General features: G+C 42.5%; 3 protein-coding genes across 7 annotated transcripts; 1 reads left to right on the top strand and 2 right to left on the bottom strand.

The window, feature by feature from the left end:
- Positions 1-2,111: 2,111 nt before the first annotated feature.
- Positions 2,112-19,095, bottom strand: HUS1 (HUS1 checkpoint clamp component). Its single transcript, XM_004450213.4, has 8 exons — positions 18,975-19,095; positions 18,394-18,521; positions 18,124-18,300; positions 16,494-16,601; positions 15,336-15,410; positions 9,602-9,701; positions 8,179-8,298; positions 2,112-5,316 (listed from the first exon to the last, which is right to left on the bottom strand). Exons 1-8 carry the CDS (start codon positions 19,024-19,026, stop codon positions 5,234-5,236), a joined length of 843 nt encoding a protein of 280 aa, XP_004450270.3. The 5' UTR covers positions 19,027-19,095; the 3' UTR covers positions 2,112-5,233.
- Positions 19,096-34,552: 15,457 nt separating this feature from the next.
- SUN3 (Sad1 and UNC84 domain containing 3) lies at positions 34,553-80,106 on the bottom strand. Its single transcript, XM_004450212.3, has 10 exons — positions 79,896-80,106; positions 76,044-76,105; positions 74,696-74,799; positions 73,367-73,407; positions 48,645-48,816; positions 48,047-48,131; positions 41,475-41,590; positions 39,878-40,045; positions 36,312-36,404; positions 34,553-35,303 (listed from the first exon to the last, which is right to left on the bottom strand). Exons 1-10 carry the CDS (start codon positions 80,015-80,017, stop codon positions 35,184-35,186), a joined length of 1,083 nt encoding a protein of 360 aa, XP_004450269.2. The 5' UTR covers positions 80,018-80,106; the 3' UTR covers positions 34,553-35,183.
- A 4,244-nt stretch (positions 80,107-84,350) lies between these two features.
- C5H7orf57 (chromosome 5 C7orf57 homolog) lies at positions 84,351-120,753 on the top strand. Of its 5 annotated transcripts, none has more exons than XM_012521872.4 (9): positions 84,351-84,501; positions 84,645-84,722; positions 87,610-87,795; positions 106,216-106,324; positions 107,698-107,851; positions 115,205-115,302; positions 117,305-117,474; positions 118,147-118,161; positions 119,678-119,847. In XM_012521872.4, exons 2-9 carry the CDS (start codon positions 84,668-84,670, stop codon positions 119,722-119,724), a joined length of 834 nt encoding a protein of 277 aa, XP_012377326.2. In that variant the 5' UTR covers positions 84,351-84,501; positions 84,645-84,667; the 3' UTR covers positions 119,725-119,847. The 5 variants fall into 5 exon arrangements, with proteins under 5 accessions (XP_012377326.2, XP_012377322.2, XP_071071151.1 ...); XM_012521868.4 differs by having other exon boundaries at positions 117,257-117,474; XM_004450210.4 differs by having other exon boundaries at positions 84,391-84,501; positions 84,650-84,722; positions 117,257-117,474.
- Positions 120,754-123,327: the final 2,574 nt, after the last annotated feature.

The following is a 123,327-nucleotide window of genomic DNA, read 5'->3' as shown; positions in this document are numbered from 1 at the left end:
AATTAAGTATTTTGCCTCTACAGCTCTTAAACAATTGTGGGATAAAGGGCAGTCTCTTCTAAAATTTTTCTTTCTTCCATTGGCTTCAAAATAAAACTTAAAATAGCCACAGGTCAAATATTCAGAAAAACATGGTGGGCTGACCTGACCCCAAATCCCTTTGGCCACGTGGCCGGTTGGCCTTCTGATTGGTGGTAGATACACATGCCCTCATTGTTCTCTCCCACTCTCTCTGCAAAGTCACATGCAACAATGCCAAGAGAATACAATTCTCAAAGTAGAAATCATTTCTTAGCATTAGAGGATTTGAGGCTCACTTTGCTTTTTCCCCCTTAAAACTACTTTACGAGCAGCAAATTAACATAAGCACTTTTGCGTTTATCTGATTCCAATGCAGTTATTAAGAAAAGCACGACACACATTTAGGGGAATTTACTGGATTAAAAAATACATCTTTTTTTTTTTAAAGATGAGTAGGCTACAATCATTTGCACAATCCCTGCTCCCCATCCTGCCAGTCTTGAGTTCATCCGTTTGTCCTTATTATCTGGAATGGTTTCTTCCCTAAAGCCACACCAAATAAAAATATTTTCTATCAGTAACCGATATATTTTAAAGTGTGAATAAATCGTCTTTTGAAGCCTTGCTATCCATCTTGAGGTAGGTTACGTCATGTAAATGAAACACCGAGCTCGCCATGCAGAGCTGTTATCCAAGACAAGTGTGGTGGCCCCGCAGCAGGCGGGCCTGGCTGAGCCCCCACGGCTTCCCTGGTTATTGCAGACCTGACCGTGGAGGGAGGCCCCACCTGTCACTTGGGAACAGCTAAGCCACCGAACATAGCACCAGCACGCTGAGCACCACCTGTTGATTTAGCAAGGCCCTTTCCAGAAGCTGGTGAGCTGTGATTAAGGGCGACTTTGGGAAACCTGTCTGTGAACTAGGTAAACAAAACCAGGGAGAGGGCTCCCTAATTCAGGTGAGGTGCCGGCAGACAGGTACTGCATCCCTGCACTTGTCTCTGCCCTCTGCCTCCTCAGCAGGGTTTATGGTGAGAGGACAGAGAAGCACAACACAGCAAGACAGGTCCAGAGCACTCACTCCTGTCTGACCAGCAGCTTCTGAGGGGAGGCAGCTCACCCAGGAAGCCCGATTTTTCTCTCCATGAGGAAGACCACCACATAGATGCGTTGTCTAAACCAGGGCTCGTAAGCTAACAATTACAGTGTGTTATGACGTTTGTTGTTTTTTTAAGAGCCTAAACTTTTAAGTAGTTCTGGGCTGGGAACGCAGGGCAATCTGTCTGGTCAGTGCTTTGGTCCTAGGTCATTTGGACAATGTCCTCTTGGACTGCAAACATTTGCCAAAGCATCTGCTAGAGCCCAGAGGAGCAGCGTCATCAACTGACCTGCTGCTGTGAACCTCACCGAGAGCCCCTTGTCCCCTGCCAACAGCGTGGGCTCAGTGAGGACAAGTTTGATTCCTTTCATCATAGCTTCTAGCAAGGCTTACACCTGCTGACGTTTTCTATTCTACTTCACAATGCAGAACAGCTCCTGCCAATTCTGTACTTTACTGTGTTCACCACCACAGGCATTGGCCTTTACAGAGGCTAACTGAGGAGGGAAGGACTTGCCCAAGATTCAGCAGCTAGAGGGAGCCGGGCCTTATCCCCAGGGCCTGGGGCCTGGAGTCCCCTGCCCACTCAAGGATGCAGATGGTTTCCAGATAGTTCCGAAGGGAGCGCCTGCTTCCTGAGGACATCCAAGTGGACTGTGAAGCCTTCTCGTTGAACTTGCCTCACCCTGGCTCCCCTGGCCTAGGGCCTCACAACCAGCCAGCACGCTGTGCCCTATAAAGACGTTCACTGATTTATCCTCAGTTGCATGAAGCCCTGAGAAGGAATTATTCTGCAGCATTGATCCAGGCTCCATTATTTTGAACCAGCTATAATTTCAACAAGTAAGTTTAACTTTCTACTTGTGAAAATAAGGACACACTGTGAAAATTAAGAGACTACGGCAGGGAGGGGTGTGCTTTTACTCCAATATTCAGGAAATTGTAATTGCCGGTTAACACGTACTCAATTCATCCAAACAATTTTCGCTCAGTCCTTTAAAAAATAATTTATTTTTTTAAAAACAAAACTTTATAAACATTTTAGAAAATACATAAATGTACAAAAGTTGAAATAAAAACCACCCAGAAATAATCAGGCTTAAGTGTCTATCCTCCCAAGCCTTTTCTATCAGACACATACATATACATTATTCCCCAAAATCAGATTGTGCTATACATACCACTGTCTAACTTTCTTTTCACATTTAACTATAAATTACAAACATTTTAGCATACCAGTACATTTTTTGTGTATAACATTAATTTTAGAGTAGGAAATGTCAAATCATAAATTACCTAACCAATCCCCTATGAATTTAGTTAGGGTATTTTTAGGTTTTCAGTATGGACAGTGCTAGAATATCTTTATGACCTTAGTGAAACTTCCAGTAGTAGGAGTACTAGATCAAAAGGTACACACATTTTTAAGGTATATATACTAATCAAACTGGATTCCAGAAAAGTTACCTCAATTTTCACTGTCATCAGCAATGTCTAAGTGGGTTAATTTATTTCTCTAATAATCTCAAGGTAATACCAGTTATAACAAATGATTCATATTTATTAGTTCACCACACATTTCTTCAAAAATACCACCCTACCAATTTGGTAATTTCTATCAAGAACAAGGATGTCATCACATTACTCAGTGCCGGCAGCAGGTACCAAAATCCCAGCCCCAAACTCCAGGCCCCCACGCGTACGAGTGTGAGCTCGGCCCTCATGCAGTTGTGGCAAACGGCAGGTCCTCAGGCCTCGCCAGACCAGGGAAGGCTGCGGGAGGGGGACCAGGCCACTGGCTGCCGCATTAGGACTTCTTAATCCTCCGAGACTCAACCCAGGACTGCTTCCAAAGCTTGGCCGGAGATGTGATTAACAAAGAAACAGAGGGCACCGGGCATGCACCAGGCTGGCTACTGTGTTCCTCTACCTGCCCCGGCATGGAGGAGGGCACTCTGCACACCAGAGCCGCACAGAGCCTCACGTGAGCACAGCCGGCAGGAGTGTCCTCTAGAATCCAAAAAGCTATTTGAAAGAGATCTAAACATTCTGAGAATATTAGTCCTGAAATAAGTTAATTTTTCAGATTATATCTGTTCCTCTAAAAGAAATAGATTGCTACTCTTTGACCTAATACAACTTTACTTTGGTATATTGTTCAGTAAAATGGCACCGTGCATTTCTGTAGCCTGCAGTTTCCTACCTCTCCTTCCATGGCAGGAGGTGAGGATCGCCCTCACCCTACAGACGGCTGAGCTGCAGAGGGAGAGGACCTGCCAACACTCCACGGCAAGCTGACCCCGCTCCTTGACTCCCAGGTAAGGCTCTTCTAACTAGCCACACTCCACTCAGTGAGAAGATCTTGAGAGATAAAATCATCAAAGTCAGGTCTGGACTGATGACAAATTCTATAAAGAGCTGGGGGAAATTACATCTGGTTTCATGACATTTAAAGAATTGCTTTTAAACCTTTTTCACCATAGCATATTTAAAAACTAAGATACTCTTTCCCAACTCATAAAATGACTGGTGAATTTCAACTTTGAAATCTATCATTCATTCCTCATTCAAAAGATTAATTACGGTCACTTAGCATGCAGAAGTGTAGGGAAAGGGCTATCTGTCAGAGTCAGCAGTCCTGGGTTCTAAGCCCATCCCTACCACTGTGTGATCTGGGCAAGCTACTGAATCTAAGCTGTAAAACCAAGCAGCAGCGCTGCATACCTTGGCATGAACCCTGGGACATTCTGGCCCAGTCAGACCTGACCAAGCGTATCCTCCCGTGAGCACCCAGGACATCTGATGTCCTGACAGCAGAGGCAGAAGTGTGCTCGCTGAATTCCTGAGGAACGCAAACTCAAGGGCACTTGCTGGAATGCAGAGGAGGAAACATGCTACTTCACTATTACCTTACAGGAAAACCAATATATTATCTTCATTTTACATCCAAAGTCATCATTTCAATCACAAAAACAATGAATTTTCTGGATTGGTAAATTTTTAAAGGTTTTTAACAGGAAATAATAATTTTATAAAACCATTTTCAGATGCTGTTTCATTTTGCATCATGATTTTTAAGTTTTAGATCTGCAGCTGGAATAAATTTTGTTACAATTCAAAGAGGGGAAAGGGACTTCAAATAAATTAAAATGATATTCTCTCATTTTAAAATGTTAAATTTAACAACATCCTACACCCCATTTAAGCTAACACTATTAAACATAGGGAGAATCATTAGTTTTGCCAAATAAGATGAAAACAAGCCATAAAAGAATTTTTAATTTTCTGCCAATTCCAGTTCTGCCCATTATCTTAAGCAGCTGCTTTCTTTTAAAGTCTCAACTTTGCAAAATGAAGCCAAAATAATATTAATGAGGCCTACCTCTATAGCACACATAAGATGTAACTGTAACAGGAAACATGGTAGAACGTGCTTGAGGGAGAATGAGAAAGCATATTTATCAGTACCGGAACCAGTTGATAAAATACACAGGAATATGGTTTCATCATCAATGCAGACATTAGCTTAGGAGTTGTTCCCTTTCCTGTGCTCATGGTGTCTCTCAAGAAAATCCCAGTGCTCTTATCTCCAGAATGACAGAACCAGTACACAGGAAATAGGCATCACGAGGAATCAAAGCCTCGGACAAGCTGGCCCCGGGGAAGTAGGGGCAGCAGGATGGAGCCCCCAGGCAGGGCCGTCCTTGTGACGGGGTCAGGGCAAGCGGGGGGTACACTGCCAGAAAGAAACCACCTGCTAGTGCAGCGCGCTGAGTGGAACAGACTCTTCCCAAGTCTCTAAGTTGCAAACACCTCACCGGTTCTCAAGGCATGAGATCTGCACAACTTCAACAATGAGACACTGAAATGTAAGGTCTGCATAAAGAAGACCTAGCTTAGGTCAGTGTCTTAACAGCAAAACACAGCAAGTGTGAGAAAAGGAAGTAATATTGTTTATACAGCTTTGTAATTCTAGTTAAAACATTATAAAGGAAGAAATGAGCGTGTGATTCGTGCTACTCAGAGGACACAGACATGTAACTTAGACACATGAAGCTACTGTCTCTTCCCCCACAGCCAACCTCGCTGAGCTCCCAAATCTGGTGAGGCGGTGCTATGACCAGGCCGGAATGAAATACTGGAGGGAAACGCCTTCATGAAGCAAGTCAAAGTGGACAATTCTGTTACTCACAATATCTGGGGAGATAAAAAACAACATTATTTTAAAGACCCATTCCAGTCCACACATTTCTCCTCCCTACATGTTAAGATGGCCTTTTCACTGTGGGATCCTCTGCTGAGGCGTTACCGTCTCCTGGAGCACGGGCCTCCGAAGGAGAATGGAGCTGTGGAGTTTGCAGTGTCCCTGCCCTCAGGTGCCCTCTCCTGGTGACGTCTCTTAGTATTAGGAGGTTTACTTTGAGCTGGTTCATCCACAGCAGATGAGAGAGGAAAGCGAGGGAGGCTGCTGGCACCTCTGGGTGAACACTCTGATGTCTCATTTCCTGCAGCCACATTTATTTGCATCAGTGAAGTTCTGTGAAAAAGCAGCTCTCCGCCAGTGAGAAGAGCCAGAACGGCTGGGCCGGGCTGCGGCACTGGTTAGCTCATGAGCTTCAGCACTGCTGGGAGACCCTGGAAAGGCCTGTGGGGCAGCACGGCACCCGGTGCAGGATGATGCCCAGGTCAGCAGGTGAAAGGGAAACTATGCTCCGCACTGACATGCGCACAGTGGGGTGAAGGGAGAGAACTGCACACAGTAGGGAGGAGGAAGACTCCAGAAGAGATGGTGAACGATGCGGCCCACGTGGCCCTCCACCATGCTGAGTGGAGAGCACTGTGAGCTTCCAGGCAGCTCTGCAGCCACAGGGCCACCTGCCACACGGGATGCCAAGGGAAGAAGTGGGTGTACCCACCGCAACAAAGCTGGAGACAGACACGGACAGGCACCAAAGAGAAATGGATGGAGAGATCTGGGAGCTCCCTGCTGCACAGGGACCCATCCCAGCAGACGCCAAGGCTGGTGTGGGGAAGTCTGGCAGGAAGAGCAGCGTTCCTTAGGAGGGGGTCCAGGTGCTGGATGGCAGAGGAGGGCCCCTGAACCTAGGTGGGGGACTGAAGGTGCCAGAGGAAGTGCCCCACAGCAGGTGGCAGAGGGCGGCTGAAGGGACAGCAGTAGGGCTGTGGGGATGCTATTCACCAGGACGGAAAATACAGGCAGAAAAGGCGCGGGGGGAGATCCAGGAACTCGGCAGCTGCCTCCGGATGGCTGGCTTCCTCGTCAGCCTTGGACTACGATTCAGAAGGCATCCATCCCTCAAGGCATCTCAAGGCCTGGTGAGCCTGGTGAGCTCAGGGCTTGCCAGGCCCCTACCTCTATCCTGACCCCCTGCCACGGGCAGAACTGTGTCCCAGAAAAGACACGATCATGTCATTACCCCCAGTCTTGAGATGGGACCTTATTTGGAATAGGATCCTTGAAGATGTTGTTAGTTAAGACAAAGGCAACCTGGAGTAAGGTGCAGTAGGGTGGGCCCTCATCCAATCTGACTGGTGTCCTTGGACAAAAAGACAGACCAAGAGAGTAAGGCCATGGGACGGAGACAGAGGCCCAGCTACACCACCAGCTAACGCAGCACCATGCCTGCAGCAGAAGCCACAGAAGCCAGCACCTCCACTTTAGACTTTCAGCCTCCACTACTGTGGCGGTCTCAGTTGTCCTCAGCCCCGCAGTGTGTGGTACTGTGTTACAGCAACCCAGGAAGCTAAGACAGCCCGCTCCTTGCACGCCCCTTGCCTCCACGTCATGCAGAGGAGGGTTAGGTTACACTCTCACAACCCAAACGGTAGTCAGACCCTCGGTGTGGGGATCATCTAGGAGCTTGTTGGAAATTCCAGACCTGGGAATAAGAACCTGCATTTCACAAGATTCCAGACGACTTCCAAAGCTCCGTCTATAGCCCTGAAGGCCCCTGCACTGATGCGGAGCTCCCACCACTCTCAGCCCTACAGACGTGAGCCAGCCTACGCCAGTCTCTCAAGGTGCAGCGCAGCTGGACGCGTGAACCTCTCCCCCAAGACTCCAGGACATCCCAGCTTTTCTTCTCTACCAGTGGTCCTCTGCTACCCCTACAAAATCCCCTCCCAGGTACCATCAGTCTAGCCAAGCCTCCCAAATGGAACAAACACCTATTGCCCCCTCTGTGTTCTCTCCTCTCTGGTCTCTTCTGTTCCTCTTCATGCCTTTCATTTGAAACTGCTGTTCCTGACAGGGCCATCTAGAATGTTCCTTCCTTCCCCATGGTGTCCTGAAGACTGAAGACTATTAGCTACACTCCCAGGCTGCCATTCTTCTCAGTTCTGTACCAGCGAAGTCAGGACACCAAAGGTTTAACGTCTAATGAAGGCCACGGTTTCTTCAAGTTGCTATGATTTTAGTAGCAAGGAGACAGAAAGAGCAAGTAACCCCTCTCACTGCGGTAAATGAATGCAGAGTCTAGAGCAAGTTTGTCACCCAAGGAAACGGCACCAAACCAGAACCAAGAGATACATACAAAAATCAGCATTTCAGAAGAAGAGCAGACTCAGAAACACAGGACAGTGAACACAGGTCAGGCTTGAAACAGAAAGAAAACAACTGTCCTACCTGGAAACTAAACCCAAGAAAAATCTTATTAAGCACTGAGTAAGGAAAACTAGATTAACATTTTAGAATGGATTATCACTGCACGCTCCCTGACAGCTCCTCTCCAGCCACAGACCCAGTTCACGTCAGCCCAGGCAAGGTGGAGACTCAGCCCAGCTCCCGCTCAGAGGAGGCTGCCACCCATGTGGCCCCAAGTTTTCAGGAGCTGAAGCTGTCTCTCGACGGCCAGGTGTTTTCACCCTCTAGTTTCTTCTGAATCTGAGACAACCCAAAACGCTTGTCTTAGAAAGCTGGAGTGCATGCAACTGAGCTTTTCTTTTTCTTTCCACTCACAAGACTGCATACAATCTGTCAGATGACAGATGATTAAACTATTTGACATAACGAAAAACAAAACACATAAGCACACTCACTGCACAGGGCCTTTGTAGGATTTACTTGTTGTCCAGCAAGAAACTGCAGGAGCTTCCTAATATCAATGTGCACCTCAGCCATCTGTTCTGGGTTTCTATCTTGCGAGGCACTTTCAGAGGCTAAAACGACATGAACATTTTAAAACACATCATCAGCTGCAACAGGGAATCAGAGATAACGTGTGACTGTATACCTAAATGAATGACTTACATTCCATCTGGTTTTAACGTTCTGGAGAAATACTGCAACTTACACATGCAGTCATTCACTAAGCAAGCACTTATTAAGACCCAGCTATTTAAAATGCCATGCTAATTTCAAGGAAATCTTTACTTACAGTAACTTGAAATATTACCCAATCTCCCCCTTCAGGTAAAAAATAACGGTCTTTAGCAGTATTCACTATATATTTAAGAACTGAAATGTGCAAAGCTAATGCAAGGCCTCTCATTCTAATGTGGAATAAAAAGAAAGCAAGCAACCTTTCAACTTTTAGAAAAGTATCATAGGTAAAGAGACCTTCTTTGCACTGATTAAAATAAACAAAATGAGTAATACCAAAGTAAGTCATTTCAAGAAAATATTACGAAAAGCCTTAATCACGTGGATTTCATTGGGCTGGAACAATATGCCCTTTCGCTATAAAGTAAAAATTACTTGCAATGGTACATTAAAATTTGTGTTTATTTTCAAGCAAATCTGTAACAATAAATTTTAATTCCAAAATTGACTGGGGTTAGTGGATCTGATTCAGAACAAAGGTGCATCATAAAATGCTCTTCCCATCATTTGCTAAAGCTTTCTCCCATGGTCCTTTTACCCTTGCTTTCCTGCTGGAGCATCCTCCATAAAATACCTGCTGTGGACTCTCTCTCAGTGTGAATCCCCTCCTCCTACAGCTTACCAAACAGTTCCAGCACTATCTTTCTCTTTCACCACTTACTGAACCGATTCCACAGCCCTTAACATCTATGAGAAAAAAATTTATTTATGATCAATGAGAAAAATTTTGCATCTGCTGACCCAATTTTATAAGAAAAAAGACAAAAATAAGAAGAAATGCTACTCTATTTTTTGAATCCACTCCAGGTGAGAAATCAAAATCATTAGAAGCAGAAATTGGAATGTAAACTCTGGAAGGGATCTTGGAAATTATTTAGCTTGACCCCTACTTGTGTGGCTGAGAAAAGAGATGCTGTGGCCATGTCCCTCAGCTGCTTAGGGCACGGCTTCTCAATCCAGGGCAGGTTAACTTTTCCCTGCACCACAGCAACAGGTACTTTACTCCAAATGTTTTTGTTCTCTTCGCAAGCAAAAAACACAGTCAACCACATTTCAGTGTTTTACAACATTTAGAGGTCTCAATGGTCTGTTATCTGAAACATTAATCAAAAGCAAAATATAACCCTTTAGGAAACTTACCTAATGGAGGATTTCCAAGGTCTTTAAAATGAGTTGTTACATACACCAATTCAGTTTCTACTTTCAAGTTCAGTTCTCCATTTAGGTTTGCTTCAATAATCTGCAAATTGAGTATTTTACAGTCTTAGAAAGGAAAACAGAGAGAAAAACAAGAACTCATGGATATCGGTCTGCACTGAACTAGACGACAGGGTACCCCGCAAGCCAAGGATACAAGGAGCTGAGGCTCACCTCTGACGGCATCGAGACCCAGAGAGAGGGCCAGTCAGGCCACAGATGGGTGGAGGTGGTGGTGGTGGTGGTGGTGGAGGGACTGCGCAGGCCCCAACCTGCAGGTGCTTGCACGGAGCCTGCGGGGAGGCAGCAGGGCCCCCTTACAGAAGGACTGAGTCCGTCGCTGAGGACGAACAGTGAGAATTAGATGCCCAAGTTGAACAGGATGGAGAACTTGTGCAAAAAAAGAGAATGAGGGTTCAAAGATTAGTAGGGGAGGAGAAAGCAGAGACAGGTCTCAGAAAGCACTGGCTCTATTATTTTTTTTTACCATTTTGTGCTTATACCATAATAGAGAACCCTTGAGGTAGGAAGCTGGAAAACTCTCCTAGACCACTCCTACAAGTACAACAAAACCCCCTCCAAAGAACAGGAAAAGCCATTTGTAACAACAAGAACAAAAGGATTGTGGACCAACTCCACACAAAGATATTCTATAAAAAGAGAGAGATAATAATGACTTAGATAGCACACTTACAGACAGAGAAGGCATGCCAGAAAAATCTAAGGGAAAATACATCCAAATGGCATCGGTCTTTCTGACATTGCTTACCAGAAGACAACAGAGTAGAAGGGAAGAAAACGTAAGCCAAAGATTTCACATCTTGTTGAACTGACATTATGAACATGTGAAAACTAATCAACTATTATGCCCATGAATTCTTCCTGAGTGCTCTATCTTCAGATAACAAAAACAATTATTGGAAGAGTTACGGCATAAAGACAGGTATAAGCATTAGTTATACCTGGAGACCCAAAACTAAATGGTGAGAAATAAGGGTACAAATAATGTATGATTTTATGGTCTGACAAGGCAGACATAATACAACTGCTGTAAAGGAAGGGGGGAGAACAGGAAGAGATTACAGAAAGAATAAGCTTGCTGATTGCCTTATTTATATAATTGGGTGTAATAGGACACTATTTTAAATCAGACGGTTGGAAAGAGGAAAGGTGTGGCAGTTTGAGATTATTTATGAACCCTAAAAAAGATTAAGACTATGTTTATAAACTGGTCTGTTCTCCTAGGCATGAAACCCTTTATTTGTATTAGATTCAACAGAAATGTGTTTGATTAAATTATGTTAAGATTAGTGCTTTTATTTGACCACATCAGTATGGTGTAACTCAGGTTAAGACCTCACCCCCTTGGTGAAATGGGCACTCACTCAAGAAGACATAGAAGAAGATACACAGGAAGAGAAGCAGAGTCCCATAGATATCACAGATATGGCAGAGGAAAGAACCATGATCCTGTGACCCCGGAAAGAGAGATGAGCCATTCATCTGATAGTTTGCAGTGTGGAGAAAGCCCAGGAGGAAACAAGCCCATGCCAGCCTGGAGCTGAGAAAGAGGAAGCTGAACCCTCACAGAGATCAGTAACCATCTCATCGACTGACTTTGGTGAGAAATCAACCTTGAGTTGGGACTCTTAGGGCCTTGTAACTGTAAGCTTTTACCCAAATAAATACCCTTTATAAAAGTCAACAGATATCTGGTACTTTGCATCAGCACCCCTTTTGAAAGACTAATACAGAAGATTAGCTTTCAGCTTATCTGATATTGTTCACAGGGAGCCAACAGCAGTATCTAAGAGTTAAATCATATTTTAAAAGTTTAATTCATATCAACAAACGAAGATTTAACTTAGCATGTCCTAGGAATAGTTATAGCCAATACAGAAAAAGTAATCAAAGTTCCTTCTTTTCTTCCCCACCAAGTAATGTTAGAACTACGAATTCCATATGATCATAAAGCCTTTACCATCCATGAGAACATAACCTGTTATTTAAGATCTCAGCTTCCTGAGTCACAAAGCCTGAGGCTGCGGGCGAGTTATCAGAACTTCAGCAGCTGCCACATCCCTGGTACAAGGTCTCTGCTCTCCCAGTACGACAGCAGGAAGCAGCAGAAGCTGCACCACCTCCTCCCAGGGGCCTGTCTCCTCCTCTTCCCTGTGCTCCATGTATCCTTTCCAAGCTCCTCTCCCCCCGCCCATGTCCCCACTAATGATCAGCTCTTTCACCACATCAAAACCACAAGTGGATTACATAGAAGGACACGCAGACCACAGGCTACCATGTGGCCTAGGATTTTGCTAATCTTAATCTGCTCACAGGACACCGTGTGTTTCTCTGTTCCATTTAGGTACCCGCCCACTTAAAAAGCGTGGCTGGTCACTGAGGAGGCCACAGGGCATTCTGCCCAAGCAGTAATGCAAGAGTGCCACCTAGTGGCCAGAGAGACACAAGCCACTTTCCTGCTCTGCAGCGGTCATTCTAAAAGTCCAGCAGTAGAGCCCCGCGGGACGCTGGAGATGGCTGTGGCACCACCCTGCTTCAGCTAAGTCTGTCTGTATCTGATGAATAGAGTTTAGTATTCCTCATTCTTGGTCCTCAAAATTGGTGAACTCTAAATATTTCTCATTCTGGAAACAACTCATAAGGTTCTTTTTGACTTGTGTTCAGCTCTTACAGCTTTTGACATGGTAACTCGCCCGCAGCCTCAGGCTTTGTGAACCAGGAAGCTGAGATCTTAAATAATGGGTTACGTTCTCATGGATGGTAAAGGCTTTATGGTCATATGGAAATCGTAGTTCTAACATTACTTGGTGGGTAAGAAAAGAAGGAACTTTGATTATTTTTTCTGTATCGGCTATAACTATTCCCAGGACATACTCACTAAGGACTTGTTCCATAATCGAATAAACTTATCTTTGTATGAGGAATACTCATTTTCAACCTATTCTTTCACTAAACCAAAAATAAAATTGTTCTATTTCTTCAACCACTCTCCTACAAATTGGAAACAATACTTGGCTGAAATAAATCATATAAAACAATATTTGTGACTATGCTGAACTGCTTTAACAGGTGCTCTGTAAAACCAACATGTAATATATCCCTATTTGTTTCAAACAACAAGTGGCACAAAATTTTTAAATTCCCTGTGTTACTGAGAAACAATGGCACATACTTATCTATGTATATGGGTATACACACACGAATATCTCCTCAAGAAAGCACGCTGCACTGTTCTAGATGCACCCCAGGCTGCACTGCTCCCTAAGGTCTGAGTGCTCTCACACTAAATTCCCTCACTCTGACCACACCCACAGCAGCGCTCAGTCAACACGGACGGACGAAGGAGTTAACGCTGTCCTTGTGTCTGTTCCAATTCAGTTACCCAGCACCCGCTTGACTTCTTAAGTTTCTGGATGAGACCTTACTGTCTTCAGTGATGTTAGCGCCAGTTACCTACCACTTAATGAACACCTGCTATTCATCCTGGGCACCTTATACCACTTATCTCTGAGCTTACACAGAGAAGCAACAAGCCCTTGGGACAGCTGTACTGTCATCCCTTCCTGGGTGGCAGAGGCCAGGCATCCAGCCTCGGTGCACAATCGAGCAGGGCAGCCAGGAGCCGAGCCCAGACGCCGTGGCAACCATGACTCACCACCACCTAATGATGCTTCTCGCCCACAAATCCAGAACCTCGTTCCATCATCAAGCTGGTCCATTGTCTCTGAGGGAACATTTCAAGTACACGGCAGTACAGCGTGCATATCTCAAAGCATCACTACTTAACGTGGTCTCAAGAAACGTAACATCCAATTTCCTGGGAGGTTGTCAGAAACAGAATCTCAAGACCAAGTCCATACATACTGAACTGGAATCCACATTTTAACAAAATCCCCAGTGGATTCAAGCACGTTAGAGTTAAAGATGCAACGTCTTCAAACATTAGGTAAAATCATAGTAGTTCTTGGTCTTTTCTGTTTAAGCTAGTATATTCTGCCCACTCCCATCAGTGACACCGCTCAGATGTAAGGAAAGGACTGCGGATCTCAACGAGGAAGGGCTTGAGGATAAGCAACGGGGAGGGTGGACATTTTCAGTGAGTGGAGGCCTACTTGTTTTCCTTAACTCTACCTCCCACAGTCTCCAGACACAGAATTCTGGTCAGCCAGTAGACCGCATTATGCAGCTGACCACTCCTATTTAACCTACACGTAGATAACTTTCCATTTAGTAATTCCAGATTGCAGCAGCTACTCCATGAAGTTTTTCTTCATTTTGAATACTCCACCTCCTTTCTGCCTCTCAATTTGCTGACTCATTTACACTGAACAGAAAGAACAAACACATGGCTCCTTCAATTAACTGCCTACCTCTTCCCTCCTGGGCCTCCCTGAACTCTCTGGAAGCCTCCAGAGCATCCCAAGGGGGAGCCAGCCCGAGGACTGGATCAACATCAAGTCAGCTCACAGGCAGCTACCACTGTTCACACAGTGCAAGGTTTTAAATTAAAACAAAATCTGTAAAGGCTAAGTCATGAAGGAAATGTTTTCAAGCACGCACATTCAGTGACAACATGCCCTTAGGTAGCAGAACTCCAGAGAAAAAATGGCCGGTACACATTTTCTAGGCTTCAGAAAACATCTGCAATTCCAAGATTCCTTGAACCTAAATTTTATTCCAGATTCATTCTGGAATAGATAGTGGTAATCCTGTACCAAAGAAATGGGATGTAGAGATGACAAAGAGCTTCTCTTTTCAGGTCTAGTGTGGTAGTGGAGGGAGGTCGCACAGTGTGACAGCTGGGGAGGGAAGTGGGCAGATCGTGAGCACCAAAAGTTTCCACATCCTCATGTGGACAATGGTTTTTCAGAGACCCAGGAACATGATCAAATGATAATTCCAGTGGATAAAACTGCAACAGGAAGAGGCTGGAGACTATTAAGTGTGTGGAGAGGTTAAGACTGAAAGAATTAAAAAAATAAAACTAAAACAAAAAAATTGGGGAGGGGAAGGGAGGGGAGTGAAAGGAGCCCAGAAGATATGGGGGCTTCCTGGAGGGTACTGGGTGAGAAAGGGAGAACCCTGTCTCATACTGTAGGCACTGCAGGATGGTGGCAGGAAACCGTCATAAACACACACAGAAACAGAAGTGCCCCTCCACTGGTGTGAGAACAGCTTAGAACACAGACGGGTGTGGTTTAGGGCATCTCTCTCCTTGGCTCACTGAAAGACAGCTGGCAAGCAGACAGGCCACTCAAACCCAGTGTCAGCAATATCAATTAATTAATAAAAACAAATACCCATTAGCAGATAAATTATGTGATGTGTTTTCCAAAAGATAAGGAAAACAGCCAGGACTGCTGAACATATTCTTACACACTACAGATACAAATACAAGGGATCAAGGGCAATGGAAAATCTTCCCCTACTGAATGAGAGATGAAAAAGACCCAAAAATAGGTTTTTAAGAGCAGCTGCACACTCGGAAACCCTGAACCCCAGGCCAGGCTCTCAGTGGTCTGAACCCGGTGGAAGGCCGCCCCGTGAGATGCCCCGTGCTGAGCACAGCCCACCCAGTGTACGTCCAGAATGGGGACACGCAGACGGAAGCAAAGAGAACACTTAAGAGCGCTCTTCTACAGATGCTGTAACTTACAAGGTCGTTGCTGATGTTTTTCATCTTCTCCACAACACTCTTCATAGTCTTCAACACTGGTAAGTAAATACTAACCTATAAAATCAATGAATCAAAAACATTTAAAAAAATTGATATCTAGAGGTAGGGACATTATGTACTCAATAACCATTTTTGGAATACATGTATGCTTAAAAACTCTAGACTCTTGTGTTTCTAAATTGTATAAAATACTTTTCTAAAAATATGAAAAGAAAAATAATTTTACAATTTCACTAACTCATGGCTGTGGCAAGCAAAATTAAAGGACCACATGCCTGCCTCTGGTAACCTCAGCAATCATGTCCCTGGAGGCGTTCCTCTGGTTGGAGAAAGGGCAGAGCCCTTCTGCTGAGAACTCCCTTGGATAAGTCCAAGGAGAATAAAACCAGCACTAGGCAGGAGGCCTTCCTCCAAGGGACGTTTACAGTCAGGCTCAGGGGGCTTGAAGTACTCTGTACGTTTTTGTAGAAGCAAAGGAATACAGCATGGGTCCCTGCCTCAGAGCTAATGTTACTGATTGTGCTTTGGAAAACACTGGCTTTTTCCAAATCAATGTGGACACCTTCTATTAAACTTCAAATAAATATTTCATTCAGAATATTTTTGGAGTTTCTTCTTCAATGAATTGTGAACAAAAGGCAACGAACCCTTTGGTATCATATTTATTTCCAGTGGCACTGGGATTAATACCCATAGGATAGTTAAATCAAGTTCTAAATCATGAAATCTTCTTGCCTCTTGGCTCTCTTACACACATTGCGGACACTGCTCCTAGAGGGACTGAGGAAAAGGTAGTTTTATGAACCCCAAATTGGTGCCTGACAGACACTGCCTTCCCTCCGAAAGATTATTTTTAAGTGCTAATAAACAATAGCATGACACTATCCCTCCTGTTTGTGAAGAGTGTGACATTTCTACTATGGGCAACACTGTCTGAAGATGTTCTCTGTAAATAACAAAAAACACACATTCCATTTTTTCCCCTGAGTATACTTCAAAAATGAACCAATTGCACTTTCATTCCAGGCTATACAATGCTCAACCAAAAGATCCTTTCGGGACTGTGACTAAAATCGGAGAATTCAAATTCTGACATTTAATATGTGAAAAACAACGAGATTCCATGCAGCAACTTACATCTGAGTCTGGGACTATAGGTTCTTGTAACTCCTTCCACAGTTTCCTCGGAATAACCTTTATGGGGATGTCATGTGTCACAATGCGATTAGTGCTTGATATGGATAACTGACGAGAGAAAAGTTAATTAAACTTTTTATAACATCAATATTAAAAAAGTTGAAATACCAATTCTAAACAAAATGTTCTCACTCTGTTAACTCAACCGCATTGAACAAGCATCTGCAGGCATTCTGTTGAGGGTCCTGTAAGGACCTGGGAAATGAGTGAGAAAGACAAAGTCCCCTATGTTCCAGTGGGGCAGATGATCAATGTGCGAGAACAAAACTGAGATATTCATTAGCGTCCTGAAGAAACCAGAAGCGTGACGAGCGTGGAAGTAGGTTCCTTAGGCAGGATGGTTGGGGAAGGCTTCTCTAGAAAGTGACATTTCAGCTCACTAAACCAAAGAGAAGGTGACAGCAGCCAGGAGATGGGGAACACTTCCAGGCAGAGGAAAGAGCATGTTTAAAAAGCCCTGCGACCAAAGCAAAGGCTTCAGTTCAAGGAAGAGAGGAGACCATTCTTTGCTCATGGGACACTCAGGATGTTTCAGTTTCAACACTACTGAATATCTTACAGAACACCTATTTCCAAGATGTTCTATAAGACACAGAACAAGCCAAAGTGTCTTATACTCTTAGGCAGAAAAATATTATATGATACTCTCTTGCTTTTCAATGAAGAAACTTATCAAATTGTGACATGGAATACTCTGATTAGCTCTAAGAACTTCTTGATTGCAACGTCGGTTAGAGTTGAGAAAAAGTTATGAGGAATCATCTTGCACAGAGAGCTTTAAGCTCTCACACATAATTTATCTAAAATTCACCCAACATATAAAATAAAGAAGGAGCACTCCTAGGATAAGGGAGACTGGGGAGGAGGCAGCGCTGGTCTAAGCAATGGAGGAGGAAAAGGTTTCAAAGAGTGAGGAGAAGAGAGACTCCCCGTGGAAGTCCCAATGTCACCAAAGACTGGGTGCTGGGAAAGAAAGGGACACACACAGACACCATTCAGAGGGTAGACGTTTGCGAGTTGTCTCCAAGATAGGTTGGGCCATGCACAAAGGAAGGGTTTCGAACATCATGGTGAGAAACCCAAACTTCACTCAGTGAGCAGGGAGAGCCATGGCGGGGCGTGAGGAGAGCCATGAACTAAATTCATCTGGCAATAGCACAGAAGACACGTATTTTTACTTGAGAATGAGACATCACTTTAAAGGATCACAGAAGACTGAGGCAAGGGGAAAATGCTTCAAAGGTGAAAGTCCGAGAACCATGATTTCTAGACTAGGTGACAAAAGCTCTAAAAGAAATAGAAAAGCTAGGATATACAACCTGAGAAGATGCAGCTTTACTGCATAGGAAAAGGGAGCATCCCAGCTGAGTATTATGTGATCACGACACTATATTAAAATGAGGCAAAGACGAACTTCGATGGAAAACAAAATATTATGTACCAGATTTTATTTCCAAAGAAAGCCAATTATCTTACAAAGTATTAAAAAGCCTGGACTCATACCTATTTCTATTCCTTCCAGACCAAAACCCTTCTAGGAAGTTTCAGAAGGGCTCCTCCTTGTACTCACCAGTTCTACAGCGACTGTGAGGCAGGGAAAGTGCTTGTTAGTCAGCTTGATTTTCAAAGTTTTGGCATTCTGGGCAGTTTTCAAGGCTCGAGATAAGTTTTCCGAGGTCAGCTCTAAGTAAATCTCATTGTTTTCTGCTGAGACGCCTTCCATTTGGAATTCAGTGAAGAAGTTCTCCTAGGGAGAGGGAAGAGGAGGCGGGCGGCCAGGGGCACTCGCGGCCTCCCGGCCGTCCAGGCTGCATTCCCAGGCTCCCGAGGGGCGGCTCACCTGCTCCAGCTCACACCACATGCTCACCCCTCCATTGGCCACCTTGTCTGAAAGGATGAAGTTGAGCTTGTCGGGGCTGATGCGGAGGGTGCAGGTCTTGGCAAGCTTGGATATCATGTTGCTGACTCCTGTGGCAGGGGGCCCGAGGAAGGCATTGCTAACGCGTCCCCTATCCTGGGGGACAATTCATCTACAGGAACGCACGGCGCCGCGTTGCAAGGTCCCGGTGGGAAAAAATAACGGCTTATATCTGCATCACGCGGGAAGGCACTGAGGAGCTGTCCTCCCACGCCCTGCGAGGCCCGCCGCGCAACCCTGGGTGCCGGGGCGACGCCGTGGGGCTCCTGCAGCCCCCGGAGAAAACTGGCAGAACTAGGGCGAAGGGCGCACGGCCAAACGGGCCGCATTTCTGGGCCAAATAAGGTCACTCGAGCCAGCTACGGGCTTGAAAACAAGAGCGACGTGACGGGAGGGAGTTACAGAAACCTCCTTTGACACGCGCCCGGCGCGCGAGCATTCGCGCCTCCGCCCTCCCGGTCCGCCTCGGGTTCCCCGCCACCCCCTGGCACGCCCGCGCTCACGCGTGAAGTGGTTCAGGCAGGCCGCGTCCACGATCTTGGCGCGAAACTTCATGGCCGCGCTGGCGGCGCACGCCGCGCCGGCTTCCGGTGGGCAGCGGACCCGCGGCCCCCTGCGCGGTCCCGGGCGGCAACCGCGGCCGCGCATCTGGGTTCCGCCGCCGGGGCTCGCAGTCGTCCGGCCGCCGCCGCTAGGTCCTGGGACCGGTCAAGGTGTGACACCGGCCCGGCCCTTCCTCCCTGTGCGCCGCGGGAGCGGCGTGCCCGCGCCCTGGAGTTCGGGCGGCCCGCGGAGGGGCCTCTGGCCTGGGGGACGCACGCTGGTCGGCCCCGCCATGGCGGGACGCCGGGACGCGGTCAACAGCAGGGAGCCCCGGCTCTAGGAAGTCCGGCCCTGCGAGGTCACGCCCCGGGGTGAGGAAGCGAGGGGGCGGGGCCGGCCGGGGTACGACCTGGAGTGAGGGGGCGTCCCCCGCGGTTGTGGGGTGGGTTCTGCTTTTAGTGGCCCGGGAGTCCTGATAGTGTTGAAGTGGTTCTGAGAAAGCAGTTTTTCAGATGTGTGACCCTTTTCAATTTCTGTTTTAAAACATTCAGCATATACTAAATCGTTTATAAACGTTTAAGTTAAACGATCGTTTTATGCATCTCTATGAGGCACTTTAGGACCACCTCTAGGCTCAAATGAGAGTGTTGGTGCCACGGTGTTAGAATACGGCTCTTGAAGGGCACGGGTTGCTGAGGCCACAAAACCAAAGGACACACCTGGCATTAGGCATAAGCTTTCTTGGGCTTTAAGGACAGGAGAGGATCTCTGAAGGCGGAGGTTCAGAGAATGAAGACAGCACTCTAAAAAGATGAGAAAATGAGGGATGATGTAGTAGGGGTTTCAACAAGGACATTACGTAGGGTATGACGTCAGTTTCTGCTACAGTCTGGTGAAGCGTACACGTGGGAGCTGGTGATATTTTCACTAGGCTTCTAGGAAGGACATTTATCAAGGATGTTTACTGCTTGGGAAGGTTATAGTTTATGATACCATGTATGCATTCTCTCCCTTCTGGGGAAGGTTGTGAACCTTTATGTCTGGGTCACACAGGCGACCAAGTGCTGAGGACCTGGGAAGGGGGCCTGGACTCCCACAATCCACCCTCCGTTGACCATAGGATAAAATTACATCCACGTTCCACAACAACAATATAAAAGGCAACAGCTAAAGCCATTACATCTTTTTCAATAACAATTGCAGTTCCACCTGGCATAAAATTGGCAAATGGGTAGACCACCAGGGGGTGTGTTTTACTCTATATCTCTCCTTGACAGTAAAATTACACAACCCGGGGTAACCACCAAACATCATGGATTCCCGCTTTGTCCACGCAGACAGGAGCAATGCAATCTAGGATGACAGACCAGTCGTTAACCATCCTAAACCATTATATACAGCATATCCTAATAAGGTCTGAGATTACTCACCTGTTCCTTTACAAGGGAAAAATATAATTACAAGACTCATTGAAAGACAGCAGCTGAATCTCAGTGTTAAATGAAAAGGTCTTGCTTCAAACTTGTTGATGAGTAACAAAAGAATCCAGGACTTTCCAACTGGACCTTGTGCCCAGGGTCTTTGGCAGGCCTTATTCTGACCAGCTGCCTTCCCTGTTTCCTATATTAACTAGTCTCAACAACCCCATCAGAGAGTTCACACCCTTATTCTTAGGGGGGAGCTGGAGGGTGATGGTCATTCTTCTGTATCTGCTTCCTACTGGTTAGAGGCAGAATAACCTACCTGACCAGATATGAAACTCTCTGGTTGTTGTATTCAGGTTGAGGGACAGTAGAACCGGCACCTTGATTGGAACTGGATGAAATCTGTACGAGACTAATACCTTGTTCTGGAAGGCATTGATTCTGGAAGAAATAAACTAAAGTTAGAGTTTTGAAGATAGTTAACTCTGGGGAGAGATTGTGGTAGACCTGCTGGGTTTGGTATAAACTGCCACCCTCAGCTTCCACAGGGGTGGCTTTGCCTAGGAGAGCTAGGAAAAGCAGGAGGGACACTGCCCTATATATAAACTCACAAAGACAACATAGGCAACAACAAGATAAGCATACAGCAAGCAAAAAGAGCCATTCCTTTATCTTATAGGCATGTTCATTAATTACTTAGAAAATGAATTAAGTTTACAAAGACTTTTAACATGTTCAATATCCTGCCTATGATCTGGAATAGAAGAGATATTAGTATATTTATCAGGTATATAGGTACAACACTTAATACTAATCAATGCAGTAAGTGATACGCAAGTTCCTCCTTGAGCTATAGTTAATCGATCTAAGCTCCAGGTTTGCAATACCATGTATGTTATCTCTCCATGGGAGCAGGCCATAATGCCAATTGTGTTTGTCTAAGTTCTACTCACATCACTCTGGTAATTGCTCCACTTAGTATGTCCTTCACACAACCAGCATGATGCAGCACTACTGGTCCTAGAGAGAGGCTCCAGTGTTTCACCAGCCTCACGCGTAGTGCTCTTCAGCACTGTGGAACAGAGCCAGTCTGGAGGCAATGTCCATTGTAAATCTGGCCTTATTGTGCCATCATCAGCTGCCTCAGGAATGCAAAACTGCAACATACTTTACAGCCACTTCAGGAGGATGTCCAAATATGTGGTAGGTACTCTTTTTATTTAAGGTGTCATAGCAACCAGCCTAGCCAATAACTCAAATGGAGAGGCACTATGCAGAGTACTAGAGGCCTGGTTTGAATTTATAAGAGAGTTTGACACTACTGAAGTCTAAGTCTTTATTTGTATACACTTTCTAAATGCTTCCAATGCAGTTTACAACATATTAAGTGAATTTAACTATTTTTAGTACTTTACTTTTTCCTTCTACACCTTTACCATGACTACATTAATTACAGGTATTTTACTTTAGTAGTATAGGAAAAACTACTTTCTCCATTATTTTATGAAAACCTAAGATCTCTAATGGAATCAAGATTATCTTTCCCCTACTACCACTTTAATATGCAGATTGAGGTGGCCTCTGACGTGTTTATCTGTTTTGAAGTTACTTTCTGTTATCAATATCAGTTTAGGTTCCTACTTAATAATGGCTTCCTGGAATTAGCCATTTAAGTACTTCAGTTTAGAAGATGCTTTTGCAAACTTTCTGTAACCAACCATAACCACATAAACTATTTACTTCATCTCAAGACAAATTTCACCTTTACAAAACACATTCCCTTACTTAATGCTACTTTCTACAATACTTTCTACAACTTTCTATATTCATTCAAGCCTTGTCTTACATATTTCCACCCTGATTTTAAGAAAACTAGACATCTTACCTTAGGACAAAACACATTCCCTTAAACAAACTCATCAAACCTTAGTCAGCATTGACTATGAATTCAATTCCACAAGGCTTTTACTTCTTTCTATATCCATTTAAGTCTTATAACCCTCATTCTGTTCTGTGAAGGTAAAAAAACAGTTATTCATTTCAATTTAGGCAAAAACAATTTTTAAAAAGAGGTTCATCATTATTTCATTAACCAAAAACTTAACAATTTTCATCATCTTAAAGATTTACTACATATAATGCTAATTTATTTTATTAGTATCCTATAAACCTAGGGAGTTTACACCCCAAGCTAAATAAAATTGAAACCATTATAGTTTATGCAAGAAATGTACTTTTTTCTTCCTTCCTCCACAGGAGGCTACACCGTCTTCTCTTTAAAAAATTCTAAAATTGTGAATAACCTTAAAAGCATACTGCCTGCCAGGTTCTGGAGAATAGATTATAATTGTTTAATTTGTTTTAACTATAATTTAGAAAAATCTTTCCATAGCTTTTCTTTACATTTTCTTTACTTACTGAAGTTTGGCCATTGGGTTATTGCTGTCATCTCAAAAGCTGTTAAAAATCTAACTGGGGGATTACAGGACAGACTAAAAACAAACAAGGTTTATTCTGTAATATCCCTTCTGTCCCTATCATTTTTATTTCCAGGCCTGGGCTAAACTCACATCGCCCCTATGTTTCCATGCTCAGTGCCTCCCCTTAGTTTCCTAAACCAAATTTAATGAGTAACTGTCAAGGTTAGGAGACCTGGGGGCATGATAGGCTATAGAAAGATTATGGGAGAATTCAGGATAAACTTTATAGTTTCTTTCCTTAATAGTTTCTTTGTTCAGAATTTATGTGACTTTTTATCCTGTTTGGCTTTCTCCAATTTGAGCTTTACCAATATAAATGCTTATTTAATTTTTGGCTGTTTGAATCGAACTCTTAAGAATTTCATTTGTTAATTTTATATTACCATCAGAGGTATGAAAAACAGATAAACACAAAAAGAAGATACAATCAACAGAAACATAAAGCTCACTAATTTGACTCATAATTCTTGCTCCTTTGCTCTGGTTATCTCCAAGCTCTCCATCATTTCACATCTCTGATTTTTATTGCTTTTAAGATCTCTGGAATCAGTGTTGCCTGTAAAATGCAAGCTTATTCTTGGAAACGCTTTTATTAGTAACCAGCAACCAATTAGGAATACTTGAGCAGTATGAATGCAGTTGAGCACTAATTTAACAGTTTAGACAGACATTTAACACATGTACTCTGGATTACTCTTCAGGAATTGACTTAGAGTCAAAGTACAGGAGTAAGCTATTGATTTAAAACTGAAAGTTTTTTTAAACACCTTGATAAAAATTCTGATCAAAATAAAATGTGACTAAAACTTAAAACACTGTCAAAATAACATCCCATTAAACTCTTCCAGTTTACACAGTTTTGCAATATAACTGATCATCAACTCAGAGGCAATTGGTTAAGGACTTTTTCATCTCCGCCTGTGCTAGGACTTATCCCTTTCTAACTTTAACTTTCCTTCTAAGTGGTGCATGGAGGCCTTCGCAGCCTCTTCTGCCTCCCTCGGTAGCCACCTGCAAGACTCTTAATGGGCCATGCTATAGCTGCCTCTATCTGGCCATCACCCCTTTCCTTATTTAAGTGCGGCTGCTCTGCTATCTGCTGTAGCACAGCCAGCAAATGTGCCTGAGTTTTTTGGGTGGCCCTGTATTCTCTTGGTGGTCCCCAATGATCCTGGAGGCCAACCTCCCTCTTCACATGGATGTTATAGGCCAGTCCAGAATTTCTCCCATGGAGTCTCCTTTCCCTGAGCTCATGTCTGCTACTGCTGGTGGTCCTTTGGTCCCCTGCCTGGCTCACCAATTTTTATAGCCTAGCTCCTGAAGGGCATGACTTGGTGCAGTCATGAGACCAAAGAACACACCTGGCATTTAACTAGGCATAAGCTTTATTGGGACTTACAGACAGGAGAAAATCTCTGATGACTGTGGTTCAGAGAATGAAGATAGTGCTCGGCAAAGAGATGAGAAAATGAGGGGTGGTAAAAAAGGGATTGTAGAACAAGGACATTCCATAGGGCATGAGAACAGAGTTTCTGTAGGGTCACATGAAGTGTACACATGGGGTAAGGCGGTGTTTTCACTATGCTCCTAGGAAGGACAATTACCAAGGACATTTACTGATTTGGACAGATTATAATTTATGATACCATGTATTCTCTCCCCGCTGGGGGAGGGTTATTAACCTTTAACTTATGCTTAGGGCACACAGGTGGCTTTGTGCTGAGGACTTGAGGAGGGGACCTGGGTTCCTACACCTGGTAATGTAAAATCCTTGTTTGGTTACGGTTCTGAATAGTTTTCAATGAATTTTCAATTTTGATCAAATTACTACTTGGTAAAGGGAGGGTTTTTAAAGAACACTGGCATTAAGTGATAATTCTGCAACTTTGTTTCAAGATGAAGTTCACCAGATCCAATTAAAATTCCTCTAGCTATAATGATGTCTTAGAGCCATCCCCCAAGAAAAACATTTTAAAGCAGGAGACAATACTGTAATTGTTTCCAATTTTGTTTTTAAAAGCCTAAAGATTATCCATGTTAAGAAACTTTTAATTATAAAGTGCTTTGCAAATAGAAGCCTAGAACTTTGTTTCAACTTGGTATAAAGAATCAGAATAGGAAGCAGATTTGGCTCAACTGATAGGGTGTCTGCCTACCACATAGGAGGTCCAGGGTTCAAACTCAGGGCCTCCTGACCCATGTGGTGAGCTGGCCCACATGCAGTGCTGATGTGTGCAAGGAGTGCCATGCCACATGGGTTTCCCCTGTGTAGAGGAGCCCTATGCACAAGGAGTGCACCCTGTAAGGAGAGCCGCCCTGTGCAAAAAAAACGCAGCCTGCCCACAAGTAGTGCTGCACACACAGAGAGCTGATACAGCAAGATGACACAATAAAAAGAACACACTGCGAATGGACACAAAGAGCAATGGGTGGGGGGGGGGGAGGGGGAGAAATAAATAAAATAAATAAATCTTATAAAAAAGAGAGACACAGGTTCCTGGTGCTACTGACAAGAATGCAAGTGAACACAGAACACACAGCTAATGGACACAGAGAGCAGAGAACGTGGGGGGGTAGGGTCGGGGCGGGAATAAAAAATCTTCATAAAAAAAAGAGAATCTGAATATTTACAATATAAAATATGGAACTTGCATACATCAGGTTTAGCCTTTTTTAAGACTACATTGTAAAGCTAAATTCCAGTCTATGTGGTTACATGCAAGCATTTGCCAAACCAAATGTGATAAAATGTTGCTTTTAAAGTTATTTGTTAATAAAGTATGTTTTTATAACTTTATAAATTAATTTTAAAATAGGAGCATCACTTATTAAAGTGCGAAAGTGGATAAAAAGTAGATAATGTGACTGAAAAATGCATTTAAATGAATTTTGTAAACTTTCATAATATATAATACTGTTAAATTACTTGATTTTATGCTATGAAAAAAACACATTTTTTGAACACCTTTGAAGACTTGTATGCTTATATATCATATTCTCATAGACAGAGGTTCAAGGAAAATTTGACCCGACAAATATAAATTAAGCTATAATTATCTTTTCTTAGGAGAACAGGGAATCTTTTATGTACTCCTGCAATTTTCTTAAACTAAACAGACTTAACAAATTAGTAATTCAATAATATCAACACTTCTAGCTATATGATTTTTAGGCAAGGTACAATGAAATCACTAGAAAGCTCTGGAGGCTTTCTATCACAATCTGTGGTACATTCACGTTGTTTTTGGTCAAACTAGTAAATAGCTTTCTACTTTAAAAAATGGCCAACCCACAGGAGCTAGTAACATGGTCACAGAATCATCTGGGAGACAGTGCTGATGTTGTCCCGTGTGTTTGTTTATTGTGGAAGGAAATGCCCTAATCTGGTCTTAAAACTGAAATACAATTATAGTGAAGTATATAAAACTTACATCCAAATGTGTAGTTGGAAGTAAGGGAACTCACGTTCTTATAGATGCTTAATAAAGACAGTAAACTCTACCTAAATAAGAATTATGCATCTATTAGCTATTACCCAGAGCTGCATTTGGCCACTGTCTTTCAAGTGCTTGTTCATCTTCTCTAGTCCCTGGAGGGATGAATGACTATTTGTAGTCCTGTTGTTAGCTGTTAATGCTGGAAAAATTACCCAAGGGGAAAGAGAGTGACATAGCTCAGAGATTCTGCATTAGGTTGGACAGTATTTGTCTTTTTTTTTTTTTAACATGAAAAACTGAAAAATAAGAGAAAGCATGTAGGTAGAAATGGCATGTGTGGATGCCATTTGAGAGCTATACTAGTTGGAGGGGTGGGTTTAGAGTTTAAACAGCTGTTCCAAGATCCTTTTCACATTTTAGATGTTTACAGAAGAGTACTTGGATACATTTCATCAATATTTTTTGGCTTAACATTTGGTTAGCACCCTGGAACAGGGATCTGAGAGAGGAGACTGCCCACCCCCACAAGGAGCAAGTCCAAGGTTGCTGGCCACCTACTGTGTTCCCTGGATAGCTTTACAATTATGGAGTTCTATTTAAACAGTCCTGATCAGCAGGGCAAGTGTTTTAGTTTCCTTGACCCCTCAAGCAAAACCATGCAATGGGTTGATTTAAACAATGGGAATTTATAGTTCACAGTTTTGAGGCTAGGAGAAAATCCCAATCAAGGCTTCATCAAGGGATGCTTTCTTCCAGAAGACTGGCCTTCTGGGCCTAGCAGGTGGTGATCCTTGACCTGGCTCCTCTGTCACATGGCAGTGCACATGGCAGCCTCTCCTGGCCTCTCCCTTCTAGGTTGCATTAGCCTTCAGCTTCTTGCTTCCAGTGTTTTCCTCTCTCTGTCTGCATTTCCTTCTGCTTATAAAGGACTCCTGTAATAGGATTAAGGCCCATCCCGATTGAGGTGAACCACACCTTAACTGAAATACAACCTCATCAGGGAGTACTACTTACAATGGGTCCACACCCACAGAAACGGATTAACTTTAAGAACATGTTTTTCTGGGGTACATACAGCTCCAAATCACTCCAGTGAGGATAACTTTAATTTGTATAGCACTTTAACTGATATTATCACTTTGATGACACAAACACCCTATAAGGTAAGTGCTCCTATTTCCATTTTAAAGATGGGGAAATGGAAAGAATAAAAAATGTCAGTCGTTGCAGGAATGTGCATTGGTAAGTGCCCCATATGCTTCCACCACTAACAGGACCAGCTTTATGCTTGTTCTACAGGAAAATAATTGATAGGCTGCTGGCAGCTTACTGCCAGCATGAAAAATAGGGAGGGAGCTGAGCCAATTCAGAATCCTCTTTCAGGAACTGGGAATAGGAACCCGAGAAACCATAACAATTGGGAAGTAGGGAGCATATCAGTTATCTACTCCCAAAACTTACTGGCCTCGACAATAGTGTTTTATGGTGTCTCAAGATCCTGTGGGTTGACTGTGTAAAGTTCCTCTGCTGGTTTTGCCTGGACTTTCTCATGAGGCTGAATTTAACTTGAGAGACTGAATATACAAAGGGACAATGACCAGGAAACTCTGGCCCACCATCAGCAGGTACCAGATCAGGAAACCCTGACCCCGCTTCTCAGCAGTAACCAGAGCAGGAAACTGGTGCACCACTTATAGCAATCAGTCCAGGAAGCTAAATGACCATTTCTGTAATAACCCCAAATAGCCAGGACTTGATCAATAACTGATAGCTTCCATAAGTTTCCCTCCACTCCCAATTAGGTCCAACCGGAAAAAAATATGTGGTCCCTTAACCGATCACATAGCTGCCCCACCTCTAGTTAGACCACCTCCAGCCTCCCCACACCAGCAGCCCAACCAGGCATACCTGAAGTCTTCCCTTTTTTCCCACTTAAAGCCTTTCCATTCCTCTGCCTGCCTTGGAGTCTCTGCCAAACCCAAGTGATGGTGGTGGACCCCCTTGCTAAACAAGCTCAGAATAGCCTTTGTTCTTTGGGTGTTCTTCATGTACTTCTACCAGCTGGAGGGGCAGCGGGCTGGAAGGTCCCAGAAGACCTCACCCACGTGGCTGACAGTTGGGATAGATATTACCTGGGGCATCTCTGTCCTCCTCCATGTGACTTCTCATCCTCCGGTCAACTAGTCCTGCTACTTTCTGCAGTGATTCTAGGACATTGGTCCAAGTCAATGATGAAAGCTGCAAGGCCTTTCAAGGCTCAGTGTCCAGAGCTCTTAAACATCACTTCTGTCCCATTCTGGTGGTTGAAGCAAGTCCCAAGCCTGCTCAGACAGAAGGGGAGAGAAATGGCCTCCACCTCTAGAGAGGAGGAGAAGGCAAGCCACATGGCCATATTCTGCTGGGAAGAGCAGGACATGTGCCCTTTAAGCCACCTACCCCAGAGAGCCTTCCTGGCATCAGAGCAGTTACACACATCTTCGAATCAGAAGAGCTAGAACAGCTGTAGCTCCTGTCCTGTTCCTATTCTCATGCGTTCTGGCCATTTTCCATTTCCTGTCCTTGCATTTCATGAGCTTCTGGTACCTTCATAATAACCCTTTCCCATTTACTGCACTTGCTATAGGGCATTTCTCTTTCTCATAACCAAAAAACAGGGTGGACATTACTAAAACACTGCCCAGGGTCACAGAGCTTGTTCACTTTGAAGCTGATAAGTCTACATCTCCTGATTTTGAGCCAGTGCTCTAAATATGTCATCCCACTGAAATTAGTGTTCACCAGTTGAAAGGGAATTCTGTACTCTATTCCCCATCCCGGGGAGGGCTAGGGAGCACAAGGGGATGTCAGTGATGTCACTGTCATTACTGCCCGTGAGAAAGGAGATTGTGCCAGGTTTTGGTGCAGGCCACGATTAATTTTAGCTAGAAGGAGCCTAGCTCAACTGCCTTCAGGTAAATGCCCAAGCCTCTTACAAATGGCCTTCCCCCTTGATAACCTGGAAATAATGGCATTATTTGTTTCATGAGAGCAGCAAGAATTTGTGTCGTAGGACAGAGCCCATCCTCTCCAACCCATCTGCCTCTTCCATTGATTCTATTTCCTTGTCTCCCACTCTCAGTTCCATTCACATCTCCATCCTGCTAGCTCCATGCACAATCTACCCCCCACCTGGGCTATTGTGGCAACACCCCAACTGGCCTCCCTGTCCACTCATGTGGCAGCCAGTGATGTGTCTAAACTCAAATTTGATCATACCAGGGCCCTCTCCAAGATCCTCAATGAATACAAAAATGTCACTCTTTGATGAAGTCTAAAAGTTTTAATCTGCTTTCACAAGTAGCTCCAGCTCCATTTTCCAGACCCATCTCAAGCCATTTTGCACAGCTCTTGAACTTTTTAGTTCACATGCCCTACACACGGGTGCCTGGTTTTAATCACAGACTCTCCCTCACGCTGCCCCCACCGAGTAGTCATGCTCTACCCTACAGGGACCACTCCCACGTGGCTTTCCTGTTTTGACCAGAGAGCCACCTTCTCCGTGAGGGTGCCGTGTTTCAGAAGGGTTCTCTATTGGCAGGTGGGAGACACACACACCAGAAGATGATGTGTTCCAGCGTCTGACTCATTTAGCAGCGGATTCAAAAAGTCAGCTGAGGCTGGGTGGCAGCACAAACGGGAGCAGATGGCAGCTTCCCTTGGCTCAGGACACCATGCTCGAGGGAGGGTTTTGATAGAACTGATGACCATAGTTTTGTGCTGCAGCGTAGCTTTTGTATGATTAAGGCTGACATTACTATGCCTGAATAAAAGTCATCCAGGCTCTTTGCTTTCAAGCCACACCCATCGAATCCACACCATCAGACTGGGAACCGGCAGAGAAAGTGCGCTGGTTTCGGTTTTCTCCATCTCCATCCCTCTCCTTGTGTTTCAGGAAGCCCTTGGCTGGGACTTAACCCCGTTTAGGACTCAGTGATTACGGTTCAGAGTTTAGCTTTTCCTTTCCTTGCAGGGAATTCTATACTCCCCTGGTTAAGTCCCTGATATGTGTCCATTTCATGTTTTTCCTTCTTTTCATAACATGCATCATTCTTATGTAAGATCTGTCTTTTCCCCTTGACAATTATGAAAGAAAACCCTGGGACCATGTCTTTTTTGTTTGTTTTTCAATTTCAAGGTCGAAATGGGTAATACCTTCCTGGGTTCAAAAATAAAATGTTATACATGTGCAGTGAAATGTTTTCTTGTTTTCCTCACATTGTTGCCCCCTGCCAGTTTCCACTTCTCTCAATCCTTTCTCACCTGGGAAACAATGCTTTTTTGTGTGTTGTCATATATATATATATATATATATATATATATATATATATATATATATATATATATATATATATATATATATAAAATTTGCTGTTTTAACCATTTATAAGTGTGCTGCCCAGGGGCATTAATTAGGTACAACATTGTGATATCATCAACAGCATCTGCATGGTGACTTAGGGTTACGTGCTCCAGAAAAACCAGTTCTTAACCTTAGTCCTATGACAGAAGGCCTTATAGAGAAGACCACAGAGAACCGACGGGCCAGAGCCAGAAGCCAGAAACCGGAGGTCAGGGGAGCCCAGAGGAGAAAGGAGAAGACTCTGCCATGTGCTTTGTCATGTGGCGGAAAAGCCAAGGACCCCCAAGACTGCTGGCCAGCCAGAAGATACTGACCCTGGAGGAACCCTTCTAGCTTCTGAACCTGTAAGCGGGTAATTCCTATTGGTAAGCCAACCCATTATATGGCCTTTGTTTTAGGGGCAGAAACAAACAATCATCACCAAAACAGAAATTTCTGCTAAATGAAACTCCCTAGCCCCCTCTGTTCAGCCCTTGGATCCTCTAATCTACTTGCTATCTCTTTAAATTTGCTTATTCTAGCTATTTCGTATCAGTGGAATCATACCATACTTATCCTTTTGTAGTTAGTTGCTTTCACTTAACATAATGTTTTCAAAATTAATCCATGTTGCAGTATGCTTCAGAACTTCATTCCTTTTTTATGACAGAATATTTCATTATATGAATATACCACAGTTGGTTCATCCACTCATCTGTCAGTGGATATACCTTGTTTCTGTCTTTTGGCTGTTGTGAACAATGTCACTATGACTATCCATATACATGTATCTATTTGCATCTGTTTTCAGTTCTTTTGGGGTATGTAACTAGGAATAGTCTTCTGTAATTCTTCAACTTTTTGAGGGACAATTAAACTGTTTTCCACAGTGGTTGCATAATTTCACATTCTTATCAGCAAGGGTTCCAATTTTTTCTACATCCTTACCAACATGTCCTTTTCCATTTTTAAAAAATAATAGCCATCCCAGTGGGTGTAATGTGGTATTTCATTAGGGTTTTGATTTGCATTTCCCTAATGGCTAATGATGTTATCTTAGTTTGCCAAAGGGCTGCTGATGCAAAGTACCAGAAATGGATTGGCTTTTATAATAGGGAAGTATTTAGTGTAAAAGCTTACAGTTCCAAGGCTATGAAAAGTCCAAACCAAGGCACCATCAGAGATGCTTTCTCACCAGAGTCAGCTGCCACATGTTGAAACAAGATGGCAGGTGATCTCTGCTGCGGTTTGAATCAGCGGAGGGCAACCAGGCCTAGGGCTTGTCTCTTTCTAGACCCCCTATATCAGTCTTGGCTGCTCTGCTTTCTTCCTGAGTTCAGCTGTGAGCCATCAGGCATATAGCAGATCTCATCTCCTCTTGGGCTGTACCATGGGCCCAGCCTCTTGGGGCTTCATGCTTAAGCCATCCTCTAGGTTTCTTTCTTATATGGCAGGATCAAATATGGTGGCTGTCTGTGTGTCTCTGGGTTTCCAGACCCAGCAAGAGGCCAGAGACTCAATCTGAGTCAATCCTCACTGAAGTAGTCCAATCAAAAGCCCTAAAGCAATCTTACCACGTAGTCTAATCAAAGGGTCCTCAACTGAATTTAGTGCAATCAAATGGTATCACATCCACAGGAATAGATTAGTTTAAAAACAAATCTTTCTCTTCTTAGGATTCATAAAATAATCTTGAACTGCCAAAGATAATGAACCTTTCTTCATATGTTTATTGCACATTTGTATATCTTCTTTAGAGAAATGTCAATCCAAGTCCTTTGTCCATTTTTAATTGGGTTGCCTTTTTCCTTTTCAATATTAGAAATTCTTTATGTATTCTGGATATTAAACTCCTATCAGATATGATTTCCAAATATTTTCTCCCATTCTATAGATTGAGATATTTTCTTGATAATGTCCTCTGTTGCACATAACTTTTTAAATTTAATTTTAATGAAGTCCAACTTAACTATTTTTCTTTTGTTGCTCATGCTTTTGGTGTCATATCTAAGAATCCATTGCCAGTACATTGTCCTAAAGATTTCCCCGTTTTCTTTTAATATTCTATGGTTTTAGTTCTTAAATGTAAAACCATATAGGTTGTTGAAACATTTTGAGTTAATTTTTGTATATGGGTATGAGGTAGGGGTCTAATTTCGTTCTTTTGCATTTGAATATCCACTTTCCCTAGCGCCACTTGTTGAAGAGACTATTCTTGCCCCATGAGTGGATGTGGAACTCTTGTTGATATGAGGCTAAATTTATTCCTAGATGTTTATTCTTTTGGGGGCTATTGTAAATGGAATTGTTTTCTCAATTTCTCCTTCAGGTTGTTCATGGCTGGTATATAGAAGCATGACTGATTTTTGTGTGTTGTTCTTGTACCCTACAACTTTGTTGAATTTGTTTTGAAAAACTTTTCATATATATTATTTTGCACAAGGTAAATCGTTGAGTCAAAGAATATATGCATTTTTAATTTTGACAGATGTTGCCAAGTTCCCACAGTAAATGTTGTACCTATTTGCATTTTTGCCAGAAGTGTGTGAGAGAACCTGTTTCCCCAAAGCCTTGCAAAAAAAAAAAACTTTACTATTTTTCTAATTTCATTGGAAAAAATGATAGCATAATGTAACTTTGGCCATTTTTCTTAAAACAAATAAGCTTAAATACCTTTTAATGTGTTTCTGTGAACAATCTGTTCATAGTCTTCGGCCATTTTTCTATATGGTTATTGACACTGATTTCTTGAAACTATAAATTAAAAAGATTACTTCCTTAGTATACCAGTTGCAGATTTTTTTTTTCTATTTTGATTATGATATTGTTGGCCTTGCAGAGGTTCTTTATTTTTTTTTGCAGTAGAATTTATATATTTTTTCTTTTGTGGCTTCTAAATTTTGAGTCTTATTTTAGTTAGTCTTCCCTCTCCAATATTGTAAAGAAATTATCCCATGTTGCCTTTTTAACATTTGTGGTTTCATTATCTACCTGAAAATCTTTACCTGTTTGAAATTTATATTATACACAGTGTGAAATGTGGATACAATTTTATTTTCTTAATGGCTTCATAATATCCCAAGCCATTTATTAAAAAATCAATTTTTCCTGTCCTTTTTGAGATGTAACCTTTATCATAGACTACATTTCCACGTAGATTAAGTGTATTTCTGGACTTGTGAGTCTGTTCTATTTTCTGTGAGTGTACCAGTACCAAAATAATTAATTATTGTTTTTCTAGCCATGTCATGGGACTATATCCCTTTGTTTCTTATCTTTTTTTAATCAGAAGTTCCTTGTCTTCTTGCTAAGTTTATATTTCCATTTGAACTTTAAAATCAATTTGATTTAAAACACAACTCTGTTGTTTTTAAAATGTCTTTTAATCACTTTTAAAAATGGAAAATATCAATCATATATCAATAAAGTCTGGAGAACTACCATGGGCCAGGATCCAACAGCAATAATCAATTCATGGACAATCTTTTTCATTGATAACCTCACTCATTTCTTCCTTGTATTATTCTGATATATACACAAGATATGTCATTTCATCAGTAAATATTTAAATATATAAATCTAAAAAATAAGAACTCTGTCATCACACATAACTAAAACTCGTTTTTAACAATAATTTCTTAATATCTCATAATTGTCTTATAAGTACCATACTTTTTTTCTGGTTTTTAATTGGGATCCAGTTAAATATATAAATTAACTTGGGGAGATTCTCATCTTTACAGCTGAGACATTGCATTCATTGAAGTCTTCTTTTAATCATTGACTGCTTTTGTACTTTTCTTCTTGTAAGTATTTTAATTTCTTGTTTTATCTTCTTTATCTTTATTGTGGCCTTTGTAAATTATACTCTAACTAGTTTGTATTTATGGACAATATTGACTTATATGTGATAATTTTGTATCTCTAACGTACCAAAATTTCTCTTTGTTCGAAGTGTTTTTTTTTTAATTGGCTTTGTTGCATTTCAAGGATTTCATCAAATCATCTGCAAACAGTCATGATCAGACTTTCTCCTCAGTAACTTTTACCTCTAGTTTCTTTTTCTTATCTAATTGCATTCACCAGTATCTTCAGATGAGTGGTAAACAGTAGTGATAATAGTGGACATCCATGCCTTGTATGGATGAATTAATAAATGAATGCAAAGATATTATGAAAAATACTGTTGAATATATACCATTATCTTCTACAGATTCACTTTTCAGCACTCTAACATGATTCATCCTCTAAAGCTAAATTACCACAAAAAAAGATTTAATTTACTTCCATTATTTTTTAATAGTAAAATCCATTTTTTTGTGGCAAGTATTAAGGACTTTGAGGTTTCCCTCCCACCCCAATTTTTTACATCTCAGTGTGCTGTATAATGCAGGAGAGTGAAAAGATGAACATTCTTGACCTACAGTCATGACCTTCTGCACCAACTGTTCTAGGTGTGATTTCCTGGATTGCCATGGACCCTGAATCGATATAAACAGGTATAGGTTGGGTGCCCCCAATTGCTGAGGATTTTCAGTTTCACACATAATAAATATTCAGACACTTCATGCTGAAAATAAAGGAAAGATAAAAATTAATGCCTTATAAAGAAATCCACTTCAAAGAATCCCAATGAATGCTGAAATACAAGTATTTTCTTATTCTCATTTAACAGATGAGAAAATGAGCTACTGGAAGTAGAATTTATAAAAGCCCAACGCAGGGGGAGGAAGACAATCTGGTGGTCTGGATACACAATTCCCCTCCTGCAGCCACTGTGATCGCTATCCCATAGTTCTCCTTCGTTGTTGACTGTGTCAAGAAGGGAAGGCATGTACAGGGAGTGTGTGTGGAAAAAAAATCTATGAAGCCCACTATTATAAAAACAAATATATAAACCCAAATGCATACAAACAGATGATCAAATATGAAACTCTATAAGCATATTCTTTTCTAACACAAATACTATTTTGGGCTTAGATTTTCTGATCATTGGTTAAGAAATGGCATAATACCCTTATTTTTACATGGTATAAGATGCCTTCTACAACTATTCAGTCACTTCTATGGCAATTAAGAAACAATGAAAACATATTTTATACAACTTAGAGAATTTAAGGGAGTTTATAAGTTAACAGTTTGTATTTTTTCAATTGGATTAGTAAAAGTTTGGCTTCTATTATTTGGTATTAAATATTTTGTCTTACCCTGAGTTTCTTTCTGCTTCCATTGCTTCAATTTTCCCATTTCCTTTATTCAAGGAAGATGAGATAGTAACTCAAATTTAATAGTATGAAAGGAAGAGGATAGTTAACAGAATGTCAAGACACAGAATATAAAAAACAAAGTGATAGCAGATGAGTAAGAATTTGACTTAGAAACTGCTTTCATACTTGTCTGTCTTTTGCATTAAAACACACTTCAGATATTGGAGCTAAGAACTGAAGTTTAGACAAGTGTTGCTTAACTCATGCATTGGTCATAATTATTTCCACATGCAAATTTTCATCAAACAACCCCATCAAATCCCTTCTACTGAGGGAGCCCAGGCAGATCTTTCCACCAAAACTTTTATTACCTGGAGCTTAAATGTTTGAATGGTAGTTCCTCTTTTGTTATACATAAATTGACCCAGGAAAACTTCTTCTCCTTCACATTCTTTCAAGATGCCCTATAAAGAAAGTGAAAGACATGGAGGTTTTTAGTGGATGCTTGATTAAAATACACTGAGACATGCTGTCTGCCCAAGTAGCCACAATTCACCAGGCATCTGTGGGAATGCACCAGGGGCAATGAGATGTGCTGGATGTTAATACAGCCCTATATACCCCAAAGACTTCTAAATTTGGAGTTTTTGAGGCAGGAGGCAGGCTTAACACAGGTTGACGTGATAGATAGATAGATAGATAGATAGATAGATAGATAGATAGATAGATGATAGATCTAGATAAATAGATGACCAATAAATAGATTAGGTAGATAGGAGAAGGAAGGTTAGACAAATATATGATAGATGATAGATAGATTAGACAGACAGATAGATAGATAAAGCAAATCCCACCATAAACTCTGGCCTAAACTATATTTGCAATCAAACATGCTTTCAACAGAATAAAATAGAAAACAAGAAATTAGTTCCCGTATTGACCTGATGCTTTCCAAAATGAGATAAACTTAATCCAATCGCTAGACTTTTGTTGCACAAATAACTCTATATGAAAATTAAGCTCTTGTTGACTGAATGAAAACATTGATATCTGTGTGCAATATCCCTTGTGCTTTTTACCCTCCTCCTTTACCTTTCAAAGCTGAAGATTTTCAAGAGGAGAATACATGGTGGAAATTAATTTATTTTGTGAATCTAACATTTATTGTTAGATCCCTAAACTGTGCTAACACAAAAAATGTTCATTACTTAAACCATTTTATAATGAAATTTTTACTCTTCAAACTATTTAATACATTTTCTATTAAAGGAATTGGGTGCTTCATGATAAATAGTGCACCCACAATTACAAAGATAACTCAAGGCTTGTTCTAATTCTTTTAACCTGTTAACAAGAGCTAATTTTATTTCCTCCTACTTTATCACTGTTTTCATTTCACTTGGTTTATAAATTCTCTAATATTTAAAAGATAAATGAGGAAATATAGATTTTACTATGAAAGGATTCTTGACCAAAGGATTTACCTATGATTTCCCTAGATAATGAGTAACTGTGTGTGCCTGTCTGATAAGGGGTTCGGGGTACCAAATTCAACCAAATTCAGCTTTTTCAGAAACCCCTGCAGAGATGGTGGCGGGCTTACATGAGAAGAGAGAAATCCTCTTTGTCTTCTGCAGCCCCCAAATCACGGGATTTGGAGGCATTCCGATAATATACAAGGGAGACTACATCCATGTTTAATACTCTCAGAGCCTTCCTCTGGATAGTATCGCCAAGGGGTTAAATAAGTTATAGACCCAAAGGGCGGAAATGCAAGTAGACACTAAAACAAAACATTTTACAGATGGCCAAGCGGCAACGCATCCAGCAGAGCAGAGAAAACAGAAATTTCCCTAGCTGTGGGGAGAACGGTGGCCGGCTGACTTACACAGCAGGGCCCCAGAAAGGCCCAGGCAGGGAGCCACCAGGGCTGGGGGCATCAGGAGACCCCAGATCAGAGGGTTGGCTGACAAGTCATTTTAAGGGTGATGACCCCCCACCCAGCACAGCAGAGGGCTATCTTCTCCCTCACAGCTCTTACGTAGCTGGCAACGGGAACACCACAGAAAAATAAGGTGTGAAGTAGAGCTACCCACTGAATGGTGGAGTTCTCCCAAGCTGATGCCTCCTAGGTAAAGGCTGCAGGGCCAGTGTCAGAGTAAACTCACCTGACACCATACTCTGGGGCCTCCAGCTAACATGGCCCAACCAGCCCATCCTACCTGTCAAGAAGCCCCACCCAGGCACACAAGGCTCTCTGTCTGCTTTTTCTTGCTTCATTCTTAAATACGGACAGACAAGCATCGCTAGATAGTTGGGAAAGTATTTAGTAAGAAAGAAAATATATGTGGGAAACGGACTTTGGCCCAGTGGTTAGGGCGTCCGTCTACCATATGGGAGGTCCGCGGTTCAAGCCCCGGGCCTCCTTGACCCGTGTGCAGCTGGCCCATGCGCAGTGCTGATGCGCGCAAGGAGTGCCGTGCCACGCAAGGGTGTCCCCCGCGTGGGGGAGCCCCACGCGCAAGGAGTGCGCCCGTGAGGAAAGCCGCCCAGCGTGAAAAGAAAGTGCAGCCTGCCCAGGAATGGCGCCGCCCACACTTCCCGTGCCGCTGACGACAACAGAAGCGGACAAAGAAACAAGACGCAGCAAATAGACACCAAGAACAGACAACCAGGGGAGGGGGGGAAATTAAATAAATAAATAAATCTTTAAAAAAAAAAAAAAGAAAATATATGAACAGCTAGGAAAAATGGTTCAAAATGGTTCTATGGAAATAGAGAGGAGGGAGCAGAAGAAAATAAAGCTATAATTATGATCTTCAGATGCTTAAGAGAAGCTATTATATCCATGAAAGAAAAAAATAGACCCTAGCTTGGGGAATGTTTATAGAAATAAGAAGAGCTCTTGGAAATTATTAACATGTTAACAAAAATGAAAAATTCAGCATAGGGGTTAAAATATAAAAAGCAGAGAGAAAACATAAGACAGGAATTTTTTTTTTTCAAATAGTAAACTAGCTTATAAGTCGAATCTTCTGGATATAATGAAATTCCAGGATAACAGTAACGAATTAGGCCTACTGTGCAATGAGCCAGTTTGGAGCAGAAGCAGAGAGAGAGAAAGAGGGAGATATCAATTTGTAAACTATCTGAGGTGAGGATACTTATACTTCTGCAGAAGAGTTTGGGATTGGTTTAGTGATGGAAATATAGAAAGCCTTGCAAATTAAATAAAAATGAGGTGATTATTAACCTAAGGAATACCAAAGCAATTATTTGAAATAAGGAAATAGCATTCTAGTATACTCTCTGTCTCAACAGAGAACAATATTGTTCACATAGTCACAATGGAAACACTGAATGCAAATTGAAATATAAGATAAAATATATGGCTTGGTAGTTCTTCAGTTGGCTACAGCATTGCCATTTGATCCAACAATTACATTTTTAGGTATATACCCAAGATAAATGAAAACACATGGCCACACAAAAACGTACACGCAGCAGCATTATTCATAATAGCCCCCAAAGTGGAAATAACCCAAATGTCCATAAACCAATGAATGTGTAAATAAAATGTGGTGTATCCATACAATAGAATGTTATTTGGTAATAAAAAGAAATAAGAATTAAGGGTTGGGAGTAATGGGACACTGTACCTCAGTTTCTCATTATAAGCTTTACAGAAATATTTGATCTCTTTAATCATACATGTATAATTTTGATAAAAGTAAATATACAATAAAATATTATCTAATAAATAATCTGGTCTAACCCACTTACTTTGCAGATGAGAAAACACAGATTGGGAAATTCAGTGGGTTTTCCACAGTGATACCATTAGTTAGCTGTACAGTTAAGATGGAGCCCAGCCCAGCTCCTAATGTCTAGCCAATCCCCTTCTATCATAACCCACTCTAAATGATAGACTTCTCACATAGACGGAAAACTCCTTGGGGGCACTGGAGGTGTTTCCCGAGGGAGAGATCTTCTCTGAAATGTGCTCCATGGTAACAGCAGTTGGGATGATCTTCCTGGCTAGCTTGATTAGGGTGTGACCCTGGGGACCTGGGAAAGCCCAGCACTTCCCAGGATGGACATCTGGCTGGAAAGAAAGCACCAAGTTCATCTCTTTGCTGGCACCATAAATCCACCCCCAAAATCTTGGTTACTGTTTACTGCAGGTCTATCTTGTGTCTGGTAATACAAATGTGTTGTGTGGTATAAATATCAACTAAAACTTCCATGACAACCTTAGGCTTCCACATACTCTAGCAATCAGAGCCCTGTGTGACATGGGTATACTTTCTTTCCTTGCTCTCACTAGACTGTGAGCTACTGGGCAGCTAGAGGGAATGAGTGGTGATGGAGTGGTGGTAGTGATGACGTTGGCATGGCTGGTGCTGCTGGTAAAGAAGAAGAAACCACTGTCTACTATTTTCCACAGCTAGGCTATGGCCTGGAACGAATTCCTGGGTTTATCCCTGAAGGTACTTACAACTTTGAAACCACGGTCAGATTTGGGGGTCACAGTTAAGAAGTGCACTACAATCTACTGGTGATCCTGAGAGGTTAGGTGGCAATCTCATTTGGAAATTTTCCCTGTTATAATTGGATCAAATAAACACTTTGTTGACCTCAATGGTAGTTGGCACAAAACTGGCCCTTAGGAGGCATGAACGCTCCATAAATGTTTGTTGAATGACTGAAGATTTCAGTGGAAAAGGGAGCCATAGAATAAGCTATTCTATTTGAAAAGTCAAATGCATCTGTTCTATTTGAGAAATAAAGAATCTAGTTTACTGACCATAAAATAATAGATAAGTAAGTAAAAGAAAAATTAATCGTAGTTTAATGACTATAATGTAAGAAATAATCCATGCTGTTTAGTGACAATAAAAATTAAACAGCTTCTACTTTGGATGCCAGAAATGTTTTGGTGATGGATGATGGTGATGGTAGCACAATATTGTGAACATAGTTAACAATACTGTGTTATGTATTAGAATGTGGCTAGAATGTGGGTAATATATAACAGTACTGTGTTATATATTAGAATATGGCTAGGTTATATATATGTTACTAGAATAAATTTTTTTAAAAATCCATAGAACTGCACGACACATGCAGTGAACCCTAAGTTGAAACACAGACTATGGTTAATAGAACAATTATAAAAATGTGCTTTCATCAATTGTAACAAATGTATCACACAGATGCAAAGTGTTAAGAATGAGGCATTGTATGGGAGTCCTGAATTGTGTGCATGATTTTTCTGTAACCCCACAACTTTTCCTATAATAAATCATTTTAGTAGTATACTGTGTTTTAAAAGGGAATTCAACTCAATTAATATTTTCCATTAATATTTTCTAACCAGTCTTTTGTAGTAAACTTGCCAATTTAAAACTTAAAAAAAAAAGTGAGAAGATTTAGGTCCTGAAACATGTTCAGAAAATCTTATATTGCCTCCGTTTTAGACATTGATATTTTCATGATAAATAGTAAGAATAGAATAAGAACTTAACTTTTACCTGAAGAATAATATCTGGAGGCATTTCATAATTTAAGAACCCTATCCCATGCCAGTACAGTTTTGCCTTAACATTTTTGTAACTTTCTGAAGTCCCAGCTTCAATGATGGAGGCTCCTAAGATTAAAACATAATTTTAAAAAAATTTACACATGCAATTCAAAGCACATTATTTGAATTTTAATAATGTTCTTGGAAAACTATTAGTGGGCAAATTATAAAAGAAATAAAATTCATACTCGAATAAAGAAGTCAGGTTTTCTCTGTCTAGTTTTACAATATTTCTGAAACTGATATTATGATGAAAAATAGAATTCTGAGGAATTGATTTATAGAAGGAACTATTATAATAATGATATTTAATGTATTTTCATGAGCTTAATTGATAATCATATATCTGCTTTGATAACCGTTTGTTCAAAGTTCAAATCTTTTGTTCATTTTTTTTTGTTGGGCTATCTTTTCTGTTATTGAAGTTGAAGAAGTTATATAAATTCTAGATACAAGTCCATTGTTGAATAGGTTTTGCAAATATTCCCTCTTAATCTTTGGCTTTTCACATTCTCTTAACAGTCTTTTGCAGAACAGAAGTTTTTAATTTTGATGAAGTACAATTATCTCATAATTTTCCCTTCTTGTGGATCATGTTTTGGTGTTATAGCTAAGAAATATTTTCCCAACCACAAGTCGCAAAGATTTTCTCCTGTGTTTTCATTTAGAAGTTTTTTAGCTTTAAGCTTGACACTTATAGTTTTTGTAAAGGTGTGAATTATGGGTTAAGGTTTATATTTTGCATATGCATTTTCCAGCTGTTCCTGCACCATTGACTTACTTTTCTTCCTTTGCCAAAATCAATTGGCTATATAAGTGTGGGTCTTTTTCTGGAATCCCCGTTCTATTTCATTAATCTTACTAATACCACACTCTCCTGATTACAGCAGCTTTATGGTAAGTCTTTTAACAAGTAGTGTGAGTTCTACCACTTTGTTCTTCTCTTTCAAAACTGTTTTGAACTATTCTAGTTCCTTTGCCATTCCATATAAATTTTAGAACCAGTTTCTTGACTCCTACAGACATCCTGCTGGGACTTTGATTTTGATTATATTGGCTCTATAGACTAGCTGGGAGAGCTTACATCTTCACAATAATTTTTTAGAAGGCTTTTAACTACTGGTTCAATTTCTGTAATAGATACAAGACTGTTCATATTATCTATTTATTGAGCAAGATTTGGTAGTTTGGGTCTTTAAAGAAATTGACCCATTTCATCTAAATGGTCCAAATTTGGGGCATGAAGCTATTTGTAATATTCCTTTATTGTCTTTTTTCATTCTGTAAAGTTTATAGTGAGTGTCCCTCTTTCCTCCTTGATATCAATAATTAGTGTGTTCTCTCTCTTTTTTTTCTTAATTGGTCTTGTTGGGCATATCAACTTTTTTTCCCCAAAAAACTGGATTTTGTTTTCATTGCTTACATTTTATTGCTCTGCACTATATATTATTTATTTCCTTTTTTTGACTTCAGAGCCTACTGTCTTTAGGTGGAAATTTTAGAACTTCTTCTATTTTCTTTTTAATAAAAGCATCTAGGGCTACATATTTCCCTGCAAGTACTGCCTTAGATGCGTCCCACAGATTTTAATATTTAAAATTTTATTTTTCACTTAGTTAAAACTATTTTCTAATTTCTCTTGTAACATCCTCTTTTACTCAGGGGTAATTAAAAATGTACTGTTTATATTTATGAATATTTGGAGGAGGTTTTCTTGATAGCCTTCTCTTTTTTAATTCTAGCTTATTTCCACTATGGTCAGAGAATATACTCTGTATCATTTCAATTATTTTAAATTTATTGAGGTTTGTTTTACAGCCCAGAATATGACTTTCTGCATATAAGTCCCATGTGCACTTGCAGAAACCTTTTACACTGATGTTGTTGGGTGGAATGTTCTATGTCAATTAGGTTGAGTTGTTAGATAGTGTTGTTTAGATCTTCTCTTTTGTGCCTGATTTTCTGTCTTCTTTTTCTATGACTAACAGAGAAATGTTGAAGTCTCTAACTAAAACTGTGTATTTGTGTTTTTCATTTTAATTCCATCAGGTTTTGCTTTACCTATTTTGAAGCTCTTGTTAGTGCAATTGCGGTCACCCCTCGGGCTGAAGTGTGGTTTGCTGGCCTGGCGGGGGAGCGGCCGCGGCAGGCCAAGCCGCTGCCCCCATAATAGGGTGCTGGTCGGACTCACCGCCACCCCTGAAGGAAGCTCGGCATGGGCGCAGAGTGCCCTTGGGTCTCCCCTTCTCGGCAGCCATGCTTCCGCGGCCGCCCCTCCTCCCGGATGGCGCCACCCGATGCCTGTGGGGCGGCACCCTTCTTCTTCTTTCTCCCTGCGCAGGCGCAGGGCGGAAAATTCCAGTCTGCCCTTTTCCCCTCCCCCGACAGCAGCAACAGCCAGGCGTGGGCGGAAAAATCCAGTCTGCCCTTTTCCCTTCCCCCGACAGCAGCAACAGCCAGGCGTGGGCGGGAAACTCAAGTCTGCCCTCCACCCCAGCAACAGCAGCCACCAATCCCTAAACCCTGCCCCTTCCCCCAGCAACAGCGACAGCCAATCCCTAACCACCACCCCTCCCCCGTCCAGTACCGCCCACTGACCTTTCGCCGGCAACCAATCAGAACAGGGCATGGCTTCGACCAATCAGCCTTCCCCAGCCCCTATAAAACTGTTGCCTCTCCCTCAATAAAGTTGGACTTGCGTGTTTGCCTTGTCTCTGCGGTAGTTCTTCTGCCGTGCGCCCTCCAGTCCTGAGAGCCCCCGACAAGGGCCTGGCCTCCCTTGTCCCCAGTTCGTCGCCTGCTTCTCCGGGCGACCCCTTCGTCGCCTGCTTCTCCGGGCGACCCCTTCATCGCCGGCTTCGCCGGGCGACCCCGTCAGCCGAACCGCGCAACCCCTTGTGAGACTGATCCCTCGTCTGCTGCCGGACCGACCCCTCGTCCCTGGTGGGACCGACCCCTCATCCCAAGCGGGACCGACCCCTCGTCCAGAGCTGGACCGACCCCTCGTCCGCAGCCAGACCCCACCTCTACCGACCGAGCAAGCCGCCGCATGCAATCACATTTAGGATGTTATGTCATCATGGTGAATTGCTGTTTATATCATTATATAATAGCCATCTTTAGCGCTAACAACATCCATGTTCTGATTTCTTCTCTGTCTGATATTGCTACAGTCACTCTACTATAAAAGAAGATTTTTTGCATGGTATGTATTTTTCCAATGTTTACTTTTAACCTATTTATCTTATTAAAAGTTAAGTGTGCTTATAGATAGCACATATTTGTGTCTTACTTTCTATCCAATCTGAAAATATCTTTTAATTGATTTATCAAACCTATTTACATTTTATATGATTATTGACATGATTGAATTTGTGTACTACATTATTATTTGTTTTCTCTGTTTTCTCTTTTCATCTGTTTTTCTTCATTTGTTAACCCTTTCCTGCCTTCTTTTACAATAGTTCAAACTTTTATATTCCATTTATTACCTTTGACTTTCTTTGTAGTTTTTAGTCATTTATCTAGGGATTACAACATACATATCTAATCTTTCATGTTCTACTTAGTTTCACTATTTTACCACTTAATGTAAAGTATAAAACTTTACATCCATAGAGTCCCCTTCTATCCTCAACTTTCCTTTATAGTTGTCATATGTATTATCTACTTATATTGATACCTGACCAATGTCTAATTTTTTCTTTTTAACGTCATACATATGATAAAGAACTTTGAAAGTTGTCTTATATTTAATTGAGTATTTTTTTACCTGTTGCTTTTTCTTCATTCACTAAATTCAAGGTTTCCTTCTGCTATAATTTCCCTTAAGCCTGAAGAACTTCCAGTAGTAGATCTTCTGACAAAGAATTATCTTTCTTTTCCCTCATCTATGAATTTCTTTATTCTGCTTTCAATCTTGAAAGATATTTTTGTAGAGTTCTGCATTGACATTTCTCTTTCAGCACTTTTTAAAGATATGCTTTCCCTTCTCTTCTGGCCTCCTGACCTCTCATAAGAAATCTATAGTCATTTGAATCACTGTTCTCCTGTATGTAATGTGTGAGGTTCCTCTGTAGTTGCTTTCAAGATCGTTCCTTCATCTTTGACTTTCAGCAATTTAATTATGATGTGTCTGGATTTATTTTGTTTTGTTTGTTTTTTTAAGAGCTACTGGAGATTGGACTCAGGACCTTGTGCATGAGAAGCTGACTCTCAAGTACTGAGCTACCCTTGCTCCCTGTGTCTGGATGTATTTTTACCTGAGCTTACTTTTTTGCATTTGCTGAGTTCTTTAATCAGTAAATTTATGCGTTTAATCAATGTTGGAACATTTTCAGTCATACTTTTTCAATTTATTTTTATGAATTGATTGCTTATCTTTTTCTGAGACTGCAAGGGCAGAAAGAATATTAGACTTTAGATTTTGTCCCACAGGTCACTGAGGCTCTGTTCTTTTTCCCCCCAATCTTTTCTTTTTCTTGTTCAGATTAGATAATTTCTATTGATCTACCTTCAATGTCATTGACTTATTCCTCTGTCATTGTCCTTCTGTTATTGAGCTCATCCAGTGCAGTTTTTATTTCAGATATTGGATTGTTCAGTTCTAAAATTTCTATCTTGTTCTTTTTAATAATTTCTATTATTTGACTGAGAATTTGTATATTTCCCTTCATTTCAAGTATACTTGCCTTCACTCATGGAGCATTTTTTACAGAAGCTATCTCAAAGTCTTTGCATGATAATCCAAACAGCTGTGTCATAATACAGTTAACATCTGTTGATTATCTTTTTTTCTTTTGGAATTTGGTCACCTTTTCATTATATCCAGATATACTGAATAGTATATAGTGAGACTCTTATTCCTTAAATTATCCACTGGAGATTGTTTTTGCTTGTTAGTTTTTTCAGGCAATCAACTCAGAAATGCTCTAATCCTAAATTCTTTTTCATTCCCTAGGAGTAGTGATGCCAATCTCATTTCAGTTTTCAGAGCCTTTGCCATGGGTCTGCACTGTGCATGTGCCACCCAGGTTAGTCCAAGATTTGAGCCCAACCTTCAATCGTTGTTCAAGTCTCAAAGCTTTTGCCATGAATGCACAGCTAAATGGTGCACATATAAGTTATTTGCATACAGATACGAGATTAGGAAATCTTCACCAGCTCTCTGCTCAGGCTCACCCCGACTCTCTGGACCATAGGAATCACTTTTCTGGTTCCTCTTGGTAGAAAGAGCAGGTTTCTTTCAGTTTTAACCACTCACCCCACTGCCACTACTGTGCAACTCTGCAATTGAGGGCTGCCTTTAGCCTAAGCTGCCAGAGGGAAAAAAATAAGAGACATTCATCACATACAGGTCACTTCTTCAATTTTTAGCTTTCCTTCACCATCATCTGCTTTTATTTACTTTTAAAAGTACTCAGGTAAATTTTAAAAATATTTTGTCCAGATATTTTAGTTATAATTAGTGGGACAGATAGGCTGAAATGGGCTTTATCTGTTTTGTTGAAACCAGAAGGCAGTTGTGTTTTCATGCTAAAATTTATAAAGATGCCATAACATTTTCTGCTTTTTCTCGTCCACATTGGGATGTCCCTGGGTCCATATTTGTCATTATGGGCTTTTCAAAATGGAGGTTGTAAATATATTCAGTAGAAAAGAAGGAAGGCATAAAAATGGGCACACCAGAATACCAAGATTCTTTTTTTAAAAAAGGGACTCAATGGATTACCTTCCCTTATCTTATCTCCATGCTTATGCTTCCCCATGCTTCAGGGAAGTCAGGTTGAACAGTACTGCTTTCTTGCTCTCTCTCAAAACACTTGCTTACTCACACACACACACACACATGATTGAACAAATCATTTTCATTCAGTTACTCTGTATCATGTAAGAAACAAATTTATGTCCCCAGTAGAAATTTGTCTTTAAATTCAGAGTTACTTTGTGTGCTTTAATTTTTTTCTCCCTTTTCCCCTCCTTTTCTCCCTCCTTCTTTCCTTCCACATTGCTCACTGAACACATTATTGACAAACTGTTATAGGTAGAATATTATAGAGAATAATAAGGTTAATAATTCATAATCTAAGCCTTGAGAATTATTTTAATTAGAGGATATTGAGAACATTCCTTTATTTATAGCCTTAAACACTGTCATTTACTAACAACTCATTTCAATTTGTTATTATAAGTCATATTTGTATATGAAAATATAAAATGTTGTAATGCCTACTATGCTTAAGATATTTTCTGCATTCCCCCAGTGCCACTGTGGTACCACAGCTGTCTTTGTGGTCCTTTTAAATGCATGCTAATGAGGTTGCATAATTATTGCTTCCTCTAAGAATTGCAGTCAGAAGGCAATCAACTACAATTAATTCTATTCTCTTTATTACCTAGATTTACTAATTTTTCCTCCTCTAGTTACCAGATAGATAAATGTTTTCCTAATAAAGAATAGAGACAATTTTGAAGCATTAATGGGTTTTTTCCTGTTTTTCTTTTCACATTTTCTGTACTCACCAGCAGACTTAAGGGCATAATCAGCCATCTGGACTTGGTCCTCTCTCAACTTTTTAAGTACATAATTTACCAAGTTTGACATTTCCTGTAAAAAATTTAATTTTAAGAGTTTCCATTAATCTCTACCAACAGCTTGAGTTTTGATGACTCACTTAATGGCTTATGGACCTATGTTCCCTAATAGGCAAAATAATAATAGCAGTGAACATTTCTCAAGCACATCCTCTGAGCCAGGCACTGTGCAAAATGCTTTACACAGCCATGTGATAGAACCTTCATAGCTCTGTGAGAAAACCATTTCTGAATGATCTTTTTTTTTAAATATTCAAAAGTGGAAAATAAAATAGAATCAGTTATTTTGGTAGGAAGTAAGTCTATACAATGTCTTTTCTTTGTGACACAGCACTTGCGAGAAAGTGTGTACCTAGGGGCAAGCTTTAGTGAAAGTAATCTAATGTTGGAAAGAATTTTAAAGGAAAGGATGCAAGCCGAATCTCAATTAGTGCTAGAATAATTACTGCCCTCAAAATAGTAATGGAATGGTAACACCGGATGGAAGTTCTAAAACACCATAGTCATCCCTCCCAACCCTTGTTACCTCCTCAAGGATCTCTTTGTTGTTCTCCTCCTCAACATCTTCCCCACTGGCATTCCAGCTGTAATTATCCATGCCATCCTTCATATCTCTAAGTAATGCCTTCAGAACACCTATTTGTTCAACTAAAAATAGAATTTCACGGAAGTTGTTTTCCAAAGTTTGACTTTCTTTCCTGTAAAAAAAGAGCCCAATATAAAAGTAGGAAGGTTTAAACTTCATCTCCCCTTGTCATCAGGGACTCCTGCCTTCTGCCACGCATCAGCCATGTGAAGAGTGTATTATATTGTTGAAGAATGAATTCTTGTGTGAGTGGAGATCGGAGGAAGCCCATGTAGCTAAAACATTACTCTTATGACACTTATGGAAAGCTTTCTTGAACTTCCCCTAGAGTTCCACATCGGGCAGCAGGAGTCTGCCAAACTTGCAATTCCTTCTGGGCACCCAGGACCCATGCTGACCCTGAGACTGCGCGTTTTGACACTCGTGGATCCTAAATTTTGTGCTCCTTAAAACTGGGAGAACTTTGTATGGTATAGAGCAATGTGGTTTTTTTAAAACCAGTTTTATTGAGATACAGTCAGTCACACACTACATAGCCCATCTAAAGTATTTAATCAGTGGCTCTCAGTATAATCACACAGCTGTGGATTCATCACCACCATCAATTTTAGACCATTTTCAATAGAGCAAAGGATTTTAAACTGTTCCCTGGGGTTCTGTGGAATGGCCTCAGGCAAGGGGTAATTAGGAGAATACACACTAAGCAGCTATATTTCATTTGGTCAATAGAATGAGTGTGTAAGGTTTTTCTTTTGAAGAATGTATTCTGCTACTTTTTAAAAATCAGTGATATGGGAAGTGGATGTGGCTCAAGCAACTGGGCTCATGGAGGTCCAGGGTTTGATTCCTGGGGCCTCTTGGTGAAGGCAAGCTGGCCCGAGTGGAGAGCTGGCCCATGTGGACCACTGGCCTATGTGGAGTGCTGGCCCATGTGGAGAGCTGGTGCAGCAAGATGATGCAACAAAAAGAGACAGAGAGGAGAGAAAATATGAGATGCAGCAGACCAGGGAGCTGAGGTGGCACAAGGGATTGAGTGCCTCTCTCCCACTCTGGTAGGTCCCAGGGTCAGTTGTTGGTGCTGCCTAAAGAGAAGATAGACAGCACAGAAGAACACACAGCGAATGGATGCAGAAACTAGACAGTAGCACACACACACAAAAAGCAATGAAGTGGGGGAGAAATAAATAAATAATTATTTTTTAAAAACTTAGTGGTAGAGGGAAGCAGATGTGGCTCAAGCAGTTGGGCACCTGCCTACCATATCGGAGGTCCCAGGTTTGGTTCCCAGTGCCTCCTAAAAAAAAAAGAAGGTGAGCAGACAGAGAGTTTTCAATGCAGAGACCCAGAGAGCAGACAGAAGGTGCAAACAATGAAGGGTAGGGGATAAATAAATAAAATAAATCCTTACAAAAATTAGTGGTAAAGAGACTTCTGGTTTGATATCTAAAGGATTTGGAAGGTGCCACTCCCATCTTAACAATAAAAAAATGAACAAACTGAAAATCATCAACTCTTCATAGATCAATCAAGGAATTGAAGTTGGAGGGCAAACCACCACCCCAGAAACTGGAGAGGGGGAGATGTAGAGAAGCGCAGCTTACCATGAGTACGCACTGGTAGGAACACTGAAAGAGTAATCAATTAATTGTGGAGACTAAGCACAGACTAGCTTGAGAGATAAAAACTTCCTAGGGCCTGGGCCCAGGGGCCCAGCCTTAAGTCCCACACTTTCAGGAGATTTTTGTGTTTTGTTTTGTTTTGTTTTGTTTCACATAAAATTTCATGTTCTTTAATCAATCAACAAACATTTATTAACCTTGGCATTTCACTTTCATTAGTGCCTTATGAACAATCAGAAAAATCTTGGGCGGCGGACTTTGCCCAGTGGTTAGGGCATCCATCTACCACGGATGGGATGTCCGTGGTTCAAACCCTGGGCCTCCTTGACCCGTGTGGAGCTGGCCCATGTGCAGTGCTGATGCATGCAAGGAGTGCCCTGCCACGCAGGGGTGTCCCCCATGTAGCGGAACCCCACGCGCAAGGAGTGCGCCCCGTAAGGAGAGCCGCCCAGTGCGAAAGAAAGTGCAGCCTGCCCAGGAATGGTGCCACACACACACGGAGAACTGACACAACAAGATGACGCAGCAAAAAGAAACAGATTCCCGTGCCACTGACAACAACAGAAGCAGACAAAGAAGAAGCAGCAAATAGACACAGACAACTGGGGTGGGGGGGAAGGGGAGAGAAATAAATAAATAAATCTTTAAAAAAAAAGAAAAGAAAAATCTCGATTGGACACCCTGTAGTCCTAATTCACATCTCTAGATTTCATTATCCTCACAGTTACCTTGATGAAACCAAAGCTATTTTCATTAGCATCCCACTGACAGATATACAATTGAGAAGTTTGGAGTCCAAAGGGGGAAGTAACTGTCTTGTACCTCTTGCCAGTAAAATTCCATCTTTTTTTTTTTTTTTTTTGTATTTTTTAGTAAGATACATAGATCACAAAAAATGTTACATTAAAAAATATAAGAGGTTCCCATGTGCCCCACACCCCACCCCACTCCTCCCACATCAACAGCTTCCCTCATTGGTGTCACATTCATTGCATTTGGTGAATACATTTTGGAGCACTGCTGTACTACATGATTATAGTTTACATTGCAGTTTACACTCTCCCCCAGCCCATTCAATGGGTTATGGCAAGATATATAATGTCCAGCATCTGTCCTTGCAATATCATTTAGGACAACTCCAAGTCCCAAAAATGCCCCCACATCACTTCTCTTCTTCCTTCTCCTTGTCCTCAGCAACTACCGTAGCCACTGTCTCCACGTCAACGATACAATTTCTTCCATTGCTAGAGTCACAAAAGTTCTATAGTAGGATACCAGTAAGTCCACTCTAATCCATATTTTATTCCTCCATCCTGTGGATGCTGGGATGGTGATGTCTACTCCACTTCTAAATTGAGAGGGGGCTTAGATCCTACATGGTTGATGGATGTGATTCTCCTGCTTGCAGTTCTAAGTACTCTCAGTTCCCTGGTGTGGTGGTTGACCATCTTCACCTCCCTTTTAAGCTGACCTGGCTAAGTCAAATGAACAGGAAAGTAGGTATTGCAACTCTGCTGAGGCTCAGAGCCCAGCTGGCACATGTCCAGTCCAGAGATTCAAGTCTTCGGAGAATACACCAACCCTAGTGCCAAACACAGGTTCAGTAAAAGTGACAGAAGAAGCAGGTGTAGAAAGGTCACATCTGAGTCCAACTCCATCACACTTAGAAGCACAATTTCCAAAGTAAGGCCCACTAACAAGGCCCTGAACTCCAGAGCCATCTGCCATGACTATTGAACATGTGTGTCTCCGTAGCACTCAGGAGCAACAGTACCTGGGTTTGTATCTATTTTGGGTATCTCTGGGATCCTGGTGAGAGGTGCATAAGTGCAACCCTCTGATGACCTCCTGACTCATTTTGAAGTCTCTTAGCCATATAAACTCATTTGTCTTTACCATTTCCCCCTTTTATTCAAGGTCTTTTCATAGTTGCATCACCAGCTGGTGATTGATAGTAATCCCTCAGTGCCAGGGAGGCTCATCCCCGGGAGTCATATCCCACACTAGGGGGAAGATAATGCATTTACATGCTGAGTTTGGCTTAGAGAGTGGCCACATTTCCCATGGGCAGTGCTGATGTGTGCAAGGAGTGCTGTGCCTTGCAGGGGTGCCCCCGCATAGGGGAGCCCCACGTGCAAGGAGTGTGCCCCAAAAGGAGAGCAGCCCAGCATGAAAGAAAGTGCAGCCTGCCCAAAAACGGCACCGCACACACAGCTGACACAACAAGATGATGCAACAAAAAGAAACACAGATTCCCAGTGCTGCTGATAAGGATAGGAATGGTCACAGAAGAACACACAGCAAATGGACACAGAGAGTAAACAACTGAGGGGGGGGGGGCGGGGAAGGGGAAAAAAAATAAAAAATAAATCTTAAAAAAAAAAAAAGAGAGGCTTTTTCAGGATTTTTTCAGGGCAGGAAGTGTCTGGACATCGATTTGGTGGGAAGGTAACGGAAAGGACTGGTCTATAAGATATAATTTGGGACTTTTCAGGAGGGGGAGGCAAGATGGCGGCTGAGTGAACTTCCCGGTTACTAGCTCCTGGGGGGAATCGCTGGGAGGCGTCGGAGACTCTTTGGGACTGGCTGTTTCAGGATTTTTCCTGGTCCGGAGGTGTCTGGACATCGATTTGGAGGGAAGGTAACAGAGAGGATCCATCTGTGAAATATACACGGAGATCCCAGCTACGTGTGGAGGACTCCCTCCTTGGGTAGGCGGAGCCGAGGCAGCTAGCACCGCGGCGGGTGGCGGGCGGGAGAGCCCCGCCGCGCTGTGCCGCGGCGGGTGGCGGGCGAAGGAGCCGAGCCCAGCCGAGCCTAGCCACGCCGCGGCGGGCGGCGGGCGGGAGAGCTGAGCCGCGCTGCGCCGCGGCGGCGGGCGGTGGGCGGGGAAGCCGAGTCCGGCCGGGCCCGGCTGAGCCGCGGCGGGCGGGGGGGCCGGGCCCAGCTGAGCTCGGCCGAGCCCAGCCGCGCCGCGCCGGGCGGCGAGCGGGAGAGCCGAGCCGCGCTGCGCCGCACCGGGCGGCGGGCGGGAGGGCCGGGCCCAGCCGAGCCCAGCTGAGCCCCGACGGGCAGGGAAGCCGAGCCCAGCCGAGCCGCGGCGGGCGGCAGGCGGGGGACCCGAGCCCAGCTGAGCCCAGCTGAGCCCAGGCAAGCCGCGGCGGGCGGCGGGCGGCAGGCGGGGGACCGGAGCCCAGCTGAGCCCAGCCGAGCCTGGCGGCGGGGTTTCTGTTCTTTGGTTTTTTTTTTTTTGTTTTGTTTTTTGTTTTTTTATTTTTTGTTGTTGTTGTTGTTGTTGTTGTTCTTTTTTTTTTTTCAATCCTCTCTTTCTTGTCCCCAATATTCTTCTTATACTATTTTACCTTAACAATACAATAGGTCCTACAGGAAATACCTCACATTTGCTGGGTTTCCTGACCCTCCACTGCCTCATTTCTCTGTGAATAGATTTAGCCTATCTACACTATCCCCTTTCCCCTACAACTTGATATCCTCCACCATCTGCTATCTCTCCTATATTCCATCTCCCTTTCTTTGATCCACAAAGTGTCTAACTCTTAATTTCTAATACCTTTGTTTAGTTTTCCATCTGGTATTCGTCCCTGAAACTATTACCTTTCTTTTCTCTTTCCCTCTCTCACGAAAACAATAGCCTCTTAGTACGTACCACATTCCTCCCATATTCAGTCGTCTACCTCATTATAGGTACTTTCCTACTACTATAACTCTACACAATTTACATGATCTAACCTCCATCCTCCCAGAACTCATATTGTTGCTTTGTAAACATATATCACCAATACTACTTCACACTTTTTCCTTCCTTACACAATTGACTTTCCCTAGCACTAATACTTTCCTTTAAAGTGAGCTTAACTAGCAATAAGAAATTGGAATAAGAAGAACAAAGTGACAAAGAGAAAATATAACACTTACGCAAAAACAACAACTAATTAATCTCCAAGGCTAGACAAAGAAGCTAAGGAACTGATTAAACCCGTCAAGAAAAAATGTTGACAAGACAGCAACAAAAATCTACAAACCAAGCCAGTAATCAGGAAAACATGGCTGAATCCAATCAACAAACTGAAAATCAGGAAGGGGGGCAGGACTTCGCACAAGCAATGAAAGATCTCAGAACATTTATCACCGACAAATTTGATGAAGTAATGAAAGAGGTTAACAGCGTGAAGACAACACTTGGAGGGGAAATTGCAGACATGCGCAAAAAAATAACAGATATGATGGAAATGAACACCACAATTCAAGAAATCAAAAATACACTTGCAGCAAATATCAGCAGACTAGAAGAGGCAGAGCAGAGAATTAGTGATGTGGAAGACAGTGCATTGGAAATCAAACAGATAGTAGAAGTGGTCAATAAAAAGGTAGAAAAAATCCAGATAGGACTTAGGGACCTGAATGATAACGCAAAACGCTCAAACATACGTATTATAGGCATTCCAGAAGGAGAAGAGAAGGGAAAGGGGTCAGAAGGAGTGTTGCAGGAAATAATGAATGAAAACTTCCCAAATCTACTGAAAGAGACAGATGTACATATCCAAGAAGCACAGCGCACTCCACTGGTCATAAACCCCAACAGGCCCACCCCAAGACATATACTTGTCAAATTATCCAATGCTCAAGACAAAGAAAAAATTCTAAAAGCAGCAAGAGAAAAGAAAACCATCACATACAAGGGAAACTCCATAAGATTAAGTACTGATTTCTCATCTGAAACAATGGAGGCAAGAAGGCAGTGGTATGATATAGTCAAGGTACTAAAGGAAAAAAATCTCCAACCAAGAATACTCTATCCAGCTAAACTAGCATTCAAAAATGATGGAGAGTTCAAAATATTCACAGATAAACAGAAACTGAAAGAGTATATCAACAAGAAACCTCCCCTTCAAGAAATTCTTAAGGGAATTCTGCAGGAAGAAAGGAAAAAACAGGACAGTCAGAGATGGAGGAGAGTGTAAAAGCAACAAGAAAGACAAAAATAGAAGGGGAAAATAAAATAATATAAACAAAATATAACAAACACAAATCCAACCAAAATATGGCTACCATAAATAACTCTCTAAACGTAATAACACTGAATGTCAACGGATTAAACTCACCTATCAAAAGATTCAGACTGGGACACTGGATAAGGAAATATGACCCATCTATATGCTGCCTACAAGAGACACATCTTAGACCCAGAGACTCATGGAGGTTGAAAGTGAATGGCTGGAAAACAATCATACAAGCAAACAACAACCAAAAAAAGGCAGGAGTAGCTATATTAATATCAGACAAAATAGACTTTAAATGCGAAACAATTGTGAGAGACAAAGAAGGATACTATATTTTAGTGAAAGGGGCAATTTGTCAAGAAGATCGAACAATCATAAATATTTATGCTCCTAACAAGAGCGCCTCTAAATATGTGAGGCAAACGCTGGAAAAACTAAGTGAAAGAATAGATGCATCTACAATTATAGTGGGGGATTTTAATACACCACTATCAACTCTGGACAGAACATCTCAAAAGAGAATCACTAAAGAAACAAAACATTTGAACAGTATATTAGAAGAGCTGGATCTAATAGACATATATAGATCATTACACCCAAACACAGCAGGATATACATTTTTCTCAAGCGCACATGGAACATTCTCCAAGATTGACCATATGCTAGGCCACAAAGAAAGGCTTAATGAATTCAGAAAGATCGAAATCATACAAAACAATATCTCTGACCACAGTGGAGTCAAGCTGGAAATTTGCAAGGGACAGAGACCCAGACTTCACACGACAATTTGGAAATTAAACAGCACACTCTTAGAAAAACAGTGGGTCAAAGAGGAAATCTCAAAAGAAATCAATGACTACCTTGAAACAAATGATAATGATAACACAACATACCAAAATTTATGGGATGCAGCAAAAGCGGTACTGAGAGGGAAATTTATAGCCATAAATTCATATATCAAAAAAGAAGAAAGAGCAGAAATTGAAGAATTAACTGCACATTTGAAGGAATTAGAAAAACAACAACAAAGTAACCCAACAGGAAGAAGAAGGAAGGAAATAACAAAGATAAGAGCAGAACTAAATGAAATAGAAAATAAGAAAGCACTTGAAAAAATAAACAAGACCAAGAGCTGGTTTTTTGAGAAGATCAACAAAATTGACAAACCTTTAGCGAGACTAACAAAGAAAAAAAGAGAAAAGATGCAAATACACAAAATAAGAAATGAGAAAGGTGATATCACCACTGACCCCACAGAAATAAAGACTATCATAAGAGGATACTTTGAAAAACTATATTCCAACAAAAATGACAATTTAGAGGAAATGGACAAATTCCTAGAAATACATAAGCAGCCCATACTGACGAAAGAAGAAATTGATGATCTTAACAAACCAATCACAAGCAAAGAGATAGAATCAGTCATTAAAAATCTCCCAACTAAGAAGAGCCCAGGGCCAGACGGCTTCACAGGTGAATTCTACAAAACATTCCGGAAAGAACTAACACCAATCCTGTTGAAACTATTCCAAAAAATCGAAACAGAAGGAACACTGCCTAATTCCTTCTATGATGCCAACATTACCCTAGTACCAAAGCCAAACAAAGACACCACAAGAAAGGAAAATTACAGACCAATTTCTCTAATGAACCTAGATGCAAAAATACTTAACAAAATACTTGCTAATCGTATTCAACAACACATTAAACGAATTATACACCATGACCAAGTGGGATTTATCCCAGGTATGCAAGGATGGTTCAACATAAGAAAATCAATCAATGTAATACACCATATAAACAGATTGAGAGAAAAAAACCACATGATTATATCTATAGATGCAGAAAAGGCATTTGACAAAATACAGCACCCCTTCCTGATAAAAACACTCCAAAAGATCGGAATACAAGGAAACTTTTTGAACATGATAAAGAGTATATATGAAAAACCTAGAGCCAACATTGTTTACAATGGCGAAATCCTGAAATCCTTCCCTCTAAAATCAGGAACAAGACAAGGATGCCCATTGTCTCTGCTCCTATTTAACATTGTCTTGGAAGTACTGGCTCGAGCACTGAGACAAGAACCAGATATAAAAGGCATTCAAATTGGAAGGGAAGAAGTCAAAATTTCATTATTTGCAGATGACATGATCCTATATATAGAAAACCCTGAGAGATCTTCAACAAAGCTCCTAGAAGTCATAAATGAGTTTAGCAAAGTCGCAGGTTATAAGATCAATGCGCAAAAATCAGTAGCATTTCTATACACCAATAATGAGCAAGATCAGGAGGAAATTAAGAAACAAATACCATTCACAACAGTAAATAAAAAAATCAAATACTTAGGAATAAATTTAACTAAAGAGGTAAAAAACTTATACATCGAGAACTATACAAGATTGTTCAAGGAAATCAAAGAAGACCTAAATAAATGGAAGAATATTCCCTGTTCATGGATAGGAAGACTGAATATTATTAAGATGTCTATCCTACCAAAACTGATCTACACATTCAACGCTATCCCAATAAAAATCAACACAGCCTTCTTTAAGGAACTAGAAAAACTAACTATGAAATTTATTTGGAATAAAAAGAGGCCCTGAATAGCCAAAGACATATTGAAAAAGAAAAATGAAATAGGAGGAATCACACTTCCTGACTTCAAAACATACTACAAAGCTACAGTAGTGAAAACAGCATGGTACTGGCATAAGGAGAGACACACAGACCAATGGAATCGAATTGAAAGTTCAGATATAGAACCTCATGTATATAGCCATATAATATTCGATAAAGCCACCAAACCCTCTCAACTGGGAGAGAATGGCCTATTCAACAAATGGTGCCTGGAGAACTGGATAGCCATATGTAGAAGAATGAAAGAGGATTACCATCTCACACCTTATACAAAGATCAACTCAAGATGGATCAAAGACCTAAATATAAGAGCCAAGACCATAAAGACCTTAGAAAGCAGTGTAGGGAAACATCTACAGGACCTTGTAATAGGAAATGGCTTCATGAATATCACACCAAAAGCACGAGCAGCAAAAGAACAAATAGATAAATGGGACTACCTCAAAATTAAAGCCTTCTGCACCTCAAAGGAGTTTGTCAAGAAAGTAAAAAGGGAACCCACACAATGGGAGAAAATATTTGGCAACCATATATCTGATAAGAGACTTATAACTTGCATAGATAAAGAACTCATAAATCTCGAAAACAAAAAGATAAACAACCCATTTAAAAAATGGGAAAAATATTTAAACAGACACTTCTCCAAAGAAGAAATACAAATGGCTAAAAAGCACATGAAAAAATGCTCCAAATCCCTAGCTATCAGGGAAATGCAAATCAAAACTACAATGAGATACCATCTTACTCCCATAAGATTGGCAGCCATGAAAAAAACAGTAGAATACAAATGCTGGAGAGGATGTGAAGAAAGGGGAACACTCATCCATTGCTGGTGGGAATGCAGAAGGATCCAACCATTCTGGAGGACAGTTTGGCAGTTTCTCAAAAAATTATCCATAGATTTGCCATATGACCCAGCAATACCACTGCTGGGTATATACCCATCAGATCTGAAAACAAGGACACAAACCGATATATGTACACCAATGTTCATAGCAGCATTGTTCACCATCGCCAAAAGTTGGAATCAATCCAAAAGTCCATCAACAGATGAGTGGATCAATAAAATGTGGTATATACACACAATGGAATACTACTCAGCTGTAAGAACCAATACACTACAATCGCACGTGATAACATGGATGAACCTTGAGAATCTTATGTTAAGTGAAGCAACCCAGGCATTGAAGGACAAATACTATATGACCTCAATGATATGAAATAAGTTAACTGCCTCAGAGAGCTAGAGTCTGGAAAAGTGGCTTACTGGAAATCGGGGGGTGGAGGAAGGATGTGAGTTAATGTCTGTAGGGGTGGAATCTGTGATGAGCTGGGGGTAAGTATGAGCACAAAGAAGGGACAAAATGGGGGCAAGGGGTTACCTTCGGGTGGGGTTTTCTGGGTTTGAGGGGGGCTGGGGATGGGAAGAGGGGTAATATGTTCCAAGAAATAGGTGGGAGGGAGGGGCAACATACAAACATGGGAGAGTGCCAGAAGTTCATTGAGAACTAAATGTTGAGTAAAACGTATCAAAGTATAAGTAGGAGGGTCACCTGGTTAGGACGCTCAGGGGGTATGGTCTGATGCGGGACGGACTCCGGAGGGAATAGCTGAAGGCTCATTTTGCCAAGGTGGGTTCTACCATTGGGTGGGGTGGACCCATATCCTGGGGAAGACTAATGCCGTTGAATAGAGAGAACTGTATCTCTCATGAGAAAGGACGGCTCCCAGGGCATTAGATTGGCAGGCGTTGTGGGCCCTAAGGGGAGGGGAAAATGGTCATGCAATTGATAGAACAAAGGTAAATAAGGGGGCAAAAGAGGAGTTATGTGAGAGTACACGAGGATGAATATAAAACAGCTAATATTACACCAAAAACATATAGGGGACGACAGACTAATAATGAAAACCATAAGACAAAACATAGGATAACTAAAAAATTTAGAAAACTGTACAACCTAAAGTATGGACCACATAGTAAGCACAAATGTTACCTTGTTTGAAAACTATAGTTTCGGAATCTGTACATCAGTTTCAGGAAATATGATATGAATAAGTTAAAAGATTATTGCTGTGGAAGGGAAAAGGTTTTATGGTGGATCTGGGGAAATACTGTATATTGTATATATGAATTTTGGTGATCTAAGACTCTTCTGAAGCTGACATTATGTTGGGATTCACTTTACGGGAAGTTTTGGATCACAGAGTGGTTCAACAATGGCAGCGGAGGAATACTGATATGGGATGTTATTGACAGGATATATATGGTTGACAGGGAGTTATACAGGGCATATGCCCAGGGTATATGGTAATGTCTATATATACTCATAGTGGAAACAATTAAAAACAACAGCTGGGGGGGGTACTGGGCTCCTGGCCGGGGGGGTCACTGTTGTGGGCCCTGGGAGAGCAGCGGCAATCCTCCAGGTGCAACGGCAAGAACCAGGAAGGAAGGAGGGCCCAACAGTGGGCTCTTGATACTAATGGCTACACTTTTGAGCCTATGCACCTGCAATAAGAACAAGGCCTAGAGTAACATTGTGCCTGGGGGTTTCCTCCTGACAGCCTTCATGTTACTCAAATGTGGCCACTCTCACAGCCAAACTCAGTGTGTAGATGCGATGCATTCCCCCCAGCGTGGGACACGACACCCGGGGATGAGCCTCCCTGGCACCGAGGGATCACTACCACATACCAGCTGAAGAAGCAACTAGAAAATGACCTTGAATTAAAGATTCAATGCGGAACAGCAGAATATACCTCTCTACATATAATAACATGACTTAGGGAAGCGGTTTGACCTAATGTAAGGGGGAAATGGAAAGGAGAAATGAGATTATAAGGCTGTGAGTCTCTAAAAAAGAGTCTGGAGGTTGTCAGAAGGAATACCCCTATGTACAACTGAACAGAGTCTAAGAGACAGATAAGGTAGATACAACCCCAGGTATTGGTTCTTTTGAGGGATAAAGAGACCCACGGGTTCTACGGTCATGGCAGAAGGGGTTCACTGCCATGACAGATGGCCCTTCTTTGGAGCTGGTGTTTCTGTGTGATGGAAATGGACTCAGAGGGGATCTCTTTTCACAAGACTTGCATGCTACTTTATTGGAATTGTAGTTGGTGCTGAGTTTAAGATATATGTAGGGGATTTGAATCTCTGGACTGATAATATGACACCCAGGCCCAGAGCCTCAACAGACTTCAGCTCCTACACTTTGACTTATTGGACTTACTCCACTCAGCTAACATGGAGTTGAAGAAGGTCAACCACCACAACATGGAGCCTAGAGTGTCTACAACTAGAAGCGAGAAGAGTGCATCCAGTACCCATGTGGAATCTAAGCCCTCACTTGACATAGGTGTGCAATGGACACAACCAATCCAATGTCCACAGAGAAAATGTGGAATGGGTGTGGGAACGGTAGCCATGGGGGCTGCTGGGTGTGGGGAACGGGAGGAAGAGATGAGATGTGGAGGCGTTTTCGGGATGTGGAGTTGTCCTGGATAGTGCTTCACGGACAATTACGGGACACTGTAGATCCCCCCAGGGCCCACTGGATGGAACGTGAGAGAGTCTGGGCTATGATGTGGACCATTGACTATGGGGTGCAGTGATGCTCAGAGATGAACTTACCAGGTGCAATGGATGTATCACGATGATGGGAGAGAGTGTTGCTGTGGGGGGAGTGGGGGGCGGGGGCGGTGGGGTTGAATGGGACCTCATATATTTTTTTTAATGTAATTAAAAATAATAATAATAAATAAATATTTAAAAAAAAAAAAAAAGAGTAGCCACATTTGAGCAACATGGAGGCTCTCAGGAGGTAACTTTTAGATACCCTGCAGCTCTAGGTCTAGTTGAAACTTCAGGCACATAGGCTCATAAGCATCCCCCAAGTGCAAGGGCAAAGACCAGTGAAGAAGGATGGTCCAATGATGAACCCTTGATACTTTCAGGAGTTTTACTTCCAATAGCACCACCAAGTTCTCTGGGTAAAGATCAGAGAAATCCCTCATCATTCTGGCAGAGGGCTGGAAAAGAGCAACAATTTTGTATTTCAACAATTTTGAAATACACCCAGGGTTTTCCTTAACCTGGTCTGCCCTCAAGAGAAGCTGTAGTACCAGAGCCTAACCAACTTGACTTTTACCAAAAGGATATTCCCAGCCCCAGCCCCCTGTGGCCTTCCTGACTCACCGAAGAGTGAGTGGGGGTAAACCGAGCAGCAATTGTGAAGGTCACAGACCAGGGGCATGGGCTCACTGGAAGAATGAGACCTAATCATAAGATTTAGAATGCTTTACCTCCTCCACCCCCACACTACCCTCACACAGCAGTAGAGCTCCTGTGTAATCCCTGTGGCTACAGTTGAAAAGAACTGCAAAACTCAGGCCCTAGATAAGAAGGAGGCACTAAGGAAACCCCAGGACAATTGGGAGACAAAATCAAAGACACCAGAAGAAGCTTTACTCTCTGAACCTACAGCTGCATAGCTATAGCAAACAGTTAACAGCCTAACTCCTAACCTAAACATAAAACCTCTTACTAAAGACCTATTTAGTTCAGTTCTCTTTATGTAATACATTTTGGCTGGCTTTCAATAAAAAATATTACCAAGCATATTAAAAGTCAGAAACAAAACAAAAACAAAAACAAAACAAAGCATGTATCAGAACCAGACTCAGATATGGTAGAGACTTTGGAATTATCAAATCGGGAATTTAAAATAACTGATTAATATGCTGCAGGCTTTAATGGGAAAAGTGGAGAATTTTCAAGAACAGATGGGTAATGTTATCTGAGAGATGGAAACTTTAAGAAAGAATCAAAAGGAAATACTATAAATCAAAAACACTGTAACAGACATGAAGAATGCCCTTGATGAGCTCATTAGTAGATTGGGCATTGCTGAGGAATAAATCAGAAAGCTAGAAGATATGTTACTAGAAACTCCCCAAGCTGAAATGCAAATAGAAAAAATAATTTAAAAGATAGAACAGAATACTCAAAGAACTATGGGACCATTACAAAAGGTATAACATATGCATAATGAAAACTACCTGAAGGAGAAGAAACACCAGCAAGCTCAGAGAACACCAAGCAGGATAAACACCCAAAAATACATCTAGTATGATATTTGCCTAGGCATATCATATTCAAACTGCAGAAAATAAAAGACAAAAAGAAAATCTTGAAAGAAACCAGAAGGAAAAATCACCTTATCTATAGGGGAACAAGGATAAAAACTTACATCAGACCTCCATATATTTGTGTATTTTCCAATTCCCTGCTTGTTATTGGTTTCCAGCTTAATTCCATTACAGTTAAGTGCCTCGTGGAATTTCAATCTTTTTAAATTTATTGAGACTTGTTTTGTGACCCAATATGTGGTCTATCCTGGAGAATGATCCACGTACTTTTGAAAAGAATGTATATCCTGCTATTTTGAGATACAGTGTTCTGTATACGTCTATTAGATCTAGCTCATTTATCATATTATTCAAGTTCTCTGTTTTCTTATTGATGTTCTGTCTAGAGGTTCTATTGACAAAAGTGGTATATTGAAGTCTCCAGCTATTATTGTAGAGATGTCTATTTCTCCCTTCAGTTTTGTCAGTGTTTGCCTCATATATTCCAGGGCACCATGGTTAGGTGATGTATGATTGTTATTTCTTCTTGGTGGATTGCCCCTTTAATTAATATATAATGTTCTTTTCTATCTCTTATAACAGCTTTTGACTTAAAGTCTAATTTGTGTGATGTTAGTATAGATACCTCAGCTCTTTTTTGGTTACTATTTGCATGGAATATCTTTTTCCATCCTTACACTTTCAACCTATTTGTATCTGTCAGTCTAAGATGAGTCTCTTGAAAACAACTTATAGTTTGATCATGCTTTCTTCCCATTCTTCTAATCTGTATCTTTTGAGTGGGGAGTTTAATCCACTGACATTCAGTATCATTACTGTAAAGGCAGTACTTCAGCCATTTTGTGCTGTGGTTTTTATGTCATATCTTTTTTGTATCTCTTTTCCTTTATTGCACTCTCCTTTTCTGTATAGTTGAACTTTCGTGCTGTATCTGATTGATCCCTGTATTAGTCAGGGTTCTCTAGGGAAACAGAATCAACAAGAGATATCTGTCAATAGTATGTGATTCTATAAGAGTCACGCAGCCATGGGGATGCATAAGTCCAGGTGCTGCAGCAGGCTGCAACCAAGGGCTTCAGTGGAAGTCCAGTGAAGGTACTTGACAAGTTCTGGGAGATGTTGGCTGTCCAAAGATGAGCTGGGAAATTCTCTTTCAATGCTGGAATCACTTCCCCTTTTAAGGCACTCAACTGATTGAGTTAAGTGTCACTCATTGCTGATGGCAATCTCCCTGATGGATGCAATTATAACCTGCTATCTATGATTTACCACTGCAGTAAAGTTAAGTGACTAAAGTCCATAAATGCCCTTGTATTACAGTTAGCCCAGTGCTGCTTGACCAAACAACCGGGCACAATTACGTGGCCGAGTTAACACAATAGCCTAACCATCACAATCCCTTTCTCATTTCTATTTTTGTATATATTTAAAATACTTTCTTTACAGCCTACATTTATAAGATACTAATTTGAAAAGATACCAGTTTAGCTTCAATAGCAAACACATTTTTTTGCTCTCATTTCCCTCTTCACGTTGCTTTTGTCCCACTTTATGTTTTGCCTCTCCATTTTCAGGAAATATGCCTTTTCTTATTCAATTGTATTTGGTCTCTTATTAGAATTAAAGAATACAGTTGTATATTGAGGATACACAATTCTTTGGGTTTTGCATTTGCCCTTTTAGTTTCTCTTATTGATGATTTTCACTTCTTCACACTACTCCAAGTCACTCTCTGCTATATTTTCCTTTCAACATGCAGAACTCACTTTAATAACTTTTTTGGGGCCGGTGTTTTGTCAGTTTCTATTTAGCTGTGAATATTGGGGAAAAAACCTCCTTTTTGAAGGACAGTTTTGCCTGGCAGTTTTTTTCTTTTAGTACCTTAAATATTTCATACCACTGTCTTCTCACTTCCATCATTTCTGATGAGAAATTGGCAGTCTTACTGATGATCCCTTGCAAATGATGAACTACTTTTCTCGTGCTGCTTTCAGAATTCTATCTCTATATTTGGCATTTGACATTCTGATCAGTTTGTATCTCAGAGTAGGTCTATTAGTATTTATTCTATTTGGAGTATGTTGTGCTTCTTAGACATATGTATTTATGTCTTTCTTAAGAGTTGGGAAATTTTTGGTCATTATTTCCTCAAATATGCTTTCTTCCCCTCTTCCCTTCTCTTCACCTTCTGGGACACCCATGGGGCATATGTTTGAGTACTTTGTGCTATCACTCAGATCCCTGGGACGCAGCTCATTTTTCCATATTCTTTTCTCTAGCTGTTCTTCTGACTGTATAATTTCAATTGTCCTGTCTTAGAGTTCACTGATTCTTCTGCCTGACCAAATCTGTATTGTATGCCTCTAGTGTATTTTAATCTCTATTATTGTGGTTTTCATTCCCATAATTTCTGTTGTTTCCTTTTATACTTTCAAATTTTTCTTTATGCTCATACATTTTCTCAAAATCCTTTAGCTTTTATCCATATTTTCCTTTATATCCTTAAAATGATTTAGGATATTTGTTTGAACTTCTTTGATTAGTTGTTATAAATTCTGTGTCTCCTCTGGAGTTTTAATTTGTTCCCTTGACTAAGCCATATCCTCCTGTTTCTTAGTATGGCTTGTAATTTTTGGCTGAGAACTGGGCATCTGATTTTCTTAGTGAATTAACTTTGAAGGTTAGTTTCTCCCTCTTGTCTAGGACTTTATTGTTCATTTGGCTTTGTATTAAGGCTCTTCTTTGATACTTGATCCTGTGTGTGTTTGAATTTTTTTAGTTTTTCTTCATCTGATTCTTGCCCTGAAAATGTGGCACAATTTTTAAGACTGCACTTTTTGTGTAATTGTTCCATCTCTAGGAGAAAGCTTCCTTTCTCTGGGGATTTTGATCTATTCTACTTGTTTTTTGTGCAGAATTTTCTCCCCAACTTCTAAGATTTGTTGACATTATCCCTGTCAGTATATGCATATGTTTTCTTTTGTACATGATTTTTTCAGTAAACCTACAACTTCTCTAATTTAAAAGATAATTACAAAATAGGACATATTTCACAGGCCTGTGTACTAGGTGTTTAAAATGAGGTAATCTATATAAATTGTTTCACACAGTGCTGAGAACATAGAGTCTCTCAATAAATACTGGCTACTGCTGTTTGAATTGTAGCAAATGTTCCACATCAATGCAAGTTGTTGTTGGTGGAGTGGTGTATGGGAATCCTATATTTTATGCATGATTATTCTGTAAACCCACAATGTCTCTAATAAAAATGTTTTTAAATAAAATTCTCTGCCTCATCAGTGCCCCCTTTTCCTTACACTTTACAGTCCTGGGATCTTCCTGTCTTATAACAGTTCAGTTTGCACCCTTTACCACACTTTTATTCTGAGAGGCATTTCTGCCTCTGGTTTCTTCCCTGTTAGAGTATTGCATCCCAGGGAGCCAGGTGGGGTCAGTCCAGAAAAGGTGCGTCACTCCAGTCCAGAAAAGGTGGGTCCATTTTGTGTTTAGATGGTCCTGGCAGCAGAAACTGGGTTTAGTAAGCACACCTTTTGCCTACAGGTTTATATTATTCAGGGTTCTTTAAGGAAACAGAACTGACAAAACATATTGGTAAATATTCTGACATTTTATACAATTATCTCACATGACTGTGGGGACACTCAAGTCCATTTTCCATAAGGCAAGCTGCAAGCCAGGAACTCCAACGAAGGTTTATGATGAATTACCCAGGAGAAGCTGGCTGGCCACAATAGAGAGGGAAATTATCTCTTCTGGCTGCTGAAATCTTCACTCCTCTTTTTAAGGCCTTCACCTGATTGGATGAGATGCCTATCATTGCTGAAGGCAATCTTCTCAGTTGATTGTAGATATCATAAACTCTAGATGCCGTAGCAGTTTGATATTGTTTATGAATTCCCAAAATAGATAATGGATTATGTTTGTAAACTGGTTTGCTCCTCTGGGCATATTAGATTATATTGGTTGCAGAGGTTTCACTTTTACTTGATTAAATAATGACTGAGGATTTGATTGGGCCACGTTATTAGGCCTCAAAGCAGGGCCTTTATGGATAACCAGAGATGGCATGAAGAAAACTTCAACACGAGAGTTAGGCAAACTCACATTTATTATGTCTGCAGAAGTAAAGAGCCAAGGTCAGTCCAAAGTGACTCAGACCCAACTCCCCGTGCTGCACTTTCACTCTTGTTTAAATACCCAAGTTACTACTTAGCATTTCCTTTGATTATGCATTAGTTTTTATGCATATGGATGAACACACATAGCTGGTTATGTAATTGTATGATTAGTATGTTCAGGAACTCACGCTTGCACATACATTGCATGATCAAGAAAGGGGCAGATAACTCCACCCCTGGGTGGGAATTTTACTATGTTAATTAAGCAAATTGAAGTGAGGAAAGCAAGGGGCTGCTTCTGCGGCCAACTGGTTGAAGCTGGTTTTCATACTTCATTGCCTCGACAAGATATTCTTGACCACCAACAGTGAAATTTGGTCCAAAGAGAGGGTTGCATTTCATTACCTTCTGATTTACATACAACTCTTTTCTTTGTATCTTAGCAACAGGGAGAGAAACAAGTTGCATTCAGATATTCAGTCATCCTACATCAATCAACGTCAGTTAGACGTTGAGTCCCTGCCCCCTGGGGACTCACAGAGAAACCACACCTCGGAGAAGGGAGGTTGGAATTTTGATCCTGGAGACTGGGAAGCAAACACATAGAGAAACAGATATGTGAGGAAGGAGAGAAGGCTCAACTGGACACAGCAGAGGCTCCAAGAAGAGAGATGGGCTGTTTGCCTGACACTCTATAGCTGGCCTTGTGGAGAGAACAGAGGAGTTGAGTGCAGAGAGAAACGAGCCCTGGGAAGAGAGGAACCCAGGAAGTCTGAACCCTTGCAGACGTCGGCAGCCACCGTGCTCCAACATGTGGCAATAGACTTTGGTGAGAGAAATGACTTATGCTTTATGGCCTGGTAACTGTGGGCTTCTACCCCAAATAAATACCCTTTATTAAAAGCCAACACAATTTCTGATATTTTGCATCAGCACCCCTTTAGCAGACTAATACAGATGCAATCACCTTATTGATGATTGAAGTCCACAAAATATCCTCACAGTAACAATTAGACCAGTGCTTGCTTGACTAAACAGTTGGAACCAGTAGCTGGCCAAGTTGACACATGAGCCTAATCATCACAGTCCACCCCTTGTCAACTTGACAGCTATACACATCACCTTCAACTATACTTAATTTCTAAATAAAAACAATAACAGACATATTTTCCCCTAACAATACTCGACTTTCCTGCATGCAACTGGAAACACACTAAATTCCTCCAGAAAAGAGTGTGAGCCCTTAGGTAATATTCACTCTTAAACTTGATACCTATAGCTTAAATATTATGGCACGAAACTAATATAGCTTATGTCATATGATAGGGAATAAAATAGGAAAACAAAGATATTTTCTTTATGTCCATATGCAAGCATATTCCTAACAAAACAAGGAAAAATATAACCATTACTGTTTACATTTCTGTAACTGGTCACATGGTTTTTATCACTATCTTCTTCCACTATCCATTCCATGTTTCCTTTACCCTCAAAAAGCACCTCAGCTGGCTGTGATTCATTGCCTGGTCAGGTGAAACAAACCTTCAAGTTTCTGGGCCTTTGGTAGTCCTGGCTTGGATTGGGTTGTTAACAGTTTTTCTTTGACTTAATCACAGGGCATGGCAATACTAAGAAATGCTTAGGGGATCTACTGTATTCTGGGCAAACTCTTCTTTACCTCCATTGTATAAGTGCAGTACTATTTCACCTTGATAGTTAGGATCAATCACCCCAGCCAGTACAGTAACTCCCTTCTTTGCCTGTTGATTTAGAGTAATGAGGAGCCCAAAGTGGACAGGTAGCAGGTTTAACTTCCAGTTTAATGGAATCATTGTTGTGTTCCCTGGTGGCAGCACTCCTCCTTCTAGCACTAAGACATATAGACCAGCAGAGCTTAGGGTTGCAGTGACAGGGAGCAAAAATTTTCCCAGTGGGTCACTAGGGGTAATAATGAGTGGTACCACTCCCCATTGCCACCCCTTCATTCCTGGATGGACCCATGAATTCTGGCTATGGGAGAAACAGCACTATATAGTGGATGCTGATTTAGAGGAAACACAGCCTCCCAGAGAACCTTGGCTCAGCCCTGCAAGGTACTGTCACCTAGCTGGTACTGTAATTGAGTCTTCAAAAGGCCAATCCACCATTCTATCAATCCAGCTGCTTCAGGTTGATGAGGAGCATGGTAAGAAGAACAGTGAATTCCATGAGCATGTACCTGTTTCTGCACATCATTTGCTGTGAAGTGGTTCCTTGATCAGAAGCAATGCTGTGTGGAATACTGTGATGGGGTGTATAAGGCATTCTTTAAGTTCACAGACAGTAGTTTAGGAAGAAGCATTGCACGCAGGGAAGGCAAACCCATATCTGGAGTTTGTGTCTATTCCAGTTAGAACAAATCACTGCCCCTTCCATGATGGAAGTGGTCCAATGTAATCACCGTGCCACCAGGTAGCAGGGTGATCAACCTCAGGAATGGTGCCATATTGGGGGCTGAGTGTGGGTCTCTGCTGCTGGCAGTTTGGGCATCCAGCGTTGACTTTAGCCAAACCAGCCTTGGTGAGGGGAAGTCCACGTTGCTGAGCCCATGCATAACCTTCATCCCTTTCACAATGGCCACTTTGTTCATGAGTCCATTGAGCAATGACAGAGTGGGCTGGGGAAAGAGGCTGAGCATTCATCACAGAGCAGGTCATCTTATCCACTTGATTATTAAAATCTCCTCTGCTGAAGTCACCCTCTGGTGAGCATTCATGTGGGAGACAAATATCATCATGTTTTCTGCCCACTCATAAAGGTCTATCCACATGCCTCTTCCCCAAAACTCTTTATCATCAATTTTCCGATCATGTTCCTTCCACGTCCCTGACTATCCAGGCATACCATTGGCAACAGCCCATAAACAGTGTACAAACATACCTCTGGCCATTTCTTCTTCCAAGCAAAATAAACAACCAGGTGCACTGTCTGAAGTTCTGCCCACCGGGAGGATTTGCCCTCACCACTGTCCTTCAGAGATGTCCCAGAAAAGGGCTCCAGTGCTGCAGCTGTCCACTTTTGGGTGGTACCTGCATACCATGCAGAACCATTTGTAAACAGGTTTGATTTTCTATTCCTCAGTCAAATGACTGTAAGGCACTCTCCAAGAGGCCAAAGCTGTGGGCTGGGAAACAAAAGGTAACATGGCAGGAGTGGTGACCATGGATATTTGGGTCACTTCCTCATGTAACTTACTTGGTTCTTCAGGACCTGCTGGAGCCCTATCTCATATATACCACTTCACTTTATGATGGAGTGCTGCTGTGCACACCCAACTTTATGGTTTGATGGGTCAGACAATACCCAGCTCATGACAGGCAACTCAGGTCTCATGGTAACTTGGTGGCCCGTGGTTAAACATTCAGTCTCTTCGAAAGCCCAGTAGTAGGACAAAGAGTACTTATCTGCAGAGGATGGTAGGGCTTTGCTCCAAAATCCTGAGGGTCTGTATCATGATTCTCCTACAGGGACCTGCCAAAGGCTCCAGATGGCATCTCTATTTGCCGCTGACACTTCCTGCACCATTGGATCTGCTGTCATATGGCCCAAGTTGCAGAGCAGCTTGCATGGCAGCTTTGGTAGCATTTGGTAAACTACAACAGGTTCTGCCATGGTCTTTCCCTTGGGGACCCTTTTGTATGCAGCATCCTCGGCGGCTTGTGCTCCACCCTGGGTCTCTGCAGATTGGGGCGTGTGCCTGGATATGCATGGCGTTCTAATTTGCTGCTGTGAGTGGCTCTTTAGTCTGTGCCCACAGTGGGAGGGATTCAGGGCAGTGCCTCTGTGTGACTCCCAAGCTGTGCAGGTCCAGGGGAGGGGGAGAGATTTGTACAGTGAGTTTGGGATGGAAGTTTTCTACCTGCTCCTGTAGATTATTCTTCCTTATCTTCCATTCTGCTTTGTCTTCAATTCCTTCTCCCATCTCTGTCATCCTTTAAGGTTCTAAGCAAATGGGATTTGTCCTTCTATTAGACGGTTCTGAGGGAAAACTTGTCTAAGGGATGTCTTATGTCACCATGTTGATGATGTCACTGCAAATAGTTTATATACTATGCAAAAATTTCAACGAAATGGAGATCACGTTTATAATTTTATGTCCCCCTATTCTTCCCACATCATTAAATATGTTTTAATTCCTACATAATTCTCATAATTACATGGATATACTTTATGTATTTAACCATTAATCTATTTTTCTCATGTACACGGTTTTCAATTTTCTGATTATAAATAAAATTGAAAGCACATCCCAGTGTATACATTGAACTAAAAATACCACATAAAAGAGTTTTAATTTCCTAATGAAAATGCTATTATTTTTAAAGTATATGCTTTTTCTCTTCATCCTTATTAAACCTTATTTTCAGTCTTTTAAATAATATCCATCTTAGTGGGTGTGAAATCATATCTAATTGTAGTTTTGATTTGCATTTTCCTGATAATCAATATTGAGCATCTTTCCACGTGTTTATTGGCCATTTGCATTTCCTCTTTGGAGAAATGTCTATTCAAGTCCTTTATCCATTTTTAATTGGGTCGTTTGCCTTTTTGTTATTGTACTGTAGCTCTTTATAAATTCTGGATAAAATTATCAGATATATGGTTAACAATTATTGTCTCTCCCATTCTGTTGGTAGTCTTTTTGCTTTCTAGATAATGTCTTTTGGTGTACAAAAGGTTTAAATTTTGATGAAATCCAATTTTTACAATTTCTTCTTTTGGGCTTCTGCTTTTGGTGTCATACGTAAGAAATCACTACAACATACAAGGCTATTAAAATTTCTCCCTATGTTTTCTTCTAAAAAGTTTCTGGTTTTTGCTCTATTATTTAATATCTAGTATTTGGTCCTTTTAGAGATAATTTATATTTACATAGATTTTTGGTGGGGATGTAAAATGGTGCAACCACTGGGGAAATCTGAATGGTGGCTCCTCAGAAGTTGAACACAGAGTTACCATATGACCCAGCAATCCCCCTTCTTGGTCTGTTCCTCGAAGATTTGAAAGCAGGGACTTGAACCTATATTTGTACACCCAATATTCATAACAGCATTATTCACAATAACCAGCAGGTGGAAGGTACCCAAGTGTCCTTCAACAGCTGAATGGATAAAGAAAACATGGTCTGTACACAGAACAGAATATTATTCAGTCGTTGAAAGGAATGAAGCTCTGACTCATGCTAGAACATGGATGAACCTTGAAGACATGTTGAGTGAAATATACCAGATACAAAAAGACAGATGTTCGATGATCTTGCTTATATGAAATACCTAGAACACTCAAATTCATAGTAGATTATAGGTTATAGGTAGATTATAGTAGATTATAGGTTTACCTGGGACTGGGGGGTGGGGTATGGGTAGGAGATGGGTATAGAGATTCTGTTTAAGGTGATCAAAAATTGGAGTAATGAATATTGGTAGCCCAATACTGTGAATGCAATTAATACCACTGAATTGTTCACTTGAATGTGGTTAAAAGAGTAAACTTTGAGTTGTATATACATATATATATCTTCATGAAAAATTTTTTTAAAGTACATGCTTACTATAAGGAAAAAGACTAAGAGATTAAATGAAATGTAAAAGAAAAAAAAAGTCACCTAAAACGTCATTCCCAGAAATAACCATTGTAAACATTTGGTGACCTCATTCTTAGCATATGTAGAGAAGGCAAAAAAGAAGGATGGGATAGAGGGAGGGAGGGCAAATGAATGGGCTCTAAAGAACTGAATGGATAGAGGTGGGTCAATCTATTCATGCCATGTATGTTTAATACTTAACATATTACATTTATTTTTATTTGCATTTCAGAAGGAAACAGCTTGAGAAAAAGCCCTCCCTCACTTCTACATATGCGTTATTTTACACCATGGGCCTTTTAAATGGTTGACAAGAGAAAATGCCGGAAGCTTTTACCAAGAGCTCTTGTCTGGCATGAGGAGGAAAAGCATAATAGTAGAGAGAAATGGCTTTTCATTTTATAAAATTACAAAGACAGTCCAGTATTTAACGTATGCAGTATTTAACAATGCATACAGTCTCACTCACTTTAAAAGTTCCAGCTGTTCTTTGGGCATGCGAAGTCTGGCCTGAGGGGAGAGGAAAAAAGAGAAATCATTCTGAATCCTGCCGCTTCAATTAAAGTGGACGTTCTTATTCAGACGGCAGAAGGGAATGACTCTTCAAACCTTGATACACACGGAGCGAGGGGAAGGACACGCGAGCACCTGGTGAGATCCCTGCTCCTTTTTCAGCCTGAGCTGTAAGCAGGTACCATCTTGGAGGAGATGGGGGAGCATCGGGCTGTTCAGTAAGGAGTACTACGCCACACGGTTCTGCAAGGGCACAGCACCTCCTTCCTCTCTGAACACCCTCAGAGGACGCTGTAATGGGGGAAGATGGGGAGGAATGAACTCTTGGGGCTTGGGAAGGAAGGAGGAACCAGAGTCTGGAGGCGTGAAATACACGGGCCTGCCGCTGCGCAGCCTGTGGGAGGGAGAGCTCCACCGCTGGTTCTGGAAAAACCGGAGGCGCCAGGCTGTGATCTTGGAGGACCAGGCCAAGCCTTTAGGTGTGGCCCTGTGAACAAGGAGACGCCATCCCCTTTTAAAATAAGAAAGGGATGCAGTCAATCCTGGGTTCAGCAATAACCATCAGAAGACTGGCTGGCATTTCTCGAATGCCGACAGGGCGTCCAGAGTGGACCACCTGGTGCTGGAATGGGTGGTGCCCGAGCCAAGGATGACCAGGGGAAGATTCCATCTCTGCTGTGGACACTGAGCGTGTGACCACAGGGCCCTGTGGACGGGGCAGGGGGAGAGGCACAGGGTGAAGCCAGCAGAAGGGGAAAGGGAGGCGCCCTGCCATCTGGCTCTCCAGGGCCCCCGCACAGCCTGCTGCCTCTGCCTGGCAGCCATGCCCTGCCCTGCCTCCTCTTCTGCCTGCTGAGACGAGCTCGGGCGCAGGCCTGCCCCGCACACTTCTGCTCCCTGAGCTCGTCCTCCTGCGTCTCCCACAAACCACAGCGGCTGGGTGCTCACATTTCAACACCCCAGCTGGCCTGGGGACATCCTGAGGCCAAGCAGAGCTGCAGATCTAACGAGCTTCAGACCAAGGGAACTTCTCCACCTTCCAGGATGAAGGGCAGAAAGAAGGGCACAGTAAGGTATTATTTGCCACTGTGGAGAGGCGAGGCAGGGGGTGGGATTCTCAGGGCCTCTCAGCCATAAAACCACTCCTGTCCAACTCCATCCTTACATTATTTCTCTGAGCTATTGTCATACAAAACAAAGATAACTTATTGCAAGTTGGTTTAGCCTTGTCGTGTATTCCATTTTCTGTGAACGACACACAAAACGGTTGAACGAGACATATCACCTGGTAATTATAAAGTCGTGAACCATATTCTGCCATCACAGCATATAACTGTCCGGAATTTGGAGGAAAATCTGTTTCGTTAGGCCACACGTGATTTCGAAGTCCTGTTGAAGACAAGACCAGCACTGAGTTAAAGGGTCTATCTCCTGTCTGGAAACACATTTCTAAAATATTTTACATTTGTTAACAGAACCATCTCTAAGCGTGGAGGATATATGCCATTTTAAAACTCTCAGGGTCCTGTTGAATTCCACTGAAACCATTTACACATCAGTGGTGTCAAAAGTGGATCCGGCACATTGGTTGCAAAGCTGACAAGCTTACAATGGGAAATACAAAGAAGTGTATCAGTCTGAAAAGATGCCAAGGGAAATTAGGGTATGAGTTCTAAAAGGACTGAAACTCGGACTACTAATAACTGTAGGGTTTACGCTGTGTGTTGCGAATGCAAGCCTTGGAGAGGAGACTAAGGGGAACGTGCTCGATGGCTCTGCTGGGCCTGGCATGGTGGCACGAGTATGTTTCAGCCGTGGAGAGGGTGGGACCTGGGCCGGACGAAGGCCAAGTGGGAGGCACATTGAGGTGCGCGTGCCGAGGCTACCAGAGATGAAACAAGGTGGCAGGATGCAGACGCCAAGGACTCATGCCGTGCTCACTTGAAGCCAGAATACTCAGGGTCTAGAGGTCCCAGGAGGCCTGGGCTCTCTGTCCTACCCAGATCAGCTAAAGGATAAGCCAGCCTTACCCGTACGTCATAAAGCAGCAGCCCTTGGACAAAGGGCTATTTCATGGCATTAACTGGGCTGAAACCTGGATGTGAAAGTTGTCAGAATATGAAAGGGAAAATTTCCAGGGTACTGGGGTTTCTGATTTGTGAGGCTGGCAAATCAGAAAACTCCCAATGGCATGCCTGGCTGTAATTTCTTAGGGAAACATGTGATAAGCAAGCTCCTTTGGCCTTCACTGTCTCTAGACCTGAATTGCCCAAATTTAGAAAAGGAACTTGTGTGATGGGTTTCCAATAAAAACTAGGAATTCTCAATTTTAAAACACCTTCTGTGTCTGAATGTGGTTAAAAGGGGAAGTTTTTGGTCGTGTATATGTTACTAAAATAAAAATTTTAAAAACAACAGCAAAAAGCAACCTCTGTAATTTTAAACCATGATTTTAAGAGAAAAAAAATCATGTTCTAATTTTTCTGTAAAGAAGTCTATGCTACTTTTAGAGTCAGAAATAAAAGACAAAAAGAGAAGCATACTTTGAGAACATGCCAACACTTTCTGTAAATCTTTCTCACACAGAAATGCCTGTGAAATGGCTTTAAGGATTGTTACTTAGTAAGACTTACCTACAAGAAGAAAAATCAATATAAACATCGTACTTAAGATAATCTTCCATGATCGAATTAACCTAAAAAGAGTAAAACAAACAAAAACCCAAAGAAGTTAATAATGTGTTACATCACCATTTATCTTTAATTTGGGTTTCAAAATAACCTCTACAACCAAGTCAACAAAATTGCTTGTTCTCATTTTTGCTTATTCTAGATCGCCTGTGAATTAATTTAAATCCTAAGTGGTGTCCAGGATGATGTGTGCTCACATATGCACACACACATGCACACACATGTCCTCCACGTACACATAGGGGACTCTTATGCAGGTTATGTTCCTATTTCGATATCTTTAAATGCTTATAAGAAGAGAGAAAGGAGGTTATCCTAGAGGTCCTGAAAAGGGAATGAGCTTAACAAAAAACAAAACAAAACAAAATCACAGTCTGACTTCATAGAAACTAGGTATTAGGCTAAAGAATTACAATTAACATCTGATAAAATTCCCTAGCCTATTCATACCCTTTCCACCACTTTTTATTGAAGTATACCATATAGATGGAGAAGTGCGTAGAACCCAAGTGTGCAGCTCAATGGATGAGCCTCCGAGCCCCTCAGGAGCGCTCCCCCACTCCCCACCGTGTCCCTTCTGCTTCAGGTTTTACCTGTTAGCTCGGGACTAGTGTCTGTTAACTGAAAGGCACAAGTCCCTGCACCAGGTCTACAAAAAAAACCAGCTTTGAAAGTGCTGTTGTGTCTGGAAGCTCCTTGATTTATATTTAGGTGTGTGCATTCCCTTAAATTTTGACCCTTCTTTAAAACTATGTGCAAATGTCAGTAAACTGATAGCCTCTCTGAATTATTTTTAGTAGACCAAATGATGTCCGAATGCACTCTGTCATCTGTGCCTGAGCTGTGCTGTCCTTTGGGCCTTGTGAAAATACAGTTCTAGGATCAAAGCAAACACCACAGGAATTACAGACCAGCCTTTAGGACGAGCCACCCAGTCTCCTCCAGTACAGAACGCTAAGGTAGCTGATGTCTCTGCATAAGGCAGTTGTGCTGGTGAGCTAGCCAGGGCGACGAGACCTGGTGCTAAGAGCAACTGAGAGAGGTTCCTCAAAACTGTTATTTTTTTTCCTTCCAGGAAAGTGTATATTTGAAACCACCACCCCCCTCCAAATACTGGTCATGTTGGGGGTGAGGTGGGAGTCTGCTGTCTGAAGGAGGTTACTCAAGGGGCGTGGGTGTAGCTCAGTGGTTGAGCTCCTGCTTTGCACGTATGAGGTCCCCGGTTCAATCCCTGGTTCCTCCTAATATATATAAAGTTATTCAGAGGCCAACTAAGGCCCACAGGGGGCTTCCTGATGGGCTGAATTAAATGACAGCGATCCTATTACCGCATTTACCGGAAGATTTATTCAGCCGATTATGAAAAAGTTTGGCTGTCGGGCTTGGCTTTGCCAGGTTGCAAGGCTCTACTCTGCTCTTGCCCAGCTGGTGGGGTTCGGCCGTTCTGGCGGGAGCATGCTTTGCTATCGCTGAGCCTGGTTTTCAAATGCTGCTCTTCTTGACCTAATACATTTGTAGCGTTATTTAAATTTGTAATGATAGCTGGACTTTTGCGCAAGAGCTTCGTGGTGGCCATGGGGATGGAGATCACCCAAGTTTCCAGTTTTCTTCTTTCCTGGCAGGCAGGGCTAATGGGGGAGGTATGCGGCCCACCCGAGCAGGCCGGGCGTCCCTCCTGCCTTCTGAAAGGCTGTATCCAACGTTCTCATTAGAGGAAACACACACATATATATATACACACATGTATATGTATATATATATATATTTAAGCCCCAAATCTGAAGCTACAAACATAGACTGTTTCGTCAGTTCTCAAGCAAGGGATGAATAAACACACTCTTTTGCCTAGAGTAAGGATTAAGTACTGTGCACCAGGTACTGGACAAGCTGGCCCATTGATAAAAACCTAACAGGGGCTCAGACAGACATGGGCACACACAACAGCCAAAAGGTGGAAGCCACCCAAGTGTCCATCAGCCAGCAAATGGATAAACAAAATGTGGTCTACAGGTAGAATGGAATACTATTCAGCCTTACAAAGGAATGAGGTTCCGATGCACCCAACATTGACGACATCATATTGAGTGAAGGAAGCCAGATATGGAGGCACAATATTGTATGATGTTTCATATATAAAATGATGAAAGCAAGCAGATTCCTAGAGATAGAACATCATTAGAGGTTACTGGGGTAGGGGAAAGTGGGGGAGATGAGAGATATTGTTTAATCGGTGTGGGTTTCTGTTTGGAATGATGAAAATTATCTGGAAAGAGTTTTGAAAATTATACAATCTTGTCAATGTACTTAAGGTCACAGAATTGTACACTTAAAAATGGTTAACATGCACTTTAGATGGATTGTACGGTAATGTGAGTATATCGCAATAAAGTTACTTTAAAAAAACTAACCTGGTGCAGGAAAAAAAGGGTTAAAATGGCATGTTACAGTATGTATATTTGACCATCATTTAAAACGATGTGAGAAAAGTAAGTATTCTGTAGCATTTGTTTTATGAAAAAAAAATGATAACATGTACTTTATTTTTTTAAATAATAAAATTAAATGATTTTAATACATTCATAGATAAGCACAACAATCACTTCAATCAAATTTAGAATACATTCAAAACCATGAAACAAAAAAACAAACAAACCTGTAGCCATTACCCTCAAGTCCTGTCCTAAGCAACCACCTATAAAATCAATGTACCCATAAATTTCTCTGTTGTGGATATTTCATCTAAATGGAATGAACCTGAAAGAACACTGGCTTTTTTTGGCTTTCATAAAGGGTATTTATTTGGGGTACAAGATTACAGTTACAAGGCCCTAAGGAGTCCAACTCAAGGTTATTTCCTCACCAGCCTCTGTTGCCCCAGGTGGAAGCAAGATGGTAATGTGATCTCTGCCTGTTTTCTCTTCCTTCTTCCTCTTAATGCACCACGGGTCCAGCTTCTTCCAACATCAGCTTCAGGCTGGCGCAGGGCTTAGCCGCTGTGTCCTTTCCAGATGTAAACTATCGGACAAACAGCTCAATTCTCTTCCTGGGGCCACAGGGTCAAAGCTCTTTCCCCTTCTGAGTCTATGGAACTCTCTTCTCTCTGTATTTCTTCTGTCTTCTTTTTTTTTATATAATTAATTTTTTGATTGTATTCTTTTGAAGATACATAGATCACAAAAATGTTACATTAAAAAATATAAGCGTTCTCATATACCCGCCCCCCCACTCCTCCCACATCAACAATTGGCTTTCATCATGGTGGCACATTCGCTGCATTTGGTGACTACATTTTGGAGCACTGCTGCACTGCATGGATTATAGTTTACATTGTAGTTCACACTGTCCTCCACTCCATTCAGGGGGTTATGGCAGGATATATAATGTCGAGCATCTGTCCCTGCAATATCATTCAGGGCAACTCCAAGTCCCGAAGATGCCCCTACAACACCTCTTCTTTCCTCTCCCTGCCCTCAGCAACTACCTGGCCACTTTTCTCCACATCAATGCTACAGGTTCTTCCATTACTAGTCACAATAGTTCTCAAGTTAAAATCGTCATCTCGCTGCTGCCGAGTTGTTTTTAAAGAGGAGGCTTCTCTCTCACAGTCCTTGTCCCTGGCCCCGGTAATTCTTCTAAATACCACTTTCACAGATGACAGCATGCCGCAGAAAGCTGAGTCATCAGGGAACGTGCAGGGGAAACAGCCCGAAAAGGAGGAACGCGCACATCGCGCGCCCCGCGTGCCGTGGATAAGGAGGAGACGCTCTCCTGAAAGAATTCTGCAAAGTTACGTACCAGCTGGCATCCGGGCTGCCCTGCTCAGCGAGCATAGCGGGGACGGTCGCACGGCTGTGGGCTTCTTCAGAACAAACTCTGAAAATCCAGGCACACCTTCTGGGCTTTGGCCTTGCGCTCATTCTCCCTACCGACTAGCCAATAGCTGGTAGAATGAAGAATACCGTTCTTTTCTACTTTATGGAAGACATGATGCTATGATAATGATTGCTTTTTTCTCCAGGGTGTTTCTCCTTCAAGGGGGAAACTGGGAGTGAGCAAATCTTGCAATGCCTGGCTCTTCTGTTGCATCACCCCTCTGTGACACATCATAATGGTGCATACCTGCTGTCAGTACATGATCCTGAACACATGTACTTAAATGTTTTAAGGAAGCATAGTTTACCCTTACAAGTGAGATAAAGGCTTTTCACTACCTAGTGCTCTGCTGTAACAGATCTGGATGTTTTGCTGTGCTTCCGTCAGTACTTTGTTTTTCTTAAAATGATATACGAATACAATGAGAGGTCATCCTCCCCCCCCCACCAATACTGACCCGCAATCTCATTCCTCTCCTTTATTATTCACAGGTAGTGACAATAAAACATTGATATATGTCATTCCCATGTATCTAAAAAATATTTTTACTACGTAAATATGTAGCCATAAATAATACGTTTTTCATGTTTTAAAACTTGAAATAAATATCCACTGTCATAAAAGTTATGCTAATTCATTTTAATTGCTCTCTACTATTACATATGTCACCATTTATTTATCCTTCTTCTATTGATGCTTAATTAGGCTGTTTTTAGCTTTTAACAATACAAATAATGTTTCAATATATCTCTTTATGCACATCCCAAGGGTTTCTTTAGGTATACACATAGAAATGGAACTGCTGGATGCAATGATGAGCTAGTGTATTTGGAGTATAAAATTCTATGATGGTGGTGATTTTCCTCTCAGCATTTTGGAGATACTACTCCATTGTCTTTGGAATTTATTATTATGGATGAGAAGTTGATGTAGTTTCATTCCTTTTTTGTTGGTAATTTGTCTTTTTACTCTGGTAATTTATAAGATTTTTTTGCTTATCCTTGATGTTCTTCAGTTTTGCTACAGTAGTGTACCTAAGTGTGATTTCAGTTTTATTTTTACTACTTGATTCTCAGAGGGCACTTTCCATTTGAGTACATGAATATTACTTCAATTCTGGGATAGTTTTCAGCTATGAGTTCATCAAATATTACTTGTCTGCCATTGCCTCTATTTTCTTATACTAGCCTACCTATTGACATTTGAGAATTACTTTTAATTTATTCTTCACACATCTCAATTCTTCCCTTGTATTTGTTCTTTTTTCTTTCTCTTATTACTCCAGGCTGACCTGGGGGAGAATTCACAAGTGGTGTCTTCCAATTTACTAATTTTCTCTTTGACTCTGTACCGTCTATATCAATCCCAAGAAATCCCAAGATTTCTATTTTTATACATAATGGTCCAAAACATAAAAAGATACAAAATGGTGCATAGTCCAGTGGTTTCTTCCTAACCTGCTTCTTCCTTCTATCTACCTATTCCTCTTCCTCCTGGAATCCATGTTATCATTTTCTTCTATTTTCTTTCAAAGATGCAACATGCACAGACATTTCATCACATTTTTCAACTAAATGGTAGCTCACTACAAACAATGTTCTGCATCTTGCCTTTTTTTTTTTTTCACTTAAAAATGTATCTTGGTCATGGATTATATACTTTGGATGAACTGTATGGTATGTGATTATATCTCAATAAAACTGCTTTTAAAAAACATATATCTCAGAAATCTTTCCAATTTAGTACAAGCTTCTTTATTCTTTCACAGCAACATAGTGTTTTATTGTGTAAATTTTCCACAGTCTGTGTCACCTGTCATTGATATTGAAAACAATATTAAACAAATATTCTGTATACCACACTAATGAAAGGAGCTGATGTGGGAGGAGTGGGGGGTGTGGGAAGTGGGGTATGTGAGAACCTCTTATATTTTTTAATGTAACATTTTGTGTGATCTATGTATCTTTAAAAAAATAATAAAATAAAAAAAACACAAATATTCTGTATATGTGTGAGTATATCTGTAAGGAAATATATACCCAGAGCGGGAAATGTGGGGTCAAAAATCTATGTGTACTTATAATTTTGATAAACATTGTCTTTGTCCCCTGAAGAGACCCTACTGATTTAGGTTTCCAAGACAGATGTATGAGAGCTTTTTTCACCAACATGGTGTTACCGAACTTTTTATCTTTACAAGCTAATAGATTAAAAAAAACCTGTATCTCAGGGTAGTTTTCTTTTGCATTCTGTTGGGTGACTTAGAGCACGTTTTTTTTCACATGGCTCAGAGTCCATACCTCTTGTTTTTTGACTACCTGTTTTTGTTCCCTTTCTGCCTTCGTTTGTTTGAAATTTTCCTTTTTTCAAAATTAATTTCACACTTTTAATTTACTTATTTAAGTAGTTCATACTTAATTAAAAACCCTTTTCAGATTACTTTATGTAAAAACAATCCATCTGGAGACCCTTTGCTTTCTGTTTGCTCATCCTGTTGGTTGTTGCCTTCTGAGAGCTAGAACGTGCAGCCGTATTTTCCGTGGGTGTTTCCCACTTCCACCCCCATTTCTGCTCCTCCTCTTTACTGGATCCCTAGGGTCCCTGGGGTTGTTAAATGTTTTTTCTGTTTACATTTTAGTTATTATGGCTTTCTGTTTGGAACAAGGGAGTGCTTCAGAATACTAACCCCTGATGCTACCTTTATCAGAAGATGCTGAACATATATTTTATGTTCAGTATTGTGACAACTGACTATTCAGGTTCTAATCTGGAATTGGGTTGTTTTGTTTTGTTTTGTTTTATTGGGCCAGAAGAACAGAAGATAGGACATACTACATGTCAACTCTTCTCTCCTTAGCCCTTCTCATCTATTTCTGGAAGACCCTTGCACTGCAGGACCCCCCCCCCACCTGTTATTAGCGACTACTCACGGAGCAAAGACTCATAGAATAGCTCGTTCATACCGAAGGTTGGAGTAGGAGTGTCTTAGATCGTCAGGGCTGCATGACACACACCGCACAGCCTGCAGGCCCAGACAACAGGGATCTATTGGTCTGTAGTCTTGGCAGCTGGCAGTGGAACATCAAGGTGTCTGCAATTCATGCTTTCTCCAAGTCTGTTCTGGTGGCGGCAGTCCTCTGTCACTTGGTGACATCTTTCTGGCTTCTACTTCTTTCTGGCTTTTCCTTCTGAGTCCAATTTCCTTTGCTCATAAGGACTTAGACTGAATTGGGTCAAGACTTGCCCTCAGCAGCATGACCACACTTTTAAGAGAAGCATGTTCCAAGCTCCCATTTCAAATGGGCTCACGTCCACAGCACCAGGAGATAGGACTCGAACATGTCTTTGTGGGTGGCATGATTCAATCCCCAACACGGAACAACAGGGTTTCTTTGACTTCTTCCTTTGATAGTTTATCCTGAGTAATTACCTCCATTATTTCTCCAGGGTGGCATGAAACTTTCTGGATAACAAAAGAGCCTCTGGCTGAACTGTACCATAGCTTTTGATATTCCATGCAGACTGCTTTCTTTTGAAGAGGATTCATTGTACTTTTTGTGGACCCTGAACACAGACAAGCCAAAAAGTCACATTTAAAGTCAAGTGTTTTAATGCAGAAACTATTCTGTAGAGATATATTTAAGGGCTTTTTAAAGGTGACTTCTGACATAAAACAGAAGTATTCCTGAAACAATAAGGTATAAGGAAGGACCTTTACAGGATAATTTCATTATTGATGCACAATGGATAGAAATGTCTATTTACTGGGGTTTTCCCAAGGGCTTATTAGTCTTTTGCGTTTTTAAAAAAATGCATTATATAAATGGGAGATTTACGAGCAAACCACCGTTTAAAGTTAAGCATTCTTTGGCTTGGTGAATAATCATCCCTAAATCTATTTGGTAAAATCATATTTTCATATACTGTTATTCTTTCTTTTAAAAAAAGGCGTTTGTTACGAAGTGGTAAAATGTGGTAGAAGCCGCTAATTTTCCCGGACGCTTCGCAGTTAACTGGGATTTCCAATTGGAAGGGAGGCGGAGCACGACAGTTCCTGGAGCACGGGCCCCGCCCCCGGGCCCAGTTCCCGCCCCCCGGGCCCGCCTCTAGACACGCCCCGGACCCGCCTCTAGTCCCCGCCCACTACCCCAATCCCCACCCCTGGCCTTCCTGGGAGCAGCGTGGCCCGTTCCTGGCAAGCGTAGCCCCGCCCCGAACTGGCGCGGTCCCGCCCCCGCCCATCTCCTCGCCCAGTCTCGCCTGGGGCGGTTGATAGGCGGTGCCCGCGCCCCGCCCCTGCTGTGATTGGCTGGTTGCCGCGCCGCAGGCTGCTTCCATTGGCTCCCGGCGCTCCCGCCCGCGCCCGCGGGAGGTGCAGGCTGGCCGTTGCCCCGGCGACGCGTGTTGTTGTGGTCCCGCCGCCCGCGTGCTGCCTGTGTGGAGTTTGTCTCCAGCTCTCCATGTACACGCAAACTCCAGCCTCCCCGCGCCGCCGCCCGACGCTCTCAGGGACGCTGTCGGCGAGCCGGTGAGCGGGGGCGGCTGGGTCGGGGATCCCTGCCCACCTGGGAGGGTCCCAGGCCCGCGGCCCTGCCTGCGGAGCTCTCGGTTACTCAGCTGAGAGTGGGGCCTTAATAGGCGAACAGCCTCCTCAGTGTTCCTTCTCTTCAGAACAGCGCTCCGAGGTCTCAGCGATGAGAAACACGAGCAAGGAGCTGCCTGGCGCAACCGGCCGTTATGCTCCCTGTGGTGAGTACCTTTCTGAACCTTCGGGAGGACAAACACACCGAGGCATCTTGGAGCTCCGAAAGAAGCCGTGTCATTCACTCTGATTTTGTTGGGTTGGCCATGAATCCAGCATCCTGTGTGTGTGTTGGGGCTAAAGGAAGAGGATAAAACTAAAAAGTTTTATTCTTAAAGAAACTTGTGAACCTGTCTCCGTGCCCGTGTTAAAGTAAGGCATTAAGGGAGAATTTGGGGAAAATATTCGTTTTGTTTTTATTTTTAACGAGAAAACCAATGCTGTCTACTGTTGCCTCAGTTGTTGAACCAAGAGGATTTCTTTGACATTGTCTTTGTAGTAGTTTAACCGTATGTAACTCATAGCGTTTTCCTGAATGCTGACTTAGGAGCTTTCGTTTTCAGTTTCATCCCGATCTATTTCACTGATTCCTTATCTATTACTACCAATTTAGACCCTAACCAAGTTAAGTATATTTCCGGTTTTAATTGGCTGGTAAATTTAGGAAACAAGAGTTTAGTGGAAGTCCTCCCCTTCTACAATTCACGAAATTGGGGAACTTCTTGTTTTTCAAGGGTTGAATTTGAAGAGGAGAGGAAGCTTTGGAATACTGTTGTCCATTTTTTGCTTTTATTCCTCTCCATCTAGCGAGGTGCTAGAGAAAGGCTAGAGAAACAGGTCCTGGAGCTCAGCTGGGAGAGACCCAGTGGGAAGCTGAGCCGGCTTGCTGGAGTTGTTTACACCTGAAAGAAGGTGAGGGCTGGGAGGGGGAGCGCAGAGCGTGCTGTGGCGAGAGCCCTGGCCCCACCTTGTGCTCTCCCGCCTTTCTCTGACTTCTCTTTGCCTTAGTGATCTCATCTGCCAGAATAACAGTGAATCCAAATGCAAAGGTGCCAGGCCCTGTTCTAAGCACTTTATAAGCATATCAACTAAATTCAGCCTCCAAACAACCCTGAGAAGTAACATCAACCCTGTTTTATAGATGAGGACACTGAAGCACCGAGTCTTAAGTAACTTGCTCTGAGTCACGTACATAACAAGTGCAGTGGGGCCCCACAGCCTGTGCTTTTAATCCCCCTTCTCTGATGCCACAGCAGCCTAAAGACAGTGGCCTGTGCCTCACTATCTTCTGAAGGTCTGGCAGGTGCAGAAAACTCTGTATTGTGGCTTGTAGACCAGAGGAGCTGGGTGGAAATCCCTGCTTGGGGGTCTTCAGTGTGATTCATCATCTCTTGTAGCCTCTGCTTCTTCACTGATAAAATCAAGGTACTAATACTAGCTTATGAGAACATGGGGAAGGCTATGTAATAAAAATCTTTAAGATAGTAAACTATCTGATGTCATACCGGTACTTTTAATTTTGAGTGATAAAAGATTAATGATTTTTTGTCCATTTAACCGTCTGTATGTGGGGTTTGTTTGGTGGTGACAGGAGGTCCTTACTGGCTAGGTACCCTTGCTTGCTGAGCTACTTTGGCAAGCATTTCTAAGATGGCTGTGAGGAGGAGCTCTCAGTGCACGCCCGAAGCTTGCAATAATGAGAAGGTAGAATGTACACGGTCCTCTGTGGATTAATTAGTAATCAAAACCCGGAGAGGAAAAGTAAAGCAAGAATCTGGTGACTTCCCTCTAGAAGAAAATATTTGAGTAAGGTCAGAGGGTGAAACTGCTAAACTCATTCTTAATTCTTAAATTGGTTCTCAGTGATCTTCTATACAGTTCTTTAAACCTTTTCCCATGGTTTGTTTCCTTTTCGAAACTGCATAATGTTGATTCAGGTACTGAATGTCCTTTAACTATTTCAAAGATTTTCCACGCTAAATACTGCTCATTGTTATGTGGAGAACCCAGCCACAATTCTTTGTAGGATTGGATGTCTAAGCTTTTAACTTTAGAGGCAGTTGCTTCTTGTTTATGGGACAACTGTGTACTTACGTGAATTGATATATTCAACAGCCATTTTCCTGTGCACCTACAAAGAGCAGGCGATTGTGCTACACTCTAGCCTTCATGAGTTTGAGATGGTAAATTCTAGTTACTGTTGTTAAATATTCCGAATCATTTGTGGCACATTCCTGACATCTTTTGTGTTTTACATTTTTTTTCCTGGATGTTGTTTCCAAAGTTTTTATTCAGCCGTGATATTTTCCCTTTAATTTGGACATCTGGCTAATCAGTTTCTGATGCTCAGGGTTTCCTAATACTCCATCTAAAAGTCTTTGAGTCTCATGGGATGTCACGAACCAGAATTTAGGAATCTGATCTCTACGCCCTGAGCTGCAAGGCCACTTAGGCACCTGATTACTTTGTCAGGCCTATCACCAGCTTCTCTGCTCGAGGACCCTGTCCATTGGGCTCAAATCAGGGTGGAGTGGAAGGCCAGAGAGCAAGCTCTCCTTCATATCCCCCTCCTTCCTTCTCCACACTACTGCACCAAACTCTCTCTCCTTGAAACTTCTTCTCTGTAGAAATCCCACACCCTTTATCTATTCTCACCAATGTTTGCATTTACACGGAGGCTACTTGAGAATTTCCAAGGAAGCCAAACTCAGTCAATTTAGGAGTCTACAATGGTTTCCCTAACATGTAGTTGCTCTGGCAACGCTACAATTTCTCCTTCCCTCCCCGCTCTCTCTTTTCTGTAACATCTGAAACTCTGGTTCTAGCTGTTTAATTCAATGACTGACTTACTGAGGGGGTTATGATTCATTGCACAGTATTCAAAAGAGCAAAAGAGGAAAACGTCTTCGCTTGCCCTTAATTGTCTTGTCTGCTCAGGACAGTCTTAGGGAGTAGAAGACATTCTCACTCACGCGTCTTCTAGGAAGTGCACCTACCCAAACTGTGACACAAATGTGCATATGACAACACTGACTGGCCTTCACTCTTTTCCAGATTGGTATTACCATCTTCCAGCAAAGCGCTCCGAGAAGGCGGTAGATGCCCCACCAGCCTCCCAGATCCCAGGTCTCAGCAACGGGGGAGAATCACATAATGGGAATACATTTGCAACTCGCAGATATTGGATAAAAGAAACAGACTCAGAATATGTCAAGCTGGCAAAACAAGGCGGCAGGCCTGGTAAACACATTCATTTGCTTTGCTGACTCTCATTTGAGTGTCTTAGTTTTGTGAAGAGGAACGGTAGGGTAGTTTTCCCCTGTAATTTAATTTCCTCATTATAAAGATATTACTACAAAAATTGTAAGTTTTGCCCAACACCTTTGGAAATGTAGGTGGTTATTCCTTTCCCATCTGTACTGTCAGCTCTGCTGTGTATAATCTTCAGTGAGTTGCTCATTTTTAGGAGATGTTAAATCAAATGCCCCTTGAATTCAAGAAATTGGCTTTCTGGAATTTTTTCCTGAATGATAACTTTAAAATGACTGACCCTACTTTATTTTCTAATTGCAAAGAGAAACTGGAAGTTGTCTCTTTCAACGGGGTATCTGTTTTTGGACTCTTTTTTTTCTTAATTAGAGAAGTTGTAGGTTTTTAGCAAAATCATGTAAAAAATATTATTACTACTTGCATTGGAGTGGTTCTTTTGTTACAACTGATAAAAACACATCTTTATAATTGTACTGTTAACTCTAGTTCATGATTTTACTTAGGGTTCACTGTTTGTGTTGTGCAATCCCATAGATTTATTTTTAACATTTTTAGTCTAATAACATATTATAACTTAAAATTTCCCCTTTTAACCACATTCAAATATATAATTAGGTCTGTTAATTACATTCATAATGTTGTGCTACCGTTACCACCATGCTTTACCAACAAATAGGGAAAATTTTACTTCTTCTTTTCCAGTTTACATCCCTTCAATTTCTTTTACGTGCCTAACTGCTCTGACTTGAACTTCCAGTACAACGTGATTAATATTGGTGGCGTTGCATCCTTGTCTTATTCCTGATCTTAAAGGGAAAGCTTTCCATCTTTCATCATTAAGTATTGCGTTAGCTGTGTTTTTCATATATGCACTTATCATGTTGAGGAGGTTTCTAACTATTCCTAGTTCTCTAAGTGGTTTTTATCAAGAAAGGGTGCTAGATTTTGTCAGCTGCCTTTTCTGTATCAATTGAGATGATCATAGGGATTTTTTCCATCATTTTGTTAATGTGTTGCATTACATGAATGGATTTTCTTACGTTGAACCCCCCTTGCATACCTGAGATAAACCCCACTTGATCATGGTATAATTCTTTTATGGTGCTGTTGGATTCCAGTTGCTAGTTATTTGTTAAGGGTATTTTCATCTTATTTTCTTACAGGATATTGGTCTCTAATTTTCTTTTCTTGTGGTATTTTTATCTGGCTTTTTTTATGAGGGTAATGTTGGTCTTGTAGAAGGAGTTAGGGAATGTGTTAGGAGTGTTCTCTCCTCTTCACATTTTTGGAAGAGTTTGAGTGGGGTTAGTGTTAATTCTTCTTGGAATGTTTGGCAAAGTTCCCCTGAGAAGCTGTCTGGTTCTGGGCTTTCCTTTGTTGGGAGTTTTTGACTACTCATTCAGTCTCTTTAGTAATTATTGTTTGTTGAGATCTTCTATTTCTTCTTGAGTCAGTATAGGTAGTTTGTCTGTTTTCAGGTATTTGTCCATCAAGGTAATCTAATCTGTCAATGCACAGTTCTTCATAGTATCCCTTTTTAGTCCTTTTTGTTTCCATGGGGTTGGTAATGATGCCTCCTTTTTCATTTCTGATTTTAGTCACTTGTGTCCTCTCCCTTTTTTTCCTTTGTCAGTTTAGCTAAAAGTTTGTCAATATTCTTGATCTTTTCAAAGAACTAATATTTGGTTTTCTCATTCAATTTTTTAAATTCTCTATTTCATGTATCTGTGCTCTAATCTTTATATTTCCTTCCTTCTTGCTTTGGGTTTAGTTTGTTCTTCATTTTCTAATTTTTCCAATTTTGAGGTGAGGTCCCTGATTTGAAATCATTCTTCTTTTATAATGTAAACATTTAGAGCTGTAAATTTCCCTCTCAGCACTGCCTTTGCTGCATCCCATAAGTTTTACTATGTTTATTTTCAATTTCATTCACTTCAAGATAATTCCTAATTCCTTGTGATTTCCTTTTTAACCCATTGATTGTTAAAGAGTATAGTAATTTCCACATATTTGTGAATTTTCCATTTCTCTATCTGTTATTTCTAGTTTCATTCCTCTGTAGTCAGAGAAGATACATTGTATGATTTCAGTTCTTTTGAATTTATTGAAACTGTTTTGTGACCTAAAATATGGTCTATCCTGGAGAATGATCCATGACACTAAGCATATATATTCTATAGTTGTGGAGTGAAATATTCTATATATGCCTGGAAGGTCTAGTTGGATTATAATATTGTTCAAGTCTTCTTTTTCCTTACTGATCTTCTGACTAGATGTTCTATCCATTATTGAAAGTGGTATATTAAAGTCTCCTACTATTAAGGTAGAACCATCTCTTTTATCCTTCAAATCTGTCAATATTGGCTCCGTATATTTTGGGACTCTGCTTTCTGGTGCATATATATTTGTAATTGTCATATCTTCTTATTGAATTGACCCATTGTCAATATATAGTGACCATCTTTGTCTCTTGTAACAGTTTTTTACTGAAAATCTATTTTACCTTGTATTAGTATAGCTATCTAAGCTCTCTTTTGGTGACTACATGCGTGGTGTATATTTTTTCTATCCTTTTCTACAGACAGCATGTAGTTGGGTCATGCTTTTTTTAAATCCATGCTGCCAGTCTCTGACTTTTCACTGGAGAGTTTAATCTATTTACATTTACAGTGACTACTGGTAATTCAGGACTTTCTTCTGCCATTTTGCTATTATACATTTTATAACTTTTTGTCCCTCAATTTGTCTGTAAATACCTGTTTCCTTTCTTTGTTTCATGTTTGTTTGTTTGTTTTTGTATTGTACTGTATTGAATTCCTTCTCATTTTTATCTGGATGTATTTTACATATATTTTCCCTGTCGTTACCAAAGGGTTAAAATTTAACATCCTAAATATATAACAATGCTATGTCAGTAGCATTTGCTTCCTAATTCCCTCCATCCCACATCTTTTTTGTTCTAATTTCAAATTATATCATTGTACATTGTATGTCCAAAACCATAGATATATCATTCTTTTTATGCATTTGCATTTTAGCACCTGTAGGAAGAAGTGGAATTATATACAAAAAGTACAATGCAGTCATACTGGCATTTATTAATTACCAAAATGGTTACCTTTACTGAAGGTCTTTATTTCCTTTTTAAGAAAAATATTTTATAATTTTAAAGAAATTTTATTTATTTATTCCTTCCCCCCTTGCTGCTTGTGTGCTGTCTTCTCTCTGTGTCCATTTGCTATGCATTCTTCTGTGTCTGCTTGTCTCCTTTTTGTTGTGTCATCTTGCTGCACCAGCTCTCTGCAGGTGCGGGCCATCAGCTCTCTGTGTGTGCGGGCCAGCCTGCCTTCACAAGGAGGCCCTGGGATGTGAACCCATGGCCTCCCATATGGTAGATGGGAGCTCAATTGATTGAGCCACATCTACTTCCCTATTTTTAAAAATTTTTTAAAGATACTGAGATTACATAAATGTTGCATTAAAAATAGAGGGGATTCCCATATGCCCCACTTCCCATACCTCATACATTTTCCACATTAACAGCATCCTTCATTGTCAATGCCCCATGAACACTTGAACACCTTTATATGTTTTATAGGTATGCCCCAGGTGAACGTCCTCCCGGGCACCCCCATCCCTGACACCCTGCACCAGTGCTCCTCCCCTGTCATAGTCGTAATTCTTCTGTCATCCAAAATGTCTTCAAACCTGAAACCAGCAAAATGACCAAATGCAATTAATAAGAAAGTGAAATAATAATGATCGTTTTAAAAATAAGAAATAAAATACAAAAATTTTAAAAAAATTTTGGAATAAAAAATTATTTAAAACTATAAAACTAAATAAAAATTTTTTGACCTTATATCTTTCATCACTTTAAAGTCTGTTGTCTTACATGTACAACGATATTTTCTTCCATTAATTCCCCCAGTGTCTTATTTTTTTCATTTTGTCTTCAAAGAACCTTTAGGTTACAGAAAAATGATGTACAGAATATAAGGGATTCCCATATACCCAACATGCTCCCCCTCTTCCCTTTCCTCTATTAATAACATTTTACATGTGAATGGTACATTGGTTACAGTTGATGTACAGATACTGAAACATTGCTACCAACCATGGTCAATGATTTACATTATGGTTTATATTTTGGACCATACACTATTGTGAATTTTGATGAATTTAACATGGCCTGTTTCCATCACTGTCCAAGATCATGTAGAACACTTCCATTGCTCCCCAAATGCCCCATGTAATGTCTACTCTATTCCTCCCACTCTCTCCCCTCAGGACCGTGGCAACCACCACACTTCACTCCCTGAAGAACAAGAGTCTTAGTTACTTGCAACAACGTTGAGGACTTGACATACTGGCCTGTCCTCCCATATAAGGCACTGCTCATGCTGTCAAGAGACTCCCACCCCTCTATTTGAAAACATAGCGGGCCTCCCCAGGATGGGAGTCCACCACCTTGCCACTCATTATGTAGGTCCCCACCCACCTGATATAACTCACTATAACAAGAGGACCTCTCACACACTCCCTAGAAACCTACCTCAGGTGTGCCCTGTCCTGAATGTCCCCCACATCCAACACCCTAAACTAGTAACCCTTTCCTGTCATATTTGCCAAAAGAAAATTCCCAGTGTTGAAATTTCAACCACACACATGCAAATCCCCATAGCTTACCTGCTCCCTCCCTCATCCCTCTCCCCAGTTCCGTGGACAGTCCAAACCCCCACCCTAACCCCCTCACAAACCAGCACTGTCCAGCCCAATGGCATCGCTGCACCACTTTCATACCCATCCACTGCACAACTATACTCTTTCATCTTATCATAGATTTTGCCCATTTGGACATTGGCTCTCATCCTTCTTCTCCCTGTCACCTGTAAAACTATCTTCCAGACTCTATCTCTGTGAGTCTGCTCAGTTTGCTTAATTCATATCAGTGAAGTCATGTAATACTTGTCTTTCAGTGCCTGGCTTGCTTCACTCTGGGTTCAGGATTCATCCATTTTATCCTGTGTGTTAATACTGCATTTCTTCTTACAAATGAGTAATATTCCATGGTATGTATATACCACAATTTGTTTATCCATTCATATATTGATGAACATTTGTATTGTTTCCAACTTTTGGCAATAGTGAATAATGCTGCTATGAATATTGGTGTACATATATCTGTTTGTATCCTTGCTTTCAATTCTTCTGGATATATACCCAGCAGTGGGATAGCTGGATCATATGGCAGTGCTATAGTAAGCTTTCTGAGGAATTGCCAAACTGTCCTCCACAATGGCTGCACCTTTCTACATTATGACCAGCAGTGAATAAAGGTTCTTATTGTTCCTCCAAAACCTCTCCAACACTTGTAGTCCTCTGTTTTTTTAATAGCTGCCAGTCTAAATAGTATAAGATGATATCTCAGTGTAGTTTTGATTTGCATTTCCCTATTAAATAGTGATGTTGAGTATTTTTTCATGTGCTTTTTAGCCACTTGCATTTCTTCTTTGCAGAATTGCCTGTTCAAACCATTTGCCCAATTTTTAAATGGGTTGTCTTTTTATTTTTGAGGTGTAGGATTTCTTTATATATGCTGGATATTAGGCCCCTATCAGATATATGGTTACCAAATATTTTCTCTCTTTGAGTAGGCTGCCTTTTCACTTTCACTTTCTCAACAAACTCCTTTAAGGTACAAAAGTTTTTAATTTTGAGGAGGTCCCATTTATCTATTTTTTCTTTCATTGCTTGTGCTTTGGGTATAAAGTTCATGAAACCATTTCCTAATACAAGAGCCTATAGATGCTTCCCTACCTTATCTTCCAAGGTCTTTGTGGTCTTGGCTCTTATACTTAGATCTTTGATCCATCTTGATTTGATTTTTGTATAATATGTGAGATGATGTTCCTCTCTCATTCTTTTGGATATGGATATCCAGTTCTTCAAGCACCATTTATGAAGACGCCATTTTCTCCCAGTTGAGTGGGCTTGGTGGCCTTGTCAAATATGAATTGACTGTGCATGCAAGGATCTATATCAGACCTCTCAATTCAGTTCCATTGGTCAGTGTGTCTTTCCTTATGCCAATACCATGTGGTTTTGACCACTGTAGGTTTGTAGTATGTTTTAAAGTCAGGTAGTGTGATTCCTCTGATTTCATTTTTCTTTTTCAATATGTCTTTGGCTCTTCAAGGCCCCTTGCCCTTACAAATAAATTTCATAGTTAGCATTTCCAATTCAATAAAAAATGTTGTGGTAATTTTTATTGGGATTGTGTTAAATCTGTACATCAGTTTGGGTAGGATAGTCTTCTCAATGATGTTTAGTACTCCTATCTGTATTAGTCAGCCAAAGGGGAGCTGATGCAAAATACAAGCAATTGGTTGGTTTTTATAAAGGGTATTTATTTGGGGTAGGCGCTTACAGATACCAGGTCATAGCATAAGTTACTTGCCTCACCAAAGTCTGTTTTCACATGTTTGAGCAAGATGGCTGTTGACGTCTGTGAGGATTCAGGCTTCCTGGGTTCCTATGGGCTCAGCGCCTTTGGTTTCTCCACAAGTCAGCTGTAGAATATCAGGCAAATGGCTCTGTTTCTCTCCCTGGGGCTCCAGCTTAAGACTTCAGCATCAAACTTCAACATCAAAACTCCAGCATTAAAAGGCTTTAACTCTGTCCTTGGCATGCCTTTTATCTGTGAGTCCCCACCCACCAAAAGATGGGGACTCAATGCCCTACTGGCACAAGAGGTTTACATATTACTTAATCAAGGAAACCTATGAATCCAATATAATCTAATATGCCTGGAGGAAAAGATCAGTTTACAAACATAATCCAATATTTATTTTTGGAATTCATCAATAATATCAAACTGCTACACTATCCGTGAACAGGAAATATTCTTCCATTTGCTTAGTTCTTCTTTGAGTTCCTTTAACAGTGTTGTGTAGTTCTCTGCATTTAAGTCCTTTACATCATTACTTAAATTTGTTCCTAGGTATTTGATTCTTTTAGTTGCTATTGTAAATGGAATTTTAAAAAATTTTCTCCCCAGATTGCTCATTATTGGTGTACAGAAATGCTGCTAATTTTTGCACATTAATCTTATAACCTTCTACTTTACTGAACTCATAAGTCTGAGAAGCTTTGTTGTAGATTTCTCAGGGCTTTCAAGGTATAAGATTATATCATCTGCAAATAGTGAAATTTTTACCTCTTCCTTTCCAATTTGGATGTCTTTTATATCTTTTTATCATCTAAGTGCTTCTAACACAATGTTAAATAGTGGTGGTGAAAGTGGGCATCTTTGTCTTGGAGAAACCTTTTAGGATTTCCCCATTATGTGTGATGTTAGCTGTGGGTTTTTCATATATAACTTTTATTGTGTTGAGGAAGTTTCCTTCTATTCCTGTCTTTTGAAGTGTTTTTTATCAGGAAAGGGTAATGTATTGTCAAATACTTTTTATGCATCTATAGAGATTATTGTGATTTTTTCCTTTTGCTCTGTTTGTGTGGTCTATTACATTGACTGATTCTCTTATGTTGAGCCATCCCTGCACACCAGGCATGAGACCCACTTGGTCATGGTGTGTGTAATTCATTTGATGTGTTGTTGAATATGATTAGCAAGTATTTTGTTGAAGGTTCATTAGAGAGGTTGGTCTATAGTTTTCTTTCTTGTGGTGTCTTTGTTTTGCTTGATATTAAGATGATGTTGGCATCATAGAATGAGTTGGGCAGTGTTCCCTCCACTTCTATTTTTTTGGAAGATTTTAAGGAGGATCAATGATAGTTCTTTCCAGAATGTTTGGTAGAATTCACCTGTGAAGCCATCTAGTCCCAGCTTTTCTTAGTTGGAAGATTTTTGATGACTAATTCTATCTTGTTACTTGTGATCGGTCTGTTGAGTTCATCAGTTTCTTCGTTTATCACTGTAGGCTGCTTGTGTGTTTCTAGGAATTTGTCCATTTCCTCTAAATTATCCATCTTGTTGGCATATAATTTTTCAAAGTATCCTCTTATGATACTCTTTATTTCTGTGGAGTCAATGGTGATATCCCCTTTCTCATTTCTTATTTTGTGTATTTGCATCTTCTCTTTTTGTTCTTTGTTAGTCTAGTTAAGGGCTTGTCAGTTGTATTAATCTTCTCAAAGAATCAGCTTTTGGTTTTGTTTATTTTTTATAGTGCTTTCTTATTTTCAGTTTATTTCAGCTGTGCTCTAATCTTTATTTCCTTGTTTCTACTTATTTTGGGATTAGTTTGTTGTTCTTTTTCTAATTCCTCCTGGTATGCAGTTAGGTCTTTGATGTTAGTTCCTTCTTCTTTTGTCATACAGGAATTTATGGCTATGAATTTCCCTCTCAGTATAGCTTTTTCTGTATCCCTTAGGTTTTGATACATTGTCTTGTCTCTTTCATTCATTTCAAGGTAGTTACTGATTTTTTTTGTGATTTTCTCCTTGACCCACTGTTTGTCTGAGAATTTGTTAAATTCCATATCTTTGTGCCTAATCTGCTTCTCTGCCCCTTACAGATTTCCAGCTTCATTCCATTGTGGTCAGAGAAATTACTTTGTATAATTTCAATCTTTCTGAATTCACTGAGAGTTGTTCTTTGGCCTAGCATGTGGCCTATCCTGGAGAATGATCCATGTGCACTTGAGAAGAATGTATATACCTCTGTATTTGGCTGTAGTGTTCTGTATATGTCTCTTAGGTTCAGATCCTCTAATGTATTATTCAGGGTCTTTGTTTCTTTGTTGATTCTCTGTCAAGATGTTCTGTCTAATGGTGATAGTAGTGTATTATCATATTTATAGAGGCATCTATTTCTCCATTTAGCTTTTTCAGTGTTTGCTTCATGTGTTTTGAGGCACCCTGGTTAGGTGCATAAATGTTTCTGATTGTTCTTTCTTCTTGAAAAATCATCCCTTTTATTAATATGTAGCTAGTTTTTTTTTTTTTTGTCTCTTAAATAGTTTGGCATTTAAAGTCTATTTTTTTCTAATATTAATATAGCTACTCCCACCCTTTTTTGGTTATTTTTTTGCAAGTAAAGTTGTTTTCCAACCATTCACTTTCAGCCCCTTGAATCCCTGGGTCTAAGGTAGGTTTCTTGTAGACAGCATATAGATAGGTCATACTTCCTTATCCATTCTGCCAATCTGTGTCTCTTGACTGGAGAGTTTAATCTATTAGCATTCAATGTTATTACTCTCAAGGAATTACTTACATTAGCCATATTTTCTTCAGTTTTATGTATTCAATGTGTTGTTTTTATTTCTCTTTTTATCTTGAGAGTTGTTCTTACACTCTCCTCTAACTCTCTCTCCTCTTTTTTCCTTTCAACCTTCAGAACTCTTTTTAGTATTTCTTATCAACAAACTCTCTTAATTTCCATTTATGTGTGAATGATTTGAGCTCTCCTTCATTTTTGAATGCCCGTTTTGCTGGATAGAGAATTCTTGGTTGGAAATTTTTTCTTTTAGTACTTTAACTATGTCATAGCATTTTCTTCTTGCCTCCATGGTTTCAGATGAGAGATCAGCACTTAATCTTATCGAGCTTCCCTTGTCTGTAATGGATCTCTTTTTCTCTTGCTCCTTTCAGTATTCTTGTCTTGAGCACTGGACAACTTGACAAGTATATGTCTTAGAGCAGGCCTGTTATGACTTATACTGTTTGGGGTGTGTTGTGCCTCCTGGACATGGATGTCCATGTCCTTCAATGGAGTTGGGAGATTTTCAGCCACTATTTCTTCAAATACTCCTTCTGTCTCCTTTCCCTTCTCTTCTCCTCTGGGATGCCTCTAATGCATCTGTTTGTGTGTTTTGTGTCGTCATTCAAATCCATAAATCCCTGCTGGATTTTTTCTGTCTTTTTATCTATCTATTCTACTGTCTGATTACAGTAGTACTGGCTTCCACTTGCTGATTCTTTCCTCTGCCTGTTCAAATCTGCTGTTATGTGCTTCCAGTGTATTTTTGATTTCTTGGATTGTGCCTTTTATCACCATCATATCTGTTATCTTTTTATATATGTTTACAGTTTCTTCAGTATGTTCTCCCAGTTGTTTTCTTAATATCCTTAATCTCTTCCTTCACTTTATTAAGTGAAGTGATTCATGATACTTGTTTGTACATCTCTGATTAATTGTTCCATGTTCTGCATCTTCTCCTGTTTTTCAGTTTGTTCATTGGACTGGGCCATGTCTTCTTGTTTCTTACTATGGCTTGTAATTTTTTATTGGTGTATAGGCATTTGTTTATCTTGACGGGTTTATTCAGTTAATTAGCTTCTCTTTCTACTCTAGGTTTTATTTTGTTTTTGTGTGTGTGTTGTCAGGTTCCACTTTGACCCTTCATTCCTCCTACTCTATTTCCTTTACTGTTGTCTATGTTCCCTTGACAAAGAAAATTAGGATTAGAGAAAAGGAAAGAGATAAGAAGATAAAAAAAAATAGTAATAATAATAAAAGGTAGAGGAGGTACTGTATAAGATTTAGGGAAAGAAATAATTAACACAATAAGAAGTACACAGGAATAAGAATAAAAGAGTGGAACATAAACAAAGAGATTAGAAACAAAATAGAGAAAAATATATAGAATGAATTAAAAGTATAGACTGATGAGAAGAGAGAAAAGGAAAAGGAAAAAAAAGTTAAAAAAAATGTAGAGAAAAAGAGAAAAAAACAGAAAAACTGAAGGCCAAACAAGAAGAGGTGGAATGAAAAAACAATAGAAAACAGAAGATAGAAAAATGAAGGAAAGAAAAGAAACAATGAGGTAGAAAAACTTGGCGTAAGAAAACAAAAAGAGAAAGAAAGAATGGGGAAATACAGCAAACAAGAAACAAGACAGCAACAACTAATTAAACAAAAAGAAGAAGAAGAAGCCACAGAAAAACAGCCATCCCTCCTAGACCTCTAAGGAGCTTCTCAGGCTGCTGGTATGCATCAGTCAGTCACTCTGCAGTCTACCCTCTGCAGGTTTGAACTCGGTTTTAGTGAGTAAAATGGGAGGGAAAAAAAAGGAAACTTAAAAAAAGAAACATCCAAGAAAAGGTAATACAAAAAGAATGTCCATGCGATCCACATAAAGTATCAGCTGGATGCCTGTAACCCGGTGGATCGCCTCTCTAAGAATCCCTGGGAATTGATCCAGGGACCTCCACATTCAAGGGAGGAACTCCTCCCCTGAGCTTAACTGCCTCCTTAGGTTCCTCAGCCTTCAGAAACCTATCCTCAGCCTTTCCCTTGGGCAGGTTAGATTCCCAGCAGTGTGCCATGTCCTGATGATTAGGCGTCTGTCTGTCCCTGCCCCCTCTCTGGTAATTCCTCTCTTCACCTGGCCGTGAAAGCCTGCCTGACGAGATCCCCCTCCCCTCTCCCTGGCAGATCAGGGTCCCTTCCGAGATTCACAGGGGCTCAGGTGGCCAAACTCACGGCAAAGAAACCCCTCTGCACCCCCCCAGAGTCCTCTTCCTCCCGGCGAATGCCCTCACATGGATCGAGTAGGGGGCCTGGGGCCACCCACTCTGCTTGCCCTCCAGGTGGGGCGTGTGTGCAGGTTCCAGCCACAGGGGCCAGCAGCTCCCGGATTGCCTCTGGCTTCGCTATCTTTCCAGCACCCAGCACCTTCCCGTTCCGTGTACATCCAAAGCACCTCCTGCAGGTAGGCGCCCACCTTCTCCAGCTCCCTTTGTGCGAGGGCCAGACACTACCCATGCAACTCAGCGCCGCTTTCCCAAACCCTCTGCTGTCCTACCTGGAGAGCGGGTAGAACAGGACCCCACCCCACTGGAGGCTAAGAGAACACCAGCGGGACCGTGGGGAAAGTCTGACCTAGGGTGGTAAATTAGACCAAGTATTGTGTCCATATAAATTTCCTGATTTGGGTAATTGTACTATGGTTGTGTAAGAGACTTTCAGGAACAGCTCAGCGAAGCATATAGGGGTCAATGGTACCATGTTTGAGACCTGCTTCTAAATGGTTCTGGACGCAACGACAATGGTAATAATGAGAGAATGGGAGAGAGAGAATGTGAGAATACGATAAAACAAATATGATAAAAACTGAACATCTGGGCAATCTAGGTGAAGGGTATGGGGGAATTTATACTATTCTTGCAACTCTTCTGTAAGTCGGAAGATATTTTAAAATAAAAGTTAATAAAGGACCGGGGCCTGACCCATGATAAGACACCAAGAAAGGTTAGTTGTGCTCTGCTGGCATCGGGTTGCTGTCTTAGTATCAGCAGAACAGTCATTTGCTGGAGCCAGGGGAGGGAAGGCTGCAGTTCCTGTCCTCTGGGGCTGGCTCCCAGGGGGAGGGGCAGCACTGGTAGACACCCTCCCCCCAGATCATTCAGAAGGCGCTTGCACCCTGCTTCTCATCTGGAGATCTGGAGTGGGGGGCAACTCTGTAGCTTCTCCCAGAATCGGCTGTCGGGGTCAGGGCCCCTGAGGGAACCTCTCTGAGGTTCTGAGAGCCCCAAACGGCAGAGGAGAGGGAGGGTCCACCGTGCTCAGCCGCCGGAAGATCTGGAGGATGTGCCTGAGCGGTGTCAGCATGGGGGGAGCCACAGCTCAGGGTGCTTTTCTGGACCGTGGAGAGTGGGGGTGGGGGGGCGGAGTGAGATGAGCCCCGCAGAGGGGACTCTGCCTCAGGAGCAAGTCCTGCCCACCACTGACCGCCCTGGCCTGAGGTCCTGTGAGACCCAGATGTTGGGGAGAAGGCGGCCAGGCAGGGGAAGAAGCCAGGACTGGCCGAGCGTAGCCTGAGTCAGCTGAGAGCAATCTGGAAGGGCTGGCTCGACTGGGAGTGTTCCGCCATTAGGTGGCACAGGGGATTAGAATGGAAATGGTGTGGCATTATAAAACAATAAGAGAGTTACCTTCTTGCTCACTTGAGGGTAATGAGCTAAAAATCAGGGCTCACCAGATTAAAAAAAATAGGTTGTTTTCAATATTCCTTTGGTCCTTCCTTAACAAGTTAGCTTTCCAGAAGTTTTCAGCAAATCATTTGCTAGGGAGGTAGCTGGTGTTAAATAACAGGTGTATTTTTTGTGGCTTTGATGTATTCCCTAAAAAGCTGTATGTAAATCAAATGTTTGTAATCCTTAAAAGGATTACGTAAAGGACACTGTATAAAGGACATGATAAACTTTTCTAAAGTTCTTTTCAAAGCTAAATAGTTCTTGTTATATTTTGATGTTTTTAATGTGCCATGCTTTCTTAAAACAAAATATATTATTTTGTGTAGATTAACCTCCTAAGTTCAGATACACCTTGTCTGTCCTAAACCATCCATAAAACATAGAACAGTCTTTAAAAGCTGTAGAAGTTGCTTGAAGTTGGGTCCAAAGGTCAGGACTGCCTCAGTGGTCCCAGAAGCCAGGGTTCGAGTCGCTCTTTTGTTTTTAAAGTGTTTTTGCTTTGTTTTTTCCCCCAGTGTTTTATTTCTTTGCACCTTTTCCTGTGCTCTGGTTCCCCTGGGGACGTGGGTGGATGTTGGTGTGTCTGTGGAAGCATGGCCTTCCAGAGTGCTTGCCCTTCACAGAGCAGTCTAAGGCCACCAGGGCTCTGCCCTCGAACGCTCCGGATGGGCAGGGGTAGGCTAGCTCCGGTCCGCGTCTCCTGTGAAAGGCTTTAAAGGAGCTTTACCTGATGCATTAGTCAGCCAAAGGGGTGTGATACAAAGTCAGGACTCTGCTGGTTTCATAAAGGGTGTTTATTTGGGGTAGAAGCTTACAGTCACAAGGCCCTAAAGAGTCCAGCTCAAGGTACCTTAAGAGGGACTTCCTCCCCCCAAGGCAGCGGCTGCATGTCCGCGAGGGTGCAGCCTTCCTCTCCCTCTCGAGAGGGTCCCAGCTTCCTCCCTTCTCAGCTGCAGGCCGGGGTGAGGCTCGTCTCTCTCTGGGGGCTCCTTCCTCTCCGGGCTCAGCTGCCCTGGTCTCCCCCCTAGGTCAGCTGTGGCCCATCAGGCGACCTCTCTTCCTGGGGCCGTGTCTCTGGAGTGCTCTCTCCTCCTGCGCACCTGCGTGGCTGTGTCCACTTCTGTGCAAGTCTGTTCTATCAGCCCAGGGGGCTGGGCCGCGTCGCCGAGTCCCACTGTAACTTAGTGGCTGGATCGAAGCCCTGATCGTCATGTAATTTAATAGACATCTCCGCTGAATCTAATGCAGTCAAAGGGTTATCACGCCAGAGGAACAGACCAGTTTACAAACATAATCTGTATTTGTTTTTGGAATTCATAAATAATATCAAATGGCCACCGCCGGAGAGTGGGCCGGGCAGCAGTCGGGAAGGGCGGGTGTGGCGTGGCCTGGGAGGCCGAGGCCGGCCTCTGCCCGCTGTCGGGGCCGCCTCACGCCTTCGGTGTGTGGTTGGGGTGTGGTGTCCAGCTCGCGTTCTCCCGTATTCCTGTTGGCCATTTATAACCCTGTGCCCCCATAGCCAGGACACCTGCCTGGGGTTTGCTGTGATGCGGATGGAGGACGTGCACTCTGCTGAGACTCAGAGAGCTTCCCCCTGCTTTGCCCAAGAGCTGCTTTCCCAGGAGGAACGGCTCGGCTCGGGTTGGTCGTTCCCTGCCAGGATGGTGGCAGGGAGTGTTCAGTGTTGAGTACCCACTGCAGGCTGGGACAAAGGAGGTCCCTGCTCCAGGGACAGGGAAGCAGCCAGCCTGGGCAGTGCTTTCCTGAAAATGGTTTCCTGTTTGGCAAGTGTGCTCTATTTGGGGATTTGTGACTGTCATTGTAAAGCGTAGAGCCAGGTTCTCGTCGCGGTCACTGTGGACTTGCTTAGGGCCCTGGACTGCTCTGAGGAAGCCTGGCTCGGGGCCGCGGTGTTCTTGCAAGCCTGGGAGAGCCCTCTGCGAAGGCGCCTCCGGCTCAGGTTTCACCGCTCCCTCTGCAGGTCCCTCTGTTGGTCTTGATCCTGAAATCCAGGGTCAGGGAAGCACTGGGATGAGGAGTGCTTTTTTAGGTTTTAGTTGTCTTTTCACTTGCTTTTTTAGTTTTTTTTAATTTTTATTTTATTTATTTCTCTCCCCTTCCCTGCCCCCCTGTTGTCTGCTCTCTGTGTCCACTCGCTGTGTGTTCTTCTGCATCTGCTTGCATTATCAGGTGGCACTGGGAATCTGCATCTCTTTTTTCTTGTGTCATCTTGCTACTTCAGCTCTCTGTGTGTGTGGCGACAATCCTGGGTGGGATGAGCTTTTTTCACACAGGGCGGCTCTCCTTGTGGGGCGCACTCCTTGAGTGTGGGACTCCCTTTAGCGGATATGCCCCTGCATGGCACGGCACTCCTTGCGTGTGGCAGCACTGCGCATGGGCAAGCTCACCACATGGGTCAGGAGGCCCTGGGGATCGAACCCTGGACCTCCTATATGGTAGACAGATGCTCTATCAGGTGAGCCACATCCACTTCCCATCTATTTATATACCACACAGTCCATCCTAAGTGTATCTTCAGTAGCTTTTGGTATAATTACAGCTGTGCATTCATCTCCACAATTAATATTAGAACTTTCTCATTACCCCAAAAAGGAAAAAAACCACCCCTTAGCAGTTACCTTTTAATCCCTTGATCCATCCCCTGCTATGCCTATCTGCTAATCTAATTCTGTCTCTATACATTTGTTTATATTTACATTCTATGTAACTGGAGTCAAACACTCTGCGGTGCTTTGTGTCTGGTTTCTGCCATGAAAGTGGTGTATGCACACAATGGACTGTTATGCAGCTGCAGGAGGAAATGAAGTTGTGAGGCATAGGACAGCAAGGGCAAGCCTGGAGGACATTATGTTGAGCGAAACAAGCCAGACACAAAGGGGCAAACCTTGTATGATCTCATTAATATTCACTCAATTTAAGGAGCAACTTCGTGGTGTTCATAGATGGAAAACTGGACACCAGAAGACAGAATGTGGATAGAGAATGGGGAGCTGGCATTGTTTAAGTCTTTTGTGGACCCCAGAAAATTAAGTTCTTCAGCTAACCCACTCCTGCTCACGGAAAGCCTGTTGTATGTGGCACCTCTCGGTTAGATTCAGTTAAGGCCTTTGATTGGATGGTTGGAGCCAGGTGGGTCCCCACCCTTTTCCAGGAGTCACAGAAACCGAGGACAGAGCAGAGAGACACAGGAGGAGAGCTGCCGTTTTGTCCTGCCCCATGACTGCAGGATCGCCTGCCCCGCGAAAGACAGGGAACCACTGAGAGGCTGAGGGAGAGGCTGGAGGCTGGGATGAGCCCGGGGAGAGAGGAGCCTTCTGCCTGGGCACCCCCGCCTGAGCTCGGGAGGAAAGCAAGCCTGGAGGGAAGGCAGAGACCGGCTGCCATTTTGCTTTGCCACATGGCAAGAGTGCGGGATTGCCAGCAGCCCATCTTTTGGGGAGCCAGCATCTCTGATGGTGCCCTGATTTGGATGTTTTCACAGGCTCAGAACTGTAAGAGGCCCCCCTAATCAATTCCCATTATACAAGCCAGCCCATTTCTGGCATTTTGCACTGACAGCCTTTAGCAAACCAAAACAGGAGCAGTGGCTTAATGCGAGCAGAATGTGTAATAAGGTTGGTTGTAAATGCTGGGGATTGGCCTGTGGTGATGACAGCACGTCAGAGGGAATTAGTCAGCACTGCCAGTATGGGGGTATGAGTGCGGTGGGAAGGGGCAGGCTCGGGTTGTGTATGCACTTGAAAAGCTAGAGGATGAGACATGGGACTATAGCGTGGGGACCCTCATGTTGTCGATGAGTGTGTTCAGTGGTACAAATGTGGGGATGCTTTTCAATGGAGCAGAGCATTACAGGATGCTAATAATGGGGTGGTAGCTGAACTGAAATGCACCCAAAGCAAGCTGTGGACTATGGTGAGCAGTAGCATTTTAATATTTTTTCATCTACTGTAAAAGAAAGAGAGAACTTTCATGAGTAGTGGTTTCAGTTACTTTCCAGATAGGCAGACCATGCTCTTAACGCTCCATTTTTATGGCTGGTAAAAAGTATTATCAAGTGTATTGATTTTCACTAATACATTTATGATAAAGGCTTTTTTTCCCGTAATATATATTGCCAATGCTTACTTTACTAAATTCCTCTTCCCGGTTTTTACTCCCACAGTTTGGCCTTTGTCATCAGTTGACACTTGTCATTATCTAATGTATTTAGGAAATTAAAACCTAATATACATTAAGTTTATTGTAGCTTTTAGTATTTTAACCTTAGGCAATACAGGAGAAGTAATAGCTTTCTTTGTTTTGGTCTTCCTAGAATTTTTACTTAAAAAAATAATGCTTTGCTATTTAGCCCCGCCCAGTTTCCTCACCCCTACCTTAATTGGGGGTGATTGTCTTAATCAATAGAGTAGGCTCTGTTATAGTTTTATCAATAAACAGCAATAAGACTCATATGCAGTGTTTTGTTTTGTTGTTTAATTTAGTGAGAGATGTTCATTTTCTTAAGTACTTATGTTCTTTTCTCTGGAATATTTTTATTTAAAGCAGTGTTTTTTACTTTTCTTATAGTTAAGAATTAAATGCTAACAACCATTAGTGGAGATGCCACAAAAAACATTCACAGTAACTTTACCTGAAGAAAGTCATAAATATGGATAATTAAGAAATTGTCCATATGCTTTCGTGGAGATTTCAAGTACAGATTCCCTTTTTTTTTTTTTTTTCTGGTTTCTCTTTGACATTTAGTATTTGGATTGGTTTATTTCTGGAACTAAAAGCTGAGAATCTACACATTTTATGAACAAAACTCTAAGTACAGAAATGAAAGTTGTTCTCAAAACTCTATTCGCATTTTATTTACTGGTCCAAAGTAGCACAAAAAAATTACGAATATAAGCAAAACGTACAGAGAGCAGAATATTTACTACATGTCAAACTCCCAAATTAATTTTACCTCTACTAAAAACAAAACGTTACTCAGATATAATTTTTCTTACATTCTTTTAGGACAATTAAGATTCAGGGTGCCTGATCTGCCCTATGTAGTAATTTCAAATACTAAAAAAGATAAGGCTGAAAGAACGTGATGCTGAATCAGCAGGCTTGGACCCTAACCCACCTCCCAGCACCAGGACGCTCTGTGACCGTGGGCAGTTAGGAAGCCTCCTCTGTGGCAGGCGTCTGCCCACGGCGGGCTCCCCAGGCCTGCCGATTTTACACCTCTGTCCCCTTCTGACGTCCTGGGGCTCGTGCCTTACACGCTTGTTTCTCTCAAGGCAACCAAAGGTGAAAGGAACGGTAGTGCCTGCAGCTCCAGTGGCTGGCAGGGGTGTTGGCCAACCGCTCGGGTACAGTGGGGAGCTCGGTGCTGTGGCCGAGCCACTGCCAGGCAGGAGCCGCCTCTGACGGTGGAGTCTTCTTCTCTTTGAGATCTGCTGAGACACGTTGCCCAGGAAACCAGGAGAGGCTCCCCGGTCACCTACGCCATGCCAGACTGGTATGTCCACCACAGCAAGCCGCCCACGGCCGACCAGAGGCAGTGAGTACTTGGGAGCACCCACCTGTGCTTATCTTTTCAGGGAAGTTTTAAAAAGCACATGTTACCTGATACTGATACCCATATTGTCCCAGTACAACTTCTGGAGCTATTTTACAATAGCCAGCTCTTTGGGGGATGTAGTGTAAGTTGTGAGAAAGCCGGAGTTCTGGACAACTATAGCAGCACTGTGCCATCACAGAGTTGTATGTCTTTGAGCTACTTTCTGGTAAATGACTTCAAGTTTTTGTTCTCTGTACGAGAGGACCTGGTTAGGCCTACCTAGTTCCATTTATAGAAACGAGAATCAATCAGAAAGCTTTCTTCTCAGTGAAGAAGAAAAGTACTATACAAAGCCAGAAGAGTAGAGAAGCCTACTCTTCTATCATTATTACAGATTTATGGGTACCCATTGTCCCCATAAGGTTTGAATGTCTAAGAAATTTCTATATTTGGAACCCAAACTGCATCTTCCAAACCATCTCTCTTGGACTGAGAAGGAACATTAAAAAAAAAAAAAGAATCATCAGAAAACATGGCCCTCTAGATGCACGTCCAAGCTGCCACCTCGTGTTTTCTAAACACTCTCTCCATGTTCACAATATGTATTTTAGAGCTAACACTCTGGCTTGACCTAGTTTACTTCTAATGCTAGCAGTATATGGTCAAGAAAGAGAAAGGGGCACTCGCAAAGCCTGAGGGTGGAACTCAGGTTTTCAGAGCGAGCTCTGCAGGGTCAGTTTCTTAATTCTGTCTTGATCCTGTAACCGGTGCCCTGAAACGTGGGGACTGGAAATGGCATGAGGCCTCTGTTAGCATCCTCCAGTGGACCCTGCCAAGAGGGTGAGCAGGTCCAGCCCTCGTCCCTGCCTCCACTCTGAAGCTCCTTGTGAGAGCTCTGCGCCTGGCTTGGCAAGGTTGCCTATAAATGTCCACTCCCGTGAAGATGCTGTTATCCGTAATAGATGGGCAGTACCGCATTCAGCAGGCCCACGGCCCAGGGTCTCTGGGGGAAATGGGTGGGGTGTTTAAATACCCACCTTGAGAACGGCTATCTCACAGAACACCAAAGGTGATTGTTGGACACTGCCATGCTAAGCTGTGAATTTTTACAGGATATTATCAAAGAAATGATTATTTTATAGTTTACGGGTTTTGTGTGTTCGTACGTTAACGTATGTCATTTGACCGACGTTGACCGTGTCCTGGGAAGCAGGCCTGGGAAGGGCTGCTCCGTTTATTCAGCGGTAGGGAGGGAAGCTGCCACCTGCTTCTCCAGCGTGGATGGAGGAAGCAGGATGGTATTTTTATAACAGGGGAGAGAGAGAGAACGGGGGCCCAGCTCCCGGTTGTAACTGCAAAATCACTTTCCGCAGAGTCCCTACCATCTCCATGCCAGATTACATGGTCTATGAAGAGTTTAACCCCAGTCTAGCCAACGGCGGCTATGAATCCAGAAGAGGGCCTTTCGACTTCGACATGAAAACCGTTTGGCAAAGAGAGGCCGAGGAACTTGAAGAGAAAAAAAAGGTGACGCGGGCGTCGGGTGCGATGGCACTTGCTCTGTTTCTGTAGCTCCCTGCGTGGCTCAGTGGCATGAATGCCAGCTGGGCCGTGGCCCCGTGATGGTGGGTGCGTGCTCTGTATTTGTATGTGTATAAATCTGGATCTGCTGTTAGGTGGGCAGCTATGGATGTTGCCTTCTTCTCTTTATGAATATTTACTTGACCAGGTAAGGCTACTTTTCACTATGCGAGTTTTAACTAAGTATTGCTTATCTAGGGGGGAAATTGGCACCCCACTTCTCATCGGGCACCTACAGAAAGGAAATTTTTTGTTGATTCGTTATCCAGTTTCTGAATATTTGCATTTTATTTCAGTATTTGTTAAGTGTCCCCTGGAATTTTCTTTATTTTGACAATAAGGGAAGAGATGATGAATTCTTTCCTTCTGTAAACCTCCCAGTGGTGTATTTCATCAGGTAGCAGTGGCTAAGGTGAGAGCCCTTGAACTCACCTTCTCTGCCTGGTAGATCTGTGCTGTGTCATCAAGGCAATCAAGATTTTGTCCACTCTTCTCTTAGTGTTTGAAGGGAACAAAATTCAGGAAGACAGCACAGTGAATTCAGGAAGGTAGCACCAAAATTCAAGAAGGCAGCACCCAGAATTTGGGGAGCCAGCCACCACCAGCCCCCCTCCTCCAGAGGGCTTCAAGTTGTCCTCCGGGGAGCTCTGGAGCTGATGGGACCTTGTGATTTGTGTGTGAAATGACAAAGCACAGATTGAAAATAACGGTACTGGGTGGACGACAGCAGAATCCAAACCCATTTCCCTTGGCTGGTGCTCATTTTAAATTACGCGCTCAGGAGGACTTTGGAGCCGGGGCAGACCTGTCGTCAGTGATCGCGCTCTGTGCTCCTGACTCTGGCCTGGCTTGGCGAGTCTGGTGTGAAGAGGATCTGCCGGGTTCACCTACACGAACCCCCAGCCTCTACCTCAGTTGGCCCGAGTGGGCCGTCTGTTCTGTTCTGAGACACCCCCATCTCCGGCTGTGACTCTGGCTTTGGGCCATTTGAATGCTCACTGCCTGCCACCGATTTTAAGGATCCGATCTGCGCCTGAGCTGTATGTACGTGGACGATTACACTGAACTAAAACATATACCAGTAAATGGAATCTCGGGCTGCTAACCACGGTTCAAGAGCTACGGCTCCAGCAGCTGCTCAGAGTTGCTGTGCTGGATGCCAAACCTAGTACCTGAAACCAGCCTTAAGGAAGGACGAGAAGGAGCTGTGGGTGAGGATACAATCTGTAAATGCTCAGCAGTTAAAGGAACACATGTGGGGATGAGTGCCCTCAGTAAGGGCCCAGATTTCACTGTTATTTTTTATAAATATCCCACTTCAGTACACAGCTCACCTGCTGAAGTCTATTGCACAGAGCCAACAGAGTTCTTTTCTTATTTTGGTGTAGAAGTACTGAGAACGTCAACATGAAGCTATATACGATGTTATGCTTGAAGTTATAGTGGAATCTGATCCATATCAGCTTTTTAAAAAGTTTTAAAAATTAGAGCCATTCGGGAAGCAGACTTGGCCCAGTGGTTAGGGCGTCCGTCTACCACATGGGAGGTCCATGGTTCAAACCCTGGGCCTCCTTGACCCGTGTGGAGCTGGCCCATGCGCAGTGCTGATATGCGCAAGGAGTGCCCTGCCATGCAGGGGTGTCCCACGTGCAAGGAGTGCACCCCGTAAGAAGAGCCGCCCAGCACGAAAGAAAGTGCAGTCTGCCCAGGAATGGTGCTGCACACACAGAGAGATGACACAAGATGACACAATGAAAAGAGACACAGATTCCTGGCGCTGCTGATAAGGATAGAAGCGGTCACAGAAGAACACACAGCGAATGGACACAGAGAGCAGACAACTGGGGCAGGGGGGGAAGGGGAGAGAAATTAAAAAAAAAAAATCAGAGCCATTCTAATAGATGTGCCATGGTAGCTCGTTGTGGTTTTAATTTGCATTTCCCCAAAGACTAGTGATACGTTCAGCAACTTTTATGTGCTTTTTTTGCCATCCATATAGTTTCTTTGGCAAAGAATCTGTTCAAGTCTTTTACCAATTTTAAAAATTGAGTTTATTTTATTATTGTTATGAAAATTCTTTATATGTAAATATTTTCTCTCAGTATTGGTTTGATTTTTCTCGTTTTCATAAGTGTCTTTGAAGAACAGAAGTTCAAAATTATGATGAGGCCTGCCTTACCAATTTTATTCTTTTATGCCTCTGCTTTGGCATTATAGCTAGGAAAGCTTTGCCTAACCCTGAGTCACAACAATTTTGTCCTATGTTTTCATCTAAAAGTTTTATAATATGAGGTTTTACATTTATGTCTATGGTCTATTTTGAGTTGAAGTTTTTCATTTTTTAAATATATGATTATCCATTTGCTAAAATCCTTTCTCCACGGCATTGCCTGAGCAACTCATTTGACCATAGACATCTGTGTCTATACCTGGACTCTAGTCCATCAATCTGTGTTTATCTTTCTGCCAATACCACACTACCTTGATTTCTGTATCTTTGTAGTAATGCTTGAAATCAGGTAGTGTGTCTTCCAACTTTATTCTTTTTCAAACTGTTTTTGTTAGTCTTTACCTTTCCATATAAATTTTAGAATTGGCTTTTCGATTCTTTAAAAAAATATCCTGCTGGGACTTGGATAGGAATCACACTGGTTCTATATATCAGCTTTTGGACAATTGAAATCTTCACAATAATGAATCTTCCCAGCCATGAACGCTGTATACCTCAATTTATTTAGATCCTTTGAATTTTTTATCAGTGTTTTGTACTTTTCTGAGTATAGAACTTACACACATTTTGACTCTCGGTTTGTTCTGTTTTTTATTTTTTGTGTTTTTTTTTTAATTAAGTGACAAAGGCTGTTTTGAAGGCTCCCTTGGAGGCCCTCTTCTCCGATCCTCCTCAATCTCCCCCTCCCTGCCTCAGTGCCCCCCTCTTGACCCTCAGGCCTGGGTCTAAGGGAAGCGTGCTGGCTGTGCTTTGGTCCTGCACGCGGCGGCACAGCACTTGGGGCTCTGAAAAAGCAGAGGCCGCTGGGCCCTGCCGTTATGGAAACTTCATGAAGGTGGGGCCCCAGAGGCACTTTCCTCCTTGTGAAAGGGCAGGGATGCGGATCGTGGTTCAGATGAACTCTCAGTGATTTTAGGGAGCGTGTTAGAGTATGCCAGAATTAGAAGATGTGGACCTCTCCCCTGGAGGTGTGCAAATATATTGATTTATATACCCTTGTACACGGAGCTCTCTTTGCCCATAGAAGATGCTCTGTCTGTAGTTCCTGGCAGGGCAGGTGAGCAGGAAAAAGCACCTTGGGAAGAAGGCTTTGAGCAGTGGTGACTGGATAGATGGACTCGTGGCCTGTTACTCAGGACGAAGGAGGGCAGCAGAGCCGGAACGGGGGTCTCAGCGCAGGGGTCCCGAGGAGCTCGGTGGCGGCGTTGAAATGCGCTGGGGACGATGGCTGTCCCAGAGGAGTGGGTGGCGACCACTGGAAAGCGCACCCGACTCCCTCGCAGCCGGCCATCCTGGCACGCTGGTGCCGAGGTGCCAGGGGCCATCCGCCTGCCCCTGGAACTAAGGCCCCAAGGCAAGCCGGCTCACGGTGGGACACACCCTGCAGGTCCTGCCCGCCGCTGGGGCTCCTGGCCCTGGGATGAAACCCTTTCCACCTGGGGATGATAGGCACAGGACGTTTGCCACGGGTTTACCTGCCAGGAGGCTGAGGGCCTGTCCGTGACGTGTGCCAGCTGCGGACGTGGTGCCCTTTCCTAAGGGTGAAGGATCTGCGGCGCCCGGTTTCCCAGGGTACCCATTCATGGTCCACAGACCCAGTGCCTTCCAGCACCAGAGGTGTCATGAGTTCACACCACGGCGAGGGCAGGGCCATACTCCCTGTCTGACTGCGTCCAGCTCTCCTCTTCTGGAAGGTCGCCAGTCACATTGGACGAGGGTGCCCTGGCCTGTTTGGCCTCATCTTCAAATTCCTGCTTCCAGACAGGTTCTCATTCACATGACCGGAGTTAGGACTTGAACATGCCTTCTGGGGAACGCACTTCAACCCATAATGATGGATGTCCTTGGGGATGTGCTTGTGACACGCATGGGATGGTCCCTGTAAGATAAAATGCCTGTGGGCATCCAAGGAGAACGTGCAGGGACACCCCATTTCTAGCAGCTGGTTTCCCTGGGGGCCAGCACTGGGTGGGAGGGAGAGCGTTACCTCCAGATGCTGTGGGGTTGTCACAGTGAGGTCTGTTCTGGGGGGAGTGGGGAGAAAGTAAGCAGACCCCAAAGCTACATATCACTTGAGCGTCTAAACCATAATGTTTGGAAGGTAAGGCAGGAGAAGGGTTGTGCATTCTCCTTCACCATGATTCTGTGTGTGAAGAAAGTTGACTCAGGACAAGATTCAGAGCAACTTCAAGTTTAAAAACAGGAATTAAAGCAAAGGATTAGGATCTAATACTAAACATTTACATGGAAAAGTGGGATACATTTATAATCAGCACACAGCATTTATGTGGAAAAGCAGGATACGTTTATAATCAGCACACAGCATTTATGTGGAAAAGCAGGATACGTTTATAATCAGCACACAGCATTTAGGTGGAAAAGGAGGATACGTTTATAATCAGCACACAGCATTTACGTGGGAAAGCAGGATACGTTTATAATCTGCATACAGTGTTTACGTGGAAAAGTGGGATACAGTTATAATCAGCACACAGCACACGTGGGAAAGCAGGATATGTTTATAATCGGCACATTCAGCGTTTACATGGACAAGTGGGATACATTTATATATCAGCGCACAGAGCATTTACGTGGAAAAGCGGGATACGTTTATAATCACACGGCATTTATATGGAAAGGTGGGATACAGTTACAATCAGCACACCGAGCATTTACATGGAAATATGGGGTGCGTTTATAATCAGTGCTCTCAAAGCTGTACTCAAGATGATGGGAGTCGGAAGGAAGGTAGTCACTGTACACACACGTCTGGGGTTCACCCTGACCAACATGCTCTTTTACCCTTAGACTGCAATGGAATCTGCCAACACTGAAGACTTGGGCACCTTCCAATTTGTGCTATTAAAAAAAATGCTGCAGTGACCTTAATTGAAATGTAGTCGTCTTACCTGACAGAAGTGTTTGGGAGAAGGCAGGGGGGTGTGACAGCTTGAATTTGATGAATCCTTAAAACAGATTATGCTCTTGAACTGATCCACTCCTGTGGGTGCAGGACCCTTTCTTTCCTAGGAGGTATAGGTGCGCCCAGGGCTTTGTTCATGGGAAGCAGGCGCTCAGCCACTTGAGCTACATCTGCTCCCAGTGTGGTAGTCTCTTGATTGGCCAGTGAGGCGTGATGCAGGTTGGCTCTCTGCCCTCTTACTGGAGCCAGAGAGAGAGGGATGCGGAGAGAGGAAACGGCCGTGTTTGGTCCCGCCCTGTGGGACGGGACTCGAGGATGCTAGCAGCCGAAGCTGGAGCACGAAGCCCCAACAGCAGCTCACAGCTGACTGGAGGAGCCACGTGCCTGGTCGCCCACGGCTGACCTCGGAAGACAGAGCCGCCGAGAGGGGGAGAGGAGGTCTGGAAGGAGACGAGCCCTGTGCCTGGTTGCCCACAGCTGGGCTCCGGGAGCCGGTGGATTCTGGGGGGCAAGGCAGGGACCTGGGCAGGGATCGGCGCCGTCTCCACCAGGTGGCAGGGGCCCAGGATCACCAGGAGCTGGCCGGGGCTGACGACTCCCTGGAGGCTGGACCCTGGGCCGAAGAGAGGAGCGAGGACCACGGAACTTTACTAGAACGCCTGTAATCCAATACGGAAGCAGTCTTAGGGTTACTGCACCCCATCCCGAAAGGGCAGCACTTAAAATAGTGTGGCGAGGCTCGGGTTTCAAGTGCCCCCTTGTTCCCACCTGTACCGGTCCCGTGGACCCCTGCTGCTGGTGGGACTGCTGACCGAAATTCAGTAGAGTTCCCGCCAGCACTTGTTCCCGTGCGCATTCTTACAGAGATGAGACCTATGTCTTTCGTACTTTGCTCTTGTCATTTCTGACCCATTATAAAAAGCTGTTTGAAAAATTGGGGTTCCAGTGGAGTGGATGTGGCTCAAGTAGTTGAGTGCCTGCCTTCCACATGGGAGGTCCTGGGCTCGCTTTCTGGTGCCTCCTAAAGAAAAAACAAAAACAGACAATGAGCAGACAGTGAGAAAAAAAAAAAAAAAGAGCAGATAATGAGCACAAAGAGTGAGCAAAAACAAGCAAATGGATGAGGGAGGGAGCCATCTAAGGGCGGTATCTAAAAAATTGATGTGGTCCTGCCTCAGTCTGAGGTAGAATAGAAATAATATTGTACTGCGGAATAAATGGTGCCCCCTGGTTAAGCTGCTTATTTAATAAAGGAAGCAAAAGCATGGAGTCCGGCTTTTTTTAAAGGGTAGCAATTACCGAGTCAGCCCATCCAGCGGACCTTGCCTGGACTGCTGCTGGGTTCTCTCCGTTTCCCTGGAAGAACCTCTTTCCTTTGGGCTCTTTCCTACTTCCTTCCCATTCTTTGCCCTCTCCCAGAGCAGAACTAAACCCAGGAAAGCACGTGGGCCCAAAAGGCCCCAGTCTAGAGATAGGCAGTCTGCCTAGAGAGACCTTGTTTTTTGATCTGCATAATTTGTTATCGTTTCTTTTGTCATATGCTTTTTGATGCTTTTTGGATTCAGAACCAGGTGCGTGTATGCTTTATAATTTTTAGAATTACCTTATTATTTTAACGTATTAGAGTAATAGGTGAGACGACCATTATACAGTTTGTTTACGACTAGATTCTGATCGTAAAGAAAAGTACTGTGGTCTGCAGTTTAGTGAGTTGCTGGTGGTAACACTAGTCCCCAAATTAGATGCTTCTTGAATACGACCACATGTGAGTGCAGGGAAAGGAACTGCCCAGGGCGACCCGCGCGAGTGCGGGGAAAGGAACTGCCCAGGGTGCTGCCCTCCGCGGTGCAGCCCAGGTCGTGCATGCGGACGAACGCCAAGTCTCCCTGGAAGCACACGTCAGCTGTTTCCTCTCGTCTGAGTGGACACAGTGGCACCGCAACGCAGCCACTGCCTTCCAGCACTGATGGCCCCGGTTGCACAGTAGGCATTGATCCCTTTTGTCGAATGGGATGGAGAAAGAATCCCCTGCCGAAAGTCCCGTGCTGTGCCTTTGGCTCCGTACGACCGCCGTGCCTCCTGACTCTCCTCCTTGCTGTCTGAGCTGGGAAGGTTTTTCCTGACTCGCCTGTGCCTTCCTCCACAGGTGAAACTGCCAGCGATCACCTCCAAGCATCCAGGCAGGGCGGGGACACCTGCTGGCTCCAAGGGTCCCGCAGGAAGTCGCTTCTCCTTCCCTCCGATGTGAGTGGCTTGAGGCACAGGGACGAGGAGTGAGTTTGGGGGCTGGTCTTTCATCTCTCACGCGTGAGGCAGTGTCGGCGACCCCGGCAGCCCACCCCAGCGTGCTGCAGCGCTTGCTTCCCGCTGCCCTCTCTGGTCCCGCAGCCCAGCCTGCAGAGCCCTGGCGCGGCGTGTGTCTGTTGGCCCCGCAGTCCGCCTTTCGCTCATTCCTGACATCTGTTTTTGCTCCTGTGGCATTTGTTCCCTCCTCATCCAGTTTCCATTTGTGGCTGCCGTACCTCTCCAATCAGCTGCTTCTCCCCACCCGTCTGTGTCCTGCCTGGAACCCGCCTCCATGCCCTGTCTGTTGAGGCGTCCTGGGCTGCGCAAGCAAATACCATGCTACGGGTTGGCTTTTTCATTGGCTCATAGTTTTGAGGCTGGGAAAAGTCCAAACCAAGGCATTGGCAAAGCGCTGCTGTCTTCCCCCAGATGAGCTCTCCGGAGCTGGCTGCAGGTCATCCCTGGGCCGGATGTCATCTCAGTCACAGGGCACGGCAGGTGGCGGCCTCTCCTGGCCCTCCCTGCTCTCCAGGTTCCGCTGACCTGCAGCTTCTTGCTTCAGTGGCTTTCTTGCTCTCTGCCTGTATTTCCTTCTGCTTAGAAAGGACTCCAGTAATAGGATTAAGGCCCATCCTGATTAGATTATGAACCAGCCTCACCCAGAGGTCCTGCTGACAAGTCCCCGCGGGAATGGAGTCAGTTTAAGAACACGTTTCTCTGGGGCGCAGAGCTCCAGTGCCCACACCGTCCCTCCCAAAAGCCTGCCTGGGCTGCCTCCTTTGGGTCACTTGTCCCCTCGGGCATGCTGCTGCATTCTCATGTTTTCTGGTCACCAAGACCAGAACCTTGGAGTTGGCTCCTTTTGCGTGTGCGAGCGCTGCCGTCCGCTGGAAAACACTTGAGGTGCTCTTACACTTCGTTCTTCTCCCAACCGGAGGGTGAGCCCCCGGGAGGGCTTTGGTTTCTCTCTTCCTTGGCCAGAGTCCTAGTTTAGTGCTGGAATAAACGTCATTGATTATATGACTGATCTTTAGCAGCTTCTAGTCCAGCGGGGAAAAAACAACCATGTTGTTTCTATTACAATGCGACCAATGTTTTGAGATCAGACCGGGAGGGAGAGACAGTCAGAGAGAGTGAGAGGCGCACTGGGAACGTGCTCCACTTGAAGCCGTTCCGAGTGGGAAGTCGGAGGCCCAGAGGCAAGCGGTGCGTGTTACCTGCTGCACGTCAGAGCTCAGGCTGCTTTCCAGCACGTCCACCTCCTGCCGTTCTTCAGTGTAGATGAGGATCAGGCCCATAAGGATGGCAAGTGCTAGGCTTTCAGAGAGAACTGACAGGGAGAAGATAAGGCTTTAGAAGGGGGCAGAGATCTGGCAGATGATCATTAATAAGGACAAGCACAAGGAAGAAGTAAGGAACAAGTAAAAAGAAAACGGCAGAGTATGAGCAATCCACTACTACCTGGGGAGGGGTGGGGTTTGCTGAAGAGGGCTTCAGAGTGAACACTGGGACTTTCAATTTTTAATTTGCATTGACTGTCGTGAAGAAAGGCTTAGGAAGCTGGACAAAGCCTGCTTTCACCCACGTGCCCATGTCCAGGGGGGCTTTGAAATGAACTTCCTTATGACTATGGATGGAGGGAGGGGGCGCAGGAGAGGGCGGGTGGGGAGAGAAAGAAAACATCCCCGCTGTTTTTGTTTGTTTCTTTGTTTGTTAGGAGGTACCGGGAACTGAGCCCAGGACCTCGTACATGGGAAGCAGGTGCTCAACCACTGAGCTACACCTGCTGCCCCCTACTCTGTTTAAGATCACAAACTCATCTCATATCTTATCAGAGTGATCACAGAAAAGTGCTCTTCTGGTTTATTATCAACCTTTACTTAATTTTGACATTAATTTTTTTCTTTTTGAGGCCCGGTCAAAAAAATAGTTCACCAACAAACTTTTCCAAACTTATTAGCAACGGTTATAAGGACGAGTGGTTACAGCAGCGCACCCATCCAGGCAAGCGGACGCCACAGAGCCCCCGCGCGCCGGCGTCCTCTCAGGCCACAGAAGGCCCCGACGGGTACGGAGAGGCAGGGACGCCCGAGGACCCAGAGGCCCCCGACGCTGCTGAGGAGGCGCAAGGTGACGCTCACCCGCAGCCCCTTTCCCGCTGGGGCTCGGGACCTGGGGTGGCAGCCGCCCGCTTTCTCTTTCCTCGCTCTGGTAACGAATAATCTAAAACCCTATTAAAAGGTCCTCAGGTGCTGAGGTTGCAGGTAAACATGAGGATGACATCTTTCGTGTCTTTCCTCCTTACTGAGACGGAGAGCCAAAGTTACAGCTTCTGCGGCTTTACGTTTTCTTTAACTTGTCGATAATTTGATACTCAATTTGGTATCCCAAACCATTACATCATTGTAGTTTCCTGGATCCAGAAAAATTCTGAACTTCTGCATAATCAATTTGAGAGAGCGTCATAAAAAGCTCTCGGTTCTTTGAAAAGAACTTACAACTCATATTTCAAATTATTCCATTATCAGCATGTCTTAATTCTGTTTCTAAACTGTGAATAAATATTTTGGAACTTTCTGTGTAATTAAATGTTCAAAGTCCTATATTTTTATTTTTAACAAACCCTGTGTTAAAAAACGCACTCTTGAACTTTGCAATGCCAGCTGTTTTTTGACTAACTCTGTTGTTTTAAATAGCATAGCCTTTTTACTACTTCTTTAAGTAATTATGACTCCTTTTCCTGCTTAGTCTGTTTTACTAAATTAACAACTAATATACTTATGTACTTGTTCTTTGTTACAGAGTCTTCCCCTCCAAGTGAGTATTTGTGAAGAAACTGAGTTGCTTCGGGATACAAAAAGCACCTTACCAAAAAAAAAATTGATGAATATGTTTCTGAAACCTGAAACAGAAGTCTTTGGCAGCCTGTGATGTCCTTCTCCAAACTGCATGTATTCTAGCTACAGAGGCCAGTGCCATGTATTTTAAAAAATCGAAGTTCTAATACAATTGGAGGATGGCAAAAGAAGGACCACTTTCATTTTTACAATCAAATTGTTTTATTCTTTTAGGTATATTACAAATGAAAAAAGCATCTTTTAGTTTAATAAAACATGTATTTTCTTACAATGTGGGACAGACATGCATTTAAATAATGGAAAAGTGAAGGAAAAACAGTGGGAAGATCTCAAATTAAAAATTAAAAAAAACCAAAAAACCAGTGAGCACAGCAGTCGCCTACAAAGGGCATTCTAATATTTTTAGGAAGATTTTCCTGCACGTGTGTGGTCTTAAATGGACAATTTATTTCAACAACAAAACATACACTCTGATCAAGGGCTCATCATTTGGCATTAGTAGACATTCATGTACTGATCTGTCAGGAAATTCAGCATTGCACGCATCATATAATCTGTTTAAATTAGCGAGACAGATTGAGATTCAGAGGAACGTTGAAAATTAAAGACTGCATGAGCACAGACCCCTGAGGAGTCTGGAAAAATCCCCATTTGGTGGAGCAGTTCTGCCTCAGCAGGTTTTCCGGTGAGCTGAGGTCACTGCTGAAACTGGGGCCCCCCTCGTCGGTCCTTGGGACCCCTGGGCTCCTGCTTGCTTTGGTGCCCACACTGTGCCTCCTCCTATTCTGCTGTGCGTTTTCTGTCCTCTGTTTCCTTGCCCATTCTGTGTCCTCTTTCCTCTGCCCTCTGTCTCGACGTTCAGCCCCGGCGAGGAGCACCTCCCCTTCCCAGGCTTGTCAGGAATTCTTCCTTCCCTCCAGCAGGGCCGGGACTAGCTGTCCTCTTCTTGCCCTATTCCAGAAGTCTTTGGAGGGCCTTTGCGTACCTGGCAGAGTGTTGAACCTTGAAAGGGGCCGGATTGGTGGTGAGGCCCAGGACCCTGCAGTCAAGGGCCAGGGCCGCCTGGCACCCTGCTGAGTGCCAGCCAAGGGCGCAGGCTCCCGAGCTTGGGGGCGCCCTCCTGCTGCCGCTGGGCCCAGGCGGTGCTCCCTGCTTGCTCAGCCTGGCACCTTCCGGCAGGTGCGAGCCCAGCTCCTGAGTTCACGCATCCCCAGCCGGGCCCTGGTTTGCTCTTGTCCCCCGGGTGTGAGCTGGAGTCTGAGGGGCAGGTGGCTGACTTGTGCCTGGCGGTGGGATCGTATGTTGAATTCCTCTCTAGCCTTCAGGAACAATCTGCATAGCCAGCTAGATACATGTCTGTCATGCTTTTACTTACAATTGGAAAAATCAGTTACTTCTGGATTTTCATTTAATTTTAAGTTAATAGACTTAATTTTAAGTGTGCTCTTTGTTCACTTATTCACTTTGCATTACAGGTGCAGCAGCATCTCCAACTGCATCCACACCAGCTGAGATCAAATAAACCCAGCCTGACGTGTGTTTAGGATAGTCCGTGATGGGGAGCTAGGACGGGACCCCGTTGCAGCTCTATTTATAAGGCACTGGTTATATTTTTTGAATATAGATTCTTACAAAGTAATTTATCTTGCAGTAGATTTGAGGTCCTTGTGGCAGGTGGTGCAGGTGTTAGTTCTGTGTCTTGCGTTTCTCTGGGGCTTTAACGCGTGGTCGGCAGCAGACCTAACGGCTGTGTGTCCCACTGACCCTCCGGCTCGCAGCATCCCGGGATCCTGGAAGCAGTCACCTCCTGCCTGGTGTAGCTCACACGACATCACCTCTGCTGCGCGAACCACTGCTGGGTGGCAGTTGTATTGAAATCCATTGCTTAGACTCTTCAGTAGAAGAAACTTGTTGCACATGCTTTAAGCCTTTTCCATTGTTTGCTCCTGTAACCTTTTAAGAAATAATCTTTCCGTTACAAAAAAAATTCTTTCTAGAATACTGTGATCTCATTTATATATTAAGAAAAACAATAATTTATTGTGCCTTGACATTTTTAAAACATTCAATATAAAAATATTGTAGTGTTTGCTCATTTAAAAATTTTGCTAATGTGCATACACTAAAATCCAGAATATCAAACATTTATTGATTTGTATTCTTTAAGCAAAAAAGTTTTATTTTAATATTTCATTTAGCGGTCTTAAAATTTTTAGTAGCAGACTGAATTATTTTGTAAGGTTTGTTACTGTTTAAGTAATTAGCATTAGAATGTAGTTTTGTATTTTGTATATTTAATTCATCAATAAAATACATTTTCTGCAGGAAGAATTTTAGAAAGCCAAATAAAGTCACAGGTATTTTAGCTTCTTTCCCATAATAAACTTATCATGCACTTGCTCACATGAAATTCTAAAATAGTTCTTTAAGATATTTAACTGAATACATATTTTTATTGCTTGATCAAACTGCTGTTACTATGGGAGAATGTATGCAATGTGAAAAAATATGAATGGCTGTATCAAACGAATAAAAAGAATATAATATGCCATTATGCTGAACATTAATTTTTTTCCCTCTTTTCTCCCTCCCCGCCTTTTCCTTCCTCCACCCCAATTCCTATCTCATTCCCAAATAACTCCCTCCCTTCCCTACCTAGTGAAAAGTCACCTGGAGTAGACATCAGTAGCTTAGAAATTTAAAATTATTTTTTTTAGGTCATTATAGTCACTGACACTCGTGGCTTAGGGAAGGAGAGGAAGCAGCAGACCCGGGATCCGGTCGTGGTTGGATGCTCCTGCGTGGGGGCCCCACGCGCACGCACCCTGCACCCCACTCAGTGTCTCGCTCTTCTGGAGAGGTCTGGCTTCCCCGCGCACCACAGCCTGAGCTCCCCTTTGCTCCAGAAGGTCGGGCAAGTTTCTTGGCTTGTCTGAGCTCATGTTCCTCCCATAGCAAATGGAGATAATACCTCTAATGAATGGTCACAGTGCAGTTTAGTCAGAGTAAAGTTCAAGAAGTTTCCTCACCCAATGGCAGGCAAGTACGGAGTACTTAGGAGACCCCTGGCCTGCGTTCGGAAAGCCAAGGCTTCATTCCAGGTCAGCCCACCCGTGAGGGACCCCGGGCACATAGAGTTAAGCCAGCGTCAGCGAGGAGGTGCTCTGGCTCCAAACACTGTTAATTGTCCAGTTTCCCTTTGTAGAGGTCCTTGTGGGAATTAGTGAGTGGGAGGGCCTGGGGGGGAGACAAGAAGGAGAAGCTTTGAGGAGAAGAATGCCAAGCCACAACACATCTCAAATGAGAAGAGGAGGCGGTAGGCAGCAGCAGGCATTAGAGCATCTCGGTGGAAGGGAATGCCTGAGACTCCAGCCGCAGGAGGCACCAGCTGCACCTTCACACGGCGGCTGAATAGTGCGAGAAGGGCTGGGCATGCCGCCTCGACTTCCCCAGGGCAGCGTGCACGAGGGGCCGTCCACCCGCCTCAGCGAAGGGTGAAGCGAAGCCAGCGAGGGCCAGAGGCGTGAAAGGATGCGAACAGGGAGCTAAGAATCGTCTCAGGGCCTCTTAACGCGAGAGAGCAGAGCTCAGCAGCTTTGTTAGGGTGGCTTCCTCTTAAACCAGATTTCATCTGGGAGTTTGTGAGACAAAAGGAGGCGGTTTGTATGTGATAGAGTGCAGAAAATTCGCAGAAATGCCCATTGCACGGCAAGCCTTTCAGGTGGTACGTAGATGATGTATGATGTGATGTACACTTTGAGACACACCGTCCTGGTACCTGGGCCAGCGCTAATTATAAATGCAAAGCTTTCATTTTGACCATGCCACATGTTTTCTATTAGATTACTCTAAGTTTCCTTGCTGTAAGAGAGTCCTATAGGAAGGGACAGCCTTTTCTCCCTCTCTTGTATCAGCATGCAATGCCTGGAACGTCTGCAGCCATCCTGCAGCTCTGAGGGAACGGGAGGAATCAAGTTCACACACTGGAGACAGTAAAGTCTCAAGGATGGAAAAAGAAACATAGGTTCTTCATGACTGCCTTGACCCAATGAATTAAACAGCTCTGCAGCCACTTTATGTTTGAACATCTTGATTTTTAACCATCAAGTCCTTAGTGTGTTTAACCTAGTTGTGTTGGGTATTCTGTTTTTGCAGGCAAAATTATCCTGATACTCAGAGCTCCTGAATAATAAAGAAATGGATACAGTATCTTTGAGAAACAATACAAGGTTTAAGCCATTAAATATTAATTTTCGTAGTTACAGAGTATATTAGAGTTCTCTAAGGAAACAATCAACAGGAGATATCTGTAAATAGTATGAGATTTCATAGTATTCTCTCATGTGACTGTGGGAATGCACAAGTCCAACTTGTGCAGGCAGCTGCACGCCAGGGCCTTCCGTGAAGGTCCCTGGTGAGTTCCCCGGGGCACTGGCTGTCCAAAGCCCAGCTGGAAAATTCTCTCTGAAGGCTGAAATCACTTTGCCTTTTAAGGCATTGACTAAAACGTCCTTCATTGCTTAAGCAATCGCCCTGGTTGACCGTAGATGTAACCAATCCTTCTATGCAATCAATTTACTGATGATTAAAGTCCATAAATGTCTTTGTATTAAAATTAGCCCAGTGCTTGCTTGGCCAAACAACTGGGCATAGTTACCTGGCCGAGTTGACACATTCGCCTAACCATCACACAGTGTGGCTGTAATCTAACACCTCGTCACATGCTTTTCATATAGTATTTGTACCCCTCTATTCTCATTCGTTTAGATTACACCTTATCTATCTATGAACGGTTGTGTCTTAAATGACTATTAGCTGGTTGTATGTCATGATGCAGTTTCCCATAGAAACATGGACAAAACAATGACTCAACTGGCCATATTTCTTGGTTAGCCCACAGAAATCTATTTAAACCAATATATGCCATAAATCAGAAAAAAAATAGACAACAATATCATGACTATTCTTAGTTTGCCAGAGCTGTTGTGACAATTACCACAGAGTGGGTCAGCTTAAACGGCAGAGCTTTATTGACTCATGGTTTTGGGGGCTAAAAATCCAACTTCAAGGCGTTGGAAAAACTTCTTTCTCCCAGAGCCTGTAGCGATTCTGGCACTCCTCAGTC

This window comes from Dasypus novemcinctus, chromosome 5 (assembly GCF_030445035.2).
Source record: "Dasypus novemcinctus isolate mDasNov1 chromosome 5, mDasNov1.1.hap2, whole genome shotgun sequence".
NCBI lineage: Eukaryota > Metazoa > Chordata > Mammalia > Cingulata > Dasypodidae > Dasypus > Dasypus novemcinctus.
Note: the sequence above shows the minus strand (reverse complement) of the source record. Positions and strands in the feature narration are given on the sequence as shown.

What these genes read in the sequence shown, in the direction of transcription:
- HUS1 (XM_004450213.4), bottom strand. Translation starts at nt 19,026, where the DNA reads ATGAAGTTTCGCGCCAAGATCGTGGACGCGGCCTGCCTGAACCACTTC. An exon ending in CTGCCTGAACCACTTCACGC is followed by an intron (nt 18,522 to 18,974) that starts GTGAGCGCGGGC and finishes CCCCTGCCACAG; the next exon opens with GAGTCAGCAACATGATATCC. An exon ending in AAAACATCAGCAACGACCTT is followed by an intron (nt 9,702 to 15,335) that starts GTAAGTTACAGC and finishes CTCAATTTGCAG; the next exon opens with ATTATTGAAGCAAACCTAAA.
- SUN3 (XM_004450212.3), bottom strand. Translation starts at nt 80,017, where the DNA reads ATGAGCGCAAGGCCAAAGCCCAGAAGGTGTGCCTGGATTTTCAGAGTT. An exon ending in ATTGATTTTTCTTCTTGTAG is followed by an intron (nt 74,800 to 76,043) that starts GTAAGTCTTACT and finishes TGTCTTCAACAG; the next exon opens with GACTTCGAAATCACGTGTGG. An exon ending in GAACAGCTGGAACTTTTAAA is followed by an intron (nt 48,817 to 73,366) that starts GTGAGTGAGACT and finishes CTTTTTTTACAG; the next exon opens with GAAAGAAAGTCAAACTTTGG.
- C5H7orf57 (XM_012521868.4), top strand. Translation starts at nt 84,668, where the DNA reads ATGAGAAACACGAGCAAGGAGCTGCCTGGCGCAACCGGCCGTTATGCT. An exon ending in AAAACAAGGCGGCAGGCCTG is followed by an intron (nt 87,796 to 106,215) that starts GTAAACACATTC and finishes CTTCTCTTTGAG; the next exon opens with ATCTGCTGAGACACGTTGCC. An exon ending in AACTTGAAGAGAAAAAAAAG is followed by an intron (nt 107,852 to 115,204) that starts GTGACGCGGGCG and finishes CTTCCTCCACAG; the next exon opens with GTGAAACTGCCAGCGATCAC.